The 115,828-nt window shown below is 42.2% G+C and overlaps 1 protein-coding gene across 2 annotated transcripts; it reads right to left on the bottom strand.

Annotated features, from left to right (window-relative positions):
- Positions 1-1,690: 1,690 nt before the first annotated feature.
- On the bottom strand, positions 1,691-77,093 carry LOC117251195 (radixin). Of its 2 annotated transcripts, XM_033617245.2 has the most exons (15): positions 76,835-77,093; positions 55,385-55,485; positions 27,677-27,760; positions 16,824-16,919; positions 16,278-16,400; positions 15,033-15,184; positions 13,555-13,638; positions 13,307-13,453; positions 12,766-12,862; positions 12,521-12,684; positions 10,226-10,356; positions 9,847-10,007; positions 9,564-9,656; positions 6,374-6,583; positions 1,691-2,814 (listed from the first exon to the last, which is right to left on the bottom strand). In XM_033617245.2, exons 2-15 carry the CDS (start codon positions 55,394-55,396, stop codon positions 2,650-2,652), a joined length of 1,719 nt encoding a protein of 572 aa, XP_033473136.1. In that variant the 5' UTR covers positions 55,397-55,485; positions 76,835-77,093; the 3' UTR covers positions 1,691-2,649. The 2 variants fall into 2 exon arrangements, with proteins under 2 accessions (XP_033473136.1, XP_033473134.1); XM_033617243.2 differs by lacking the exons at positions 55,385-55,485; positions 76,835-77,093 and adding an exon at positions 27,850-27,979.
- Between the last annotated feature and the right edge of the window lie 38,735 nt (positions 77,094-115,828).

The raw sequence follows: 115,828 nt of genomic DNA, 5'->3' as shown, positions 1-115,828 counted from the left end.
TATGTGTTTACCAAGTGAAGTTACATTTGTGTTTGGTTAAACTTATTTAAATGTGTGTTTTTTTATTTTATTTTTATTTGTATTTGATCAATAAATGATGTAATTCATTGATACTTAACCACATTTGTCCCCACAGAAATCTGCATTATCAGAAAATGGTTGTGTGGATTAATACTTTAAAACATAACATTTTTACAAAACAAATATTAATTTTAACGCCAGAAATAAATGTTGGCATTGTACGTTACTGCAAACCACAGATACATTTGCACGTTATCATGCAGCAGATACACTGCAACTTTACGTTTTAACTATGCTGTGATTAGCATGCGGTTAATTTTAGGCACAAAAACCACTTGGTCATGGTGAGGAAAAAAATCCGATTTTGGCATAAAATACCATTTTTGGGGCCATATTCCAGCAGGAAAAGCAGTAATGTCTTGATAAAATAGAACCGCTTTTCATGCCTAAAAAGCTCTATGAACGTAGTCTCTTACACAGACGCCGATGACGTCAGCGCGCTGGCTGACTCAGTCGTCTGTGGACATTCCCATAGGAAAGTTGTAATAGAACTAGCACTGGCTCCCAGCGGCAGTGATGTGATTGGATCCAAATCCGTGTACTTCCGTACTTCCTCAACCAACGGCTGATTAGCTTTGCCTTACACCCGCCTACACAGAAATTGCTGTTCCCCGAATTGTTTTCCGTAGTACAACAGAAAAGGAAGTGTTCAGTGCATCGCAAGAAGAGATTCAAATGGATATGATTTCATTTGATTCAGCTATATTGCAGAGCTGCAACGTCTCTGTTACATATAACACACGTGCCGCACCTATGGCAACGCCGTCACGTGGTCTGGATATCCCCGCCCATTTCTATTACAAAACCAAAGACGAATGTCCCCAGACTCCCATTCCGAAGTAAGGGAGGCTGGTCACGCAAGACTACAATGAACGCTGACAGGTCGCTATCATAGATGGTAAAAACAAAACTTTAAGTCAGATAGTTATAAAAAAAAAAAAAATTCACCCCCTGTACAGTTGTCATGAATGATAAATTGAGCCATAGAAACCAAAACTGTTTTTTGTACCAGGCTGTAAACATGTTTAATTTAGCTGTAAACTTGGACATTTTAACATGAGAGTCTGTGGGGCTTTGCTCAGTTTTGGAGCCAGCCCCAAGTGGCCAGTTGTCACTTGTGCATTGGCCTCACATGTCAGCCCTGGAGGTTGCCGCTTGTTCGTTACAGAAACAACCACGTTTGGTGCCAAAAAAGCTGCTGGAAACACAGCAATGACTCGCTAAAGAACAACATGTTGTGTTACTCGTTGGTCTTAAACAGTGGTCTGCATGTTGGAAGGTGTCTCGCTTAAGTGTCACACCACCTACCATCCCCTCCACCTCTGAGTGGCAAAGTCAGCTGATACACTACATCACTGCGTATGAAACATACCAGTGTGATGTACCTGTGGTTTGCAGAAACACACAATGCCAACATTTTCTTCAGGCGACTTGGCTGGTTATTGTAAACTTTGAATGAGTTTGTTCTTCTACCAGTGATAAGTATCAAACCAGTAGGAGATGCAAAATGATGATACATAATAATGAGGCAACGTTCTGGTGATATATTGGCGTCGACTAATGTGTATAATCAGACAATTTCCCAACAGAAAAGTCGCTCATAACAAACAGGCTTTCACTGTATTTTATCACAACACTGCGTCAGGTTCCAACATGTTTATCTGACACATCATCCTGTGTGAATAAATCCAACTCTACTGGCTCCAACCTCAGTCAGGACTCTGAAGATCATTCTGTAGCTGCATAGTTGGAAATATAAATTCATTCTTTATTGTGGGGCAAAATATATATTTGAACACATGTCTCAGTGGATGGAGATTGCCAGCACAGTAAGAATGTAAAATAAGCAAATCTAGTTTGCATATCTGCTGCTCGTGTGTCTCAGAGAGAACAAACTGAAGAGGAGTTAGCTGATGCAACATGAACAGATCGATGACACTGAGAGCAGAACTGAACAGGAGAACGTCCCAACACAACATGACAAAGAGTAATACTAGACCGGAGGGAAATGAGACAAATAAGGCGTTTCTTTTTTTAAACAAATTATTTAAATTCTTCAACTGATGACATAAGACGTAAAAGTAAGGTACAGATATTAAAGCATCACAGACAAGCGTGCCGGCAACATCAACAAGCTACAAATGGCCGTTTTATTTTGTTGAGTAAAAGCATGATATCAACCCCTTCTCTCGTTTCGGTCCTGTTGTTTCATTATCATGCACGCAAGCATTAAAACTGTCAGTACTGTAGAAAGGAGAAGTCCAGGTTGGTGACAGGATATGTCGCTTGCTATTTTTCCGACAGATTAAAGGACGTGTGCTTCGTTGGGGCGGGGGCGGAGCTCTAAAAAGCAGGTAGCAGTGTGATTGGCCAACCGCTGCTATGCAGAGCTTTGGCGAGGCTGAAGCTACGAAGCCCGTGAGCCGGTCGTTCTCCTGAATGGATTAAAAAAAGCAGGAGTTCCTGGGGTGGCAGCAGGTTTTGGGCTTTACAAGGAAAGTGAGGCGTTGACATGGCAACGAGACTAACTGTCTCTTTTTCATCGCTGTGTCCACCCGTCTTCCTGGCTCACATGGACTCAAACTCATCAATGCGCTGCTTGGTGTTGCCCTGGCGGATCTGGCGCAGGGTTTTGTACTTGTCTCTGCCCGCCCTGACGTTCTCGGCGTGCAGCATGTCGTTCTGCGTTTTCTTGGTGTCATCACGAGCCTCAGCCAACTCTGAGCTCAGAGCCTGGCGAGGAGACAGAGACAGAGAGAGGGGTGATGAGAGACAGATGTCAGACTCAAAGACAAAAATATCCTGAGTAAGCACTCTTAATGGACGTAAATTGGAGGTACATAATTGTTCCCAGTGGTTTCACTGCAGCTTGTTTCACCGCTGCTCTCACTCAGTCCTGGACCAACTTCAAAAATTATTGTTTAATGTGAAAATAGAGTCCAGATTGAAAAACACCCAAATTACCCTTAAAAGCCGTCTTATTCCCCACAGAACTCTCTTGTCATGCAGTAACATGAATGACTTTTGTTTGTCATATTTTCATGCATCATTTAACAGATGAAGTGTCACTGTCAAAATGAAGACATCAGCTCATCTGAGTGACACGATGAGTCAAGTTCCACGTGCTCTGTAGTTCATTTAAAGCTCTAGTTTAGTTTTGACAGCTGGTCTTGAGGGTTAATAACTCCCCAGATGAATTTAACTTTCCACATCAACACACAAAATTTGTGTCAATTAATTAAACTACTGCATTTTTACATTTTTTAGTTTTTCAGTATAAAGTCTTCCCAGCAAAAAATAACCATGACTTTGGATAATGTCTGTTTCACATGTTCTCTGCAGAAGCAAAAACTAGTTTGCCAGCATTTCCCCACACTGGGTGACATCACACCATCACTGTTATTACATGCAAGTGGAAAAAACAAGATCGATTTCTGCAGGTTAAATCCAAGAAACTAAAGCTAACCAATGTGTGGTTATGATTGCATGTTTTGAGGAATAGTAAAAGTTGCCTCACTGCAGTCAGACGGCGTGTGGCACGGCACTTCCTCCTCTTACTTTCTAAAAATGAAGCAGCTGTTGTTTCCAGGTTTGCAAAATATTGATATTTTCCCGTCTGTATTTGTAGCAAACTGTTTGATTCCTGGCTTTGTGCACATATTTAGTCATGTGACATATGGTAGACCTGAAGCTGTTTATCAGGGACAGCCACAGCTTCACTTCAGAAAGACAGGCAATGATTCCAATTTGACTATGTATTTGATACCGACAGGTTTCTATAAAAATAAAGGGACCAGATTAATATTAAAGGTTTGTACATCTGGTGTTTATCTGTTACACAGATGTCTTTAGAACACTTTAGTCTTCCTGTTTTTGTAACGAGCACTGACCGTGATCAGGAAGCTCAAACACTTGCACTTTGTTTCTGAAACCTTCAGAATGATTCTGATTAAAAGATAAAAATAAGTCCCTTTTGCATAAAATGATTGAACTTTGACAGAGTCAATGCTTAAATGACTTGAGACTTGTATCTGGCCCCAGAACACTTAAAGGAGAAGTATTTTGCACTTTGAGCCCCATTTCTGGGTTGTTTATGATGAAATAGAGTGGTTAAGACCAAAATAGCGACGATTGCTCCTTTTCGGAGAATTTGTCTTTCCCCTGCCTGGCTTAACACTGCTGCCTATGGCCATGTGTGAACCTGTCCTAAAACCACCCTTAACGAGCCATGAAACGTACGAGTGGTCAGTGGTGTTCCTTGATGTTCATAAAAATCGTAGCAAACTGTGGTTTCCATCCGTGTTTTCGCTCTTCATCTCAATTGTGGAATTATTTTTTCAGCTGCCTCACACCCGTGTGTAAACTTTCACTTGATCGCTGGTTTGACCCTGAAGCGTTAAACACTCCAGCCCACTTGATGGCGATAATGCTCCTTTAGGTGGGTGTCGCCAACTGGTAGGAAACCATTGCAATGTAATGGGACACAGAGAAGAAGCAAGAAGAAGGTTGGCGTTGTGTTCAAAGGCATCGTACTGTGCAGGTAATAATGGGCAAGTTTTGTGCGGTCAGCGACTGCGGGAGAATTCCTCCGAAGAGGAGTTATCATCGACTTCCCTAAACAACCCCCTTTCCATTTCCATTGGCGGACTACTACCAACTAGGGTTGTCACGATACTAAAATTTCAAACTCGATATCGATACCCAGGAAAATATTCAATACTCGATACCATTTTCAATACAGCAGCAAAAAATGAAGAGGCATGTTATTTTTTAAATAAAGATCAGAACAGTAACATCAATGATAACAACAAAAAATCCCCCCAAAATAAATAACAACCAGAAACAAGATCTGTCCATACAAATGTATTTATCTACAGCCCTGTTTATTTTCTGTGCTTCTGGTGAATTAGCACCATATTTTCGTTGCTGATCAAATGGAGTTGGTAGTTTAGGCTCAGGATGCTCCTGTTTCTACCTCACTATGTGATCAGAGAACCAGGGGTTACGGGAGAAACCAAACGTTTTTTCAGCTTCAATCTGTGACTTTACAGTTAACATAACTTTTCAGACACACATAATTGTGTTGTCCTGTTAAACTAACATTGTCTATTAATGTTACAGACGGGCATGACTGATAAAGTTTTCTGCTTAGCTCCCACATTAATGTTAGAAGTTATATTTTAGTTTGACGCTGGCGACACCAGCTGCTCAGCTGCTAGTGAGGGGAGGGGCTGTACCTGCCGTCTGCAGCTGTGTTCACTTCACTAAATATTTCCAAAGAGCGCTTTTTCCTTTATCATTTTTGACCAAAACTGGCTGCTCTGATCCTCCTGCAGCCGCGCTGGCCATATTACAGCAACAGAAATGTGTGCATGCATGCACAGCGACGACAACAAGCCGGGTTGCAGAGAGGGCTCTGTGCCTGCCAGACGCTGCCTGCACAGCGCATGTCTGTCGGACCCGTCGCATGCACCGGACAGGCACTGAGGTGGCGTGCACTGTTAGTATCGATACTTTTGTAAATTAGTATTGTATCCGGATACAGCATTTGAGTATCGATACTTTTCAGAGTATCGATACTTTTGACAACCCTACTACCAACAGACAATGAGGCCTTTATAGAAAACCAATGGATTACACACAATGTCAAATAAATCATCACGGAAACCAGTTTGCTACGATTTTTATGTCAGGACATCAACAAACAACACTGACCACTCGGTGAGTTTCATAACTTTGACAACAAATGTTTAGGGTGGTTTTAGGACAGGTTCACACATGGCCATAGGCAGCAGTGTTAAGCCAGGCAGGGGAAAGCCAAATTCTCCGAAAAGGAGCAATCGTCACTATTTTGATCTTAACCACTCTATTTCATCATAAACAACCCAGAAATGGGGCTCAAAGTGCAAAATACCGGACTTCTCCTTTAAAGGCTTTTGAAGAAATGTGTTTTATTTGGAGGGAGTTCGTCTGTTGTAGATCCTGCAGCAGGTCTTTAAGTGCAGTACACGTGCACGCACACCTGTACTTAACCTGACCCTGAAATGCATTTTATTTGGCTCTATATTTGGCATTTGTCCTAATCTTCTGCTTTAATCCAGGATGCCTCCATCTTTGTCTTGATATATTGTTTTTCAACCTAATTTTATATTTGTAAAAAGTTCCATGCAGTTTCATATTTCATGTCACTTTTCAGTTTTTGAACGCTGTGGTTTGTAATAATTTTTGCACCCATTAATACACATGTTTCTAAACCAGTTTCCTTTGTAAATAAATCACGTTGCAGCTCTACCTGTAGCTGTTTCTTGACACGTTCGTTCTTCTGCGCCTCGGTGATGCGCTCCTCTTCACTGCGCTGGCTGCTGATGCCGTCACTGAGGAGCTCGGCGCTCGCCTCGGCGTTCGTTTCGTCCTCCTCGTCGTGTTCTGGCGCCGGCGGAGACGTCATGGCCGTCTTCAGCTCCTCCCTGGTCTTCTCCAGGTCGTCTTGTGCTGACAGAGCCTGTGAAGAACACACATGTACACTCAGAGAGACACTGACAGTTTACAGACAACAAATATGGACACACATTTGATCACTGATATAAAGACATAAACACTCACTGGACAGTTGTGCCATCCTGGTCTGAATTGTCTCAGAGCTTTGAACTCTTCAAGTGAAGAATATAATTGTTTATAATGACAAATAATTAAAGAACCACAAAGGGAAAAATTGTGTCTGTACTGATCTGATATGGAAATAATTTAATGGAGCATTAGGCCAAACAAAAGGCCTCTTATACGTCACATCATTTTTTTTTGGAAAAAAATCATGGTTAGTTACTGGTCATATTCATTGTCTAGACACCTTGAAAGATGTGATGATATATGTGGTGACATTTACTTGTATTACATGTGAAATTCATGTGAAATTGTGCTCCTGTGTATCATGAGAGCTGCCGATGTGGCTTCAGCTTCTTTGTGTAACATGTGCTGCTGCACACCTGGCGCTAATCAGCCAATCAGGGGTCGTTAGAGGAGCTGCTGCCTCCCTACATGATTAAATCTTCAACAAGGTGGAAAGTAGAGAGTATTTTTCCACACTGCTTTGCTTTTTCTATGTGCCTAATTTGTAAGTTTGCCTGGCAGCTTGACCTCAGGAGGCTGTTTAATCCTCTGTCACCACTTTGAGCACCAAACAAAGCCTCAGAATCAACAACTAAGAACCAGGATACTGTTACAATACATTAGTGTTGTGGCAGATGTGCAGCAGTAAATGTTCGGAGCCAAATGCCCTGAGTGATTTTAACGGATATTCTAGTTTAAACATTTGCAATTTAGCAGGTGCTGGAGAGAAAATCAAACAGTGACTGTTGGTTCACATATCAAACACACACACCAGGACATTTATGAAATGCACCCTTTAATGTTTATCTTTAATGGGTTATTTTTTTATATATATATTGGATGTTGTATTTTATTGATGCCTTTAACAACTGGCAAAGGGACTACCGATGAAAATTAGCCTCTCGGCTATTTCGGGTGCATTTTACATTTTTTTTTTTTTTTAAATGTTGATTAATGTACATTGTCCCTTTTCAAATAAACAAATATTCTAAACTCCACTAACAGACAACAGAAGCCACAGACACCTTAAAATCAAAGATGTACTGCACACAAGTGTGTTCACACGTGTCACACACATTCACCAGTCTGTTAAGCATAAATGAGGCAGGGATGGTGAGCGGTTGAAAGATGTGTTAGTTTTCATACTGTTCCTGTTGTCCAGTTTTTCAAGGTCCTGACAAACAACGCAGACTGTCTGACATTGGTCAGTGTCAGGCCGTCTGTGAGCACCTGTTATCCTAATTTTTCAGCCCTTGTTGGTGACTTTTCGGCTGATTCAGCATGTTGAATCAGAATAGTTATGTTAGGTAAGATCATTTTTTAGCCATTGAGCTCTTCAGCTGGAACAATTCAAATTGTTGGTGTTATTTTTCACTTGTATACAGTAATATCATTTGTTCTTTTAACATTTGGTTGGGTTATTAATGTGCTAACTGGCAAACTAGCGTCTTAAATATATCCTGTCAGTCTTCTGCTTTCACTTTTTGAAAATAAATAAATAATAAATAAATAAATAAATACAGTTTTTGAGTTTTTGTCAACTAGGAAGGTCATTAGTCGGCAAGATTTCATTGGTTGCTTAGTCACAGAAAACAAAGAAAAGAAACTCTATTAGGAGCTGCACCTTGTCAAAATAAATCCAAACCCATATGACTGGACCATGTGGGACTTTAATTTGAAAGGACAGACACAGGAAGTGTCCACGCTCAGCAGTTAGACAGGAGTCAGGTTAATTTCCAGGGCTGGTACCTGCAGTTATTCCACAGGCTAGTTAATAACATGTCGGGCAGGAAATCCAAAGTGTGGGATCATTTTGAGAAGGTGAAGGATGAACCCAAGGTGATATGTAAACTCATCTTCATTGGTCGACTACAAACATGACGTATCATGTGAAACATGGAAGCAGCTACATGCCCATTAGCCCACAGCGTCATTAACAGGCGGCTCGCTCAGTGTGTGACGTGCACTTGTAGATAAAATATAGGCCTGTATTAATGAAGGTTCATTAGTACGGTTTTGTATTTCTCTGTAATGTAGCACAGTGTTAACAATGTTACTGATACTATTCTTTCTCACACCTTCAACTCAAACCACCAAAATATATCATTTAATCATCACATTAATATCATAAACATGCAGGAGACTAGTCCACTAATGGCCCTAAATGATGACTGTTGGTCGACTAGGATAATTCTTAGTCTGGGGGGCAGCCCTAGAAAGAAGCACATTAGTGGACAGTTTTCTTGTTTCCTGCTACATGAGGACACCGTTCACCCTCTGTTGGTGAGGACAGCTCAGCTTATGGATAATAAAAAGTGGCAGAGAAAAATGAAAGAAAAACCTAAATGTTGCTGATCATGCAGCTGATCGAGCAGTGTTTCTAAAACGGTAAAATTACAGCATGTGCACGTGATATCTTAATCTGTCCAGTTTTGTTTTTATCTGGATTTTTTTCTCTTCTTCCTCAGCGATTAAAGAGTCCAGTTTCCTCTGCACTGCAGCCCTTGTCAGATTTAAGTTAACCGTCCTGTTCTGATTTCACTATGCAGGCACCTCAACTAATCAGAGAGAGCCACTAGTGCAGTGACTATAATGTGATCCCACACTGGCTTCCCATCCAGGAAAACAGCAGTATGTGTCAGTGGATGTTGGAATCAATAAGACCCATCAAACCCCGGCTTTTGGGGTGGAGGGTGAGGCCTTTTCCCTTTGTGCTAACCGGATGCCACATGACAAGCTTTTTTAGTTATTAATTTCAATTTCTAATCAACTTTTTTTGTATGTTAAAACCGGATTTCCAGACTTTGTGTTCAAAAACAGAGGCAGAAAATAATTAAACGTGTCACACACACACACATATACAGAGGTTACATTACCTTGTGTTGCCATTCTGTTGCTTCATCTTCTTTTTTCCTCTTGGCCTCCTCCAGCAGAGCGATTTTGGCAGTGAACTCTGCTAACTCAGCCGCCTGATGAAAATAACAACATGTGCAGGTAAACAGTTAACAAAGTGAACACAGCATGAAGTCGCAATAGTCAAAGTTCGAATAGTTTCACTTTTACCTGGACTAAAGAATCAAACTGAAGCAGTAAATGTGTGTGGGAACAGCAGTGTGTGTGTGTGTGTGTGTGTGTGTGTGTGTGTGTGTGTGCAGGTACCAGTTGTTCCTGAGTCTTCATCTGGTCGGCAGCCTGCTGAGCCAGCGCTGCCTTGGCCTCCTCCGCCGCCTGCCTCTCCTTCTCCAGCCGCTCTGCCTCCTCCTTCGCCCGCTTCCTCTCCTGCTCCAGCTCCAGCGCCCTGCGAGTCTGCTCCTCCAGCTCTGCACACATGCACATTAAATATATGAGTCACGGTCCGTCTTAAACTTGTGTGACTGTGTGACCAGTGAGGCCAAAAGACACTGTGAAATTTCCCTGACATTTAAACAGAAGTTTAAATTAAGAAAACACTCTCAAGGTCTAAAACTCAGTTTGGTCCTCACGAAGACAGACGCACAGGAGCACCTGCTGCACATGGCTGATATTGGTGCGGTCGTACCTTTCTGAGCTCTCTGCGTCTGGTCTTCGATCTGCCTCAGCCTCTCCATCAGCTCGTTCTTCTCTCGCTCTATCCGCTCCTTCTCCTTCTCTGCGATCTCGCGCTTCTTCTTCTCGTTCTCCAGCTGCGCTCTGTCCAAATAACAGGGAAAGCATCCATCACACCCAGCAGCCGCTGACTTATCTGTTCATTATTCAAAGTTATGCATCATAAAAACAGAAGAACATTAACAGAAACTTTGTGCAGGAACACTGTTTGTTGAGTGTGTGTAAACCTGCTGATAGGGAGAGAAATGATCAGTCGTCGTGACATCATTTTAGCCAGTGTGTGGGCACTTCTCACTGACAATAAATATAACAGTTTTTAAAGTAAATATAATAAATATCTTCACTTGAAAATGACTCGGATGTGTCTTTGTATTTTATGTTATAACTTCCTACCATCTCAAACACATTATTAAAGGCTTCACAAGTTAATATGAGACCAACATATTGTTGGTTGTGTGGACGATGGAGAGTGACATGGACATTTTGAAATGTGATGCCTTTCAAGTGAAACAAAACACACACACACACACACACACTGTACCCACCCACACACAATCAACAAAAACCAATGACATTTAAAAACACACATCAGATCCTCGTCGCCCACGCTGACCAACAGATACGGGAAAACTTAGTATTCTGTTAACGCACTCTGGTGTGGGTGTGCTGATCGCTTTGTCATATACAAACATGGTTTTGTACAGCACAATATAACATTTATAAAATGTACCAACAGTAAAATGAGTTGTGTGTTTGTTTCCACAGTTTCAGCCCTGCAGATGATGAACATGAGTTCTTTCAACGCAGCACTGCCCCCTTGTGATCACGACACATTTCCACTTCAAACATCAGCTAATATTTGTTCACTCAGGATGCTGTGCAGTACACACTGTCCTCGGAAAATACACCTGGTGGGAACTGACCTGCACTCGTCCGTTTATTTTTATAGCTATTAAGGGAGCGGAAAACACCACCTGAAGTGATACTGGGCAAAAACCACTTCTCAAACTTTTGGTATATTATAACTGTAGTGGTCTGAGAGAAAACTAGACTTCTGCACCTCCTCTTAGCTCTGTTTGCAGACTAGAAAGTCTAGCCTGTGACAGGAGACTTTGGCCAATCACTACTGGCTGCTCTACAAATGCAGAAACGTGTGTATGTCCCTTCAGTGAAAGCCTGATTCAATGGTTGAGAAACCTGCACAGAAAACTGCTATTCCAACATTGACAACAACTGCCTACGCTGCAAAGCAACCCAAAAAAGAAAGGCAGACTGATCAAAAAGAGTCTGAAAATAAATGAAATAAAACACGTCAATACTGACGAAGCCTTTCAGAGATAGAGCGAAATTGTCACCAGTAATTTAGCCTTCTGCTAACCAGAGCCAAAGTTTATGCAGGTCTGGAGATGGACCTCCAGTCAGTGGCCACAGCAGCCTAAACCCAGCCAGAGCCAATTCCAGCTCTGCGGGACCGGACAGCCCTGACTCCTGTCAGATCAGTAAACTTTCTGTTGCTGCCCTTACAAAGGTAAGACCCACCAGTGTGCTGTGACACCTGACTCTGGGGGACTACCCGAATCTGAGCCGATTAAGCAGCCCACTAAAGGTCTGTCTCAGCAGTCAACAGCAGCAAGGAGCGAAGTGGAGGGACTGTAGGGTGGCTAGCAGTTAATTCTCATTTTATTTGTGGTCTGATAAACAGAGAGAGCAGGGCAAGGAAAGGCTGAGTGAATACACTGTGGGCAACACTACAGTGAAATAAGATTAAATAAATCATTGTATGGGAAATACTGGGTTACTGTATGAAACCCAGGCATATGACCGTGGTCGTCTGGCAGGAGGGGTTTAGGAGAGAGAGTGAGGAGAGCTGCAGGGCGAGGGTGTGTTTTCAAGTTCCAAACTTTTTCTCCCTTTGCAGATTTCTTTTTCACCTGGCTTTAACTGAGTCACAAAACAGCACAGCAATCAGACAGCTAGTTCACTGCACTCTTTAACACTTTTCAGTTCAGGATACTGAAGTAATGAATTTAATTAGACTTCTTATACCAAATTAATTTGCACTGGAGGCACATTTTACTGGTTTGAAAAACATACTGTGACTTGTTGGACTCAAAACACGGATAAAAATCACTGTGAAAAAAGGTGACTAAAAACAGTAAAGTCTTAATTTCCCAGAGGAGTTAAAGCAAGATGAATGTTTCCAGACAAACCTATAGTCCTGAAAAAGGCAAAGCAGTGTGTTCTGTACCTCTCCATCTGTTTGTGGTGCTTCTCCTCTCTGGCCTGAGCCTTCATCTGCTGCACCTCGATGGTGTCGGGCTTCCTCCTCCTCATGTACAGCTCGTGGTTTCCCATACATAACGCCAGGATGCGCTTGTTGATCCGCAACCGAGGAGCGTAAAATACAAAGTCCTGCAGGTGATAAGAAGGACACGACAGTCTTAAAACATGGTTAACAATATATCACCAGTCGCACATCAGTGTGGCACTCACTGGAGCTTTCTTGTCGATGGGCTTGATGACAAACTTCTTGTCGTTGAAGGAAATGTTTCTGATCTCACTCCATGGGAAGCCGATCTTTGGTGACAACCTGAGTGACGAGATTTTGAATTAATGATTAACTTGTAAACGTCACTGACAGTTAACAAACATGTATTCTTTCACAGTTTCGCAAACAAGAAACATTTTAAATGTTGCGTGTCTGAATGAAGTCTGTGTTCAGCTGTGCTGTTCAACACCAGCAGAGGGCGCTGTTGTCAAACTAATGCAATTTAAAGGCCTCAAGGGAGCAGAGAAAGCCCACACTGCATTTTCTTTATCTACTTAAAATATATGTACAGTAGTAGCTGAGGTGCAGGTCTGCTTTTAAGGCATTGACTTCCAGTGAATATAGTTATTTTTTATATTAATGACACTTATTAATGATTCATATTAAATATTCATAAGGTATGTCACTGTGATAAATGAATCTAAGGATCCTAGACAACTCTGTAGTTATTTAGCCATCGTGTGTGTGTGTGTGTGTGTTGGTTACTTGTCTTCGTGCTCGTAGATGTTGAGCCCCAGAGCGTCGACCCCGAGCCACAGTTCTGTGCCCTTCTTGTTCTTAATTTCAAAGTAGTTGACACCGTACATCTCCAGGTCCTGAGCGATCTTCAGATACTCCATCATTGCATCCTCCCTGCACACACACACAAACACAGATGAACACACACACGGGTACAAAGGAACATTCAGGGATTGTGTCTTCAAATTAAGAATCCTGAGACTCAGATTATCTACCTGAGCATGCTCCTGTGCTCCTCATGCCACGTCTGTATTCTGTCCTCCCACTGCTCCTTTGTGAGCTTGTGTTGCTCCAGAACGCTACAGGACACACACACACACACACACACACACACACACACACACATCAAAGGAAAAGCAGAACAAGCATTAAAATAAATAAACAAATACAACAGTGTGTTCTCGCTGTATGCTGAGCTTTGTCATGACCAGGCTGAGACTGACAGATGTGACAATGTTTTCCCCAGGACACTGACAGGATCACTGTACTGGTAATTCTCAATTTTGCTCATATTAGAGGGTGGCTGTAGCTAAGGAGGCTGAGCTGGTTGTTCATTGATGCAGTGTTGGTAGTTTGGTACTTTTTAAAACAAAAAAAGGATGTTTTATGTTGTGATATTTACAGGAGATGACATGTAATATAGCCAACAGTACGTAGGCTGTTATTACTGATGCTCATTTACCAGAAACTTTCAGTTCCCTGATGATCTCTCTCCAGCCAGCTGCCACCTCATTTAGGTTTCTGTAGTAAAATAGGGAGGTATCGTGCAGATAACTCCTCATTTAAACTTCATGAATCAGCTGTTTCTCTTCCATTGCTGCACTTTCAAAGCCAGTTGACAGGAATAACTAGAAACACAATGCCTGACAAAACTTAAATTCAGAATGACACACAGAGTCGATCACAGCCAGATATGATGACTCTTTTGTTGGCCTAAAATAAAAAGTGTTGCCATCCAGAAACAGTTTTCATGAGAGACAAACTCTGCCATGTCTTGTCACCCAAAAAACACATTAACTTTCTCGTAAACAAACAGAACACGGTGGGACGTGAAGGAGCAGTGGCTCTACTCCGAGCTCCCTCTGGATGTCCGAGCTCCTCCCCCTATCTCTAAGGCTGAGCCCAGACACCCCACGAAGGAAACTCATTTTGACTGCTTGTATCTGCGATCTCATTCTTTCAGTCACTACCCAGGGCTCATGACCACCCATGGTCACGGTCATTGCTTATTACTAATGCAATAAAATCTAATTTAGCACTGCAGCACCATCGGCACAGATTGCTGATGGAAGCTACTTTTTAATTCACCAAAACGTGCCATAATGACAGACGCTGGTTCAGCCAGTTTGCATAAAACCAAACTGCTCTAAGCTGATACTGAACTGGACCGACAAAACCATAAATCAGCCCAGCTCTACCGACCAGGCCAAACAAATGTCCTGCATGGCAGCTCTGCAGCAATCAGTGTGTGTGTGAGTGTGTAAACAGATGACTGTGAAGCCCTTTGTCAGCTCAGGGAGCAAAGTGTTCTGTAAGTGCAGTCCGTTTATGTAAATTAATGCAGTATTCACACTTTAGGACACAACCTAAGAGCTGAGGAATCAATTATTCCAGTGCAGGTCCTCATGAGTATGGGACAGCATAGCGTGTATGTGTGTGTGTGTGTGTGTGTGTGCATGTGTGTAATGCGTACCGTTGAGGCAGTAGCCGGTCGGAGGCCAGGTAGCCGGGCTTGTGAACATCTTTGTTGTAATCCCCGTACTTGGCCTGGACAGCGTAGGAGGCCAGCAGCACGGCGGTCTCTGGGGGACAGTAGTTCTCATCATTCAGGATGGCCTCCTTCACCTGCAGGGAGGACACACACACACACACACACACACACACACACACACATAAAGGCACATCATTGATCAGTAGAAGCCTTTAGTTACATCCCACGGGAGAGATGATGGAGATTCGTCGGCCTTTTCTCAGTAAATAAACCCTACAGATCATATAAAATGCAGCAGCATGTTGGTCTGGATTTAATATATGTTTTGAGAACTAATGGAGGGATCACCATTAAATTTTCTATAGACATTAATTAAAGGTCTGGGGATCCCCTGTGTTTAAAGCCAGCAAGTAGGAATTCTTACTTCTCCAGCACAGCTGAGTAGAGCTGGTTGTTTTGCTTTAATATACCTGGGTTTCAGTACTAATACAAAGATGATGCTTCTGTAGACGCCTTACTTTGACAAGTATTAAAAGCTAAACACAAGCAGAACTTTGTCTCAGGCTGCTGTCAGACCTAGAGTCGTCTCCTTTGGTCTGAATCAGGGACTCATTTTGTTCCAAAGTTGTATAATTGCCTAGAGTTGGTTCGTGTTCTCACGGCAGCATTTACAAGAGGACCAGATCAAATGCCTTGTGTGAGAAAGCTGCTCTTGATTGGTCAGAATTTCCATGTGGGAAAAATCCAGGAAGTAAAGCAAACGTTGAAGAAGAGTACACTTGCAAGATAAATGTGACACTTTCTAATGTCACAATGGAGGGACAACTACGCAGGTTGATTTTAGCGCTGCTCATCGTGGACTATATTGCTGTCATTGTTCATTTTAGTCAAACCATACAGTTTGAAAACGAGGCGCGGCTCCAACTAGAAAACAATGTTTTGATGCATTGGATGTGCTGAATGTGCATATTAAGGCAGTACAGGAGGAGGTGCACATTAATAATCCTCCAGGACTGTAACATGCTCATGTTTAACCCAAACAATGTGTCATGTGACTGCAGTTGGTTCAGATCCAGGTCGGAACACCTTCTCACCACAAACCAACCGCACCAGAGTTTGTTTGGAACCGGACTGAGATCCACCTCTTCAAGAAGGTCTCAGTCACTGTGCTTCACCTTCCCACCAAAACATCTCAGCAGCCACAGAGACCTGTCCGCAGCACCGTACCTGCAGGAAGAAGAGCTTCTGTGTGATCTCCTGGATGAGTTCCTCAGAAACATCTTCTGGGAAGAACTTTGCTCTGAACTTGAACTGCAGAGGATTCTCCTTCTTCACATCCTGCTGGGTCACCTGGAGAATACACACACACACACACACACACACACACACACAACATTTCATCTCTCACCCTGCACATGTTGCTACAGTGTGTAAACACATGAATAAGTCTGGAGGAAATTAAACCCTGAATCTTGAATTAAATTAAGATTAAAGAGACACATGTTTTAAACAAGGTGTTTTCACTGAGGCTGTTTTTCAGGCACTTTGGATCAAAGCTTCTGCCAAACAGAATATTAAAGTCAGATTATACATGCAAGTCTACTTCTGGGGCTTTCTATGATAAAGTCTGGACCACAGCAGGGTGACTGTTTACTGGCTCTCATAATTTAATCTTGTTTTCAAGTTGTGGGAGTTAGTTTATCTGCACATATGATACAAACAGGAACAAAGGGGGCAGGGAGTCTTTGAGTGTTCCTGTTCGGGGTCTCTCACCTTCTTGTTGAGCTTGAGCCACGTGATGTAGCCTTTACTGTCTGTGTACTGCAGGCCGAAAAACCAGACCTCCCTCAGACCCACCGTCTTCACCACCTGGAACAACACAATACTTATGGTTTTAATCAGTTGACTGACTCTGACTAAATTAAAAACCCAGAGAAGAGATGATCTGATTGGAAATCTGCTGAGGGAAACCACAGCTCAATACTTCCAGGGCAGATACAGGCAGTGCATCATTGCAGAGGCGTCATTTCTTGACACTAATTACACCATGACATCACACTGTAAAATACTAATCAAACTCCCCTCCAGGATGTTGTGATGTCACCATTGTAACACTTAACACACATTCAACCAATCCCAATGAATCTTGTGTGACCTTGTCTGATCGCTGCAAACTAATCATCATCATTTCCCATGAGTCTTCTTGAATTGCTCAACATCACCATCTTAATCCTTGTTTCCAGTTGTGAAGATGCAGATGTGAAACATAAACCCAAACACAAAAAGTGTTGCTTGAGACAGTGTAGGGCAATTCCCTGATGTTCTGCACGAAAGTGGGGATTAACTGTTGTGCAGTGTGCAACACAATCGGAACGTAATCCATTGACAAACACTTTTCTAGCACAAAACACAACCAGAGAACGACTCTAACCTGTGGACAACAGACAAGACACATCACCAAGAGAAAATGTGCTCCAACCACATCTAGTGGACATGCTGACAGATTCAAGGTGAGTTAGATATGCACAGTTAGTGGTAACTGGAACAGGTTGCCTTTGATTTTTAATTAATTACACAAAAAAACTGCAAACAATTTCGCTAATTTCACTTGCTCCCGCAATTTTTAAAAAAAGCTATCCTAAAAACAGCCCATGAAATCCTGACCTGGCTGTACAGTCAGGGTTTCAGTTCATCCTAAAGGTGCTGGGTTGAGGTCAGGGCTCTCTGCACGTCAGTCAAGTTTAGCAAAAACCATTTCTTTCTGGACCTGGCTTTGGTCCGCAATGCCAGGGATCAGCACGCCCAGGGCCTTCCCCTGAATGTCGCCCGGCACACAATGCACTGAGCCCTGGATCCTCTCCCTGTGGGTGGTGAGCCCACACGGTTAGTGTTGGGTACCGTTCATAACTGAACCGATACGGTACTGGTACCAAACAGTACCTCATTTCGGTACCCTATGGGCCCTAGGCCTTTTTGGGGTATTTTTACTGCATTTACTTTTAAGCTCATATCATTTTATATTTGTATTATTTATATTAATTTTTATATCAATGAAAAAAACAAATCTGTGTTACTACATTCTTACATTTTTACATGTATCTCACCATAGCAAGTTGGAAAAAGACATATTCTACCATATATGAAGAGGGGAGACTCTCTGGAATCTGGCAATATAAGAACCATGACAGTGGGACATTCTGTCACTTCACAGCTGTCCAAAACATGTGGTTTGTGCCAGACGGACATGATTGCCAGTATTTTTTCATTATTACAAGAAATTCCATTGACTCATTCACAAGTCAAAAATGTGTTTTATCTGAAAGAAACATGCAATATTTACATCTAAGATCATAGAAAAATAGTCAACCCAGTGCAATGATGTCCTCCAAGATAATATTTGCCACTTTGTTTGCAGTAAACAAAGTTTGTTGTTGTTTTTCAGTTTCAGTTATACAGTGCCCTCCAAAAGTATTGGAACAGTGAGGCCAATTCCTTTATTTTTGTTGTAGACTGAAAATATTTGGGTTTGACATAAAAAGATGAATATGGGACAAGAGATCAACATTTCAGTTTTCATTTCCAGGTATTTACATCTGGATCTGATACACAACTTAGAAGATAGCACCTTTTGTTTGAACCCACCCATTTTTCATGAGAGCAAAAGTATTGGAACATGTGACTGACAGGTGTGTTTTGTTGCCCAGGTGTCTCCCAGTTACATTGATTATTCAAACAATAAATAGCACTGGATGTCTGAGCTCAGTTTCAGATTGGGTACGATAGGTTTTGCCTGTGCAGACTGCATTTAGAGGTGGAACCAACATGAAAACCAGAGAGCTGTCTATGGGTGAAAAAGAAGCAATTGTGAATCTGAGAGAAGATGGACAATCAATCAGAGCCATTGCACAAACATTGGCCATAGCCAGTACAACCATTTGGAATGTCCTGAAGAAGAAAGAAACCACTGGTGTACTAAGCAACAGACGTCGAACAGGTAGACCAAGGAAAACATCAGCAGTTGATGACAGAAACATTGTGAGAGCTGTAAAGAAAGACCCTAAAACAACTGTTAGTGACATCAGCAACAACCTCCAGAGGGCAGGAGTGAAGGTATCACAATCTACTGTTCGCAGAAGACTTCATGAACAAAAGTACAGAGGCTACACCAGAAGATGCAAACCACTCATTAGCAAGAAGAATAGGAAGGCCAGGCTGGAATTTGCCAAAAGGTACAGAGATGAGCCTCAAAAATTCTGGGAAAAAGTTTTATGGACTGATGAGACAAAGATTAACTTTTTCCAAAGTGATGGAAAGGCGAAAGTTTGGAGAAAGAAAGGATCTGCTCATGATCCCAAACATACAAGCTCATCTGTGAAACACGGTGGAGGTAATGTCATGGCTTGGGCTTGCATGGCTTCTTCTGGGACGGGCTCTTTCATCTTCATTGATGATGTAACACATGATGGCAGCAGCAAAATGAACTCAGAAGTCTACAGAAACATTTTGTCTGCTAATTTAAAGAAAGATGCAACCAAACTGATTGGGAGATCCTTCATCATGCAGCAAGATAACGACCCAAAACACACTGCCAAAACAACAAAGGAGTTCATCAGGGGCAAGAAGTGGAAGGTTTTAGACTGGCCAAGTCAGTCTCCAGACTTAAACCCAATAGAGCATGCATTTTACCTGCTGAAGAGGAGACAGAAGGGAGTAACCCCCAAAACAAACAACAACTGAAAGAGGCTGCGGTGAAAGCCTGGAAAAGCATCACAAAAGAAGAATGCAAAAAAAGTTTGGTGATGTCAATGGGTCACAGGCTTGATGCAGTTATTGAAAGCAAAGGATTTGCAACTAAATATTAAGTCTCATTCACTTTAATCTATTTTAAGTTTATATGTTCCAATACTTTTGCTCACCTAAAAATTTTGTGTTCCATTACAAATAACTTCTAAGTTGTGTATCAGATCCAGATGTAAATACCTGGAAATGAAAGCTGAAATGTTGATCTCTTGTCTCATATTCATCTTTTGATGTCAAACCCAAATGTTTTCAGTCTACAACAAAAGTAAACGAATTGGACTCACTGTTCCAATACTTTTGGAGGGCACTGTATATTAGGGGGACATTTTGGGCACTAAGGGGGGGGGGGCATGTGTCCCCCTAAATGTATATGGTGACTACGGCCCTGTCAGCATGCATTAGGCTACAGTTGTCTGGGTGCGCAAAGGTGAAGTGGCTGGTCTTGTCATACAATGTTTGATGGAGTGTCAACTGGACAATATGGAGATATTTGCATCTTGAAAGCCGGACTACAAATGTGGATAGACAGGGAGAAACACACGCAAGGCTAAGACGTGGTAAGATACGATATTCCTCACTATATGAAGTGACTGATAACAAGATCTGTATAATGGATTGTAAAGAAGTTTGTCAGGTTTTTATTTTGTAGACAATTGATCTGGATTTATAGCATGATGGGATGACAGCACAATGATGTGTGTGGTCCTGCGCTTTCATGTCATATGCGTGGCATTTCTGTGCGAGCCTGCGTTTGCAAGTAATCCATCCAACAGTAATGTGTGTGCAAAACTGTATGAAAGCTCTGTTATACATCATTTTAGTGTAAATTTATCATTTTTTGTTCACTGTGAAAACATTGGATTACCGACAAGTGCTTGGCCTTATTGGAAAGCTACAGTTCAGCTGTTTCACGTGATATGCGTGGCTTCTCGCTAGGACGCACGGTCGCGGAGAAAATCCACAGAGAAGAACAGGTGTGAATTTGGACGCACTATGCGTCATTCGGGCCCATAGTCTAAACTTCTCATTTAGAACATTTAGGAACAGTGCTGCACGTTAACTTTTGTCTGCACATTTTTTTTGTCGCCAATGTTGCTGAGTCTGAGGTGCGAGTCATGCGCTCTCGCTCCGCCTCCACCTCAGGTACCGAAATTTGGCACCGTTCATTTTAAGTGAATCGGTACTCGGTAGTACCGACGTGAATCGGTACCAAGTACAAAAAGTACTGAGTTTCGGTACCCAACCCTACACACGGTGACAGCTCCATGTTAACTACTTGGGCTGAGCCCAAACAGGCCCCACGGCCCAAGGCCTGGCCACCTGATGCTCGCTCTTATCCTGGCCCCACCCTTGGGTCCACTTTGCCTTGGGGACTCTACCAGGAACTATTAGCCGTGGACAACACAGCTCCCAGGTTCACAGGAGCATCTAATCAAGATCCTCCTGGGCACCTTAAGTTTTATTTATTTAGCGAATGCAAATTTCTCAAGCCAAGCAGTAGCCTCTTGATCTATATTGTGGAGGGAGGCTAGACCTCCTTTTAGACTTTGGAGAGAGCAGGCTTCAATAATATGTTTCATGGTTTGCTCCTCCCCACAAGCACACACTGGGCTCAAGCTGCTCCCCCGTCTGTGAAGGCTGGCCAAGCAGGGACCAGTCCTAAATCTGTTCAAGGTGGACCACTGTCTGCTTGGGAGGTTGGTGCCAGAGACTGGTTGAGTCGGGTCTGACGCTAGATGTTTGTTTGGGATGTCTTTGGATTCCCATTCAGTCACCCAGGCAGACAGGGCATCAAAGTCGGTGGGTGGGGGGTCCTTCCAAATTGGACGTCTAGATCGGAGATGAGCAGGTGGTGGGTTGAAGATGTCGTTGTGGATTGGTAAATGGGGGGAGTCTTTGACGTTTTGGAGCATCCTATAGGTGAGTTCAGTTCATCTGATGTTGGGGGGGTGTATGTTAGATAGGACAGGGAGCCATTGATTAAAGGTGTTCAGGGCACCTCCCACTGGTAGCAGGCCTGGGGCAGACCCAGACCACACTGCAGGAACTACATAACTCATCTGGCTTGGGAACACCTTGGCCTGCTGGCCCTACGACCTGGCCCTGGATAAGCAGGCGAAAAAAGATGGGCCTCACTTCAGGCATGGGGGCATTTTCAGATTTAAACAGCAGAGGGCCTTCCCTAAGCTGTGACCCCAAATTTGGAAGCAAACTTACGTCTTTAATATCTATGTCTGCTGCAGCATTAACATTTCCCTACTTTGTAATACGGCGTTGTTGCTCACAGTGCGGCCTTCAGAAACATTGCACTGCAACAAACTGCACCCCTTAACAAGTGCATGTCAGATAAGAGATGAGAACTTGTTGTAGAAAGCTACTAGTTATGTGGCGATTACTTCGTAGTCAGTGATTTCAGGGCACAATTTAGAACTGCACTTTTCCTGTGCAGCAGTCAATTATATGCTGGTTCCCTAAACTGGTGCTCAAAACTTTGAGCTTCCCTGTAAGAAGGGGTTTACCCAAATGTACATGCAATTATGAGGACACAGTTGTCCACTTATGTTTGTCCATATATTTAAATTAAGCCTTTGTTATCCATGATTATTTGTTGCACATGAACTCACTCTGGGCTCTCCTCCCTCCTCCTGTTCCCTCTCATCCATCTTTGAGTATCTTCCCTACCTTTCTAACTTTGCCTCCCCTCCCTACTCTCTCAAACACTTTGCCATTCACTAACTGTCGTCCCATTTAGAGAGGGAGAGAGTCCCTGGGGGGATGCGGACGCTTACTCAGACTCTAATGTGATTTACACAGTCAATACGACGGCACTCACTACCATATAATTAACTGTGTCACACACTCAGTCACAGAAAGACGTGCTCACATAAACACATTAAATACGCATGTGTATCCAACAACAAATCTAAACACACTGAAACATCCACCTGAAACACGCACGCACACACACACACACACACACACACACACACACACACACACACACACACACACACACACGCTGGAGGCCTCCACTGGGGCTGGGAATGCGGCATGCAGAGGCAGTTATGCGGATGCTGGGAGCTCAGCGTGCAGATTTACAAGTGAAGCCTCAGAATGTGGATAAATGACTCGGGAACACCGGGATGAGAGAGGAGGAATACTACGTGGCAGAGAAAGGAGGAAAGACAGGCGACATAAAAGGGACGCAAACGTGGAGCTGACTGGGCGCCTGAACAGGACTCCTTATTTTCATATTAGATGAAAACACTTCACACACACACAACTTCAACAGTGTGCGTGTGTTTGGTGCTTCAGTGTTCAGAGGCTTACACGCTGGTGTTTGGGTTAGTCTGATTAAACAGCTTTCCTGTCACACTAAGGCCTTTTATCATTCTGTGTATGTGTGTGTGTGTGTGTGTGTGTGTGTGTGTGTGTTGGAGCAAGCTTATGCCTGTTTATATTTAGCTCCACAGCCTCTTTATCAATGAGGCCCTCTCTTCATTCATGTGAATAAAAAATGAAACAGCTTTCTGAAGGCTGCTTCGTGCAGGACACATCATCACAGAGCTCACTGTTCACTGCTGGACACGTGACTTCCTGTCCTGTACGTAACCTCCTCCACACATGCAGTTAAATGAGCACTGGGGATGCGACTGTTTTTATGAAGGGATATCTCTAGCTGAAGCTGATCAGTTTGACATGTATACCGAGGCTCTAGCTTCAAGTTCAGCATTAGTATCATGTATCCCGTCTCATTAGTTTATTGTGCGCTCAGTCCAACCTCTCGTGATCTAAAAACCTCCAAAAACTAAGTGTATTCCTGTGGGATGTGTCACATAGTTTCCTTCTACTTGCTGGTAATGGTTGTGTCTTACCAGAGGGGGGTATCCATTTTATCTGCATCTATTTTTAGCCGACGATGGACATATGAAACTTCATCCACCACTGAGGTCTGTCATTACTGCTCCACCTGTCGGCTCACTCACTTTTCACCTTCTGTCTCCTAAAAGTCTCAAACAAAAGGTTATAGAACAGACGAACAAAGCAAAACGTCATCAGAGAAACTGGAACCTGCAAATGTACTTTTTGCTTGATGAAACTAATTGTTGCTAGGTCCGACAAGCTCGACAAAAACAGACATGGTGTCACTGGTTTCGTCTAGCTAGGTGCTGCAGTGTGTATTAAGCTTCAGGCAATATCGATGGATCCGGCAAACATTTTGTGTGTTCCGCTGTCTTGCGTCAGCGCCATTACTTAGATGGTAAGTCGTCACTGTCTGCAGCTGTCTGCTGACCGTGACAGCTGAGAACGGCACAGTTTCTTCCCAAACTCCTCGACAATGGTGTCAAAAGTAACACTACACAGAAAGTAAAGGTAAAAGTAGAAAACTCTGCACGAGACGCCACTGCAGTGATGAAGTTTATCGGCTGAACATCAGTCTTAGACGATAGGCCGGCAAGTAAGATGACATTCAACGACAGCTGTGACTTCCCCAGGCTTAAAAGCAGGGCTCAGTGAAACTAATCAGTCATCACCCATGTTCTGTGACAGTGCAGCAGCTATCGCGCCTTTCTGCATGTGCAGACCAGGTTTTACTGCGGATGTGTTGTACCAACATGACGTGACATGACGCTGTGACTTCTCCTCTTTAACCTCCTTGGTTTATGTTAGCTGCTAGCAGCCGGAGGCCCGAGCTAACAGCTAACAGAGGCTGCACTGAGCTACATTATGATGCATTCAAGCTCTGTTCAATGATAATGAGTATTAGGCAAAGATAAGTTATAATTCTATCATGATGTGTTCAAATGTAAACTTGTACGGTGTAGTTTTTGGTGAGAAATGAATAAATACAGTTGTTTGAAAGAGAAATTCATTGCAGTTTTTCATGTGAAAGAAGATTATATTAAAGGTTGTTTAATACATTTGTACAATTGAATTTATGCTCAGTCAAAGACAGTGCAAGGGGCCGTAAACATGTCACATTTTTTGCACGCTCAAATTCAATGTTTTCAATGTAGACGTGCCGCGGGCGAGCCAAACCGCTGGAGTAAAGCAGTGGCAGCATACACACATTTCTAAGTGTCTATTTTCAGGGTGAGATAAACAGAGTTCAACTTTTGGAACATAACAGCGCACACCGCCAATCAAGCACACAACCAATTACAGCCGAGATATATCTTCCCCTTCTTCAGTAAATATCAGTCTGTGATAGGGATGCACCGAATATTCGGTAACCGAATATATTCGGCCGAATATTTGCAAAAAAACACACATCCGGTATTTGGTGGAATAAGTGAAAAGCAAGGCCGAATAATAGCGGCGTGTTTTGATGACGCAATCAAACAGCGTGCGGTGACGGTTGGAGTAAAATGTCGGCAGTGTGGCAATATTTCAAAGTGTTGGAGAGTGATAGAAGAAAAGCAGTTTGCAAAGAATGTAATACTGAACTATCTAGAGTAGTGTTGCAGGGTATACTGGTACCAGTGGTAGACCGCGGTACTAAAACACCACTGTACATGAAGATGAGCATTTTACTCGCATTTGCGACTAAAAATAGTTTTGTGCGAGCATAAGAAATCATTCAGGAGCACGCTGTGTGAGTACAGATTTCAACAAGCAGCAGAAACGAAAGGCGAATCCTGTCAGTTGTGGGTTGAACGGGTGACACAGACATAGACAGGAATGTATTCCTGTCAAATACGGAGGCCATAGTGCTCCGCGGCGCAACATAACGGCTTACCGGCGACAGAGAAGTCCGGCTCCACGTCCAATAATTTCCTCTTCTTGTTGTCACGACTGCCCAAAAGTACCTGAACAGCCGAGCCGTGGCGGCACACAGGTATGTGACGTGTCAGAGGAGAAACGAGCCGTTCACATTTCTCTCTTTGTGGCAGGTAACGGTCCACAAACCTCACCGCACTTTAGGGACTGTTCTTTACTTGTGAAGGGACTGTTCTTTACTTGTCAGGGGAGGAGGGTGGCTGGTTGATTTTTATTTATTTATTTTATTTTGGTCCCCCCTATGTTAATCACTAATTGATGCTGTTTTTGAAGTATGAATAAGTCAATAAGTAATTTATTCCATTGAAATATCATTGATGTATTATAGAAAAGTGATTTATCTTTTTATAAATGACAAAAGGCACATCTGCCTCATTTTTGCTGTGGTATCCTGATACTACTCAGAACCGTGATACTTTCACTGGTATCGTACCGTGGGTCCCAATTTTGGTACAGTGACAACACTAATCTGGAAGGGGTTCATCTGCAAAAACTAATGAAAAACTAAACAACGGCATTCGGTACTCGGTATTCGGCCAAGCGTTTAATTTTATTCAGCTTCGGCTTCGGCCACAAATTTTCATTTCGGTGCATCCCTAGTCTGTGATAAATATGGAGGACAAGTTTTAAATCAAGCTTTAAATCTGTCCCACGGATGATATGTTTGACCTAATACACACTACAAAACACCTGGAAGAAGATCAGCTCTGCACTCAAGATTTCTGGTACATAGTCTATGATATGGTCGCTTAGCAACCTCAGACGCAACCAGTCTCCACGCCCTTGAAGCTTGGCACAGAGTAGCGCCCTGCAGCCAACCTTGTGTTTTCCAGGCGGTTAAAGATGCGGCATGTGTATGGCCCTTTATGAAGGCTGAAGAACTTTAAATCTGTTCATTTATTTTTTTCATAACGAAGAGTGCTTTGTTTACCAGGTACAAAAAGAGGAATAAACAACAAAAACAAACAACAACAAAAATATCAGTATCTGTAAAACAAATTCACAATCAGTGCATCCCTTGAGGGAATGTCATTTTATGACCAAGTGAAGTATTGGACAGATTGAAATTTGGCAGTCAGAAGATGTCAGAAGTTATTCTCATTCATCCCGAGGTAAACATGAATGTTTGTGCCAAATTTCACAACATGCTGAGTCACAGTTGTTGAGATATTTCAGTCTTGACCAAAGAGGTGGACCAGCTGACCAATATTCTCTCCCAGGAGCCACTGCAGAGTAAAACGCCAATTTCTTATTTTGAGTGGTCTATTCCACATTTAAAGTACAGACACAATGTTCCAGAGCTGCTCTGGGCTCTGAAAAGCCATTAAAGGGCCCTGATTGGCCCACCTGGGAATATTACATGTCATGTTGCAGTGCCAACGTCGGGCCACAGCAGGAAGAAAAATACACACAACTACTAGAAGAAAACCAGAGTTTGATGACGCACTGGCTTCCATACAGTAAGGAGGGACTCTCTCCTCTCACACAACAACACTTGATGATTCAGTCCGATCAGACAGATGCATTGTTCCATAAACCTGTGTTGCACAGCCTTAAAAGCTCTTCTGTGTTTTGATCTCTTCCTATAAAGCAAACACAAGAGCAACAACAACAACCGCTGAAAAAAAAGATTCCCTTTTATTCAGCCTTCCTCCCTCTGTCACCACAACCCCACCAAACCTTCAGAGCCTGACATGAAACAATGCTGAAAGCTGGCCTTTTACTTCCCAGACACACACCATCATCCACCCAACACTTGCAACCACTGTCTCCTAAGAGCTCCCAGTTTAGACAAAGAGCACTTTGTGTGTCATCTCTGTGCAGAACCAGTACCAAGCCAGACCCAGCCAAGCACCCACTGGCACTCAGGCGCGTTAACTGTCAGTGTTGCGTTCATTAGTGATGGGTAACAAACAGCAGGTCACAGAGGTCACTTAAAAAACAGACATATTCGCTGCACCTGTAACACGCTGCTGGAGAAGTGTGTGTCCTCACAATCTGCTCAGGGATCCTTGAAATTAATAAACAACAAACATGTGTCTTACCTGGTCAAAGAGCTGTTTGCCTGTCGTGTTGGGCTGGATGGCAAACTCCAGCTCAGCGTCCATGGTGGTGACGCGCACATTGATCTGCAGCAAAGAAGAAAAAGCAACAAAATAAACGGACCGATAAAAAATACAAACATTAAATTAAAAAATTAAAAAATCCCATCACAAACCAAGGCTTGGTTGCTACTAACAGGTCCCATCTTTCTTCTGTGCTGTTGTCCTATAGTCCGAGTTTCACAGTAAAATGCTACCCATGCCCCATATTTCCAACTTCCATTGCTTGTCTTCCCCTCGCTGGAAAATAAACCTCCTCGCTATCTCTGAAATTCCAAGACTGGTTGTGCTAAAGCTTGGTCATAGCGCCCTATGAGGGAGAGAGCTAGGAGTCGCCAGCAGATGGTGTTACCCACACAGAGGCAGTTTGTCTCATGCAAAGTTTATGCATGGCACTTATTCCTCATGCTAAGCATATGAACTAATCTACACCATTCTCATGATGTTGATGTGCTCATGACCAATTATTTATCTGATCACTATGTGTCTGTCTGCTGTAAAGAGATGAAGCTAATTTTAGAAAGTGTACGAGCAGATCTGTGAGGTTCAGTATGCACAGAAACATGATGCAGCACTGGCACACACACATATACAGCGTGATCGACATGTAATGAACTCGGTGAACTTGTATGCATTACAATGAGCTGACACAATGTCAGACAGTGATGCTGACTGTTGGAAAAACTTGTTTAGAGGTCACACCACAAAGAAACCATTTAAAAGAAATGAAATATACGAGTGGAAGTAGAAGAGAAAGTGTCAGAGCGACGGCAAAAATGTGAAGTAACAGGTGAAACTAGATGTGAAGATGTTAGAAATGTGTCAGAGTAAAAGAAGGGAAGGTACAAAGTGCAAATTAATGACATAAATGTGCTTTAGAAAGTGTGAAACAAACCACAGGAAAGGTATAAAATAATGCAAAACTAATTAAGACGGTAAAGTTGATAAGAAAATTCTAGTTTTAATGAATAAGGACCAAACTTGGGGCCTGTGAAGTACTGTGACCCTCCACTGTCTGCTGGTGGGACATCCTGTGCCAGCTGTATGTGTTAACTCCTATCAGACTTCTATAAATATTCTTCACACATAGTGAACACACACACACACACACACACACGCACACACACACACACACACACACACACACACACACACACACACACACACACACAGTATCCATAAAAGGCGCCGGCTGTTTACGCCACTCATCCTCCTGCCAGGAAGCTGCACAGAAGCGGTTGCCTTCACTTCACTCTTATGAGGGAAAATTATTAGGAGAACTCCGCCACAGTTCCAGCTAAGCCGTAACCGTGCATGAATTATAAATAATTTCCCACGCATGAATCTTTCATATAAAAATAAACTACTATATCTGAGAGATGAAGGGAAATAAACTCTGCTGGCGGCTCAGACCATCTGCACTTCAGAAGAGGAGTGAAAGTTTGCACCTGAGCAGCCATAACAATGTGGAGAACAGGTCATTTCCTCTTTGGCAGGGTAATAAATGAAGCCAAATGGATGTGAACACGTGACTGTGTGAAAGATGAGTCAACAAGTGTTACAAGATGGTGAATTTGCATCCCAGGCAAATCAACACACCACATCTGCTGCTGATCAGGAAACTTTATTGATGATGATACTACTATGATACTACTCTCTAATGTGTACTTTTCATGTCTTATTTTCTAACTAATTTACACATTTACTTTTTGGTCTCTATTTACTTTTTTTAAACCTCTTCCACTCTTCTGGGATGCCGGCGTTCTCGGCCGACATTACTGTCTTTCAATGGCTAAATTTTGGTGACGGAAAAACTGGTGGGGTGGCTGTTTTCACAGGGGTCCCTGAAGGTATCATCTCAAGATATCTGAATGAAAAAGAGCTCTTTTGGTACCTTCTAGTCTCCCCCTTAAAGACATGCCCACTCTAGTCACATGCATTTTTTTGGTTTTAAAAAACCATGCAGTTTTAACTCAGTAAGCGTGTCATTTTCGCCTATTTTTTTTTTTTTATATTTCTGCACACTGGGGTCCCTAAACAGTCTTAGAATTGCAAAAATTGGGTCCGACTGGAAAGCTGAGACTTTTGTGGATTCAATGAGACCAACTACATTCATGTGTGATGATGTCAGCCCCCACAGTAGCCATTAAATTGCAGTGAGACCATTTTTTGAATCAGACGTCCCTGTATAAAATGACCTCCAGTGACCTCCAGGATAATCACAGCCTCATGAAACTTCACAACCACAAACTAGAGACCTCAGGCATTCAGAGGATGTTTGGCTTTCATAGAGATATTGACAATAAGGAGGTTTCTCAGCAGTTTCCAGAACGAAAGTGCTCACCTTTCAATCGCTGAAAAGTGCAACTCTTCAAATCTCCAAATTATCAATAATTTTTATGCCAAATCACTGCTGGATTTTTCTGTGGTGTTCCTCAAGGTCTTGGAGTCTTAATCTGGTATTTTGGAGGGATTTTTGTCCATTTTAATTAATTCTAGGCTGGTCAAAAATCCTTACATTTAGCACCAAATCTTTTTTATTTTTCAAAGATTCTTTTATGGGGCTTTTTTGCCTTTAATTGACAGGAAAGTGTGAAATGAGGAGAGAGTGAGTGGGAAGATGACATGCAGCAAAGGGTTGCAGACCGGAGTCGGATGCAGCAAGGCATCGCCTCTGTACGTGGGGCGCCAGCACTAACCACTACCGACGCCCCGAGCACCCAATCTTTGTAACAACTGGTATCAACCCAAAATCTGCTGCAACAACTTCTGAGACATAACTGATCATGGATATGGCCATCATATACTCCATCATAATGCTCTAAGCTATACATGCTCAACTCTCAAAGTCTGAATTGGCACCTAAATGAAACAATATTTCTTACATTTTCATGACCAGAAAACTTGACACACAGTGCTGAACTGCATCTCAAATTAATCTTCATGTTCCAGTTGTCAGATGATGTATATCACGTCTATGTGGCATCAACTGTTGACCTGTTATCTCCCTCTAAAGACCCCCAGCCCCCCCTAAAAAAAGACAATCATCAGATTACAATGGCATCCTTTCTGTTGTTTTCCTTCCTGCTTTTCTATCTAACATAATCTACATATGTATATTCTTAATAATGTGTATACTGTCATGAATAAGGCCCTTTCAGGCCTCTCTGCACACTGTGTCTACGTCCTTTGATTTTAAGCGCTGCAAAAATAATAAAAAAACAAACTAAACTTTAGTATAGGCGCATCATTATGAATTATTCATGGTGTTAAATAAATGTGAAATAAACACATGTTTTATTGCCAGAGGGAAGGCAGCAGTGAGGTGCAGTGCTGCTCAGCTGCAAACACTAGAGAGCAGTTGGAAGAAGAAGAAGGTGCAGAAAGGGATTCTGGGAGTTTTGCAGTCAAGTGTGACGCTCAGAGCCAAATATGGGCATCTGGGAGCTTTATTCAGGACTGCTGCTGCTTCAGCATCTGTGTTAATCTGAGGTGACACTTGAACGTTAACAGGTTTTATGAAGTGTGTGTGTGTGTGTGTGTGTGTGTGTGTGTGTGTGTGTGTGTGTGTGTGTGTGTGTGTGTGTGTGTGTTTGACTGTTTTGTCGCAGCATGAATTCATACGACCACCAGAGTTCGAACCAGCTGCAGAGCTGGTGGAAACCAAACCAGTGTCTCACAATAATCTCTTCTGTGTGCTGTGCAGAGTACTGAACTCACACACACACTCAGCAGCACACCAGTATGCAATCACCGATTTGTCTGTGTGTGTGTGTGTGGGTGTGTGTGTGTGTGTGTGTGTGTGTATCCCTGCTGGAGGTGTAATACATTATACTGTGCTGCAGTAAGTAAACCCAGCTGCAGTGAAACCAACTGACGCTGTCCTAGAGTAACCTGACGGAGAGCAAGAGACCCACAGAGAGCGAGAGGAACAGAGGAGAGGAGAAGGAGGCAACAATGGCGCTGTAAAAACTTGTAACCTGCCTCGGGGATTAAAACTGCTGCATCAGTAGTGTGTGTGTGTCTGAATTTGTGTGTGAGTGTGCTCGAGAGAGAGACAAAGATGGGCAGATAGCGCCAGAGGTGAACAGAGTGCATCTATCATAAGAAACCAACCGCCAGGAAATACACGACTCAGACAGGCAGCTCAACTGACCTGAAAAATACACACAAAGACCACACACACACACACACACATACACACACACACGCCACATTCTGCAAACAAAAGAAAGCACTCTACCCCCTACCATGCCCTCTGCACACACGTACACACATTTTCACTATATGTTGAAGACAAAAGATTCGACCAGATGTCTGACATTCTATCTTTACAAATGACTGAACTAAGTGACGCAACGAGACGACTTTGAGATAAATATTCACACTGCTTTTGTTAGTTTAAACCTGCTTGTTGTTAATGTGTGTGTGTTTTTGTTCTTCTAACTATGAGAATTTTATGTCTAATTAGGGAGAAAAAAAATGGTTCTAAGTGTGTGTTTCAAATAGGAATGTCAATGTTAACTGTTAACCACACAGAATATTTCTGACTGACAACACAGTCTTCAGTTTACTGCAGTCACCACAAGGGTTTAATGGCCCAATCCTTTAAAAAAAAATGTCAGGCTCATAATTACAGTTAAAGGGCCGGGCCGGGCCGAGCTCAGACAGAACATGCACTGGCTCAGGTGGGGTCGGGCTGGATTTTTTGGGCCTGATCTAAGCTCTACTGCAGATACATCGTGGCCACTTGTAGCTTCACATTAAGCCACTTTCTCACCGTGGCAACCTCAGAGGAGACCAGAGGGTGGGTACCATGTCTCCATGTTTCCTGTGCCACCACCGGGACTGTGTCACCGGCGTTAATCGCCAAATGAGCAACGCCACTAGCTAGGTCCCTCCTGACCATGGACGTGTGCCATGCAGAGCGGCCAAGGCTCACGTTGGCTGACCAGTGTAGTACACAGGGTGGATGGCTGGTACTTTGTTTCAGCAATGCAACAGTGGTAACTGGAGAGGGCCCTCGAAATGCAGTGCTGAAGCTCAGAGTCATTGGAGCGCAAGGCTGAAAGGAAAGGCCTCGTTTTTTAAATTCATTCAGCATTTAGTCAGTGACTAGTTGATGGATGTTGTGCTAATGAAAGCAAAATTAACATTTACTGCCCTCTAGTTTTAAGTGTGTGTTGTGCATTAATTCAGCTTCACATTAACAACAAATAGAGACAGTGGATGCTGGGAAGGTATGAGAATGCAACCATATTGTGTTTGTGTGTGTGTGTGTGCCACAGCGAGATAGACATCTGTGTGTATGTATGGGAGCGCAGCCATATGGTGGCTTCACACTCACACACAACAAGGCGTTCTACTGTGTACATATATCACTGGATGTCACGTGTCTCTGTGTTCTGGCTGATAAGGTTTCCATAGCGACATCCTTGTGGTTGATTTTATTGTAATTTTCTAAAAAGCCTTGTGGCCGCCCTGAAGAGGGATTTTAACACTTGGCGGGATGACCTACAGAGGTTTGACCCCTCCAGAGGTCAGACACTGCTCGACAGAGAGACAAGAACCAAACGGTAAAACTGCAGTGAATTTAGAGCAAGTAACGTTTGTTTAACTGCCAATTACTCTGACAAGTGTGGTTTTAGATTAGAAAATAGAGGAAAAATGCTCATCATGATTTATGTGTGTCTAATATGACATCTTCAAATTACTTGTTTTGTCCAGCCAGCAGTAAAACTCATTATCACACCTGCCTCAGCAACAACGTTTGGCTCGAAATCAACAAAACCAGTCTGAAAATTAAGAAAATCTGAGTTTATGGGGCACGGCCATGTAGTTGTTGGACCCTTGTCATCGCTGGCTGATGCCATGCTATGATTGGCCTGTCTGAGTTTAAGGGGTGGGGCTTAGCAAAGGGTCAACTGAGGCAGCGTTTCATTTTATGAACGTGACCTGGGTGTTTTCCACCTGGAAGTGACTCAGTCTATAGAACATTTTTGACCTTGACAACATACACATCATAAACGTGTCCCTCTGTATTTCCTGTTAAAATGTTTTACAGTGTGTGTGAATGACATCAGCAGACAGGAAGTAGTCACGGACCCAAGCAGCAGTTGCCTAGCAATGCAATTCCAGTGAAACAGGCTGTAATACATCCCTATTAAAACTCTATCTACTCAGGATGGCCTCAGCATAAAAACACAATAGCTGAGAGTGAACTGTGGACACACTGCAGGTCTGCACAGAGGTGAACAACATTTATTTCCTCTGAGCGCTGCGGCAACAAAAACCCCTCTCATATATTCCACTATCGTCTGAGAGAGGGGATTGTTTCAAGTGTGAATGTGAGTGTGTGCCTGCAGAGATGCAGACATGAGCTGTGTGTGTGTGTGTGTGTGTGTGTGTGTGATTGCAGGGCAGATACAGAGAGAGAGCAACATGTCTTTGAGCTGATAGCTACAAAACGTTAGCAGATAAAGCAGCAGGCGGTCTCAGCCTCGCCGCTGACCACAATCCTTTCTGTTACTGTTGACCGACTGCTGCTGCTCATACACACTTTGATCATGTGTCAGAGACATTTTAGATACCCTTTAGATTATGCATACACATAAATATAACTGGGACTATTATGGCACCAGTTATAATCTAGTTATATTAGTAATGATGGCTGCTGTCTCTGCCTATGCTCCTCCATCTGTGCAGCTGCTACTGCAACAATTACCGCCAAGACGAGACATAAAACCTGGGCCACAAGCCACTTCTCTCCTCAGTGTTGGTGGTATATGGAGGCTGGCAGATCAGGGGCAAAGTGTGTTTATAATTAAAGAAGAAAAATGTCTCACACTGAAAAATAAATTGACCCTGTTGAAGCAGAGTTCAAACTGCTGACTGCAGAAAGCTGCACGCTGTGAATTCTAATAAAAATCTACATGGCTGGGTACAACAGTGCAGCAGCTGCTCAAGTTAACGAACAGGCTTGTCGCCCCTTTTTGAGATCGTGAACTTGTCCTGCGAGAAATTTGCAACTTCAGTGACTGCATTTAGTTTTCCACTTGAGCTCATGTTTACAGAGCGCGATCAGGAGCACTGTTGGTTTGTTTGAAATGAAACACAGTTAAGCAAATCCTCTGAGTCAGCAGCAGAGCGATGACATCACAAGTTTAGAGGGAGGGCCAGAGTTTTAAACACTGAGGACGCTCAGGCAAATATTTATATTAAAATTAATTCAAACAACAACGACTAGTGCCACCACACAGCATGTCACTGTGATGCTAAGGCCCCATTAGCACCTACTACAGACAGAGAGAGAGCCAGCCAGTGAACACTGGTCATTGTTATGCAAACCATCAACACCACTGACTCATTTAAAAACCACCAAGTGTCATATCATGCTGAGCTCCATTCAGCTTCATCAGCAGAACTGGTTGTGACTGAGAGGACACTGATTCAATAGCTAAATCAGGAAGGATATCAGCACGTCATCGGCTGATCTTGGCTTTAAAATGAACTATTAGAATCGGCCAACATGCTTTTTCGTAATCATAAACAATAAATGAATATTACATACATTAGAAATTACTGTATTTCATGTCTCCATCTGCTGGTGGGCCGTCACAATAAAAGTATGTGTGCATAATATGATGTTAATTCCACTACAGAAGAGACTTGATCAAAAAAGTGGATATTTTGATATTCAATACATATAATACATCAGAAAAATTAATTATACGACTAAATTCCACTGACATTTATTAATAAATTCCTTATGCCTACCTTATGCAATATAGCAAAACCCACTTGTTTAAAAACCTATATAACTGTACATTAAATATGTGTTATGACTGATCCCTTACAGTCTTGGGAGAGTTGTTAATCTTCTCTCGGCTGATGTGAAACAAGACATTGTAGTTTAACTGTCAATTATATAACCAGGGTTCTTACAGCTTTAGCCAAGTTAGATTTAGACTTTTTAAGCTAGTAAGTAAGTAAAATGTATTTATAAATTGCTTTTTGCAGACATGGGTCAGAAAGTGCTTCATAAGGGCATTATATGTATAAAGGTGCGGACACACCAAACCGACATCAAAGAACTAGCGTCGACGAAAGCCAACTGTTGCGTCGTCCACGTCACCTCATGTCGCTCTGTGTCAGTTGCATTTGAACACACTACACGGACTACATCCGACGGCCAAGTAGCACGTACGTTCTGCGCCTGCGTGAGAGAGAGCGGAGTGAGAGAGTGGTACATCCTGTCAGCCGAGGGGTTTCCTATCTGTGCAGCCGAGCACCGCAGCACCTCCACGGACTATTACATCCAGACGGTCCTGGTGTTTCCTCCTCAGGCTCCACTTCACTCAGCTGCTGATAAACCCGCTGCTTCTTCCCACTTTAACCTGAATAACAAACCAGGGCTCAGTGCTCCGGTTGGATCCAACCAGAGAGCCGGGGCTAGCTCAGAGACTAGCGGAGGCTAACTGGCTGTGCTTCCCTCCGGTCATGCTGTGGCTAACGCTCTGCTAGCCGCTCCCAGCTAGCTCCGGTTTGTTATTCAGGTTAAAGTGGGAAGAAGCAGCGGGTCTGTGGGGCAGCTGAGTGAAGTGGAGCCTGAGGAGGAAGCACCGGTTAGCCCCGGTTTCACTACAGGCAGATTCACTCGCTACAGGGGCGAGGAAATAAAACCTGAACAGCCAATCAGAGTGATCTCTCTCACTGACAAGCTCCGCCGCCAATTCAACATGCTCAATCGGCCGAAAAGCCGCAGACGTCGAAGGGCTGACAGTGTGGGACACACCACAAAAACTAGGCCGACAGACGCTTTGGTCGACGGCTGAACGGCTTGGTGTGTCAGGGCCTTAAGAGAATAAACATCACATCTAGCAAAACTGGTTGCATAAAAAAAAGAATTCACACGACAACAGTACACAAAACAAGAATAAAATACAGATCTGGAGCAGACAAGTTACCCTAACGTCTGTCTGTCTGAACAGGTGCATCTTTAGCTGGCTTTTAAAATAAACCACAGAGACAGCAGACTGTATGAGAGCAGGCAGAGCGTTACAACATTTAGGTGCCACGGCCGCAAAAGCACGATGGGTGAGAGCGAGGGACAGACAATACATTTAGCTTATTTGACTGAAGAGAGTGAGCTGAAGAGTACAGGTGAAGTGGTTCAGCTACATAAGAGGGAGTCTGACTGAGTAATGCTCTGTTAGTGGGAATGGGTATTTAAGACTTTTTAATGCCACTGAGAAATAAATTTATGACCAATTTTACAATAACCAAGGTCAAAGGAAAAAAATATTTAACAAATTACTGAGGGTTAGGGACAATGTTGCCCAAATATTAACTTTAATATAAAACATGACTTTTGGTCAGTTAAAATGTCAGATGATCTTCTGCAGGTCTTAAAAAAAAGGTAAAAGTTTCTAGAAATGGACCATGTGGAAAACAATGAAGATATTATATTATCATAAAGGTATCCATTTGGGTGACCTAAAACGAGCAGATTGGAATTGACTGGATGGTAAATGAATATGTGTGTTGCTGGTTTCTTTACTCTGATATAGTGTTGCACGGTATACCGGTACTAAAATAGTACCGTGGTACTAGAGTATTCCAAACGGTACTATACTGCATTTGGAAAATACCGGTACTTTGAAATTGATTCAATTCACTAATTTAGTTAATTTATTTTACTCATTTATGCACACAAACGCCTTTTTTGTTCCTATTGGAGCACAGATTGCACAAGTGGTGTGTATGACAACACCTGTATCAACATTCGCAGCTGGCGCATGTGAAAAAAGACAAGAGAAAGTCTGTCTCGCAAAGGGAGACAACACGAGACAACACAAACTTGGTGGAACATTTGAGTTACCAAACCGTGACGTCCGTACCGAGGTACTTACCGAACCATGATTTTTTTGGTACTGTTACACCCCTACTATTTATTGTTCTAAAGGTTTGTATCCAAAAGGACTTTTCCTTAGGAAAAGTACCGAAGAGTATCGAAAAGTATCGAAATTCATATTGGTATGGGTACCGAAACAAAGATTTTGGTATCGTGACAACACTACTCTGATATGCTTGACGTTAATGCAAGAAGCATTCAGTAAATTATGAGATAAAAAGGATGTTACCAATTATTTTGAGATTTTATGATGCAACTTCAGAAAGAAAATGATTCATAATATCCTACTCCTCACGTCTGAGCATTTTTAAAACTTCTGAAAGATTGATTTAAGTCATTTTAACACCAATTAAGGCCTTAAATTAATGAATCCAATTCAATTAAAGGATCCACTGGAACCTTGAAAACAGTTAGTTCCAACCTGGTAATTTTACTGGACAAGAGGCATTTCATGAGTGCTGATGTAGAGAACAACATCACTGTGTTTTTTAACTATGCATGTATCACTCTACTTTATAGGTGTTCTAAACCATTAATCAGTCTACATTAACAGACGTAACAAACCTTGTACTACAAACATATTTCCACAAATAACATCTGAATTAAAATATGATGATATATAAAAGAGGACAGAGGGAAGGAAGGAAGCCTGGACACTTCACTGCAAACCTCCTGCTGTGTTCATATACCATCAAGTGATGTTGCAGCTATACTGTGTGATCAAGCTGTTCACTCATCAGAGTCCAAACATGGCGTCAAACCAACTGTCACCAGCATCTTGTTCCACTGGTTGCACAATAAACAGAAACATACAGATGAACGTTCATGATACAAAGAAGCTGAGCTGAGATAACGTGTAGATCTGAACACAGACGCCAACTAGTGTACTGAATGTTTATGTGTTGCTTGGCAACAGTCCGGTCTCAGTCCAGCTGTGGAGCTGTTAGTGTTGGTGGAGACAAATAAGTGATAAAATAAACAGATCATAATCTGTTGTCACTCAATACAGATAAATAATAAATGGTGCTTGTAGAAAACTTAACTTACTGCGAACTGAAAGTGAAAATGTTTGTGTTTGTTACAGCCTAATAAATGAGACTTGTATTATACTGTGTGAGAGTTTGGAAACAGATGTTTTTATATAGTTTTGGTTAGGGATGCACGACAATGTCAGCAGGTCATTGGTATCAGGCGATATTGGCTTTAGAATCAGCCAACATGCTTTATCTTCATTTGCACATTGAATGAATATTACATACACTGAAAGGTGTATGGTGCAGAAGAGACTTGATGATCACTAAAATTAGGTGGGGAAAAAAGTGGATATATTGACATCAGTTATCAGCCAAACAAGTTGTTACATGTCAGCATATTGGATATCAGCAAAGAACTGTGCATATCTAGTTTTGGTGCTGTTAACAGCGGCCTCCAGTCGATCAATATATCAATGTTTGTAGTTTACCATGGAGGCAAGTTTGAGAAACAAACTCAAGGTAACACAGTGTGACTAAGTGATTTATAAATAGTCACTCTGTGGGAGAAGTATCAATTTAAATGTCCCCCTCAGTGGCTGAATACACTGAACAACATTTTACACACATTACTTTTGTTTTTGCTCCTATTTTTCACAGGTTTAAGTTAAAATGTTAAAACTGTTTTTATGCACTTAATGGATGTTTTTCTCTCAAATTTCGGTTGCAAATTTGGTAAAACCCCTGTTAGTGAGCACTTCTCCTTTTCCGAGATAATCTATCCACCTGACAGGTGCAGCATATCAACATACTGATTAAACAGCATCATCACTACACAGCTGTGCCTTAGGTTTAACTTTGTGTTCAGTGTAGTAGTCTTTAATAATGAGTTTTCAAAGGGAGTCTTATAAAAAGTGCTTGTTGGTGTTGATGCTGAAACTTTTATTTATTTATTTATTTCCTTTTGACCCCGGGGTATAAGGGACAAACAAAAATAGCAATAACAAATCAAAGCAGGCAGCAACCAATGTACCATAAAATAAATAAAACAGAATTAGTGTACATACGTACAAGTCTCTGAAGCGAAGAAAAGCAAATCAAGAGAAACTATTCAGGATTTTCTTTAAAAGTTTCAACAAATTTGACAAAACCTTTACTTTTCAAGATGACATTAACTTTTGAAACTTATAAATATTTGGGTTTACTCTAGAACTGTCCGACAAACTCTCTTCTCTCTTTGTTAAAAAGGAACACACAAGTACATAATGATATTCATCTCCTCGATTGCCAGTCAAACAAAGAGTACATTGCCGAGGGACATTTTCACGGTCATACCTGTGCTCAGAGATAGGTAACTTATGATTTCCACACCGAAACTTAGACAAACAAACTCTTTCGGCAGGTCTTAACATAATCAGATAAGGTTCAAAAGTGAAATCAGTTTCAAACAATTAATAACTATCACATAAAGGGTTGCTTTGTAATTTCTCATGCCGTCTCTGTAGTTCCATATCAGATAATCTACGTTCAATCATTAACTTTAAATACTTAGGATTCATCCATCCAGCGTCATGCTATAAGTACGATAAACCACAATCATCAAGAATATTTTTAACTTTGGAAATCCATTTACACTGAAAAATATTGTCATCACACAAAACACACATCAAAATCTTGAAAACGATAAACATAATCAAAGAGATTTTTGTTGTACTATGACTAATTAAACTAGAGTGGTGCTCAGTAAAAGTGTGCTCAGTGCTGCCACTGGTGGCCAGGAGCTACATTACAGGAACAGTATCCTCACTTACATAGCTCATAGTAAATCACGCCTTTCTGATATTTTACACCTGTTTGACATCATTGTTTTTCCATGTTATCAGGAGAGGAGATAAGAGGACTGCCCTCTTTCCTCTGAGTTTTTATTTAAAACAGAGTTTTACTGAAAATATTTAATGACCTCTTCAGTGAAATGTAGAAGAAACAATGAGAAACTATGAATGAAAAGAGCGTTACTTCTTTTTAATATCTTGTGCAATATTTTCTCGACATCATGTGCAATATAACTTTTCAGTATCATAATCACTTGTCAATGTAGTGCAATATATTTTCTCAAACTCATGTACAATACTACTTTTCATTGTTATATCACATACAATAGCTGTGTTCGAAATCGCTCCCTATCACGGATATAGTGCACTATATAGTGTGTTCGCCGTTTTGTAGTGTTGTTCAAATTCTCTGCGGTTAATTTCATTCACTATACAGTGGACTATAAAATACCCACAATGCACAGCAAATGTGAGTGAACAAACGATGTACCCTACATTTTATTCCTGTATACCACAATGCAATGCGGTCGTCTTTTGCCAGAGGAGAAGAAGAAGAACAACCGCAAAGAGAAAAGAAACGAACAGGATGCTAGCCAGTAACGTTAGCTCATGAGCTAACAATAGCTACTTAGCTCGCACGAGCCAGGTAGCTTGTAGCTTGTGCACTATCGTGGGCTATTACAGCTCACAATGCAGACACACAACCATAGCTGACAAAGCCAAACGTCCACACCATTGACATTTCAGCAATTTATTGACAAAAAGTACAACCACCATACAGTTCGATCATCCTCAAAGGGCCCGGTTTGTTTACATGATGCTCGGCGCATCCACTTGTGTCACAGGAGTATGCGGCGCAGCTACTGACACAACGACATTCAGAAAATTTCAGTTAGTGTCCGAAATCTCGTTCAGTCGTTCCCCATGTAGTGCACTATATAGTAACATAGGAATAGGGAATAGTGAGTGAGTGAGTGAGTGAGTGGACGGTTTTGAACACAGCTAGTGTAACATTCAATATCATGTGCAGTCTGCATTTTTCCACCATTTTAGTTCATTTCTAGTGATTCTCGTACTTCTCTTACTCCTATTGTTACTTTACTAGGCACTGGTTTAATTTATATCTTGTAAATTTGGAATATTTTGACTGATATTAAATACTCCATTGGGCCCACACTGGGCCCAGTGTGTGACCCTGATCCAGGAAACCACTGGTTGTTACTGGTGAAAGCATTCTCTGGCACAAGAATTTCCTTCAGGATAAATAAAGATCTGTTGAATTGAATTGAAGGAGCCTTACAGCTATAATCTACTGAGTAGTTTCCATAATCAATAAACAGATATAGCAGAATAGAATTTCAATTTCGATGTATTAGGATTTAAGTTGTTACGTACACATCCTAGCCGTGTACCTTGTGGTTTCTGTGCAGACACTGTGGCCACATCTTGTCTCACGAGGCTCTGGGGAAAGCAGAGCGTGCATGTGTGTCTCAGTTCAGCTGCTGTGTTTACCAGCATCCTCCTTGCCTCCATGTTATTCATAACAAGTAGTGACAGCTAAATAGTAGGCTAGTGTGTACAGGCAGAGGCCGCCCACGCAACACAGCCCACCTGTTGACTGTGTTTGTGTGTGTGTGTGTGTGTGTGTGTGTGTGTGTGTGAGAGAGAGACTCAAACAGCCATAATTAAAAGCTGTTGGTAGCTAAGCTGATTAATAGAGGCTTTAAAGGCAACCAGGGCCGTACTGCCTTCTTCACCTTTTCTATTCTCTGGTTTCCATCGTCAGCCACTCTTTCCACGTGTCTACTTAACATTTCCTCTCTGACACTCTTGTCTTCACCTCCACCATTCGCTCTCTCTTCACTTCTCCTCTTTTCTGCTCAGACTGTATCCTCTTCACAACCCTTCTTTCTCTCTGCCGCTCTTCTCTGCCTCTCCAACACCACTTTCCTGCACCTCTTTTATTTTCTAGTGTCTGTAGGTCATGGCACAGACAGTGATGTGAGGATTTATCAGTTACCTTTAAGCTTGGCTGTGTTTTCAAACACACAGAGGGGTGTAGAAATTACACGCAGGGATCAGTGGGCTGATTTGGACTGGAGGAGGAGGAGTTAGCATGTCAGACACAGGAAAAATACATCTCCAAGTGAGAATGAAGAGATAATACAAGTATTGTCTGTACTTCAAGGAGCAGCAAGGAAATATAATCCATATGATATCCACGTCTAAAATCCATTGGATTTCCTCTTTTTCCCCAATTGAACTTGAACTTTCCATCAATCATCCATCATTCACAGTAGCGTGACTTGATATTGATATTGCAATGATATTATAGGGTTGACTATTGGTGCGTTTACAAAATAGCTGCACAATGAGATTTTTGACAAGATATTATGATTATTGTGGATATAGCGTATCCTATAGCGTATTAGGGGTGTAAATCACAAGTCTCATCATGATACAATATTATATTGAGTCTTTGGAGAACGATACGATGTTTGCCAATATTACAAAATCTGCCACGATACGATTCAGTGCAATTTAGGGGCCCGCGATCGATATGGGACGATTTTAAATGCCCATGTAACACAGATATTAATGGAAGAAGCTGCCACCCCTTCATTTTTTGCTTTTGGCCATAAAAGATAAAAACAACACATAAATAAGTAACTGTAACTGAGTGCAGTGAGGTTTAAAGTGACTCCGCTAACAAAAATAAAACAGCACATGGGATAAGTTGAAGGCTTTCTGCCAGAAAAACCTTTCTGAAAGAAATCTTTTCATTTTATCTTTTTCTAAAAACTTCAGGTCTATCTCTATATAAATCCTGAAGGCAAACTTCTCCAAACAGCCGTAAAACATGGATTAACAACAACACTGTTGAACAGACGCATTAAATTCAGCTCAGTTACAACTGTTTAGCTTGTCACCAATTATTAGCCTACGCATATTTAGATTGCACGAATTAGCCTCGTGGCTAGCAGACTTTTTCCTCTACTAAGAGCTTAACAAATTACATGTAACGTTGTTGTTGTTATTATCATTAGCTCGGTTGAATTTCAGCCTGCATGCATGTTTTTTCAGCATAACACTGTTGAAACAGAGCAGCTGTGATGAGGAGTTAGCAGAGTGCGATGCTCGTTAAAACCGTTATCCTCACCGTCTTTGTCTTGGCTGCTCGCCATCTGCCTGATGCTGTTTGACGGTGACACAGGCTTTCAAAATAAAAGCGTATCCGATAGGTATCGATGTTTTTATTTTGCATTGATGACATAATCTGGAAATCCAGACCCAAATCTAGAGAGATTTAGGGTCTGGCTATGAGTAATGCAAATGGCCCAACTCGAGGGGCGGCACTAAGCATGCATTTGTAAATATCACTGCACGCAATTGGATAACACTACGACCAATCAGAACAATACACGGGGTGACGTATACACTTAGCTACCAGCGGAGCTAACTGGTAGATTAGACTTTTGCCATATCCGGTCAGCAAAACAGCAAAAACGTCCTTCTTGCAAAGGAAAGACTCGAGCGCTGTCTGCTGTTCCTCTTTTAGAGAAAAAGCCAAGTCTAACTCGTTCATTGTAGCAGCCAAAGCCGTTTCAAACAACTGGTGTTCATCCATAGCCATCTTGCAATGTTTACTGACTGATTCCAGTCTGTTTAGCTCGCCTCTGGCCCGCCTATATCAGATACACCGATGTGATTGGTGCAGCTCGGTTTCATGGGCATAGGTAATGAGCATCATTACTGATTACCAGAGTGACTCACTGAGCAAATTCAAATTGTGCTCTCGCGAGAACTCTGGATTTCCAGGGTATCGATGACACTGGATCATAGATCATTTAATCTATATATCAGTCCAGATCCTTACACCCCTATATGTGATTTTTGAACATCTAATTCAAAAAACAATGAGCTTAATCTGCTGCTATAACTGTCTCATTTCTTCTGGGTTTAAACCAGGACTGGATGATATATAGAAAATCAAATACACAATATTTCTGACCAAATAAGTCAATTTCGATATTGTGACACTATTATAGCGTTATACAGTGAGATTTTTTACAAATAACTATGAGTAACGTGGATATAATGACTACATATGTGGCTAAAGCGAATTAACAGAACAGTCGCGTAAGTTTAGAAAATTACATCACTTTACTGTAATAACTTTACTGTTTACAGCCAGGTACAAAAAACAGTTTTGGTCTCTATAGATAATTTCCCTCTTCATGACAACAGTACAGGGGGAGAATTTTTATATTACTCACCTGTTTGAATGTTATTAAGGTTCACTGAGGCATTAAAGTCTCTCTGAATTAGAATATAGGAGCCCTATAATACACATTCAGGGCTGTCCACATACTTTTGGCCATGTAGTGTACATCTGTAAATCACTATACTACAAATCATGATGTTAATGCTTCACCCTGATGCTGTAATAATAATAATACTGGTTTAATAGATTCCAATAAAGCAGTGAGTGAATTTGGTCGATGTTCGGGAGAGGAGGTGAACTTCACACCCTCCCTCTAATTAGATTTAGTGACTTGGATAATTCCCATTATATAAATGAAAATGGCCCTCTGAAATATTTAAAGCCTCCAGCACAGGCTCGCTGCCCCCCCTCCGCCGACCCGCCAGCCCCCTGGGACACCATCACCAGGAGGGGCAACATGTGCAAAACGCAGCGATAGATCAATAATGTACGACGTCCCACCGCATCTCACACCCTGGATTAACAGGCCTGATGCACACACACACACACACACACACACACACACACAAATACTGTAAACACAAGAACAACATGTCTTCCACTAAAGCAGGCTGAGATACTGAGAAAATAAACCTGTTTCAACACATGTACACAACTTGTATTCTTACACACACAATACAAACACAGATCTAAGCAGACACACACCCCTGAGGGAAACACACACACTGACCCAAGCATACGGGAAATCAATACTTCTTTTAAAGGATTCTCCAGCAACATTTAACCCCTCAGGGTATGTGATGGTAGATGAGATTTTTTCTGTCTGCATTGTCTCCATGGCTGTTCGTCTTTTCACTCTCCTGTGTCCTTCTTTGTCCTTCTCTGTCTCTAAAAGCATCATTTGTAATTACAGAGGGGTCAGTCTGCTTCCAGCTAAAGCCCCTCTCAGACATGCACTCCTTTACATTAGTCTGACATGTCTGTCTCATGTCTCAATAAGCACCCTGCTCACTTTTTAGGGATGTTACTAGGTCAGAGGAACTCTATTAGGAGCTGCACCTGGTCAAAATAAATCAAAACCTATATGACTGGACCATGTGTGACTTTAATTTGAAAAGCCAGACACAGGAAATGTCCACGCTCAGCAGTCAGACAGGAGTCAGGTTAATTTCCAGGGCTGGTACCTGCGGTTATTCCACAGGCTAGTTAACAACATGTCGGGCAGGAAATCCAAAGTGTGGGATCATTTTGAGAAGGTGAAGGACGAACCCAAGGTGATATGTAAACTCATCTTCATTGGTCGACTACAAACATGACGTATCATCTGAAACATGGAAGTAGCTACATGCCCATTAGCCCACAATTTAAAACACAAAACACAAAACAAAAACAGAAGGGCATACTTCCGAGCTGTGTACACGTCTCTGGTCTACTGGCAGAGAAATAGAAGCATGTTGCCCATTTTTGACGGGTTTTCCATGTTTAAAAAACCCGCCTAAACCAACACGTTCTCACTCCGACCTCGTCACATATCCACGTTTGGTCATGAACTTTCGACGTCCACATACGACATGCAAGGTATCCCGGGTGTGTTGGTTGTTGATGCTCTGGGACACTGTGTCAAGTTCTGCCTGTTACATGTATTGTCTTCTTTCAAGATACACTTCCTTTTTCACAGGTACCCCTCACCTGCCCACGCCAGTCAGACTTTCTCTGCCTTAACTTTTGTTCTTGTCCGCCGGGTGCTGTTAAACTATGATGGCAACCAGCCGCGTATCATGTCGACGTTAAAGGAGGCCTTTTTTGTTGGTTTCTGATGCCGCAAGTCACTGCCCAAGCGACGGGTTTTCAGGGCTTTGGAGTGAGACTGGGCTCCCTAAACGTGCTCATTTTTCTGGGAAATACAGTTAATTTGTTAACTTAGGTTCAGAAGCAGGCCTACCTGCCAAGCCTACTCATACCTGGTCTGGTCTGTCTCAGATTTCTTGACCCATCCTGCTCCCTTTCCCTTCCCTTCATCCATCATCCTTCCCAACTAATCCCAACCCCATCCTTCCCTCTGCTTACCCTACCCACATTCCTCCATCCTCTCTTCCCTTCTTTCCTCATCTCTTCTTATTCAGTCTGGTGCATACCTCTCCCATGTCTCATTCAAGGTACCATCTGGGAACCTGTAATCAGCCTGGGCAAAAAACGCCTGAGACAAACACCTACCCTACGCTGAGTCTCTCTCTGCCTGATCTCCAGTACATCCTTGCAGAACAACCTAACAAAAGGCATCTGTCTTCCACCTTCACTCTCACTTACATCCATTCATCAGTCCTCAACAACAAACATCTCCTGAATTACCTTTAAACCCTTCAGTCGTGAAAGGGGTATTAAAATCTGAGCAACAGTCTCTCTGTGTACTTTCAATTGTTCACTCATGTCATCCACGTGGATGAATACATTAAACAGGGAGCAAAATTCACTGTCAAACAGCATCAATTGATGAAACTGACATGAAAATCTTAAATCTCTCTCCGTCAATGTGCTGCCATGTCTGAATGACCTGCTAGGAATTTTAATGTGGATGTCACCTCCGTCTGAAAGACAAAATGCTGTCACTTTATCAGATGCATGTGAGGAGGTGATCAGCTTTCTCCATCAAGCCTTCTTCACATTCTTCACACAGCTACTTCCATTACTTTCCAGGACCAATACCATTAAAGAGGCCGGCCTTAAGTGTGCGCCCTCATCCCCTTTCATCATGTCTCTACTCTCTCTAAAAAGGCCTGATAATCAATCTGTGCCACTTTCAAAGCTGTTGCTCTATAATTCACCCTGACCTCTGACCTCTCTGTAGAGAACAAGGCTTCCTTCTACTGTTGAGTAAAATTGCAGGAAAACACAAGGATTCAAAGAAAGAGGGAAAATCAGAATCAGAAAAATTTCACTGATCCCTGTCACTCCAATTTAAAGAATAGAGAATCCAGAGAGTCCATACCCATTGAGTACAGCATACCATACCATGACTTAGTCATACCAAAAAAATAGAAAAAAACAACAACAACATTGGTCCACAGGGGGAGCCACAGCGATCGGTCGCATTTTAGCCATTTTGAAGCATTTTTCTGTTGTTATAGCGCCACCCAGTTGCCAATTAGAGTTAAATTTCTCCAGTCACCTTGAGGCGTCCTGTTCTACATATCTACCAAGTTTAGTAAAAATCCATATGGCGGTTAGGCCTAGATAAGAAATGAGCTCTCTAGCGCCCCCATTTTGTTTGATGGGGTCAATAATGGAGGGGTCCCCTCAGATTATGTGTGGTCATATGCCTACAAAGTTGCGTGGTGATGGGTGAAACCCTTGAGATGTTATATACCTTTATGTGATGAGCCACGCCCTCCGCAATATTCATTGCCTTATAGAAGCTCAGTTTTAGTAAGTTTTCCAACTTTTGCCAAGAGGGAACTTTAGATATTGGTCCCTAGATTATGTTCACCCAGTTTCATGCAGATCGCTCAAACTTCCTAGGAAGAGATCCATTTGAAGTGTTTTTCAAAAAATTCAAAATGGTGGAAAATCAATATAAGCAGAAGTTATGGGTTCTTGAGGCAAATGTGTTCCTCATGAGGAGAGGCATCTCTGTGCAACGTTTCATGTCTCTACGACATACGGAGCATGAGATATGCCCATTCAAAGTTTGCAATTTAAATCGGCTGCTATAGCGCCCCCCTTTGGCCAATTGATGTAATATTGCTTCATTGGCATCCTCCCATGACCCTCTACCACTGTGCCAAATTTCACATGGATTGACCAAGTCAGTGAGGAGAAAAACGTGGAACAGACACACAGAGTTAGATAAGCAGTGGAGTAAGAGTATGAAATATAAGTATGTAAATATACTGCAATTAAATAAAAAAACAAATGAAAATGTGCATTAAAAATAAAAATAATGTGTATCATGCTACAGTGTTTAACACTAGTACTTAAGATATTGAAAATATTAAAAATGAAACATATTGTCACTGTGCTGAGGCTGTAAGTGTGACAATTCAACTACAATATATACATCATAGAATAAAACAAAAGTAAACATAAGAATGTGTACAGTTATGTGCATTGTATGTTGAATAAATATAAACATATAAGAGGTGTTGGTGAGAATTAAGTTGTATCCTGAAAAATATTGCACAGTTGAGTATTTGCACAGAATACTACAGCAGTAGAATTATTGGAAACAACAGATAATTATGAATTATAAACGCAGTAAATAAAAGTGAATTAAGTCCAAATGCCAGTCTATGACTCAGACACTCTGAGGGAGGAGCTGAACAGGTTAAGCACCACAGGCAGGAATGGCTTCTTGTGGTTCTCTGTGGTGCAAATATAACATTAGTGCTAAGTTGTGCAGTAAAAGTAATTTCCTGATTGGACGCCTAAATCTGCACCCTGACATGCAAAATAAAATGCTCAAGAGATTCCAGAGGAAGCAAAGAGTTGTTTGTGGTCAGTCACGTGACCCTCTGATGTGACACTGATGCATCAGTACGACCTTTGACTTTAGGACTCTGAGATGATAGTTTGAATGAGACGAACAAAATTGTTGGGATAGAACAAATATGGATATAAAGAAAAACTTTTTGGCCCCCTCTGTGTTCTAACCCCCTGTGCCCATGTTACTAACAATACACAAACAGTGTGGTGAAACGTGGGGTAAAGATATGATTGTTTTCTGGCATTTCCTCTTCTTGATCTGATGAAATCACGTCCTGTTTGTCCAACACTCTGGTTACAGAGCCCCTCTGTGCACCCCCCATTTAACAGCATGAAAGACCCGAATACCAGGGGACGACCATGTTGTGTTAGGGGTGTATGCACACACACAAAAACACCATTAAAGCACAGCCCTGAGGAGGGTCAAGGTCCGGGCCACATTCATTTTTTAATGGCATGCCTGAGGCTAACTAGCTCAGAGCCTGCGTCTGCTGTTAGATAGACAACAGACTGTTTCTGAGCGGCTCCACAGAACAGAGACTCTTTGTAGCTCCTGTCAGTGGTTTACCTCACCTGCAAACTGTCCATCTCTGTGTTTTGCTCTTTTGTTGCTCCACATTAGCCACAAGCTAATGGAGCCAAGCTAGCTTAGCTGTTCAATCATTGTAAAGCTGGCAGCTTTAGCTTTTAATCCGACGTGACATTTAAAACGTCTTCATGGCAAAAACAAGCAGCCAATGCACAGACAAAGCAGTGAAAGGGCCGATGTGTTTACTGTCCGACTGCTGGGCTTAATGTCAAAGCATAGCCTAATGTAACCGGAGTGGGAGTTCCCCTCGAGGGCGACGTCGGTGTCGTTTTTCTGGACTGGATATGACCAAAGTGCCTGTCACTCAGTGCTCTCCCAAATCCTCTTTATCCCTTTGTGCGGCCTTTTTTCTTCCCTACGGTGTGTTTCAATAATCTGAGCTTTACTTGTTTGTTCCAACTTTCGCTTATGCTTATATATTTTCCATCCATCTGTCCGTCCACATGGCTCTGTCTTTTATCTGCCACCACGTACTTTCTCCAACTGTCCTTAATTCAGTTCAGCGGTACATTGGGTTGATACTTCTCAGAGTCAGTACAGCTAAATCCCTTACAGACAGGTATTTGCTGATGCTGTGCAAAGACTGAAACACCAGGTTAAAGTGCCTTATTTAAATATTCTATATTGCATGGTCTAAAGTGCGCGGTGCAGGTGCATTCAGGGCATCTCTAACTCTAGTTTGCAAATTATGGGTGCAAAGTGAGGCACAAGGGGCAAACGGGTTGTATGTAGTCACTTAATTAAACATAGGTGTGTTTCGGGGGTAACATAAATTAAAGCAATCAAAGCTTATTCTCCCATTCCCTTTAAAAGCCAGGTGTGCCTGCAGCTGCTGCACTGCTACTTACATCGCTAATTCTGCAAATTGGAGAAGCGAATGATTTTCTGCTGAGAGTGATACAGTCAGAGCAGTGATGTCATGCAGCAAATATCGAGGGACACTGAAGTGGCAAAACTAAAAACTGTAGTTATAAACCTGACAGAGGAAACAGAACTACACTACTAGCTTCTGAAATAATGAAGTTACGTTGCTGTGTCGGACAGCAGCTCTGCTCTGTTCACATTTTACAGAATGTCATTAACATTTTACTCATTGATGATGTATTATTTCACCCACCCTCAGCCCATCTGCGTGTCACTGTGTGCAGAGAATACACGCCTTGTGAACCCGCCCATGTAGGCGCATCTTATTATCTGAATAATGCCCCCTTTACATGGCAGGAAAATACTGCACCAGTCTGACTTCAGGATTTAGTCAGTGGTGCAAATGTTTTCCTCTGCCTCTGAATAGGGCTGGGCGATATGGAGAAAGTCAAATGTCACGATATTTTTGACGAAATACCTCCGTATCAAGATATTTGGTGCTCTACAATACATCAACACAATTATATTATGTATAAATAATCATCTATTATGTGAATATAATGACTGAGTGGGTAAAGACAAATAATAGAGCAGCTAAAAATGATATCACTTTACTGTAAAACAGCCATTAAAACCAACACTTATGATATTTAACATCTTAGTTGATATCTAGTGTCATAACAGGATGTAGTATAATTTCAATATATTGCCCAAGCCTTCCTCAAAACAGTGATGTGCCAACAATGAGTCTGACCACATCTCATTTTAAGACCTACACGCCCATGGGCGCAAGTGCATTTGCTGCTTACACAACGTGGGTGCTGACTGTGAAAGTGACGACTGTGTCAGTCTGAAACTAGGACTGACAGTTTTGCTTCAGCTGCTTGGCTCCAGGTGTTAGACAGGGCCCTAAATGATTCTCATGTTTTAACTTAACTCCTTGATGGTTACAAACATTTTATGACACTGACCTCAACATGCACTGACAACAACCTTTAAAATGCCTGTTTCATGCAACTTTCTCTTCACCTTCTCGCTCTCTCTATACCTCCCATCCTCTCGCTACTTTTTCCATCACATGTTCCTGGTCTCTTTCCAGGGATTGGGCCTGGCCTAATTCCCCATTACTGAGATTGATGGAGCAGGGGCTCGGTACAATCGCTGGCTGGCTGTAGATAACAGCGTGTACAGGCAGCAGGATTGTAAACACCCTGCGACTACAAGCTTCCTGTCCGTGCTGCGGCTCTGACCGACCTCTATCGATCTATTTATAGTTGTTGTTGTATTAGAAGTTAGAATGGGTTTACAGTCAGGCGTTGCTCAAAGAACAAAACACAGGCTGATTAATTGTTGCTGCGACTGACATTTTCTTTCTATCCTGCTAAGATTGGAATAAAAATGTATTTTATTTATTTATTGGTATTTCTTGACACTGAAATGAGTGTGAATGCTACAATTCTTCAGGAATTTAATATTTTCTGTATAATCAATGTCGTATACGGTTCAGACCAGGAACTAATAATCTTGGGACAATTGAATGAATTGAAAAAAATCTTCTGACTGTTTTCACGCTCAGGCTTTAATCTGCTTTGGTTTCAAAGATGCCTGGAGTTCATGCTCCTGCTCCCAGAGTTAAAATATAGTAAAGGTAATATAATAAATGGCTTCACGACCCTAACACTATAATCCTGTTATTTAAGCTGCAGTGCAAACTCAGCCTGTATGTGTTTGTGTCAGAGCAACATGAAAGCTCCCACTGTCCTTCAGTCCAAAAATAGAGCAGAGAAAGCCCTCTTTGTGTTCGCTCCTTTCAATAGACAGGACAGTTCCATAAAGTGACCGACTGTTGTGCTTCTGTGTGACTGCGTGTGTGCGTGTTTTCCCAAACCCTCTGTGGGCTCCTGCAACACATTACTTCTGACTGAGAGCGCTGATGACAGGCTCTGGGCTCACTTAAAAAAAGCTGATGTAGTGGGTATGAATGGCACCAGAGCGAGCTGCACTTTAGGAATAAAGAACAATGGATTATTTCTATTTGCTTTTTACCTGTTTCTTATCAGAGCCTGAAACCCATCCTGCACTTGTGGTCAACCTCTCTCCTCAGCCAGAAACCTTAACCTCCTGAGTACTATTCATTGAGGGCAAACAGAGGGCATTGTTTCTCTGTCTTAACTAAACTGATGATCTGAGCTGCAATCAGTGATGTTGTTAGCCTCCATTTTTACAGCACCAGCTCTGTCTCTTATGTAGTAAAGAACAAAATTAACTGGCTGTAACACAAACTGGTGGTTGTGTGTGAACAACCCTGAGAGCAACATGACGGCCGATGCCAACAACAAAAGCAGCTTCCTGCAGACTCCAGTTTTTACTACTCAACACTCTCTAATTAGTGATCATACATCTGAGTTCATGTTTTAAGCATTGGTTATGCTCGCTGTGGTGCCCCTGGCGTGAGCTTTGTGTACCAGAAAATAACATAATCACTCTGTTTGCATCAAGCATGAAGACTCTGAAAGTTGTTGTAACTCTTACTTATACACCTCTGAATTTTTAAGTGCCCACTGCAGACGCTGCACTTTTCAGTCCAACTTGCAGGAAAGGTTCGCCTGTAAAGACATCTCTACGACTCTCTCATTGAGAGACCACAGGGACAAACAACTGGCCCACCACACTGGGGAAAGAACACGCTTTTAGCCCCAGGACGTGGAAGAACATGAGAGACGGCTGTGAAAGCTAACAAACGGTCATGGATAGAGTGGCGACCCGTGGGGATGCAAAAGCCCAGTTTCCACTGTTAAAAGTTGTGGATGGTACCAGTGGAACCGTTCTGTACCGTCCCCATGTTTGGTCCCCCCTCTGTTGGGGTACCTAGCACACAGATGTGGTACTAAAAGGTGGAGCTGTGAACACTGCAGTCTGATTGGTCAGTAGAGGACGGTCACTCTGCTCAGGGCTGAGTTGTGTCTGGTTTTGAGGCTCATGTAACCACTGTTCATACTGTGGAGAGTTTTATTAGTAAACTGTAACTATAAAATGAAAGGATGTTTTGCTGCCTCTCACAGCAGCTGGAGTCTGAGAAAAAATAACTTCATTCACTGGGCCGACTGCCGGTGACTTTTAAGGTGGAACGTTAACTTGTAATGTTACTCAATGCATGAGGTGACGACGTGAATCCATCAGCACACCTTAAATTTCACTGTGACAACTTTGATAACTCCCTTTGTTTTTATTGTCTCTCTTGGATGACATACACTTTTAGTAATGAGCGGATCTTCACTCGTTTAAAAACATATATTGATTTGGACCAGATTATGTGAACTGCATATATTCTAATCATCACTCGAAGAAAAAAGAAGCATTGCTGAGCGTCGTTCCTGTGGGCTACAGCAACACTAAACCCCTGAGCTTGCCTGAGAAGGACTAAATGCATAAAGCTGCTATTTTTAAATATCCCATGGAGAGAGACTCTCGTTCTGTGAACGATAAACGAGGTGCAGACTGATAGACGCTAGGGTCTAGGTACCATGTCTGAAGGGGTACTTTTGGTTCCAAAGGTACTATACTGAAAGTGTTTGGTGGAAATGGGGCTTGAGGGATATGAAATAACTTTGACTTGGAGATAAGCAACAGCAACAATTAAGTACACAAATGCAATGTTTGGCAGTATGTATATGTTTCCTACTGCTGTCAGGCAGCCTACTTTTGCGGTAACGTTCTTCCAGCATCACACACTGACTTCTTGCTTAACCACTAAAAATTTTGTTTGTACGCTCTCTGGTGTTTTGCACATTGCAACGAACAATCTGTTGGGCAAAAACAACTACATGCTTGTAACTTGCACACCATCTACGGAGGCCATCATCAAGGCTTTATAAACAAAGCTTTACACTGAACCCCAAACTGACAATGCTCTGATAAGGTATTTCAAAGCTGAAATCACTTTAATAACAGACAAAATATATTGTCTATTCACATACTGAGTGGCACATATTGGACCATGATGGTTGGTGGCTGGACGGACCTGCCAAAGGGAGTCGCACTCTTATCTCCCCACACGGTTAAGTGCTGGGTCATCAAAGTGCTGCTACCTCTGCACTGCATTTGAACTCTTTTTTCCATCTTTGTTTCCACCATGAAAAGCCCTCTGGACCAATATATAACCTCATCTATGAGCTCTTTCCATATCTCTCCCTCCTGGTTTCTCTGCTCGCAGGTAAGTGCTTTTTAATTTCTTTTTTATGCCCGGTGCAGATGGCTGCTGTTCATGTCCATTAGCCATTACAAAAGTTATTATACACTCTGGTTAAAGAAGAAGAATATCATCCACTGATTGCATTATGCTGGGTTCAATCTGGGTATTAGAGAACTCAAGATTTCCTGTGGAAATTTTGACTTTATTGGCACTGTGAGAAGAGACAAGCCACTAACCAGAGTAAAGAGACTGGAGAGCGGAACCCAGACACCAAAATCTGCAACGCTTATTTTTTTCAACAATGCTCAGCCAAGGCCAGACTATAAGACGTTATGATCACAGAGTTTTTTATTTTCTTATTGTGCACAAAAAAAAAGCATCTGAACTCAAAGGCACCACAGATGCTGCAGAGGCTGAAGATCAGCAACTGTCAGAAACAGGGACTCTGAATGACTGATAATGTGTGAGCTGTAGATGTGCGGTAACACCTAGCTGAAATCCTGCACTCTGACACTGTAGCAGATGAGTGGGAAACAGAGGTGGTGCTGTAAATCAGCCATTGATCTCCTGCATGTCAGGTACTCACTGGTTTGGGCATCTTTCTCCTTTCTCCGCCCGTCCCCTGTTGCTGAGAAAACAGAAAGAAGTCGTCCTCCGTCTTCCTGCCTCTCTCCGGGGCACCAGCACCTGCGACACAGAACAAATGCACCAAATGTCAACAAACACATGAACATCAGATTCAGTGTCGCCTTCAGGCTGTCATGTAGCGTGCTTCCCTTTGTGTCTCTCTACATCTGTCACGATTGTAAGAGACAATGACCGGAAACAATCAAAGATAAGATTTAAAGGTCAGAGTAAAAAACAAGGACAGAGAAAGATATAACAAAGAAAGGAAAAATAAATATGAACAGGAAGACACGCCAAAGCTGTTTCAAGTGTCCTCTGTTGTCTCCCCTCACAGACTTGAAACCTTGAAAGAGTTTAAAGAGAGAAGCCTGGAGGGGAAAAGTCTGGTCTAACTGGGAACGGTTGCTTAAAGGGACAGTTAACCCCAAAATCAAAAAAACATTTCCTTTTACCTGTGGTGCTACTCATCAGTCTAGAGTCTGGAGATACCGGCTGTAGACAACTTCTCTCCAATATAAAGGAACTAGATGGCTCTCAGCTTGTGGTGCTCAAAACGCCACCAAAAATACATTTGAAGAACTTTCTCAAGATCATCCACAGACCTTCGTGTGAGCAGTTTTCTTCAATCACCAAAGATACTCTAGAGGATCCCCCATTACAAGCTGCGCCAGTGATACTCAATAGCATACACTTCCGGTCTCCTAAGAAGGCATGGTCATCTCTCCCCTGCATCCCCCCACCTCATTTTGAAGTGTAGTAAACATTGTGTGGATGTGATCAAATTTGTTCCTTATTTTGCCGATCGTTTTTATCTGCCAGCTTCATGTCTGATATCAACTAAGTGCAAGATCACGTCAGCTGTTGCCAGATCTTGCGAGAGTGACTTGCTAAAATAGAGACATGTCTACAACAGAGTTAATACTCTCCTGATTTGTCTCTGAAAAAATGCCACATCCATGTCAGAATGTCTACAAGGGTAAGGCTTGTGAAAAATGGGTTCAATATTTACTTCAGTGACTACGGGGCAAAGGAATTGGCCATAGTCTGTACTCATGACTGCACCTAGTCTCCTAAAGGGACGGGGGCAGTGGTGAAACCCACAGAACACAGATACAGGAAATCTAAAGTGAATCCTCTCAGTTTATCAACAGCCTCTGGAATCACCACTGAGAAGACAGCATGCATCTACTGGTGGACGAGGGGTTCATGCTCATGAGAGCCATAGACTGTATAAAATATTGGACGCAGCCATCATGACATCGTTTTGAAGCCTTGAGTGTGGCATTTTGGCTATCGTCATCTTCGATTTTTGGAGCCAGAACCAAATGCTCACGCTAGGATTGGCAAACAATCAAAATTCATTATTCTATCATCAAAAGAATTAACGATTAATTGATAAGCGAGTATTTCAAAAGAGAGAAAACAAAAGAGTGCAGTGCAGTCTGTCGCTGCAAGAGAGCGCAGCTGCCTCTGTTTTGAGCTTCAACCCCCCAGGCCAAAGCGGAAAAATGGCGCCCCTGGGTGTTCACAACCATTGCCAGCCAGAGGTTACAGGCTTCAGTTTTCAGCGACACCTCCGTCTTTCAAAGGCGTAGTGTTTTCAGAGGCCTCAAGGGAAGCCACCAAGGCTTCGGAGAGCGGTGAGAGCCTCTGTCTGTTTTCTGATTTTTTGCATAGGTCCAGCGGGGGGTCTCGTAGGCACAGTGGCTCGCAGGGCCTGTAGCATTGTCGGCGAAACACTGCGACTATCGAGCAAAATTATTTGTGATCGATCAAAATCCTTAACAATCAATCATCGATAATCAAAAACTGATGTCCATCCCTAGCTCATGCAGACAGAATTAGCGTCTATTGCTAGCTCACTTAGCAACACTGATCTAGCTAACGTTATTGCTTAGCCGAGGAGGACGCATCGGATGTTTGCATCCCTCAAGCGCGGGCCTCTCATCCATGAGTAGATGCACTCTTCCTTCTGTGTTGTGATACAGTTAGCGGGTGTAGTTCGGTAGAAAGAAAATAGTTCCTACATGAAACTGCTCACAACAAGGTCTGTGGATTATCAGTGCCATCTAGTTCCATTATATTCCAGAGAAGGCAGACATCAATTCACAATGCTGAAGTTCAACAAATGTGGTTATGGCACACCCTTCATCACTGAGAAGAACAAATTAAATTGGCGTGGAAGTCAATTCAACTGAATCCAGTATAATCTCTCTCTCTTTTCCCACGAGCAAAAACTTATTGAGTCAACTGAAGAAACAAAAACTGAAAGCTCCTCTCCTCTGGCTACAACTGAAAACTCTCCTCAGTCCAGCTGAAGTTATAACAGCAGAAGTGTATTTTACCAGCATAAAATACAACATGGTAGTTTGAGAAAGACAGACACACACTGTAGAAAAAAAAGAGACAGAAAAGGGAAGAGAATTGGGCAAGTAGCTGAGGAGCAAAAAAGAGAACTCCAGAAATAGTCACAGAAATCACAGAGAGGAAAAAAAAGTTTCCTCCTTTGTCTTTGCTCTAATTTTTCTTTTTTAAGAAGCCATGAACTTGAAGTCTTTACGCTGACCTGCTTACTGTTTGCTGCTTGACGTGACTGTTATCTGGACGGTGTGGGTTTATCTGGAACTGCTCGTCAGCTAAATGACTTGAATGTGAAACACAGAGAGCAGTTGGGAGGTGTCCCATAGGTGCCAGATCTTTGTGATGTGTCAGGCCAGAAATAGACCTTACTCAAGTGTCAGCACAGAGAATTAAACCAGGCTCATGCTCAGTCTGAAGACAGAAACAAACCGAAAACTTGAGTTACACCAGAAGATTTTAGATCTGGATTGTTCAGAGTTACATACGAGGTGTCAGTGGGTTTTATTCAGAGCTTTGAGGTTGACAAACTTCTGGTTCGTCTGGTCCTGAGGATCTCAGGCAGACGAACTCAGTGACCTCTTTTTAATCTCTTTTGAAACTCACTTTTGTCCTTTGGCTTTTTCTTAACTGAATGTATTTATTGTTACTTATACTATCTTATACTCTTTTCTGTCTTGTACATGTTTTCAAGATCAATTGGTGTTTTTATTGTAAAGCACTTTGTATCTTTGGTTTGTAAGGTGCTATATACAGTCAGGTCCATAATTAATTGGACAATGATACAGTTGTCATCATTTTGGCTCTGTACACCACCACAATGGGTTTTAAATGAAACAATGAATACCTGCTTAAAGTGCAGACTCTCAGCTTTCATTTAAGGCTTTTTTCAAAAATGTAGTATGAACCGTGTAGGAATGACAACCATTTCTTCACACAGTCCCCCAACTTTAAGGGCTCATAAGTATTTGGACAAACTAACATAATCATCAATTAAACAGTCAGTTTTAATACTTGGTTGCAAATCCTTTACAGTCAATGACTGCCTGAAGTGTTGGACACATAGGCATCATCAGATGCTGGGTTTCTTCCCTGGTGATGCTCTGCCAGCCCTTTACTGCAGCCGTCTGCACTTCCTGCTTGTGTTTTGGGTGTTTTGCCCTCAGTTTTGGCTTCAGCAAGAGAAACGCATGCTCAGTTGGATTCAGGTCAGATGATATGACTTGGCCATTGCAGAACATTCCACTTCTTTGCCTTAAAAATGTCTTTGGTTGCTTTTGCAGTATGCTTCAGGTCATTGTCCAACTGCACTGTGAAGCATCATCCAATGAGTTTTGAAGCATTTGGTTGAATCTGAGCAGGTAATGGTGCCCCAAACACTTCAGCTTTCATCCTGCTGCTCTTGTCAGCAAGACAAGACTTCACTAGAATAAATACAGAGGGTTTATCACAAGATGCAAACCATTGGTTAGCCTTAAAAATGGAAGGCCAGATTAGAGTTTGTCAAAAACCATCTAAAAAGTCTGTACAGTTGTGGAACAGCATACTATGGACAGATAAAACAAAGATCAACTACCAAAATGATGGGAAGACAAGAGAAGGAAGAAGGGAAGGAACTGCTCATGATCCAAAGCACACCACCTCATCAGTGAAGCATGGTGGAGGTACTGTTATGTCATGGCCATGTATGGCTGCCAGTGGAACTGGTTCTCTTGTATTTATTGATGATGTGACTGCTGAGAAGAGCATCAGGATGAAAGCTGAAGTGTTTGGGGCACCATTATCTGCTCAGATTCAACCAAATGCTTCAAAACTCATTGGACGATGCTTCACAGTGCAGATGGACATTGACCTGAAGCATACTGCAAAAGCAACCAAAGACATTTTTAAGGCAAAGAAGTGGAATGTTCTGCAATGGTCAAGTCATATCATCTGACCTGAATCCAATTGAGCATGTGTTTCTCTTGCTGAAGCCAAAACTGAGGGCAAAACACCCAAAACACAAGCAGGAAGTGCAGACAGCTGCAGTAAAGGGCTGGCAGAGCATCACCAGGGAAGAAACCCAGCATCTGATGATGCCTATGTGTCCAACACTTCAGGCAGTCATTGACTGTAAAGGATTTGCAACCAAGTATTAAAACTGACTGTTTAATTGATGATTATGTTAGTTTGTCCAAATACTTATGAGCCCTTAAAGTTGGGGGACTGTGTGAAGAAATGGTTGTAATTCCTACACGGTTCATACTACATTTTTGAAAAAAGCCTTAAATGAAAGCTGAGAGTCTGCACTTTAAGCAGGTATTCATTGTTTCATTTAAAACCCATTGTGGTGGTGTACAGAGCCAAAATGATGACAACTGTATCATTGTCCAAATAATTGTGGACCTGACTGTAAATACAGTTCTTATTTTTGAAACATTTCTTAAACGTATTCGTATTTGCAAAATGTTTGAGCAAACTTCATGTGCTTGGTCTAGATGATTTGTAAACTAGCACACAGACATATTTAGTACAGTCTGTGGTGAGGTCTAGGTCATGAAAAATATTTGTATGTTTCCTGTTAGCTTGGTTTGTCTCAGCACTGTCCACAAACAGTGATATAAGTGACACTTTTTGGTGGACTCGACTAAAATGCCTTCTAGCAAGTAACTTTTTGCACAAGGAAACCAATAATGGATCATTTAAAGAGCATAGACTTGAATGAATTAAAAAAGAATGTGAATATGAGGACTGTGGGTGCAGAATGAATTCATGACATTGGTGCTGTTGTCTTAATTGCAACAATTAATTCAGATTCAACAAGTGATGGGCAAAGCAGTTCTTTAGATGTTACTGAATCACTAGAATCAGTTCATTAAAAAGATTAGTTCAAAAGATTCGTTCATCGAATCGTTCAGTGCTTGGCGGGAGGAGCCCTGACTGTGTACTGCGTAGTCCGACTCACTGAACTGATACACTGTTGAGCTGCTGCTGCGTCTGCCCTGCACTGGTGAGTCTCATTACTGGCCAGCCTAACGTTTTAAGTTTGTTTATCTGGAAACTAAGTCTGTTGAAACAATGAGGAGGTGTGTGATTGTGTTCATGTGGCTTGACTCCTGGCTACATTAGCTGTTAGCTTGGAGAAAAAGGTCCCTATGAAAGTGTATCGCTAAGAAGAAATGATTTGAATCACTCAGGGATCGGGGTTACGTCATTCACCAAGTGATTCGTTCACCGAGTGATTTGTCACACGGTAGGCACTCCCTCCCTGCACCCTGGCTGCCTCGCGACTCGCGAGTGATTCATCGTTCACCCAGACCGAATTGGCAGTCCCACTCCTGGCTTGCACGCTCGCTGCTGAGCTCAACTGAACTGAGAAATGAACGAAGTGATTCAGTTCAGTACGTTCACTCAACAGATTAGTTCTTTTGAACAATTCGTTCGCGAACGACACAACACTAGATTCAACTGACCCCTGTGAATTCTGCACTACTTTGCAATTGTGTCCAATCGCTGCAACTTTTCCACAAAGTTGACCAATCATTGTACTTTGCTGTGAATGTCACCAGTCATAGCAACCCCCCACATCATGTCACCAAACTTACTGTCTTGTGTCTGGTTGTTATTTTGCAATAATGTGCAATAATGTCCATCTCACATTTACCAACAAAAATTACTGCTTAAGACCGTGTGAGGCAATTTCCCTGGTGGCCTGCACGAAAGCGGCGGTAAACAGGTTGCACAGTGTGCAACATTGTTGTGGAACAGAGTTTTCTACCGCAAAACACACTTGGAGAATGACTTAAACATGATGACAACAGACACCAAGAAGTTGCTGCATCCAAATCTACTGCGCTAGTGCTGAAAGAGTCAAGGTGAGTTAGGACAGCGGTTTTCAAACAAGTCACACCAACAGGCAGGCCAAAATCTCAGGGCACACCTGTGTTTATATCCGTGCACAATAGCCTTTATGATGTGTGTTAATCACTCTCATCACGACATAAGACAATAAAAATGGGAAACAATAAGACACTCTTTCAGTGGTAGGTCGTCTTCACTGGTGCTTTGTTGTCAGTTGCTCCGTACAGTAAAGTGATCCTTTGTCCCACTCATGGCTTTCTCCCTCTAAATGTTATCATCTCTCACACTGGCAGCCAATCAGGGCTTTTGATGTGTCACACACTAAAAATTCCCATGCGTAAACAATGACTAATAGGTTCCCTGTGAAGGTTTTTTAAGTTAAATTAAATCAGATATTTTTTCCCTTGAGTTTTGCTCTTTATTAGGAAATGGGTGCACACAACGTCCTGATACAGCCAATTGAAAATTCAGTCAAAACTTTTTGTATAGGCCCAGCTGAATACTGCCATAATAATGTGTGGTTTCACAAAATCCCACGGCACACCTGGATTGGCATCATGTTTGTGAGCCACTGAGTTAGATTAAATATGCAGGGTTAGTGGTAATGTTAGTGAAGTATAAATCACAAAAACAAAAGAGTGCAGTTTTATTCTCACTGAAACAAGTTACCTTTGTTTTTAAATAAATTCTTTAAACAAAAATCTCAACAATTTTCTCACCTAAACACCTAAAACACTGTAGCATGCATTACAATTTATTTTTGGAAAAGCTACGTACAACAGTCACCGTGACAGAGGAGCATACATCTGCCTTGTCACTGTTTATTGTCAAACTAATAAACTTAAAGACATTTCTGCTACAAAGGCTACAAAATCCAACTTCTCGTAATGTTAATATTAGGGCTGCAACTAACAATTATTTTCATTATCGACTAATCTGTTGATTATTTCTTCGATTAGTCAACAAATCATTTTATCGAAAAATGTGTTAAAATGTTGAAAAATGTCGGTCTGTCTCTCCCAAACCCCCAAATGATGTCATCTAATGTCTTGTTTCGTACTCATGTCAAAGGGTTTTAGTTCACTGTCATGGTAGTGTGTGTAAAGCTGCCAATATCTGAACGTAAGAAGCTGCAGTAAGAGTATTTTGGGGTACTTTATAGTACTTTTCTATGAAAAATGACTCAAACCGATTAGTCGACTACTGAAATAGTCACAGATTATTTTAAAAGTCGATTAGTCATCGATTAGTCGACTAATCGTTGCAGCCCTAGTTAATATTATCACCATATATGTGTGTGTGTTGGACCTCTGCTCTGGTTAGTTTATGAACTGTGAAAATGTGACACTAACTCTGCTAATTATCATTTATAACCACAGAGTTGCTCGTACAAGTCGATGTAGGTCACAGATTTCTTTGTGTCTCTGTAACTGTCCTAAATGTTTCCATTTCCTTTATTCCTGACTGAGATCAGAGATTCCTACATATTTGAAATGCGCTGAATATTCTGGAGGCAACTGCAATTTTCATATTCACATCACAGAGAATAATATGAATATACTTTGAACAAAGTGTCCTAATTCAGCCCTGATTCTCTCTTTCACATTAGAAAATTCACTTTGATGTGCTCCATAACTGTGGGGCATGTCCTGCAAGTCAATGCTCAGCTCAGTCAGACCCTCTATCCTCCCATATCAGGGTCCTTTTGGGGCCAAATCCTGAAGGTATATGCGGCCTGGAGTAAGCCTTTGTTCAAAGTGAGCGCTGGCAATCAGACCGACCTCATTCTCATGACACAAAAGCAGCTCAGCTAACCCAGAATTGTCATTTCACTGCCCTCCTCTACACCCCCATTCACTCTGGAAATAGTTCAAATACAAGGTGAAAGACAGCAGAAGTGTGTTTTAATTAAAATGGGAACAACTTATGTTTCCATTCATTATTATAATATGCCAAACACTGAAGATTTCACAACATTAAACAGTGTTCAAAAACATTTTAAGTCTGCTTACAGAGATCTTAAATTATTATCTTCTATACTGGATTTAAATATTACATTATTTAACCAATCAAACATTTTATTCACATCTTAAGTGTTTAATTTTAGCCTGAACAATGTCGAGCAGACGTTTCACTCTCAGCAAGCATGGCTGCAGTAATAGTTGCAGTGTAACATTAGCAGTTGCAGCTGGATTGATAATGTTACTGACAGAGGCAGCAGTTGCAGTTGCAGACGGGCTGGGCGATATGACCCATAAATATTATTGTAAAATGTTAAGACTATAGTGTGATACACGATATGAAATCTCCTCTAGACTACTAAAATACTTAGCTATTTAATAAACTACTGTTACAATAAAGCTGAAGGAATCACTGTTATGACAAAGTTAAATAAAGTAGTACTGTTCGATTAAAGTTGAGTAAGCTACTATTATAATAAATTAGGGCTGTACCCGACTCAGAATTATGCCATTCGAATCAGATTCAGCCATTTCATACAAATATTCAACGATCCCTTATTTGTTTTCCATATGAAGTTTGAAAGTTTGAACAGGGCTCAGCGGGACGTTCAGGGTGACAGCAGCATTCAGATCATATAATACACAAGCTAACTGCGCTAACGACAACGGCTGGAAATTTGCTGACGCTAGATATCAAACAAAAGCCAGAGACTGTGTTGTATTAAGTTGCTGTGAGCTGTAAATTCACCACTTCTCAGCAGAACAGTGACAATATTTTAATCTCAGAGTCTTGGGTGCAAAGCCTCTCTTCCTCTGTGTTGCTGCCTGCGTGACTGCACCCCCCCTAGCGTGTAAGTGAAGAGTGCTAATTACGCAGCAAAATCTGGGGACCAGAACGTCCCCGGAAGTACACTAAAAACAAAAAGGCTGCTTGACTTGAGGCACTCTCAGTCGACTAAGGGGTCTCCAACTGACCATTCATAAACCAAACTTTCAGGGGGCAGCCCTGTGGTAAAGGTAAATAAAGTACTGTTATAAGTACATTAAAGAAACTACTGTTATAATAAAAGGTAAAGCACTGTTGAAATAGAGGTGAATAAATATTTTTATAATAAAATAAATCAAGGTGGAACCACTGGTGCTTTTATTCTGAAGGCCCAGGCTTGTCTCAGGCATATGTGTTGATATTTTTTCTGTAAATCTGAAGTTTGCGGTCAACAACATTAGCCGTTACAGCGGCGCTGTTAAACGTGAGGATTTATTCACTGTGAGCCAACAACAGCAGTTCATATATAAATAATATCTGCAAGACACACTGTTGCTCCACGGCTGCAAGATGTGACTAAATAGTAGCAGTATAGAGCTGCTGTGACACAACAACGTACAGCTCGCCCGCTCACAAGCTATTGACCAGGACAGAGTGGTCTGGAGGGGCTCAGGAGTGCGCCTGATGTTTCATGTTTCTCTTTGATGTCTCTCTTTTTCTTTTTGCGTCTGTGACAGAGAGAATGAGAGCGAGAAACCTGAACTACCAAAGTGAGTCTCATGCCAATGGCTTTAAAAAAAATCCATATTCCATAAAAAATTCCAATGTTTTGTACATCCATCATGGAACAACCTGCAATACATCAGCATCTACACAAACCTCAAACAGACTCAAACTCAAACCCTCAACTTGTGTCTTAAAGACCACACTCTGCTGAACCAGACTGCCAAATACTTTCAGCCTGAACATAACTCAAGACTGTATTTTTGCTTTATTTCAAACACTAATAGCTTTTAGTTGTCCAGGCTAATGTAGAGCACTGACTACACTTTCTTTCCCTCTTCTCACTGGGCACTGGATACTACTTGCATCACATGACACGAAGGTTCACAGACGATTGTTTCTCCATTAGGGTTGTCAAAAGCATCGATACTCAAAAGCTGTATCCGGATACAAAACTAATTTACAAAAGTATCAATACTGAAGCCTGATTTATGGTCCTGCGTTAAATCAACGATGTACCTACGTCGTAGGGTACGTGGCTACACAGGAGGCTCGCTGTAGCCCCCGGCATAGCCTGACATGCACCTCCCAAAAAATGTAACTACATGTCGAGGTGACGCAGACCCAGCGCAGACCAAGAGGGCTGTGATTGGTTTGCTTGGTAGCAACGCATTTCCGGTTCCGTATTTCCAGATTGTGCCATCCCCCCACGCTGCAGACGGCAGGTACAGCCCCTCCCCTCACTAGCAGCTGAGCAGCTGGTGTCGCCAGCATCAAACTAAAATATAACTTCTAACATTAATGTGGGAGCTAAGCAGAAAACTTTATCAGTCATGCCCGTCTGTAACATTAATAGACAATGTTAGTTTAACAGGACAACACAATTATGTGTGTCTGAAAAGTTATGTTAACTGTAACGTCACAGATTGAAGCTGAAAAAACGTTTGGTTTCCTAAACTACGAACTCTATTTGATCAGCAACGAAAATATGGTGCCAATTCACCAGAAGCACAGAAAATAAACAGGGCTGTAGATAAATACATTTGTATGGACAGATCTTGTTTCTGGTTGTTATTCATTGTGGGGGGATTTTTTGTTGTTATCATTGATGTTACTGTTCTGATCTTTATTTAAAAAATGACATGCCTCTTCATTTTTTGCTGCTGTATCGAAAAATGGTATCGAGTATTGAATATTTTCCTGGGTATCGATATCGAGTTTGAAATTTTAGTATCGTGACAACCCTATTCTCCATAGATTTCTTAATAAAATCATGTTACAAAAAATACCCAAATCTGAACCTGCACCAACAAAACAGCCCAAACCCTCTCATTCTAGCGAAGCAGAAAGTAGCTCAAAACCTTAAACTGAAACTACTTTTTCAAGTGTTTCATATCGATCACTGCTGAATCCTGAACAATTTAATGAGGTCATCTTTCAGCAGATCAGTGGATTGAATCATGTATAAGCAAAGCAAAGAAGCTACAAATTGATTGTTTCACCTCTGAATCCAATGGTTCTTTGCAGTTTGGCTACAGCCTGAAAATATACCAAGGCACCACACACATCCTAAATGTGTTGGTGCCTCATATTTATCAGCTGCACATGAGTCAAGACACTGAACCTTTATCAGTTCCTTGGCTAGAAGTCTAAAATCTAAAGGAGGCAGACTTAATAACTCGGCACAATCTGTTCCCTGTGGTGAGTTTATCACGCTGGGTCTTCCTGTGCAATTTCCCTCCACCTCTGCATCTCCTTTTCCTCAGCTACGTCTTTCAATTACAACTTAACAACAGTGAGGGTGAGGAGCAGAATAGTGCACTGATGGGAGAGAAGGCTCAGAGAGTCAGCGAGGGGAGAGACGCATATGAATTCAAAGCCTGCCTTGACCCATATACCTGGAGCCAGGAGATAGGTAAAGACACTGAATACTAAAATAACTCACTGAGTGCAGAAAGTTTGAGATGATAGCTCTCGCTCTGAAAGAGTATTCAGGGTTTTATTAAACCATGCTGCTGGTTTTATTAATATTCAGAGTGAGATAATTATATTCTTGACAGAATGCCTCTTTCAGCTTCAGGCTCACAATCTCTTTCTCTTTCTCTTTGTGTTCACTCTTCAGTTCTAACAGCCACCAGACTGATAACATCGGCTTTGTTCTCCATTCAGCAAGGTGAAAGTAATTACCATCTACCAAATTTAATAGATTTAAATGCTCTAGGCTTTGATGGAAACACACAACTCCCTGTGTGACGCACACACCGACACCTTAGGGTGACCATTAGTGTGTGCTGCGGCTGAAAGCATCTGGAGCTCTCCGAAAGAACACAGGTCTGCTCTGTTTAGCAACCCACTACCTCGTAAACCTGGATCTGTGAGTGTGTGTGTGTGTGTGTGTGTGTGTGTGTCTTCATTCAGTGAAACCAGAGGGTCACTCCCGGGCGGATACAGCTTCCAGGTCACCATTCATGCCGACAGAGACTCTGCTCTCTGTGCACATTACACCCTTTCATCTCTCTCTTTCTCTTTTTGCCCGAAACAGTCTCAACACACTGTTGCATTTTACACACACGTTTAAAGAGTGTCTCTGTGCGCCTGCTTTACAGATCCCTGCTCTTCCTCCTCCTCTGCATTCCTCTTCTCTTTAACAGCACTGTGGGGTTGGGCTGGGCTCCATTCAGAGAAAACCACCATATTATTTTTGGGTTGTCATAAACAATAAAACAATATTATGTGTCTCTGATTAAAGAATAAAATGAAGCCTACATGTTCTCAATCTGTTAAATACTGGCTTTATGTACCATGGTAAATACTTCATTCTGATTGGCTGCAGGGTGTCCATTAAAACCTGATACAGGACACCTACTAAGAACTAAACTGTCTGTTCCCCATTCTGAATTAATGTGCTGGCCAAATAATACTATCAGCTTGTATCTGAGTAACCATGGCAACAGGGACGCAGTCAAAGCCATCATTTACAGTCCGTCAGTGCTTCCTCCTCTGAACACCACAGGAGAGACTGTACCGCAAGCTGCAGGGAGTACACCGTCTCTCTGACGCTACTGATGCTTTGTTTGCTATTCCCCTTGCTACTTTAGGCTGTGGCCAAGAATGTAAGTGGCCAATCATGATAATGATTTAGGGACAATGACACGGGTGGACAGCTAGCTCGTCTTGTTGTTAAACATGCTGTCAAATTATATTTATCCATCCATCTATTTTCATCCACTTATCCAGGGCCGGGTCGTGGGGGCAGCAGACCAAGCAAAGCACTCCAGACGTCCCTCTCCCCAGCAACACTTTCCAGCTCCTCCTGGGGGACCCCAAGGTGTTCCCAGACCAGATGAGATATGTAATCCCTCCAGTGTGTTCTGGGTCTGACCCGGGGCCTCCTACCAGTGGGATGTGCCCGGAACACCTCAGCCGACCCTTTTTCGACACAAAGGAGAAGTGTCTCTACTCCAAGCTCGCTCCGGATGTCCGAGCTTCTTACCCTATCTAAAATCAGGAATCAGGGCTCGGTGTGTTGTGTGTCGGTCGTAGGGTTGGGACTCGTTAGGATTTTAACGATTCCGATTCCTTACCGATTCCTTCTTAACGGTCCAATTCCTTACCGATTCCTACATTATATTCATTATACTTGCTATACTTAAACAAGTATATAATAAACACAAACACAATCATACAAATACAAAAACTTTATTCTGACTGTTGCACAGTACAATTAGATGAAAATACACATTTGTGTGTGGTGTGTATTTCAGATTTAGAGCTTGTATCATCTCCCTGAGAATATATAACAACAAAAAGTGATTCTCTGATTTCTACAGTAACAATATTGCCTCAAATTAACCACAGCAATGTAATAAAAAATACTTATGCATTCATGCTTGGGCACTGTTATTTACGTGACAACACCTGAACACAAGACACACACACACACACACATTGGCTGTTTGTTTCTACCGCTCCCCTCGCCGGAAGCGGACCTCCCGCCGCCAGCCTCCGCCTTGATTAAACGCTGAAAATAAAATAAAAGAGGGAGACAGGTTTCTCCTATTTCATCTTATTTTGTTATATTTCTACTGCTCCCCTCGCTGGAAGCATCAGACCTCCCGCCGCCCGCTCCCGTCTCAAACACGGAGGTCTCCCTCTCTGCTGAGCACCCGGCGCACGCCCGGCCTATTAAATAGCCTGTAACCATGACAACTGTGTGACACAAACTCAGTGCTTTAGTGATTAGATAATGTCGGGTTCGGACAGAAATATGCGCACTCTAATGGAAATGCACGTGACTTTTTTTTTTTTTATTATTATTTTTTTTACAATCTAGGAATCGTTTGCAGGAACCGTTACGCCAAATGTGATGGAACCAGTTCCAGAACCAGAACTTTGGACCCGATTCCAAAAAAGAACCGGATCTGGATCCCAACCCTAGTCGGTCGGTAAATTATATTTACTGTTTGCCAAATGTACACAATGTTACTGACTTCAAATCTTGCTGGCATAACGTTAGCTTTCTGACTCAAAGCTGAGCCAAAGGGTTCTCTGAGTTGAGTGGACAAGAAATATCTCTCACTGCCAAGTCGAGTCTATGGTTTGTCCTATTGTGGCACCCCTACAGCCACATTAAACATGTCCAGACATTGTCTAGGCACTGAAAATGGGAAATCTTTTTTTGTTACAGAAGTACTTTCATAAATAAAATCAGCTTCAGGTAGGAAGAACTAGGTTGGTTGGTACTCAACAGCATCCCTATAATGGGTTAACAAGGCAGAGAACTACATCAGCACAGTGCAAGAAGAGCTCACAATCTACGCCTCAAGGTTAGGCGCTCAAGGTTGCCAGGTTGGGCAAAGCCAAATCAAAGCCAACAGAGAAACAAAGGCATCTCACTTGAGGCTATACAACAAACCCCCGTGTGGAAATCCCCCTAATCATTTTATCGCAACTGCTCGGGATGCTCTCATAGCAGCTATCGATTGGCACACAGTAACCTCGGGGTAGGACACCTCCAAGATGCTGAACTCTCAACGCAGCGAGGATGCGTGGTTACAATCAGCGTGACTCCGGTAACTTCAGTTAACATGCGGCTCCTGTTTACACACCAGACGGCAACATGGCCCACTATACCAGTTGGATGTTTTAACAAAAGCTGATCCCTGGGTGTTACGCCCAAGATCGCCAACACTGCTGCAGCATGCTCCTACACACTTTGTCAGGTCTGACAGAATGAAACTGAATTAGCACCTCCCTCTTTCTTATAAACGTGTAACTGGTTCAGAACCAGTGCTTGATGCCCGACTCTAATTGTGACTGATGCTCCACTGTTTCTCTTTCAGCTGTTTTCTGCTGGAATTCAGACCCTGGCAGCTGGCTCACTTCTTACTCTGACACTTATTTTTAATGTTCACATAAATAAATAATTTGCTTCTTTTCTCTCGAATCGAATGTTTAACCTTCACTGATATAATTTCCTCTATGATTTCAGAGAGTCCTGACTTCAAGACTCTCACGGAGCTAGTGAGAGCTTAGTGGCTGCGTAACCATTGTTTTGGTTGATGGGTTGAGGTTTAGCTCTTGGTGTGCCTGTGGTTATGTGTGTGTGTGTGTGTGTGTGTGTGTGTGTGTGTGTGTGTGTGTGTGTGCGTTCTTGTGAGTCTGTTAATACAAACAAAGATATTCTAAAGAAAAGAAAACCACAATGAGGTCTTCGGTGTAAAAGTTGTGTCTTCTTGAAAGTTTCGGTTTCATATTTCACTGTTTGTGTTTTGTCTGTCGTTACATGTTCGTTCCCAGAGGCTACACAATGTTCTGCTGTAGGTGCCAGAGACGACACAAACACACACAACTTCCAGCAGCTGTTATAACAGCAGGAAACTGTGCCAAGTGTTTTGCTTGACAGCAAGGCTTCATTTGTACAACACAAGAGCCAACTGACTCTTCTCTTAAGTGTGAGGAGTGTGAACAGCACAAATGGCTCGTTCAGGGTGCGACCTCTGAACCCACAAACATAAACACACTGCAGTGTAATGCTGACGCCCTAAATCCAACTTCTCCCACATGTACTGTATGCTGTAAACTGTGACTCCTCTCTTAGTGTCCTTCCAAACAGGCTCAACATGCAGACTGGAATGGTTAAAAGGCAAAAAAGGGAACAAAAAGAAAAATGAGAAATATAGGGGGGCATTCAAAGCATCAGCAACAGGCATCAAAGTTAAGCAACTACAAACAAATTCATAGATCCAAAATCATGTCAAGAGTAAATATGGACATCTTAATCCCTGTGACAAATGATGCTCTTAAAATGAACACAAGTCTCAATCCAGAATAGCATGAATCATAGTGGTCCTACAGTATAGATGACAGAAGCTACAAACATTGCTATTTCTTGCCTTTCCATCTTTGCTTACTAATCTTTTGATGAGTCTAACAACAACAACAACAACAACAACAACAATAACAACAACAGGACTGTGTTCAGCATTTATTCATCTGATCAATATTCACTGTAATAAATATTCACTTGGCTGAACAGTGACAAAAAAGTCAACAGGTTTTAAAAGCTGTTAGAATTGATGGAAGTCTGAGATGAATGGCATCATCGCTCCTGTCTGCTCCTGCACGGAGTTGACAAACAGTTTAGTAGGTTTGTCTCTGACACAGTTATTCACATCTTTCTCATAAAAATAGCTCAATTATTTTTTCCTCTGCTGCTTTAAGCTGGTTCAAATCCTACCTCGACAACAGAAATCAATGTGTGAGGATCGAGGATATGGTGTCTACAAATGCTCAGCTTTGATGAGGGAGTGCCACAAGGCTTTATCCTAGGTCTGCTCATTTTTAGCCTATACATCAATGACCTGCCTTCAGGACATATTGGAGCTGATGTTCAAATGTATGCAGACGATATGGTAATATATACATGTATATATACACACACATAAAAATACAGCTACTGTTGTAGCTGTATTCTTGGGATCGATACACCATAGTATCACAATATTTTTGTGGGCAATATTGTATCGTCACACTATATAAATTATTATTATGACAAATACAAATTAAACTTCATGTAGCCTACTAGAATAATATAATCATTTGCTTTTTTAACTAGCTGTATTTTGCTGCCACAAAAAATGGCTGAAGTGAGATTAAACTTTATTTTATTAGATAAAAGAGATGTTGATTAAGTTTTCCTTTGGGGCCATAATTTATAGTTAGAAAAAGGTAACAAATCGCAATATGTCACAATATATTTTATCACAATACTCAGCATATCACAACATATTTAAAGTTACAATTGTATTATTATTATACTGTATTGTGACTTAAGTATCATGATAAAATGGTGATGATTGTGGATCCTCCTGTGATTCCCACCTCTAGAAAATAAGCCTTTTGACAAACACTGGCGCATTCACAGTGATGCTAATCAATGTGCACTGTCCCTGAGATTAAATGTATAAAGGTTGATGTTCAGTGTTTAGCTCAAGGACACAGGACTGAACACTACCTGTTGATTAGCTTTAACCTGAGACCACCAGATTACTACCTATAGCATAATGTCACTGTTCAGAGACACAGTGCAGCAATGACAGAGATGCTGACAAAGAAAAAGAAAGTGAAAGAAGTCAAACAGGAGACGATGTGACAGTGAGATGCTAAAAGTGAGGGATGGAAAGAGAAACCAGATCGCATCCGTCACAGTGAACCTGCGGTGATGTGAGTTGTGAAACTTAAAGGCGCTGTATGTAAGAATGTGGCCAAAACTGTTACTGCACTCAAATTCAAAATACTGCCGCGAGTCGTGTCCGCCCCCCCTCCCCTACAGATTCGAGGTTGCTGGACAGCGTCATGCTGGAGACTGATTTGTTTGCCCACGGGTGGCTGCCGTGGCAGGGCCGCGTCGCCGTGTCCTTGATCTTCGGTTTTCCAGCGGACCATTCAAGCAAGTCCGGCTTCTCTGCTGCGAACGCTGCTGCCTGGATACAGCTGAGGAGGAGCCGGCTGCTAATGCTATGTACTGGGACACTGCTAATGCTGCTTGCCGTGCTGCTGTAGCTCAGTCGTAACTGTAACTGATGCTGAGACTCTACTGACTGTGTGACTGGTAGACGGCGGGGGGTGGCGCAACAGGCCAAAACACAAATTCAAAACATAAACATGATTTGCGGACCGCAAAAAAATTTTTTAAATGTGAATATTCTGGCTGTACTATTGTTGTCGGTGAGATCAGTATGTTATATGAACATTATTCCTTAGTCTCTGTGACATATTAGGAGGATTTTATGACTATTTGCTTTATATTTCTTACATATAGCTCCTTTAAGTGTTTGCTCCCACTCTCCTGATACTAACAAATAAAAACACCTGCACTGTACCCTAAAGAGATGCAACTGAAGGTTATTCTTAATATCAATTATTAGATTACTTTCTTGACCAATCATTTGAATTTTAAATGTCAGAAAAGTGGCTGGTATCATTTCAATCAGTCCAAAGTGACAATTTTATTGTTTTATATGACAGAGAAAAGCAGAAAATTCCTACATTTGAGAAGCTGGAACCAGTGAATATTTAGGATTTTTACAGTCTGGGTTGTATGTCCAAATATTAACCATCTTTTTTGGGGGTTGCAATAATAAAGTTTCCCTCAAACAAAAGTGCCGGTTTTAAATGCCACTTTAATTTATCTAATTGGTTTGGAAATGAAAACTAAACTGAGTGTTAAAATCATTTCCTAAACTGTACATTTTAATGTCCACTACAGTGCAGAGCAACTTCCTGGTTCAACTTTAACCTACTGAACTTATTACTGATGCATGCTTGCACTCTGACAGCACAGCAAATGATTTTAACAGATATTTCTGGTGCATTCACTTTTGTTCCATTCTTTCTTTTATATTTGGGTTTAACTGGACAGTGGGCATGTAACCATAGCTGATGCAACAAGGAAAGATAGATGCACACTCCCTCTGACAAACTCAATGAGCCAACTCTCCAACCCATTCAGTGTCACAACCAACAGTTACACTGCAGACCAGATTCAGACAGTCTCACAGCAGCAGCTGGCGTGTGAAGAAATCGTCGGGATCGCGCCAGCTTCACACGCCGAATGTGAGGCCAATTTGTTTTCTCGATTTATGTGCCTGTTTGTGCAGACACAAATTTAGACCATTTTGCACAAAGTAAACCACGACCTCTTCATTTAGAGCACCACACTAGATGTTGCTTTGCTGAAGGTCTTCAGGCTACTTGTGTCCTCTTCTTGAGAAAACTTTTCCCACACACTCTACCAACTCTACACCAGTGATACTCTACTCAACAAGCCTGACAGGGTGCTGGTTGGCCCGGCGACCACTTTCTAATTCACAACGGAAATACATTTTTTGTACATTGAATGTAAACAAGGTACCTGGCTGCATAAAAGCAAAATAATCAAAATTAAGCTTGTTTATTTAAAAAGAAAAATGCCATATTGGTTACGATTCGTAATGGGAGCACAAGCTAACTGAAAGTAGAAACCAGCCCCAGATTCACTCCACTTGTTGTTATGTTTAGCCTCACTACATATGCATTGTGTCTGCGATTTCAGTCACTTCCTCTTACATGTGTGCTGCTCATGGTCTGGCACCTGATCGCTATCAAGTCCTGAACTCAGCTGTGCCCACAAACATCCTGTACAAAGCTAAATAAGAAGAATATAAGAATATACAGACAGGCAGTCTCTGCAGATAAATACACCACCACACACTTCTCATGGATCACACGAGGTGATTGAGAGGGATTATTTCTTTATGATTCATCTGTAAAAAAAAATTCTGCAGTGTATATTCTTAATTATTAATATTTCTTTATTTACTGGCCCTCTTGCAAAAGTGTCCCCCAGCAAAGCAAGTTGAGTATCCTGCTATATACTCTACCAAAATGGACAGTTCACACATAAAGAGCAGTGCAAACATATAAAATATTTTATGTGCTAGGACAGTGGTTCCCAACTGGTCCAGCCACGGGGTCCAGATTTCTCCAGTCTCTCACTGTACAGCAGGAATCAGCACTTTAAGATCAAAGCTCTGTGCTGGAAATTCACTGTACTTTAAAATAAAGTGTGTTCTTTCACTGGCAGAATGGTCTTGTGACCCACCAGTTGTCAACGACTGTACTCGGACACCACATGACCTGAAACATTAGTTTTCCAGATAGTAACTTATCAGGCATTACAAATAATCAGTTCATCTTTACATTCAAAATGGATGTGTAGGATTAAGAAAAACAACTCTAGGCCTCTCTACAGACCAACAGGAGAGACTACCTGAATGTAAACCTGCACTCAAGCTGCCTAACAACACAAAAACAAACAAGTGACAGCTTATTATTTGTAACTCATGTGCATATTGACGCCAGAGTAAGAAACAACTCTCCTGCTCTGATCTTGAGCCATTACATTACTCAACAGGTTACAAAAAATTGCAGTACAGAGAGAAATCCAAAACCAGCCGTCAAAGGTATCTCATGTCATGATGCACTGAGCCTCTCTCTCAAATGAGTTGTAATTTGGTCCCGAGAGGAGGCGGAGCCAAGAGCAACAGGAGGGATTTGAGTGACGGGGCTAATCGCCAATAAACTCACTCCCCCTGCTGTAATGAGGCCAATCAGAGACTCGTAACTTCCCCGACGCCGACGGAGCATCTGTTTGTGCCAGATGGACCGCTAGGCATCATGTGTGGGCGCGCTAATGTGCCTGTATTCAGGAGCGCTGTTTACGTGCGAGAGCTAAACTAGTCCGTGTTACACGCGGTGTCATTCGGCGTGGTTGCCACGGCGGAGGGTAAACTCACACAAACCAACGGAGAGTGTGCGTGTCGTTGACACACCAGCATCGATCTCTCTGATGTTAATGTGTCATTTTATTATAGCAACAAGTGTCAGGCTGGAGTTACAGCGATGTGTTGGCTCAGTGCGCGCTTTGGAGACATGCGTAAAAATAGCGGTATTTGAATCGACCACGAGTATTTCAAAGCACGAGATGAGAGTCTGGAAATGTTTACAGCCAAGCTTCAATATAACAACATGATCATTATGTGTAAACAGCTGCAGTTTGCGACAGTGTTGCAGAGAGCAAAGCGCGTCGTCAGCAGCTGCAGGACTCTGCAAAAGTTGCAAACGACGCAAGAAACATTGTTTCCTCTCGGAGCTTTTACAAAAGCACAGCAGAGCCCTCCGACATGACAAACAGCAACAGCAAACCGCTGAAATTACAACACAGAGCTGGGCACGGACATGCACGTAGGTGTCGGCGGTGAAGTAACGAGCCGAGCGCTCCGAGGCGCTGATAAAGATGGCTGTGAGAAATAGAAACAGTTGGTCTGAGTGTGGCTACAGAGAGCGACCATGAGCGCTGCTCTGTGTGCAGGTCATCTCAGAGAAAAAGGACAAGCATCTAATTACACTGACTCCTAACGTAAGCCCTGTTCTGTTGCATAACACTGAGCCGACACACAGCACCTCAGCGCAAAGTGACACCACTCCACTCACCCGTCCTCCCGTCCTGAAACGTGCAAGAAGCCGGTTAGAAGCGAAATAATGTGAGCCTCACGCCGGAGCACGCCGCCTGTCAGGCAGGTATGAGCTGAGAAATAAGTTGAAAGCGCTCCGGTTGGTTAACGGGCCTGCGTAAAGACACCTCCAGCCCGGAGAGGAAAATAAATCCCCCTCTTTGAAGGGCTTAAAGGCAGGCAGAGCTGAAGGCGGTCAAACTCACCTCTAACGCCTGGCTGCGCTGAGGATGTGTCCAACTGTCACCCCCTCCAGCTGGCTGCACGGCTTTATATATCCACAGCGAGTAAAAATAGAGCGCTTCACCTTCCCGTCCCCTGCGCTGTTTACCGGACACGGTGCGCACCGACAGCGTGTTGTGATACGGGCTTGAGCGGTGGAGAGTCCTCCGCCAGGCTTCCAGCATCGGAGAAGAGGTACAGACAGTCAATATGGCTGACGAAGTTACCGTACCGAGGCGTGGTGAGCGGAGTCCTGCAGATACACCCCCCCCTCCCCCTCCCCCTCCCTCACCCCGTGACTGAAACTCTGCAGAGCACCCTGCTGCGGGGTGACACCCAGGAGTCCCAAACTTTATCACGGCCCCCAAAAGGAGAGGTTAATACGGCAGAGATCCTTCTGGTAAATGTGTTAGGTCACACTGTGAGTTCACTGCTAATAATAAACTTAGTGTCCAACCGGTAATGTTCCGGTTAACGGTTCATTAAGACACTGCATTAAAGGGACAGTTGACCCCAAGATTTTTTTTTTCCTTTTACCTGTAGTGCTGTGTATTAAAATAGATTGGCTTGGTGTGAGTTGCAGAGTGTTGGAGATATCAGCCAAGTTGTGGTGCTCAAACCACCAAAAAATACATTCAGTGTCTCTTTCCTGAAATCATGACCCAGAGACCTTTTTATGAGCAGTTTCATGCAGGAACTTTTTCTTCCTACCAAGCCACACCTGCCAACTGTATTGCACCAGAGAAGGAAGTGTGCATCTACTCATGGACGAGAGGCTCCTGCGTGTGACAGAATGAGATGGAAACATTAATGGTGTCCTCTTGGGTTGAACTGAATACTCAGATGAAACGAGTATCCACTACAGATAATGTATCACCTGACAAAAGGCCTTTGCAAACTGAGTCCGTTTTTTTGTTGTTGTTTTTTAAATCCGTCATCTAAAAGAAAATTGTGACACGCAGAAACCTAGAACACTGATTCCGATGTGTTTTATTGTTCTACTCGTTGCAAAAATTCTCAATACATGACACAATGAAAAACGCTTTTCCTCCTTTGCCTTTCTCAACTCAAGTTACCAATCTGTCTGTCAACACTTGTTATCTATAATAACAACTTCTGGTTAGGCTCCACCCCCTTTCGTTTAAACCACACCCACTTTTGTTGTAATCTCTGCCTATTCCAAGTACAAATGGATACAGATAATGGTGTACTTGCTTATCCTTAGTGTCCTCCTTGGCTGAACTGTAACTAGCTCAGTGGTGCTAGGTGAGCTAGCAGTAGATGCACTCTTCCTTCTGCGTGGTGATACCATTGATGTATAACAATACCCTAGATACCAGATGCCAAGATGGCGCTTATTCAGCCCCATGGAGTTGCTCACCTACTGCGTAAAAAAGTTTCTAGCTTCCAGATTTGCTTCCGTGATACACGGCCCACTGAATATGCACAAGTTATGTTTCTCTCACTGGCCCCGCCCACAAGTTTCTGCATGGCTCACAGACTTTACTTTTTGATGACCTCACAAATTACTAAATGGTTTTTCTCGGCTCAAGCAAAGTTTTACAAACATAAAACATCCATGGATCAAAAATTGATTATAGAAAGAATCATAATGGACCTTGTTTGTAGTTCGAGGTGTCCCGTCACAGTTTTTATACGCCACTTTTACTGTAGAGAAAATGCTTTTTGGGCCATAGGGGATCTCAATATCGCAAGTGACCACTGGGAAAAAGCAAGGCAAAGCTGCTTTCATAGCAGCCTGCGTGATACAGGTGCAGATGTAGTTCAGTAAAGACTTTCAGTTGAACATGTCAGCTGAATTAACTCCAGATCAGCATTAGGAATCACAACTCCTGTACCATTTTACTCTCATTGTAAATGTATTCAGTAAACAAACATATTACCTGCACTTTTCTCTCCACCTCACCAGGCTCTACTGCTCATCTCCACCTCCTGAAAAAACTCCCCATTCATCACTGCCTGTAAATAAGGCTCTATGTGTTGTGAAACAGAGCCTGTGTGGCTGTGAGGAGGAGAGATGTGTCATCTCTGAGCTGTGAGTCACTGGCATGCAGCTTGCCTCAACCTGAAGTCATGATGAGAAAAACACGCCAGGACGATCAGTGATGTGTAATGTGCTGTGCACGCTCAATGAGAGCCAATGCTGATGTAGATACTTAAGACACTCTGATAACAATCTCGCTTTGTTCCCTACTGATTACATGGATATTGGCATCTTTATTGTCTCACTAACTTTTAGCAGAGATCCCTCAAATATGGCTTTTAAAGAGTTGTAAGAGTTCTTTCAATACACCAGTATTGCCGATATTGTTTGCCCCTTGATATTCAAGTCAGGCTCTACACTCAATGTTGATTCTCTGATGAGCATTAAGACATTAAAAAATCTCTGGACCTTCTTCTTGTCACCCGCAACATGTCCTTTCATGTTTTTATTAGTGTAACAAAAGTCTATTAAACATTTTCCCTCACTCCATGCTGATTATATTTACTTGAAAAGTAGGGCTAGGTGTTGGTACTGGATAGCTTTAAGGTATCAGCCGACCTAGCCTAGGTCCACACCTTTGAATCCACTCATGTCATGGAGTTGAGTGATTCATCTGGCACCGTGACATGAAGCAGCGGTTTCTCAGTACTGAATAAATATGACTAATAAGTGCAGCTGGGGGACTAACAATTAGCCAATCAGTGGCACAGCTGGGACGAAGGCCATTGACTATGGTGGACCAGAACCAATGATGAGTACTAAGAACAACTGTGAGCGCTATACACAACATGGGGCTCATTAATACTCCCATTAAATACGAAAATAGATATGTCCATTTCAAACTTAGATGTCACTGCCCTCATACTTCCATGCCTCCTTTATGATGGCATAGATACAGCCAATCGATGGCACTAGAGGGCAGAGTCAAAATTTCAGACAACCAACAAGGCAGCTAAGGAGAAGGTCGTAATAACATACCTTTTAACAGAGGGAGCGTTGTAGACGTGGTGGTCTGTGACGTCTATAAACACATCACGACATGGACAGAGTATTATTTTCACCATATTAGCAATTTGTTCTGCTCTGCCATTATTTAAATGTCTTTGTCGTCTCCATAAATTCGTATCATGCTTGAACTAGGCTTCCACTGCCCCCACGAACTCTGGTGGTACTGCTCCATTTCATCCATGTCCAAAAGCTTTCAGACAACATGCACAAATATGGACAAAATGAACGCAAATTATGGACAGAAGGCTCCATCCATGTCTGTGTATGTATCTGACGTTGAGCAATCAAGCGGGAGTAGGGGGTGTAAAACACGTTTGATCATGATATTATATCAATTCATTGGATAACGATACGATATCACGAAGTCTTCCACAACAGGATTTCTATTTACTTTAACTTTTACTTTTACTTTAACCCTTTTCACCTCAACTCCGTTGTGGTGAAAAGGGAGCTTAGCCAGAAAGCAAAACTCTCGTTTTACCGGTCGATCTACGTTCTAACCCTCACCTATGGTCACAAGTTCTGGGTAGTGACCGAAAGAACGAGATCGCGAGTACAAGTGGCCGAAATGAGTTTCCTCTGCAGGGTGGCTGGGCTCAGCCTTAGGGATAGGGTGAGGAGCTCGGACATCCGGGAGGGACTCGTAGTAGAGCCGCTGCTCCTCCACATCAAGAGGAGCCAGTTGAGGTGGTTCAGGCATCTGGTAAGGATGCCTTCCGGACGCCTCCCTTGGGAGGTGTTTCGGGCATTTCAGGAGACCTCGGGGCCACCCCAGGACACGCTGGAGGGATTACATCGCCCAGCTGGCCTGGGAACGCCTCGGGGTTCCCTCGGAAGAGCTAACGGAGGTGGCTGGGGAGAGGACTGTCTGGGCTTCTTTGCTGAGGACGACAAGTACAAGTACGAGTACGAGTTTAACTCAGGGGCCTGTGATTGATTAGAAAGGATACCAGTTAATAGAGTGATTATCTTTTTCCTGGCTAGAAGAAGAAGAAGAAGAAGAAGAAAAAGAAGTGAATTATTCATCCAGCTCTCATTTTGCTGACATAACATCTGGGAGGTCCCCACAATACATAGGGTATTTATAAGTATTCTCAGGCCGAGAGACCGTCCACAGTGTGAGACAAATGTTAGATCTGAGTAGAGGCTACAGTGATTGAAAGCAGTGTGTGGTGCTGCACTGCTACAGTGGACACCAGCCACTTCATCACAAGCAGAGAGAAAGAGAAAGAAGTCAGTTAGAAATAGAGGCCAGCTTATAATGACAGATCTCTAGGGAAGCTGATTCATCAGTTTGCATCTCTGGCCTATTTTAATATCACTGACATCTACGAGAAACACTGTGAGCAGAGTGAAAATGTGACATGGAGGCAGGCTGGCGGTTTGAGAGGAGGTCTCAGGTTCAAGCCTGCAACAGTTGATGTTGATGACATCAGTGTGTGTGTGAGTTAAACACTGAGCATCAACGTACATTCCTCTGTCAGCTCAGTGCCTTACACATTTTCATATTATTCACATTTGGTTCCTCTTCTCTCTCTCACCTCTTCAAGGCCGCGTCCTCACACACACTTTCACTCAGCAGTGTGTTTTCAGGCCGCAGTTTAGGAAGTAATGTAGTACATTAAATGGGATTACAGTAATCTCTCCAATGACACAACTAGCAGCGTGATTGAAGTCTTTAATAGTCCTTTAAGCCTTTAATTTATAATTCTGAAACCCAGGTAATAAAAAGTTATGGTTGAGCAGGCTGCACATAAATATCTGTCAGGCAACTTAAATTGTTTCAGAAAAACTTACCTTGTTAATCTAACCACAAAGTCATGTATTTGCCAGTTTGTTGGTAGAATTTTGAAATTTCAGTGAGTTGTTTACTGTGCAACACTGACATCTTGTGGCCGCTTATGGACATGACAGCAGTTTGTTTGTGTCCAGGGCAGCATGATTATACAAAGGCACTGCAGTAATAACCTGCTCTTGAATGAAATTATTTTGTTAAAGGGTTTGGGATCAATTGTGCCATGTTCTCAGCACCTGGAGACGGAAAAATGGAATTGGTTCCTGGTTAATAACAGAACAGTTATCATACATTTCTAAGACCATTAATCGTCTATGACACATTACTCCAGCTCTAAAACCCTCACATTTTTTACGTGTCACTTCAAATTGATTACAAATTCTCGCTGCTTGTGTATAAATCCCTCTCAGGGTCTGACATGCTTGTGACATATGAACCTTCTAGCACCCTGAGGACACCTGGGGCTGGACTACTGACCGTCCCAAGAGTCAGAACAAAACAGCGTCTTGTTATCATGCAGCACAAATCTAGAATAATATAAACAATGTTAGACAAGCCCTGACTCTGAACATTTTTGAGTCAAAGCTAAAAACATTCCTATGTTACACTGCCTACTTCACCCTGTAATGACTGCAAACACATTTTAAAACTCAGTTTTAAATCAATTTTAAATCATATTTTTCTCTTGTCTGCACTTTTGCTGTTTTTAATGGTGATTTCTTTTAAATTGTAAATCATTTTGTAATTCGTTTTACCTTTTATATCCTTTCTCTCTACTCTTGTCTGTATCCTTTATAATGTTTTATATTTAATTGGTCTGTAAAGCACTTTGAACTGCCCTCGTGTATGAAATGTACTGTACAAATAAAGCTGCCTTGTCTTTTGTATGTCAATTATTGCACTGAAGAAGACAAAAAAAAACGACTTCATGTCTATACTCCTAAAAACCATGCACTCTGCTTGACACAGATCTAAATACGCACACAAAACACACAGAAATGCACCAAATTACAGAGCCAAGAGTGAGTGCACAGGTGCATGCTAGCACCTTGATCACCAGTGACACCTTTAGTCATCTGGCAGACGCTACAGAGCTGCCAAAACACAACTCACCAGACTCAGAGACAGTTTATTTCCCACAGCCATCAGCACACTAAATAAAGCAAATATCAAATAATGTTTATAACTGCTATTCTGCCATCCACTGAGCACTTTGCTGCACTTTAAGTACTTTTATATATATTTATTTATTGAATTCTATCCTCACTGAATGACCTGTTTTGTGTTTTTATGTTCTTTGCTGGAATGCATCACTTGAGTGTCACAATAAAGGCTTTCTAGTTCTAGTATGAGAGCACAGAGGGATAAAGAGTTTAGTTTACTGTGAACATTTCCCTCAGAAGCTAACTTTATTATTTCTTCCTCCTACATGTTTACATACCTGATGTGCAGAGTGTGTGTGTCAAGGACAGGCTACAGATTCTCCCTCCAACAGATGAATCCAGCTCAAACACCTGTTCAGCTGTCCTTGAGCCGGACTCTGGGTGTGAGCTTTAGCTGAACCTGATCTCCACGTGAAGAACAGAAAGAGACAAAACTTAACATAATGAGGAAATAAAGAGGACAGATTGGAGCGTTCCATGTGAGGGCTTTACAGCTGGTGTAGCTATGCTGAATAAAGCAGGAATGCAGATTTGAGTCACTCTTATTTGTGGAGGGGGATTAATCAAGACTGAAATCATTATTATCATTATCTATTATTCCCAGTGTTCACCCTGAAACATCTGCATGTGGAGTTGCCAAAACAAGCTCAGAGATCTGCCTGTGAGTCATGACTGTGCTGCATTTATGTGGATGAAATCAAATCTTTGAAACATCCTGTTGCATTAGTGAGCCCAAAGGAAAGGTTACTTCACACTGACCTCCAAACAGTGGTTCAGGCTAATCTTCCCATGTGATGATTATAGTTGGCGGTCTGCAGGTCTTTATCTTCCTGGAGGAAATATCAGGGCGAGACCCTGCAGGCGCTCCTTCACCTCCACCTCCCTCTGTGTGCACAGACGTTATTACAAAAGAGCAAAGCTTACATTCTGCTCAGACTCTATTTAACTCCCACTGAGAGTGGAAATGACTCTTTTTCAGAGCACATTTGATTAACAAAGTAGCATCATGAGAGCATAAAGGCCCCAAACAAAAAGCAAAGGGAACACGAGGGCTGTGATTCATCGACCTCACTTACTCAGATGCATCCACACAGACAGCAGGACGACACATCAGAGCCAAAGATACAAGTAATGTGTGTTTAAATGAAGGAGAAAATTGGGTTTTGGTTAAAGCAGATCACCTTTTACTGATGAGCACATATTTGTTGCCCTGTATTAGCACATGACAAGGTTATAACATGTGTAAATAACTGCTGGAGTTATTAGTTTATTAATAAATTAGACATTTTGAATAATATCTAAAACTATTAATAAGGAATATGTTTGATTTTGGATTGTCAGTCAAAAAAACAAGTAATCTGAAGATGTCAGTCTGGGCTCATTTTCACTCTCGCCATTTTATATCCATCCATTCATTTTCATCCACTTATCCAGGGCCAGGTCGTGGGGGCAGCAGGCTGAGCAAAGCACCCCAGACGTCCCTCTCCCCAGCAACACTTTCCAGCTCCTCCTGGAGGACCCCAAGGTGTTCCCAGGCCAGATGAGATATGTAATCCCTCCAGGTGTTTTGGGTCTGCTCTGGGGCTTCCTATCATGTCGGAGTCGGCACCTTAAAGGGATAGTGCACCCAAAAATGAAAATTCAGCCATTATCTACTCACCCATATGCCGAGGGAGGCTCAGGTGAAGTTTTAGAGTCCTCACATCCCTTGCGGAGATCCAAGGGGAGAGTGGGTAGCAACACAACTCCACCTAATGAAGGCTGACCGCGCCCCAGATTCAAACGTCCAAAAACACATAATTGAAACCACAAAATATCTCCATACTGCTCATCCGTAGTGATCCAAGTGTCCTGAAGCCCCGACATAAAAAGTTGTGCACAAGCGTGCACACATGAGCACGGTGCAAAGAGAGGCAGTTAGAGCTACAGGCTACAATGAGGCTAAAAACAGAGTTCAAATGACATTTTTCCAAACAACTTTTTATGTCAGGGCTTCAGGACACTTGGATCACTACGGACGAGCAGTATGGAGATATTTTGTGGTTTCAATTATGTGTTTTTGGACATTTGAATCTGGGGCGCCGTAAGCCTCCATCAGAGCATGTGAGTGGAGCGGGGAGCAGAAGGATTTTGTGTTGAGCGAGGAACGGCTTTTTTTTTTTAAAAGGTGGAGCGGAGCCTTATCTCTCGCTCCAATCTCCGGTCGCTCATGCCCCACCCAGAATGCATCTTTGCACCTGCGCACACCCAGGGGAGAGGGCTTCCCCGGAGGTCGGCCGCTTAACCCGGCCCGTCTCCTCCACACTTTGACTTATTTCCACCCTGCCAACAGCGGTACCGTGTAGAACAGTCCCTAACTGCGGGGAGAGGGGAGAGGGCTTCCCCGGAGAATCTACCAAGCTCATGTTTTATTTGTGAATAGAAGATTACAGGTTAGGGTAGTACGATGCAGTTTCTTTGAGCGGAGTGGTGAGCGAGTGGAGCGGGCATAAAATGGCATAAAATTTATGATGGAGCAGAGCAAAGAATGCGCAGAACCAAGCGGAGTGGACGAGCGGCACAAAGTGACAGGTCTGCGAGCGAGGAGCGGAAATTTTCACCCACTCCGCTCCGCTCACATGCTCTGGCCTCCATTAGGTGGCGTTGTGTTGCTACCCACTCTCCCCTTGGATCTCCGCAAGGGATGTGAGGACTCTAAAACTTCACCTGAGCCTCCCTCGGCATATGGGTGAGTAGATAATGGCTGAATTTTCATTTTTGGGTGCACTATCCCTTTAACATTGTGGAGGGTCTCCAAAGGCAAAGTGGACCCAGGGGAGGGGCCAGACTAAGAGCTATTCAAGAAGACCTTGATGAAACGATGTATTCGGACTTTGAGGACCTTGCCCAGTACGGGAACACTGTATGAATTTTACAACTTGATCATTCTTTCAAACGAAGCCTATCAGTTAACCTGAACAGTAAAACCTGGTCATTCTTTCAAGCATGGCTTCTTTTCTGGGACAAGAAGAACTGCACAGAGGTGCCCTGGAGAATTCTTTGTTCCTCAAATATTATAGCTCATTTCAGGATACATGTGAGATAAATGACTAAGCTTGGCATAGTTGAGACCTGACGACCAAATCACAATCACCTGTCCCATGAGTTTTGTACTGTTCACAACATTCTCAAATGAAATGCCACACTGCATTACCTTTGAGATTCTCAGTCCACTGCAGCAAATGTCATTTTGGAGGGAAACTCTGGTTTAAAATCTCTCTGGGAGTTCCCTCTGCTGCCACAGGAGGGCAGCAGATCACCACCCTGTGCTCCTTACACCACCTCTAGATCCCTCTGTCATGTACAATATGAAACACATAGTGCAGACCTGTTAAATGTAGCTGTTTGCACGTGGCATTCTTTGCCTATTGAGTCCTTCAAGTGTTCAGTAAACAGAGGTTTGTCTTGTTTGATTGGAGAGTCAACATGCCGAACTGTCTCCATTATGTCCTCATTATGAGTTACCTGGCATTACAGTACAGCTCACAATAGTGTTTGCACATGGAGGTGGTGAGATATTGTGTGTTGGTGTGACTGAATGTTCTCTGACCGCGACTGAACTTTCAGGCAGGTAAGGAGAACAGCAAACTAAAAGACACTGAATGATTTATAGCACAGCTTCAACTTGTTCTAACCTCAGAACACTTTTAGAACAGTTTCACCTTTGTATGAATCTTTGTTCTCATAATGTCTACATACTTTTATTCTTCAGATTGCTTTATACTCAATGGCCCAGTGGCCAGAAGAAATGTTTGCCTTGTACATTTCAGCAAATCACGAATATGTAACACAGACGTTTCTTAGGTGACTGACTTTGTCATCAGGAGGTGGAGGGGATGGTGGATGGTCACGTAGGTGAGATCCTGCCAAACTGCAGACCACCGTTCAAGACCAACAAGCCAAACAAAACCAGTTGTTTTTTAGCAACCATTCTCAGCCTGGACTGTGCGTCCATAACCAAGTATTTTAAGCCAAAACAAGATATTTTCAGAACAATAACCAGATTGTTTTTGTGCTTAAACCTAAACACACATTAACTGAGGCGTTGTTGAAAGTAAAGAAATTAAAGGTTTCAACATATAATATATATAATATACACATGTGATGTTTCCATCGTTTACAGAAATGTACAGTGCCAACATTTTTTCTGGCAGTTGGGTTCATTTACTGCAGAAGCCTTCAGAAGCAAGAATAAAAATGCAGGTAGTGTTGGCCAAACTTTAACTTACTGACACTGCATGTCAAACTATAGATTACCATAAAACTTTGATTAGTAGCCCAGGCTATTATTTGCCTAAATCACTGAACTCAACAGGCCTATATTTGGGACAGGCCTTTAATTCCTTTCACACAAAACTATTGCTCAGCAAAGATCAGGAACTCACATTGTTTATTTAAACCAGTATGAGTAGTACTTGTATAAAAATGAGGCTGTAGACAATATATCAATTATGAAACATTCATTTGATCTAACTCTGACAGACAGCACATTAGAGAAATAGAGTTACAGCACATGAGGATTACTGTACCCAGCATACCAGCACATCCCCACTTTATCCTGTTAAAACAAAACTCACAACTTGGATACATTTTCATGGAAAAGCCTTTTAAATTCTTATGATTTCAGGACCCTTACAGACTATATGATACGATACGATACAATACGATATACTTTATTGTCCCACTATTGTAAATTTGTCTTGGACTCAGCAACTGCGCCATAAATGCCTTGACAGTTACAATGACAACAAACAATACATCAACAGCCATACCATCCCAACAACAATTCCTGGTGTCTGCCTCCCGGACCGCAACAGGAAGATGATTCCACAGGAGAGGAGCCTGATAGCTGAAGGCTCTGGCTCCTGATCTACTTTTGGAGACTTTAGGGACCACGAGTAACCCTGCGTTCTCAGAGCGCAGTGTTCTGGTGGGATAATAAGGCACTATGAGCTCTCTAAGATATGACGGAGCTTGACCATTTAGAGCTTTATAAGTTAACAGTAGGATTTTAAATTCAATTCTGGATTTTACAGGGAGCCAGTGCAGAGAAGCTAAAACAGGAGAAATATGATCTCGTTTCTTAGTTCCTGTTAGTACACATGCTGCTGCATTCTGAATTAGCTGGAGAGTTTTTAAGGACTTACTAGAGCTACCTGATAATAGAGAGTTACAGTAATCCAGCCTAGAGGTAACAAAAGCGTGGACCAATTTTTCTGCATCTTTTCGGGTCAGGATAGAAATTAATTTTCACAATGTTACGCAGATGAAAAATGCAGTCCGTGAGGTTTGTTTTAAATGAGAATTAAAAGACAAATCTTGGTCAAATGTTACTCCGAGGTTTCTTACGGTAGTGGTAGAGGCCAGGGCAATGCCATCTAGAGAAACTATGTCATCAGATGCCTGTGGATATTCTCATTCATCCAGGTCATAGTTATCTCAAGGCAATTGAGTCGAACGCAGGACGTCTGACGAGGTCAGACTAGTTCCAGCCTAGTCAGACAAGCATGAACTGATGAAGCCTCTTGGATAAGAGGTGAAACGTCTTCTAAGACAAAACCAAGTCCAGTTGCGTTCGACTCATTTGCCTTGAGATATGTCATCAGATAAAGAGTCTCTGAGTTGTTTGGGGCCAAGAACAATAACTTCAGTTTTGTCTGAATTTAACATCAGGAAATTGGTGCTCATCCAGGTTTTTATGTTTTTTAGGCATTTTTGAAGTTTAGTTAATTGATCAGTTTCTTTTGGCTTCATAGATAAATACAACTGAGTATCATCCGCATAACAATGGAAATTTACAGAGTGATTTCTAATGATGTTACCTAAGGGAAGCACATATAGAGTAAATAGGATTGGTCCGAGCACAGAAGCTTGCGGAACTCCAAAACAAACTTTAGTACATTCATCATGATTCATCATGAACAAACTGAAAATGATCAGATAAATAAGATTTAATAAAAGCACTACAAAAATGATTGCACAATATTTGGCCTCAAGCAGAATTGTTTAAAAGTTTGACGGAGGTTGGAACGAATGAATAAAACGGTTGAGTTTGCAGTTAGGGACTCGATATCGTCTGCCTAAGGGTAGGAGGTCATATTCTAAATGAAGAATATGGGATGGATCAGTCACTATCGTCTGGGCTTGCCTAAAAACAGTTTGCTCATAAATAAACTGCAAGGTCTGATAGTTTTCAGTTTGACAGTGAAGTTGCCATACCAGGCTGACATCCCATATCGGACTAAGTTCTCTAGTACTGCCTGGTAAAATAAAAACATGATGCTTTTGTCCACACCACACACTCAAAGTCTGCGCAAAAAATACAATCTTTGCTGTAAACGAGAACACAGACCCTCAACATGGACATTGCAACTAAAAGTGTCATCTAAGTGAACTCCAAGATACTTGTACGAGCTGACCTGCTCAATGGGTGAGTCATGTATCATGTATAACTAAAGGAATATGAATAACTTACGGGGTAATCAAGGAATGGACACATGATGTTGAGGCAGCCAACAACCTGCTTTATACATGGCAACGAGACCAGGCCTCTAATTGAGACAGGTGTGTATTTGTCAAAATGTGTAGCCACACCGGGCTAGTAAAAGGGACTGAGCGTTTATTTGAGGTTTTGCAGTACTTTATCAACCAGGTATCCTCTCAGACATGCAATTAATGTTTTTTAGTTTGCTCGGCTGCAGCTACGAGACCACACATTTGGATTCATATGACTAATTTGTAATCAGATAAGGAAAGTACGTCATCGATCTACATGTTTTATTTTCTTTCTTTGTCTCCTTTTTGTACAGTTGGCAGTCACACAGTTCGGTGCACTACTTTGACATTATTTATTGTTGCAGTGTCTGTAGTTGTCTGTTCAGCTATGATAGCTCTCTCAGCTAATGTATTTTTTTTTGTCTGCAATTTTTAGAAATTACCAGCACCATCTCTTTTTTTTCTTTTATGGCACAAACATAAATTGTCCTGCTGATGGAAATATTCGACCACCAAATGTGGATTAATTCACTGCTGAAAAGAGCTCAGCCAACACACAGTTTACTCTTTGTTTGAGTTACATTGGCTAAATACGACAGTGGACAGGAAACAACCATCATAATAAAATGTTAACTTATTTCTTCTCAAAACATGTTTAGTACCATGGGCGTAGGTTTCATTTCAACACTGATGGGAGAAACATAAAACTGGTTTGGATCCTTCCCCAGGAAATTTTGAGCGTCAAACATTTAGTTTCTTGCATTCTGGGGGATTTTTGTGAATCAGTTTTTGCCTTGTCTGTATTCATTTACATTGTCTTTGATTTCATCAAAATCAAAGTACTCTATGACTTTTATTTTTTATCGGATACAATCCACATTAGTACTTCCTTATCTTTTGATTCTGGCATCGTTCAGTACTCTGTAATTTCATATAAACAATATTTTTGTTCTGTTTATATGGTCAAACCAACCAGTGTCATTTTAACCCTAATAAACAGTAACTGAAATAAGCGCAGAGTCATTCAAAGAGACCTTGGTGTCAGTGTGACCCCTGTCCAAATAAAGGTTAAATAACTGTAATTAGAATTTAGATTTTACATTTGTACACAGTGTAAAATGATTGGTGTTTACATACATCTAGAACATCACACGCTGCAGGCAGTTAAAGTGCACGACTTGTCTCGTGCTCTGCTCGGGGCAAAGTGGCACAGGACAGGAAGCGCAAACACTTGTAAAGGCAACAGGTTCACTGGGTTCAGCTGAGTGTTGGACGTCCACAGCAGCAGGTGGGGTTTTCCTTGAATTTAGCATTTAAATTTGAAAGTCATAAAACATTTTATCATGAAATTATGGAGTGTATTTCTGACTTTGAGCATCATCTTACAGAGGGGAGCAGTATTTAGGGTCAGCGACAGAGCACGTGAGGAAATCCGTGTATGTCTCCTTCAAAATAAGGTTAACTGACTGATGAGTGTCCCGACCCTCCCTGACAGACTGTCATACTTTAAATCAGGACCCGTGGCAAACATGAGCTCTAAATAGTTCCATCTATTAAAGCAGCAGAGGAGGTATTGGGTGTTTCTGACTGGGGTCTCTGAGGGCCATGGGCAGATTATGAGACAATGGGCCCCTGGGCACTGATATACAAAGGGCCCCACCATCTCTCAGGAGCAAGACCATGTTCCCATCCAAATTTGTCACATGTCACTGCTTTGTCAGTGGACTTTCACATCTACATTTTACACGCTAGGTAATACATCTGTTAAAATGTCTGCTACGTCTGTTGTTGACATTCTGGGACGCAACAACCAACAACTGGACGTCAACAAGAGCATGTAGTTAGGTTAAGAAAAAAAAAACATCATGGTTTTGCTCTACATTGGAAGCAAACACTGGGCTCCCAGGTGAAAGTCTGGAGTTGTTGGAACCACCCACCCCAAAGGGACTTTCCAGCTCCTTACCTTATGTCATTACAAGCAGCCTTTCAAACCGACACCATCGAGTGGCAAATCATACCGCTGCGACAGGTGTCGTCCACTAGCATTTGGAACTGACACCACCCATCCGCATATAGCACTGCCGAAACAGATGAGGGCGGTCGATTGGCCACAAGAGGTGGCTTTTGACGTCAGTGTCTGACACTGAAATCATTGACGAAGCGGCGATATTTGATGACTTCACAATGAGAAAAAGCTGGGGCGACACACAGGTGGTTGTTGAGGTTTTGTGCTCTTTGTTGTTGTTATGCATCTTTTTGTAGTTTTGTGGGTCTTTGTTAGCCTGGAAATCCAGACTCAAATGTAGAAAGATTTTGAGTCTGGCCCTCACCGATACACCCCTCGTACCCAAGGGGCGGCTCTAACTGAGGCATTTCAAATGCCGCCGCACGCAGTTGGATAACACGATGGCCAATCAGAGCAAAAACCAATGTGACGTATTCATTGCACTAAGCACCATTGGTTTGCCGAACAGTGGGGCTAACTGATATATTATGCTTTTGCTGTATCCCGTCAGCAAACCGGCAAAAAAAAACGTCCTTCCTGGAAATGAAGGCTTCTAGGGCAGTCTTCTGTTCCTCTCTCACAGCAAAAGATAAGTGTAGTTGGCTTAGCGTTTCTTCCACACCTAAATTGAATGGACGCGGTCCTTCTGCAGCTGCCATCTTGGCTGTTTACTTTTTGACTCTTACGGCACAGCGCTGTCCTCATCATGTTTCACCCGCCTAGAGCCGCCTCTGTCAGACAGACTGATCTGATTGGTCCGACTGCAATTCAGCGGGCTCTGCTCGTCGGGGCCAGATCCCTGTGCAGTGCGATTTAGAATTTGCTAGGGGCGGGGCATCTGGATTTCGAGGTTAGGTCTTTGTGGTAATTTTGTTTCTTTTTTGGTCATTTTGTGTCTCTTTGTAGGTCCTTCGCATCTCTTCCTGGTTATTTTGTGTCGTCTTCTGGTCCGTACTTGTTAATTTGAGTGACGTTTTGCAGGTGAAGGCTGTGGGGCCTCCTGACATTTTGGACCCCTGGGCCTGTAGGCCTGTTCAATCATCCATCCATGCCCTGGACTACAATACACTAGTGCTTTTAAAAACAGAAACAGAAAACAATGATATGAAGCCAAAGTAATAATAAACTGGAAGAATAAGATAGAATAAAGGATAAAGTTTATCCCTTTTTTAAATGTATTATTAAACCTTCCAGGAGGAACCAATGAGTTTGGGGCAGAGAGTGACAAACAAGTCTGAAAGTTCAAAAGTTTAAGTATTTTTATGGGCTTTGTGCACATTAAGAAAATTGAGAATAACACCAGATTTATCTGTTAGCTGAATTTATGCAGGATCACTGTTTTCCTACTTATGAAAATGTGAATTATACTTTGACATGTATTCTTGTCATTGGTGCTCGTAAAATGCATTTAATGTAGGCTAAGTGAAAGTACAGGACTCCTCTGCTTTTTACGAGCCAGAGACGGCCCACACTGTCTTGTATCTGTCAGCTCAGAACCTCATAACTCCATTTATAATATTTCAGTCGTTGTTTTTTTTAGATTTTACTGCTGCCCACCTCGTCACAGAAAACAGGCCAAGAAAATAAACCTACTTCTCTTGGTTTCCCTCAACTAGATATTTTTAGAGATACAAGTTTTGCTCTCATCAGATATCCCCCACTCCACAAATCATCTGGATACAGTTCAGATCTTGTAAATGTCAGTTAAGTGAGCTCTGTTTGGGTGTCGAGCTCTGGCAACCGCACCAACACAGACTTGGATAGTCGACACAGCGTTTGGCTTTGCCTTCAAGGTGACGTGATGTTTTGAGCAGAGAAGAGCAGGGAAACCAGCCATCAATGCTTCTGAACGCCAAATGAAATATTATTCAGGTGGAACAATAAGCTTCTGGCTGGAAAAGTGCTGAATAGATCAAATTATGGCCCTAATTGTGTTAAGAATGGTAACTGTAATTCTTCTTATTGTTATTACTGTAATGAGACCTATTGTGATGTAAAGCAGGGACAGAAATCAATGTGGCCAGATGAAATGTTGATTTGAAGTGTCCATGTTACTTTAATACAATCTGTGTGCAACCCACTCGCCAGAATAAATGTTTGTCATTGTACGTCTCTGCAAACCATGGATATGTTACATTTTACGCTCTTATGTAGTGAATATGTCGAAACTATGTTTCACCAGTGCTGTTTTTAGATTTAGGCACAAAAAAAACGTGGTTATGGTTGGGAAAAGACTGTGTTTTGGCTTTAAGTACACGCTTTTGGTGCCAAAATCCCCACTGAAACCACAGCAATTTTTCTGTAAAGATACAATTGCTTTTTGTGCCACTGTCCCTCGGAGTTGCCATAAAACACCTGTGTTTGGTGGCTATAAAACCACTGGAAATGCAGAGATTACTTGGTAAAAAACTAAATTTCTTGTGGCACTATCCCCAGCTAGAAACACGGTGATCTCTCTGTAATAAGCAAACCCTTTCAATTACATGATTCCAGCTGGAAAGCAGTGACGTCTTGGTAAAAAAACAACTCCTTTTCATGGCACTATCCCCAGAATAAACACACCAATGGGTTGCCAGAAAACCCCTGTGGAAATACAGCCATGGGTCACTTAAAAACACCTGTGTTTTATGGCCAACAAATGCTGGAAATGCAGCCATGACTCTGTAAGAAGCAACCACTTTTCAAGGCACTATCCCTGGCGGTCACTGGAAACGCTGCCATGACTGAACAAAACCTTTCCATGGCACTAACTTGGCTGGTACTGGAGTGATATTTTAATAAACAACAGCTGCTTTTCATGCCACTGTCCCTGCTAAAAGGACAGCAATGGGTTGCTAAAAAATACCTGCATTTGTTGGCTAAAAATAAACCCTGGAAATGCAGCAATGTTTCAGTAGAAGACAATCACTTTTCTTGGCACTATCTCCAGTGGAAATACAGCAATGGGTCACTAAACAACACCTGCATTTTATGGCCAAAAAATGCTGGAAATGCAGCCATGACTCATGGCGCTATCCCTGGTAGAAATGCGGCAATGGGTCGCTAACCCTCTGTTTGGTGGCAAAAAAAACCCCAAAAAAACGCTGGAAACGCAGCCATAACTGAAAAAACCCTTTTCATGGCACTAACCCAGCTGGAAACACAATGATTTCTATGTAAAAACAACAACAAAAAACAGCTGCTTTCCGTGCCACCATCCCTGCTGAAAGCACAGCAATGGATTGCCAAAAAACACCTGTGTTTATGGCTAAAAAAACCCTGGAAATGCAGCGATGTTTCAGTAAAAGACAACCCCTTTTCTTGGCACTATCCCCGATGGAAATACAGCAATGGGTAACCAAAACGCCCCAGTGGAAATACAGCCATGGGTTGCTAAACAACACCTGTGTTTGGTGGCTGAAATAACGCTGGAAAAAAACACTTGCTTTTTGTGCCACTAGCTATGTTTCCATCCAAAAGTGATTTGAATCATTGGGAAATGTGCATTAAAAGAAATACGAATCCTGTGTGTTTCCATTAAATGTACGGACTTTGGTGAAAACTACGAACTCGCGCGGAAACAAAACAAGTCTTGCATTCTTCTTCTTCTTCTTCTTCTACGTTTTCTGGCATTGGCAACCAGCTTGTAAATGCATTACCGCCTTCCCGACCCGAAGTGTGGATATCACCATGGAGAGAGGTGCGCTACGTCAGACTTAATTCGGACATAACTGTTTCCATCCCCCGTTTTGCGAATCAACATTTTTTCGAATCAACCAAAATCCGGCTAAAGCGAGTGTATTTTAGTTTGTGCAAATCAGGGGATTTTAATTAGAATTTTGGCGTTTCCATCATAATTTTCCGATGCGATACTTCTAGATGTGCATCTAAACAGGCTGATGGAAACATGACTAATGTCTCACGGAGTTGCCAAAAAACACCTGTGTTTAGCGGCTAAAAAGACACTGGAAATGCAGAGATGACAACCGTTTCTTGTCTTTGTTTTTTACAGCCATGACTCTGTAAAAAAACAAACCCTTTCGTGGCGCTATCCCTGGTGGAAATACAGCAATGAGTTGCCAGAAAACCCCGGAGGAAATACGGCCATGGGTCACTAAAAAACACCTCCATTTTATGGCCAAAAAATGCTGGAAATGCAGCCATGACTCTGTAAGAAGCAACCTCTTCTCAAATGTGGCAGTGGGTCACTAACAATATCTGTGTTTGGTGGCTAAACAAAATCTGGAAACGCAGCCATGACTGAAAAAAAAAACTTTTCATGACACTAACCCAGTAAAAAAAAAAACAACAACAAAAAAAGAGCTGCTTTTCGTGCCACTATCCCTGCTGAAAGCACAGCAATGGGTTGCTAAAAAACACCTGTGTTTATTGGCTAAATAAAAACCCTGGTAAATGCAGCGATGTTTACGTAAAAAAACACTTCACACTTCATTTGTCTTGGCACTATTCCCGGTGGTAATACAGCAATGAGTTGCCAGGGAACCCTGGAGGAAGCACAGTAATGGGTCACTAAAAACACCTGCATTTGGTGACAAAAAAAATGCTGGAAACGCAGCCATGACTGTAAAAAACAAACTCTTTTTGTGGCACAGACCCAGCTGGAGAGGCAGCAATATCTTGATTAAAAACAGCCACTTTTCGTGCCATGATCCCTGGCTAGACACACAACAATTACTTTTGATAGACTGTGTACCTATATTGTATATGTTTACACTATGTAACATATTAATTTTACCATGCAATAATTTGATATTATTCCTTATGGCATACATATATGCTGCAGATTATTAAACACTCAACTAAAACTACAGTAAATAAATGCTGTAAATAAACAACAAACCTGGTCATTAATTGTTATGAAGCCAACAGAAGATTGTTTGTGCTGTAGGATTAATGTCACACTTTGACTCCGAGGGGCACTTTCACCTTTCACATGTTGCCCAATCAGTCACAGTAACGTGTGGCACGTGTCGCCTGCAGCTCGGGACCCTCCGTGTCTCCATGGCTTTATATGGTGGAATCACAATATCAAACAGCAGCGGCCAGAAACTGAGAGGTGAACGGAAGAGGGGGGAGGGCTGAGGATATGAAGGATGAGGATGAAATGAGGATTCAAAGTGACAAGACGCTGGAGAGGAGGAGAAAAACACAGAGGAGTGGAGGTGTGTGAGAGAGAAAACAGCAGGAGAAAAGCAAGTCAGGGGAGGAATAATTCAACAGCACGACTCCTGTGGCCTTTAAAGATGTGTATCCGAGAGTTTTAAAAAGATCTGACAGGTCATGCAGTCTTCCAGTTTAACTTATGTCTCATATTTTTGTAAATTTGGCAATCAGTTATATGGTTTATTCAAATATTTTGCTTATGAGTTTCATTTGATCCCATGATGATCAAAAAGGCTGTTTAACAAACACTGAATAGTTTCACTTTGCAGGTAAAAAGATACATTTCAGATTTAATATATCTCCACTGGCCTCCAAAAACACGTTCACTCTCGATGTTTGACACGTCCTCGTCCTCCACTCTGCCTCACTGTCCTCTTTTGGTATTGGGATGATAACATCTGCTTTCCTGGGAATCTTCAGGCTCAGAGAGACGATTGTTTCCCTCCAAAGTCAAAGTCAGCACTTTGTTTGAACTCACTTGCCCTGTGAGAGTGTGTGTGTGTGTTTATGCACATTAGATAGAGGTGGAAATAGATTATTAACTTGATTAGAATCATTTTGACTGAGTGGATTTGAAGTTGTTAGTAAGTCTGTCTAGTAAAACTGTCCCCAAAATAACTGTTGGCATCATATGTCTGCACACCAGGGATATGTTACATTTGGACGTTGCTAGGTGGTTGTTTCTTTTTGTTATGTTTCTTAACGTTTAAACAACGTTGTGGTTAATTATGGTTAGGAAAAGATCATGTTTTGGCTCAATGATGTCTTTATAAAAAACAATCACCTTTGGCAGCACTATCCCCGCTGGAAACACAGTGACAGGTGGCTAAAAACATCAATGTTTGGTTGCTAAAATCTGCTGAGAAAAACAGCTGCTTTTGGCGGCACAAACCTCACTGGAAACTCAGCAAAGCTTGGTAAAAACCCATCTGCTTTTCGTGGCACTATTTGTGGTGGAAACACAGTCAACAGCTCACAAAAAAAACTTTCTGTGGCTAAAAAGCAGCTGAAAATGCAGTGACACCTTGGTAAAAAAAACACATTAGCCTTTAGTGACACTATCTGCAGTGGAAACACAGTGATGGATTGCTATAAAATACCAACATTTGGTGAGTATAAAGCTGTTGGAAATGCAGCAATTACTCACTAAAAAACAACAATGTTGGTGTTTGTTGGTCTTGAAAAGGTGTCTGTAGCTTATAAGGTGTCTCGCCTAGATGTCACGTCATCACCATCCGCTCCACTTCCTGATGACAAAGTCAGCTTAAATACTACGCCACTTTATAAATGTTCATATATGTACGAAAAATATAAATGTAACATAACAGTGGTTTGACAGTGATTCTCCTCTGGGGCCTGAGTTCAGTATGTTTTAACTACATTATTAGCTCTTCGTGTTTCCATCTCGATGAGCTCATTGTATTTGTTGAGACTGAAAATGTTGTGTTAGTTAATGTGCACGGGCCACTCATGCTCACAGTATGAAGATGTAAACAGTGTGCATGTACACAGCTTAAAAGATGATATTCCACTCTGGTAAACTCTAAAGAATCTGTAAATATGAGCTCACTGCCAGTAAACTCCATTAGAAACGTGACTGCAGACGTAAACACAGTGTTTGTGTTTGGAGCTGTAAAAAATAGCATCATGTTGTAAATATTAGTAAAAGAAGGTGAGACTGACAGAGTCTGGTCGTCATGTTAGGATTATATTTTCATAAACTACTCACAGAGGAGAGAATTTGTTTAACAATATTCAGCCACAGTAATTTGATGATAGCAAAGAGTTCTGATTGGGAAATGCTGCTGGGAGATCTGTCATATCCTTATTCATAGATTCAGTGTTTTTAAAAAAGTTTCACCCAACACATTCTCACTCCGACCTCGTCACCTATCGACGTGTGGTCATGGACTTTCCACCTGCAGTTGACGGTTGTTGACGCTCTGCGTCACCGTGTCAAGTTCTGCCTGTCACATGCATCGTCTTCTTTCAAAATACACTTCCATTGTCACAGGAAATTTCCAGTTTACATACAGTCTCTTTCAAAATAAAAGCACTATGCCAGTACAACAGTGTGAATTAATGCTTTTTTCCTTCAACAACAAATGCACGTGGTTAGGTTTGGGAAAAAAGAACAGGGTTATGCTTTATAATCTCACGTGACATGAACACTGCTCTCCCAGATGAAAGTCAGCATTTGTTGGACCCACTGAACACCTTGCCACCTTATTTTTGTTCTTATCCCGCCACGTTTCCCCCTAACACTGCCAGGTGTTGGTGTCTGACGCTGCAAGTCACTGCCCAAGCACCTGATTTCAAGGACTTTCACCACATTAAAAAAAAAAAAAACATGAAGAAAGAAAAAGGCTATGAGAACATGTACAAGAGGGAAGCAGGAAATGCTGTGCAGCAATTGTCAGTCTAAATGGAACTGTTTTTACATTTTGCATAAAAACTATTAAATGTGTAGCACCAGTTTGAGCCTAACAGACTTAATTCTGTGCAGAGCACCTGTTAGCATTTCTGTTGGAAAAAAAATCTGTAATAAAGTAAGGAAATTAAAGGCCCAGTGTGTAGGATTTAGTGACATCTAGTGGTGAGGTAGCAGAACTGAAACTTGGCCCAGCTAGAGTCAGTGTTCAATTTGTCCACTTTGGGCTACTGTAGAAAAACATGGCAGACTCCATGGATGGGGACCCACTCTGTATGTAGATATAAACTGTTTATTTTAGTGTGATTTTTAGTGCTTTTACACTGATAAAAACATTGTGTGCCAAGCTGAGGGTTTCTTGCTAACAAGAAGGCAACAGAGAGTTGAACTCTGAGCTCTGAACTCTTTACGCTCCCACAGGCAGGAGGTCACTAACTCATTCACAACTGAACTCCTGCTGAAATGTCACAACATTAACTGTAACCCATTACAACTATTGTGAAATACATGAATCACTGCGTAACAGGTAACATGTGAGAGATTTAAAACACATTTAAACACAGTGTCTGTCGGCTTATGGACTTAAACACATTGTCTCACGGCATGCTGGGAAACTCCCTCATTCAGCCCCAACATGCCACAATAGTTACGAATATTATAAACCATGTCTGCCAGTAGACGCCTCTCAGTCTTGCACACTGCAACTTCACCACTCTGACTAAGTTGCATCAGGTACACAAAAGATTAAAAATAATCTTGCCAGATTTTCCTGTGGTGTGAGCTATGTTAGGAGTGTTTTCTGTTTTGCTAAGAAGTCCATCCTGGGCGCAAATATTAAACATGTTCAATATTTGTAATCCAAAATCCTGTTGTGAGGAAAGAACCCCGAAGATCTCTGGTGGTCCTGCAGGTCTTTTGTTATATTAAATGTGATTCAACTCATGTACAGTCATGACATCATCCATATTTTTAAATGTTCTCTTTCTTCTCTTTCCGGTAAAAAGTAGTGCAAAACTAACAGTTAGTTCTTTCTGCCCATTGTCCACCATTTTTGTTTTCTATAAAGTCATGTTTGTCACGCTTTCCTCTTTTTTTTTTTTTTTTTAATCAACAAAACTATTAACTGTATCATTTCATGTCCTGTGGGATTTCTCACATTTCCAACATCTGTTCAGATTTTAAAAAATCTTTTAGCGATGGCCAGGCTTTACACACAAACTAACTGTTACAAAATGAATAGATTATTTAATTAAAATAAAATAAATGGAAAGAAATGAAAATAAAGTAAAATAAAATATAATAAACACAGAAATACATACAGAAATGCTGCAAGTTGTGCACAGAATGATAAATCTCTGTTGTTTGATAAGCTTCTTAGCTGCAGTGTATTCCCCAGGCTGCTCCTGCAGACCTGAGCAGAAGGTAGAACCCCGAGCAGTCAGAAATGCACAGACCCCCTGCAGCGTGCTGAGGCTAATGCTTTTCTATCGGTGACCTTTTACTGCCCTCCAGGCGACCCCACTCCTGCTTCACCGGCCTTCATTTTGACAAGAGGGTTTCTCTTTTAAATGTCATCTCTGTATTTGACTTGGCAACAACACTGACCCTGCTGGCCTTTGTGTTCACATCATACTGTGTTTTCATTTTGTTTTCCATACGTCCATGTAGAAATCTTGGGTTGGTGCCAAGTGTGTGTGGAACTCAGATCTGTGCACACACACCTGCTCTCTGGCCCACATCTGCTTTTACATGCTTACATGAAAACTAACGTCAGAAGCTTTGAAAGCTGTCAGACAAAAGCTACGTTTGTTCAGCTGCTGGAGTAAGAAATTCACATGATCAGATTTATTTGATTTCCTCTCTGGCTCCGATCTCACCTCTGAGGATAAACAGGTGCACGACCAGGCCTGCTAAATAAAACATTTACTCCACTGTGTCTGTTTGTCTTTGTCTGTGCTTTACAACTCAGGAGCCCATTTACATATCTACAGTTTGGGAAACCTCTTATGCATCTTGTAACGTCACTTTAGAAGCAATATGACATGTATGACATGTACAAATGTAACATATTTGTTGTTTGAGGAAACATGCAATACCAAAATTTTCTTCAGGCAACTTGCCTGGAAGTTAAGTTCCCTCTTTGTCTTGTTTCACCACAGTTCAAATTTTAACCTGTGACCTTGTCAGCAGCCTCCTCTCACAGGACGACCTCTGCTCAAATGTGCCGGGACTCAACACTTTGAAGCTTTAACAAGGACAGGAGTGCTTTTTGAACTTGACAGCTCATTTACTCTTGGTCTTCCTTTCCGTCTGGTTTCGCCTCCTCCTCCTCCTCCTCCTCCTCCTCCTCCTCCTCCTCCTCCTCCTCCTCATGTTTTGTTTTTGCTTGTTTCAGATGATCCTGAATTTGCATCTGAAACATTCCTTAACTCTCCGGCTCTCTCCTCCAGAGAAAAACAGGTTCTACTTTTCATTCAGAAGAAAATATTCCCCTCCTTATTTCACGGAATGTAGAATTTGCCATTTTTCCTTGCGTCATCTTTTTCTCATTTTTCCATTCTGTAACATCCAAACTTTTGTCACACGTGAGCAGCAGGAGGTGATGCATGCAGCATGTGCTTCTATCAGATCCAACATGGCAGATGTTAAACTGGGAGTGATGCCGTCAGAAGGCCTCATTTGGGCCCTCACAGCAACACGTGAGCCGGACAAAAAAATGGAGTTACATTTGAGCCGGAGGCCATGGTGAATTGCAATCACTGAGAGGATGATTTGTCTTTGCAGAGGACCCCTGATGCTGATTGGCTCCTGCATGTCCAGGCACAACCTGTCAGGTGAGGTCCTGGCAAAATGCTTTCATTAATCATCAGGATATTTGTGCAATCAGTCACAGATGTTGAAAACCTTCCTGAGCCCCAAGATGTGGAAATATAACTGGGTCATCTCTGCACATGCTTACATTCCTCTGCTCCTCTCCTGATGAAGATGTTTACCTGTCGCTCTGCTGGTGGGACTCGTCCTGCTGCTGCTGCTTGGTGCCAGTGTGGACGTACTGTGGGCAGGGGCAGTGTGCAAAGCTGTGATTAGCGAAAGTTTTATATGAGAGGGATAGCTTGGAGTCCTTGAAGTGGGGCTGTATGAGGTGCTCATCCATAGTGAGTGTGTTACAAATAGTAGGTGTCAGTCGGCATGCCACCAGTTTGGAGAAGCAGGCACGAGTACCGCCACAGAAGCTAAGCAATGTACTGCTGTGAAAAGGGGCAGCAGCAAACCATATTTTAGCCTACCTAACCTAACAACCTAAAATAATAAATATTACTTTATTTAGAATATTTTCACTGCTTTACCTTGCTGTTAGGTAGCATGCCAATTTCTGACTGGGAGCTTAAGCCATTATATCGCTCTCTACAAAGCCAGACTCCATTGAGAAAAACAGTAATTTAACATAGCTGAACACAGGAGCTGCTGGTCTACCACTGGCTTAAGCAGTTAGTGTGTTTGTATTATTGTGTGACTTGGTGTTTTAAAGGGTTAGTACGGATTCACCAAAGTCACACAATAACACAAACAAACTAACTGATTGCGGCAGCGGTAGACCAGCAGCCACTTTTTTCTGCACCGTAAAATTACTGTTTTTGTCAAAGGAGTCTGGCGGCTTTGACTAGAGCAGTGTTTCTCAAATGGTGTGCAGTGGGATTTAGTCATAACCACACATTATTATTGCAATATTCAACTGGGCCTGTACAAAACGTTAAGAATGAATTTTTAATTGACTGTATCAGTATGTTGTGCACACCCATTTCCTGATAAAGAGGGAAACTCTACCTAAAAAATATAATTGAATTTCCTCTGATTTAAAACACCTTCATGGGGAGCCTATTTGTCACTATTTGTGTGTAGGAATTATAAGTGTGTGACACATCCAAAGCCCTGATTGGCAGCCAGTGTGAGGGATGATTAACCTGGAAATCCAGATGCCTCGCCCCTAGCAAATTCTAATTTGCACTGCACTGGGATCTGGCCCTGATGAGCAGAGCCCGCTGAATCACCTATTGGACCAATCAGATCAGTCTATCTGACAGGGGCGGGCTCTGGGCGGGCGTAAGATGATGACGACAGCGCTGTGCCGTAGGAGTCTATAAGTTAACAGCCAAGATGGCAGCTGCAGAAGGACCGTGTCCATTCAGTTTAGCTTTGGAAGAAACGCTAAGCCAACTACACTTATCTTTTTCCTTGAGAGAGGAACAGAAGACTGCCCTAGAAGCCTTCGCTTCCAGGAAGGACGTTTTTGCTGTTTTGCCGACGGGATACGGCAAAAGCATAATATATCAGTTAGCCCCACTGGTCGACAAACAAATGGGGCTTAGTGCAATGAATACGTCACCTTGTTTTTTGCTCTGATTGGCCATTGTGCTATCCAATTGCGTGCGGCGGTATTTGAAATGCCTCAGTTAGTGCCGCCCCTTGGGTACGAGGGGTGTATCGGTGAGGGCCAGACTCAAAATCTTTCTAGATTTGAGCACAGAGTACATTACATAGCGTCCGTGTCAGACGCCTGCCTGCTTCTACAAACTGCAGGTGTGTTGACAGACATCTACTGGATGTAACACACTGACTGATGATAAGTGCGTCATACAAGCCCACTTCAAAAGTTCCAGACTATCCCTTTAACACCAAATCTAAAGACTCCCTGAGATGTAAAGGTTGCTTTCCTGGAGGAAAATGAATATTTCAAATAATTTAAATATTTTGGCAAGATGCTGATAGAATAATGGACACTGGAAGACATCTGATACCAGACTCTTTAAATCAGATCAGTCAAAACGTTTTGCAAATGTTGAAAGCAGAGAAATTTCCAGTGGAATTTAAACGTCCCTCTCGCTCTCCTCTCCACCTCTGTCTCTGCTCCTAACCGTCACCACAGTCAGAGAGGACTTGTCTCGTTTTGTCAGACGTAGGGAGGAAGTCTTGTGAGGAATGTTGGGTTTGTCGGACCAAACAGGGAGTGCTCTGGTCAAGGAAGTGGGTGGCTCAGTTTCTGGATGACCTCTCTGCACGCATGTTTCTCCTACCTGATTCTTGGTTTCCAATTGGTTCAGATTCTAGGGACCAAAAGCCAGAGTTCAGGAGGGTTTGATGCCGAGCACGTCTGCTGAGATCCCTGACTTGTTGTTGGTGTTGTGGTGGCATACTGCAGTTGATTCACTCCATGTGTCAAATCATTTTCCACTTGACACAACTCTACATTCCTGCAGCCCGAAATTAAACAGACTGTTAAGGAAGGGCACCTCAAATAAACATCAACACATATCAAGCTGTTTGTGAAACCTTAATGTGACTCAGCTCTGACACACTTTAGGAGGCCCATATTTAGATGACTCAGTGTCAACTGTTGAAGCTCACACTTATAAGTCTTCCCACCACAGGAACTTTCCCAGGAGACCAAGACTCTCTTGAGGAACTCAGGAATTTTCCCTTCATTTAAACAAGGAAACCACAGACACAGTTTTACTTTCTGTATGATAATTCCAGGTGTAAAATAGTCCCAGAGTTTGTTTCCTGTGGTTTCATCGTTCCATGAACTGTTAACTTTTAATCATAAACCAAAGTTAAAAACCATAACGCTAACACACACTGTCTCTGATAATGACGCAGGATGTGTACAGCCAGACAGGACACAGTGTCAGTGGGCCAGACATGTTGGACCTGCCCTGTGAACCTGCACACAAACACAAACATACAGAGGGATCAACATGCTGATAATCTGAATTGAATCCCGGCAAATAGGCTGGTGAATGACAGCTGGTGAACTCTGTTTCCCCTGACAACGGCCGGGATGCAAGCCAATAGAAAAGTAGAAAGTGGGTCAGCATGGTAGATTATACCCCATCACTAATCAGCGATGGAAACACGCCTGAATATTATTGTTCAGTTAGTCAGATATGAATTGAATTGGGCCAAAGCCTCTTAGGGCCACTTATGATGATTATATTAATCAGATTTAAGGGAATGTGTAAGTCAAATCCTTCTGAGGGATTTATTGAGCTGATGAAAACTGGAAATCGTTGCCCGTGCTGTGTTTGCTGCTGAACATGTCGTCTGACAATGTGGCAACTATTGTTTGAATATAAAGAAGTCTGCCTGTAAATGGGCCGAATGTGTGAAAAGAACAGATTTATTAAAATTATGTGTTGATACTTCAAAAACAACAAAACATACGTTTTTCAGTTATTATTATTTTTTTATTGTATTTATTATTCTAACATCAAAACCGCCGTGCTTTGTTTGCATAGACATAGATTTCAGAAAGTAGGCAGGGGATACATCCACCTAAATATTCAGAATATGTGCATTTGTCTCCCCCAAAATGAACATTTAAGTAGCAGAGGACTTTTATTTTGACAAACTTAAATTAATTTCCACCATCAGTTATGCAGAAAATGCTAAATTAATGCATACATATTCACCAGAATGAAAGTAATTAATGGTTTGATGCTTAAAATTTCCTCGACAAGTGTTGAGACAGCGTGATTTTGAATTTGAAAGGGTTAACCCACGTTGACCAACTCTGTTTTATGACCCAGGTCCAGAGGTGAATGGGACAAGAGTTGATTTCCATGTTAATGCCACACTACCAGGGTCGCCAACAGTTTATGTCACTGGATGCAAATGTTGACGCACAGTCATGATGGAATTGTAACAGGTCACCACAGCCTGTAAACAAACAGTGCTATGGCAGCAGGGATGGTTTAAGCTACAGCTGCAATTTGAACAAAATGGAGATGTGACAAGACTTCGAGGTGCAGGGGTCCGTCTCAAGTCTCTTATTTTTATAGTGCTACTGCTAGCTCCTCGCTTGAACCGGAAGTCGTTCGAGGTCCGCCATCTTCTAGGCCGTCCCAAGTCTCTTATTTGTGCAGCGAGGAGCTAGCGCTAGGAGCTAGCAGCAAGCTTTAAGCAGCTACGAGCTAGGATGGTCAAGAGCTTCCTATCCGGAAGAGTTTTTCAGCTGAACGCCATGATGTATAAATACCCGCCCTCTACATCTGGCTCATTTGAACAAGATGGTGGAGAAACAGTACAAGAGTAAGTACCCGTTACATGCATTCTTTGCAATGAATCGCTGTAATTCACGTACCTACTTCAAAGAATAATGATATTTCATGCAAGATTGTTATGTTGCAATTAGGTTTATTTCAGTCACAACCTGTTGCGTTGTTCACCGGACTGTCGGTGATGTGCGGCTGCTACATGCAAAAGTGTGTGACCAGAGTCATGACGGCGGGGGGTGGGGGCTTTTTGGTTAGCGAATATAATGAGACTTGGGATGTACCCATAGTAACGCCAGTAAAGCTGGCTGCTTTACGGAGCAGATCCAGCGGTGCCGCTGTCATCAGGAATGGACGTCGCTTCACATGACGCTTCAGTGGAAAGGACGTGTCATGTCTCTTAAACCGACAATGCTCACTCATCGCTCCTAGCACTAGCTCCTCGCATTTTTTCCTAGGTGGGAGGGGCTAAACAGCTAGCAAAGTCGGTTAGGTAAGATAACTAGCAATAATTTATGAGACTTGGGACGGACCCCAGGAGCTTCCGGCTGTCTGTAGTGTGACGACCTCCTCCCACACTCAGTGGAGGGTCTACGGCTGATTGAGCCACACCTGGGCCCAGTGTGTGCTCCAGCATTGATACCGCCCTCTGTCATCAGTCTCTCTCTCTCGAGGACAGCTTTGGGTTCTTCTTTGTTATGCACACACACACACACACACACACACACACACACACACACACACACACACACACACACAGAAACAGGTCACAGACAAAATGAAGGCATAAAACATCAGTGCACCTCAAGTTATCGTATTATAGGTCAAACCGGTTAACTGTGTTTATTATTGTGATGTGTTAATATACTGTACAGTGACGTTTTTCAAGTACACAACTATGAATATGACCTGTAAACCCCACTCTCAGTGCCAGTATGTGAGGTATTTGGTATGCATTGCTGCCAGGCTGTGACCCAGGTCGTATCTGAATAACCTGTGCTGGCTGCCTTGGTTTGAATGGGTAAAAAAAGGACGATGAATCCATGAAGAAAATGTGAGCATTACACACACACACACCTTATTATCCGCCTAGATTCCTATAAAGAAATAGACTTGGCTCAGAAACCTTTGGTGTGTATGCTCTGGCTGAGCAGCCTCAATTACACAAAACGTTCTGTACGTGTCAACAGTCCCATTGAACCTAGATATATTATTGACCCAGTCACCTTTCCCTCCTCTGTTGCCATCAAATCAAACTCTGAACAGCGTTATGTAACTATGATGTCATCTACAAAAACACTTTCACAGCCATTTGGGGACCTTTAGATCTCGATGGAGGTGGGCTCTGTGCTTTGTTTTACATTTATGAAAATAATATTCTACTGAATTGGAACCATTCACTGGGTTACATCACTAATTGCATAACATATGGCATTTATACTGTATCCAAAGCACCCTTTAGGCCATGACAACATGCCTGATTGGCTCGGGTGTCAGATGAAATCCTGGCAAAGGATCATGGTGACAAATTAAGTGGTAACCTCCAGGGCTGAAAAATAAAGCAGGAGGTGCCAAAAACTGCCGTTCCTCAAACTCACTCACCCGTTTAAATGTTATTGAGGCTATTATTGTGCACAATCATATGTGAGGGAGCTTTGAGTGACAGGTGGGTGCCATCTACCACGGCAACAACGTTGGTTAGGTAATGCAAACATGGCGTAACCCCAGATTCGAATCACAATGTTTGTTTACGGTAACTTCCAGGTAGAAACCCACCTGTCATGTTCTGTATATTAAATCAGCTGAGCTGAGCCTGAACTGCTCAGTTTTTAGCTACTTAAAAAAGTCCCATCTTAAAGACAATCTAAATCAGTTTGTTAGCTATAGCTAGAATATTTGAATTGCTTTACCTCACCGTCAGACGGCCCTTAACAACGGGTAATTTGTCTCAACTCAATGGAGGAAACACTGGACTATCAATACATAAGGGCTGATTACTGACTATACAGGTGATTGGAACAAGACACAGGTGAAACACATGGGGTAATTAACAAAGGCAGGGAAACTCAGTATAAGTAAAAGAAGCACTAAACACAGTGAGAACACATTTCAAAATAAAACAGGAAGTGGACACAAACACAAACATAAACTGGACAGAATATCACACTAAAGAAGTCTCGTTCAGTGCTTGGTTGTACTAACATACCCTAATCAGTTTTTCCAACAAGCACATTTTGTTTAATGGTTTTAATCCCTTTTTTTGCTAGCAATAATTAGCATTAGTATTACCACAGCTAACCATAGCTATAAATGCACCGTGCCAACTAAAGCGGGTTACACACATAAAGATAATCGGGCTGATTTTGTCCCAACCCCCTTCCCGACCGAGGACAGCAAACACCCGATTATCTTATGTCTCATAAGATTATCCTATAAGATTATCCTGTGGTGTGAGGTGTGTTGAGAGTCAATTTGTCCCGATAATCTGCTCAGAAAAGGATCAGGGCCAACAATCGAAAATATTAAACTTGTTCAATATTTACGATCAAAAATCCTCATGTGTGTGGGGAAAGCCAACGACTCCCAAGTCCTGACTCTGTGAATTGTGACGTGGAAAGGAACATAGTCAATCAAGAAGCGAGCTGACTGAGGAACAAGGAAGCAGACATGGTACATAAAGAAGTAAGCATGGCCAACCCGAAGCCCAAAGTCAGGTGGACGTCGAAAATGGAGGACCAGCTCGTAGAGCTGTGGGAAACCCATGAGCTAGCTAGCTAGCTGGCTAACAGCTGAATCGTTATGTGTGTGGTGTGCTGTGTTGAGAATATCAGAGCACACCACACACAGTACGATCAAAACTGTTCAATCCATGATTTTTTTTATTTTCATGTGTGGGGTCTCTCACAGATAAAACATCTCTTAAGATTTATAAAATCCCAATGTGTGTACCCCGCTTTAGAGACTCCTTAAGATAGCAGCTAGCATTAGGGTTAGCCCCACCCTCACGTCCAAATATGGTCACCTCTGGCTCCAAAAATCCAAGATGGTGACAGCCAAAATGCCAAACTAAAGGTTTCAAAGCCAGGTCCTCAATTTTCATAGTGGCTAAATTGTAGACTGTTACGTAATGCCATCGGGTTTAAAAATACTTTTTCCCATAGATTACACTGGGAAAGAGATGTCTGTAAATCAGTTGATACATTTTTTACAGTGACACAATCCTCACAAAGTGACTAGTTTTACTATCAGAATTTGATTCACCTGGTCTGATAACACCTTGAAAGTCCAGACGAGCTGCACAGTTAAATCAGTTTATCCCCATTCAAGTAAGTGGTGGGCTAAACTGGATGGAGCTGGCAGAAGTCTCTAGTGCGCCTGCTCTGTGAGCTCAGTGATGTGGAACGGTGCCAATCTTCTGGATAATTTTATAGGAACGTTTTTGGCTTCAAATGCCACTGAGCAGCTTTCATAGGAATGTACATGGCCCTGCCTCCAACGCTGTATCCAGTTCTCCTACATCCATGTTCAAAATGGAGCTCCACAAAGCAATGGTAACGTCATGTTGGCGACATCCATTATTTTATACAGTCTGTGACATATTTGGTGTTTCCATTCATGTCATTTTATGCACAAATTGAAAATGAGCATTAAAAATGGTGGATGAAAAGCTGCAGTCCTCCAATATGGCTTCCAGACGATGTGCTGTATCACCTGAGAGCCAGCCCTGAGTCACTTCTTGGGAAGAAATACACTGCTCAAAAAAATAAAGGGAACACTAAAATAACACATCCCAGATCTGAATGAATGAAAAATTCTTATTAAATACTTTGTTCTTTACATAGTTGAATGTGCTGACAACAAAATCACACAAAAATTATCAATGGAAATCAAATTTATTAACCCATGGAGGTCTGGATTTGGAGTCACACTCAAAATTAAAGTGGAAAAACACACTACAGGCTGATCCAACTTTGATGTAATGTCCTTAAAACAAGTCAAAATGAGGCTCAGTAGTGTGTGTGGCCTCCACGTGCCTGTATGACCTCCCTACAACGCCTGGGCATGCTCCTGATGAGGTGGCGGATGGTCTCCTGAGGGATCTCCTCCCAGACCTGGACTAAAGCATCCGCCAACTCCTGGACAGTCTGTGGTGCAACGTGGCGTTGGTGGATGGAGCGAGACATGATGTCCCAGATGTGCTCAATTGGATTCAGGTCTGGGGAACGGGCGGGCCAGTCCATAGCATCAATCCCTTCGTCTTGCAGGAACTGCTGACACACTCCAGCCACATGAGGTCTAGCATTGTCTTGCATTAGGAGGAACCCAGGGCCAACCGCACCAGCATATGGTCTCACAATGGGTCTGAGGATCTCATCTCGGTACCTAATGGCAGTCAGGCTACCTCTGGCGAGCACATGGAGGGCTGTGCGGCCCCCCAAAGAAATGCCACCCCACACCATTACTGACCCACTGCCAAACCGGTCACGCTGGAGGATGTTGCAGGCAGCAGAACGTTCTCCGCGGCATCTCCAGACTCTGTCACGTCTGTCACATGTGCTCAGTGTGAACCTGCTTTCATCTGTGAAGAGCACAGGGCGCCAGTGGCGAATTTGCCAATCTTGGTGTTCTCTGGCAAATGCCAAATGTCCTGCACGGTGTTGGGCTGTAAGCACAACCTCCACCTGTGGACGTCGGGCCCTCATACCACCCTCATGGAGTCTGTTTCTGACCGTTTGAGCAGACACATGCACATTTGTGGCCTGCTGGAGGTCATTTTGCAGGGCTCTGGCAGTGCTCCTCCTGTTCCGGCGGAGGTAGCGGTCCTGCTGCTGGGTTGTTGCCCTCCTACGGCCTCCTCCACGTCTCCTGATGTACTGGCCTGTCTCCTGGTAGCGCCTCCATGCTCTGGACACTACGCTGACAGACACAGCAAACCTTCTTGCCACAGCTCGCATTGATGTGCCATCCTGGATGAGCTGCACTACCTGAGCCACTTGTGTGGGTTGTAGACTCCGTCTCATGCTACCACTAGAGTGAAAGCACCGCCAGCATTCAAAAGTGACCAAAACATCAGCCAGAAAGCATAGGAACTGAGAAGTGGTCTGTGGTCACCACCTGCAGAACCACTCCTTTATTGGGGGTGTCTTGCTAATTGCCTATAATTTCCACCTGTTGTCTATTCCATTTGCACAACAGCATGTGAAAATGATTGTCAATCAGTGTTGCTTCTTAAGTGGACAGTTTGATTTCACAGAGGTGTGATTGACTTGGAGTTACATTGTGTTGTTTAAGTGTTCCCTTTATTTTTTTGAGCAGTGTACAAAACACACACTTATATTTTGGCCATATCAAAACTCCTGAGTACCAATTCTTTAAAACAGCCCGACTGTAGTAAACCAGAAAGCTTATGTAAGCGGGTTGGAGGCCAGGAATATAATGGCCACCCATGACCAGGTAATAAGAAGGAAAACACGCACACTCTGGGTTTCAGCTTCACTTGCCTGCCAAGTTCTTCCTCTGAGATCATTCTGTTGAATCAGGTCCCTTTGACTCACACAAACACGCCTGCATTGTAAAAATATAATCCATTCATTCATTCATCTGCATTATATGATACATTTTATTATTTTTTTATGGTATATTTTTTAATTTGCTAGTGATGTTGCTGTTGATGCAAACTCTCTCACCTCCAAGTGTTGACATGTGTTCAGAGGTCTGACTGTAAAATAGGCTGCGTTTGGGTCATCGAGGTTACGGTTATTATATAACGTCGTACGTGAATATGTGTGTGTGTGCGACGTGTGTGCATGAACACATCTGTGTCACATCAAAGGGTGTAGTTGGTAATAAGGGGTAATAAGAGAGACGGATGGTTTTTGTGGTGTAAATTACACACTGGCTGAGCAGGGCAGTGACCGTGTGTTATCCCTCTCTGCTCCGTTTTGGTCCAAAAATGAGTTACATCACACATTACGACCGACCTGAGGGTTTGCAGTTTAGTATCTATTCCTGACACAAAAATGTACCTGGAGCACTTCTGGGGCTGTAAATCCTGCGATGTCCTTGGTAACCTCGGCAGATGTTGCTGACAGACAAACATACACAAACATGCTCGCACACACTTGTAAGCGCTCAAACGATCATGCAAACACAAGGAAAGTCAAAACCAATGGTGTGTATAGAAACGAGATTTCCCAAGAAATCCACCCCAGAAGTTTAGACCGTAGGCTGTTTAACAGAACGGTCCATGGGTGGTAAAATACCACATGCGGTTTCTATCCTTGATGAAGGCACAGAGGTTTCCAGTCACTTCTCATCAGCTTCACTAAATTTGTGCTAAATCTCTGCTCTCATGTCTATTTTGCAAGTGTCAGTGGTGTTTTTTGTGGTTGGCGTTGGGCAGTGATGGCATGTGGCTGCAGATCGCTCATCTGTAAACTGTAAACTCTCCTCTCCTGCAACTGCTAGCTGGCCACTTTAAGGTTTTCAAATGTAAACATCAGTAAACATTACAGTCCGACCAATAATGGATTTTTAAACGCTGATTTGAGAATGATAGTTTCAAACAGGAAAACGCAGATAGCTGATTAATTGGCCGATATCTCTCTATCCCACCGTGACAGTGGCGGATATTAAATGAACATCAAAATCAAAGTAATACATACTGAAATAAAAACCTAAATCTGGAACTGAACATGAAACTAACTGTAAAAATCTAGGTGGGAGTAATTTTTATTTTGTTGAGCTTTTGTTTTTCCTTAAAGCCAACCTGAGATTCTCAGGTACATAATGACATCACCCTGACTTTGTGTATGGAGCAGTCATGCAATACGGTGATCAGAGATGGGCAGTATTTCCATTTCTTGTACTTTAAATATGTATTTCAATTACGTTTAAATATTTTGTAACTAGTAAAAAAAACATCCAATGTAATCTGAAACAAGATACATAAGAGTGGAGTAATTTTATTTTCAAAATATTGTCTCAATCATTTAATGCAACATAAAAAACAAAACAAACTCTAGGACATGGCTGGACTGTGTATGAAAGACTATAGGGCTTTTATTTTGAAACGGAAAGTGGCGGCATTCACTCAGTCCTCAGACTTTTGCTCTGGTGCTAATAGCGTAAATATATATCAAAATGAAGAACGATACACTTACACACAGTCAGAAGGGGCCTGCTTTCTCAGGAGTTGTACCCACTGATCATTTAACACAACCTTCTCCTCCTCAGCTGTGTTCAGTAATGTATGTCCTTGTGGGACTGGTTGAGGCTGCGCAACAGTCAGCCAGCACTGGTTCTGGTTTGTAAAACGTTGTATTGGCGACTATTAATCAGCCAAACCAATAAAATGTTCGATCACATGGGTCTTTCTGCCAAACTAGTATCCTGCTAGCCATTGTAAAAGCATTGGATGTGTCCATGTCAGTTTCAGACAGGAAATCAGGAAATGTAATATTTATTTCCCTGAAACTTTTGACTCTTTTTCTGCATGCCAGTCTGGCAGAACAAAGGACTCTGGCGAAAGAAAGAGAGAATGGATGTGCTTTATGGTGAATAAGGACTGGTGTGACAGCAGGAATGTGAGGTGATGTCCTGTTCCTGCTGTTCAAAGGGGGCTTCGGAGCAGAGTCGGTGCCTGTGTTTGGGAGGAGCGACCATGAGGACATCTTGTTGAGGCCAAGATATGTAATCAAACCATAATGTGTGTCTCCAGTGATGTGAGAGATCCAGGACACCACCATCAGCGTCACTGATGACATCAATGATCTCACTGAGTCTGTAGTGGATTTATTTTGCAGAACAACAGAAGCAACTGCTCCCAAAACTACAGTTAAATCATTCCACAACCAGAAATAATGGATTACCAGAACCATCAGGAAACATGGACAATTATAAAGCACGGCCTACAATGTCAGGAGAAACTAAAGTACTACAGGACTAAATTACAGTGCACAGGTTGAAGGAGCTGACAGGGTTGAATTTCACTGCAGTTGTACCTTGTGTGACCTCTTGTGAAATCAATGATTGATTGACTGATAAAAGAATAAATAGTGTGCAGACTGCTGCGTGATGACAGAAATAGCCACAGGATCAATATGGCCGCAGGAACACATGCAGCGATCTATAAATAGGAACAAAAGAGAACACTTTGTATCTTCAACATGAATAACTTTGACTTGCCGCTAAATGTGACTCACAGACTGTACGTCTCAATCATCAGAGAGGGACACAGGTGTAGGTGTTGATATGGTGGAGGGACAATGTGCTTTTGAAGCCTTGATGTTGGGCGGGGGGGTATCAGTGATTCTTGATGTCCTCAGTTTACTCATAGGTCATGATAGAACCCCCACCTCACCTGCCATTTCCGTCCACTCCCATGTGCCTCCATGTTTCACTGTCTGTTGCAAACAGCAGCACAATGCACCCTAAATCTAGATCAAGTCCACTAACATAGGTCCGCTGAGGGGAAAAGGAAAAGGCTAGATACTGGCAGCACCTGAAGAGCTGTGGATATCCAATATCTGCATCACAGACACTTTGTCAGACTGTTCTGGGACTCCATTTGAAGGATAAATCAAATTTAAAATCCACATTAAAACAAAGATCCCCTGCCCTTGGCAGAATATCTGCTGTGCAGGAAGTGCCAAAAACTGCAGTTCCTTGATTGGCCACTTGAGGCTGGCTCCATAAGTCCACTACAGCTAATTTCTTCATTCATGACAACTGTATGGGGGTTGAATATTTTATTTTAAACTCACCCCTTTCATTAAGGCTTGAAGTTATGCATAATTAACAGAGTATTGGCGTAGCTGTCACTATTTCAACGTGTTTTCAGTTCATGAAAGTTCATTGTAACGCTTTGGTCATCTGAAAAGTCTTGTTCAGTGTCTGGTTGTGCTGATAGATGCTTCTAGAAGTCTGAAATTCAGTTTTTTCAATGAGCACATTTAGTTTTGATGCTTTTAAGCCTTTTTTGACATCAAAAATTAGCATTAGCATTATCACAGTTAACCATAGCTGCATTCTCGGAACCCACTGGCTGTATTCGGTGTCTGACTTCCAGCAGACGGCGATACAGCCTCTGGGGGCAGACCCCCGATTTTTTGGCATTCCGGTTTGATTTGGGCGGAGGAAGCAAATTTCTGTTTCCGACTTCCGTTTATATATAAGTAAATATGCTGAACCATTGTGATGGATTCAGAGTTTGCAGTGATGCCGATTATGTTCCGCCTCGTCAGTTCACCGCACGGACCATTTAACCTGGCAACAACTGCAGCCGGCTCAAACGTGATTGGTCAATATCTCGCGGACTACAAACAGCCTACAACCGGAAACCAGGGCTTTTCCGCTCTTCTTCCAGAGGCAAGATCTCCGGGGTTTGCCTACAGACTCTACATTCACTGAATAGAGACTACCATAGCTGTAAATGTGGGAGCCAACAAACCATTGAGTGATGTCACAGTGGCTATGTTCAATATTTTACACAGTCTGTGACACTGGTTCCAAACCTGCTGGTCCCAATCCCATTAGGTGTCACCAAGACTTTACAGGTTGTAAGACCTTCCCCCCACAAATATACAGTAGGCCTATATTTTAGCATGTCATTCATTTCTGTGAAGAAAATTAAATCAGTTATTAATTCTGAAGAATTATTATTCAAGATATAAACTTCAAAAAATCTCACAGCATAAGGGCATGGTGAAGAACTGAGCCAAACCATATTCTCAGAGCATTTACTCTCTGCTAAACACCCTTGTTATGCTTTAGAAAAGAATGCAGTTAAACTGCCAAAGAGCTAATAGAGCACTGGCCAAGCTT

This window comes from Epinephelus lanceolatus, chromosome 14 (genome assembly GCF_041903045.1).
Source record: "Epinephelus lanceolatus isolate andai-2023 chromosome 14, ASM4190304v1, whole genome shotgun sequence".
Taxonomy (NCBI): Eukaryota; Metazoa; Chordata; class Actinopteri; order Perciformes; family Serranidae; genus Epinephelus; species Epinephelus lanceolatus.
This window is presented reverse-complemented; position numbering and strand designations above follow the sequence as displayed.

Excerpts from the sequence above, each read along its gene's own strand:
- LOC117251195 (XM_033617243.2), bottom strand. The coding sequence starts at position 27,879 with ATGGGACCTGTTAGTAGCAACCAAGCCTTG. Across the intron at positions 27,761-27,849 it reads TTAGTAGCAACCAAGCCTTG|ATCAATGTGCGCGTCACCAC; the intron begins GTTTGTGATGGG and ends TCTTTGCTGCAG. Across the intron at positions 6,584-9,563 it reads CAACAGAATGGCAACACAAG|GCTCTGTCAGCACAAGACGA; the intron begins GTAATGTAACCT and ends TGTTCTTCACAG.